Raw genomic sequence first — 122,465 nt, 5'->3', positions numbered from 1 at the left:
GTTCCATAGCTACTATCAATAATTGTGCTTTGATTAATCAAATTCTTTCTTGCAGTTTTCTTAGCAAGCAGAAACTGAATATATGATAAGGCACTCTGTCTGAGATTCTCTATTAATACTGAATCACAAGTAAATCAAAACTGCTGCAGCTATGGCCCAGCCAAAGGCACAGGTGGTCAAATATGATTAGGTACTAAAAAGGCATTAAGACAATCTTCAGGAGAATAGTGAGCTAAAACATTAAAACATCTATTACATGCAAAACCAGTGACATCAACACACAAGGCTGACTGATGGCGTACTACCCTCCAGGTATCTTCTCCACACCCCGGACAGTGTACTAAGATCTAGGACCAACAACTTATTCCATATTCAGGACAGGCATGAAATGCTTTTTTCTGTAGATGCTCTTCTACCCTAGGTTCTGGGATAGTTTCTTCTTTTACAAACTCAAGATCTGCCAAAGATTGTAATGAATTAAAATGCCAAACCCAATCACAATTAAGTTGCTGCAGCAATAGTGTCAGGATCTGTTGGTAACACTTCAGCTGCCTTTGATGAACCTCCTGGAACAGCATCAGCAAGAAATGGTTTTACCCATTGGGCTGACACCCAACGAAGTCCTTCCCCTATAAGTAAACACATGTATCCTCTCCCAGTTAATTTTATCATGGCTGGTCCCCCCCGTTCACCAGTCTTAAGATCTTTATACTTAACCAGAACACGCGAATGCTGTGATGTGGCGTTAGTGCGGAGCGCCAGGCTATGAACCAGCATGGGCAGTTCTTGACTATCCCCGCCAACCGCAGGTAATTTAGCACATACAGTGCTTAATGCAATTTCTCTTGTGGTGACATCCCTGAGGTTCCCCCTTTTTGTTTTAACAACAGATTCTTAAGATTTGCGGGAGTATGCTATTTCTGATTATATAACACAACACAATGGAAACTACGCTTTTGCCAAAAGAGCTCTACAAAACCAGCAATTCTCACACATTTTACATTCACATAAAACTCAAGGTTCACAGTCTTTGCAGATTAGACACAGCACATCCAGCATAAACTCTGGTCTCTGTGCTGCTCACATCTGTGGTACTACTCTGCTCGTGGAGTTGTCAGTATGCTCTTGTGCATGATATGGCTTGATGCTCTCTTCTGGAATCTACTTTGGTTTATCTTCAACATCGGGGGTCTCTCTTTGGGCTGTAGTTGCAAGTTACTGCTAAAATCACTAACATTTGGGGAATTAGAATCTATCAAGGAGCAGTTAAAAAAGATTAAAAATATACAGTGCCTTTTATAAACGTTCTTGAGGAGCCAACTCCCCCTTTTGTTTGTCAGCTTTAAAACAAAACAATATATGTAGTAAAACAAGAAGCTTAGAATAAGTAAGGACAAGTTAAATAACACATGTAATTAACACATATAAAAGTAGATAATTATCAATGTCTGTCTAAAATATTATACTGTCACCCAAGGTCTGCAACAGCTGAATCTTCACTTTAAATTGGTTAAGAATTGGATGAATCATCTCTGGATCATGACTCTCCAAGATTATTCTAAAATTGAATCCAGCTGTCATATTAATAGGGTCCAATTGTCAAGTCAAAAGTGACCCAAATATTGTTCTGATGCAGAAAACTCCTGGGTTTGTTGGTAAATCTCTTGTCTAGTAGAGTCAGGGCGTGGGCAGGGCCCAGGCTCCAAACTAGAGGGACGTTCTTTAACATATTTTCAAAACAAGGCTCTCAACAATAATAGCTATAAAATACTTAAAGCCAACTATTAGAACACATTTGTATAAAGTAAACAAATAAGATCTAGGACAAAAAAAAAAAAAATTAAACCATACAGAATCTCATTTTCTCTGAAGTTTCTTTCAGCATAGAGAAGCTAACTGGAAGAAATCACAAGACCAGTTCATCGTAAGCTTTCAACAAAGTTGACATCTTGATATCTTTTGTTGAAGTTGATAACTTTTTCTGGAATCTGGATTCACTCATATAGAAAGTATAAGGACAAATCAAAGAGCTTAATTAGAGAAATGCACAGCGTAGCAAGAGAACAAAAATGAGATCTCAAAATTACATGTGGCTTGGAGAAAATCACATAAAAATTGACAAAGCTTATAAAAAGCTGGCTATAATTTGATAGACCTCACATTTGAGATAAAAATGAGGTAGGACTCAGGCTTTCATCCAGCAACATGATAAAGTCTCTCTCTCATATGTGATCGGCCTTTTGGTCTTTTTGAATTGTCCTTTCTTTCTCAGGATTCTCCAGGTAACCCATGCTTTAATAAAAGAAACCACTAAAATATCTTACAATTAATAGAACTATAATGTGAAGCTATTACTGACCTTTTCGTTGTACCTATGAAAGACAAAATAGCAGAAGGTGCAATAAAGAATCATAATAGATAAAAAGTAGAAGGGTTTATAAAACTGTTTTATATCTATAAGTAGGTGTTTAACAAAATTAACTTAGAAATTAAAATTAAGCTCAGTGAAAACTAACATCACTTAAGCAGAATTAAAGAGAAGCCAAATTAAACATTACTAACACTGAATAAAAATCGATGTTAACAAAACTGGAATGGAATATAAAATGGCTTAAACTGAAGAAGACTTAAATTTGGCTTTGTTTAAATTTAGCAACAGTCAGACTTGACAGAAATCAGCCTTGGAAAAAATTACTCTTAACAGAATTACTTCAATAGAGTAATAATATATAACATTACTCAGACCTAACAATATCAAGCTTAATCTTATTAGTATATATTAAAACCTAACAGAATTAAAAATTTATATTTATGAAAGTTCCCATTATTAACACAAAAAGGCACTGAGAACAGTCTGTAATAAGAATAACAATATGACAAATTCACTGTAGGGATAAAAAAAAGGGTGTAAAAAGTGTGTTATGATTTTTTAAAAATTTGGTTTTGGTAAAAGCTCATAGTAGCCACAAATTTTATGTAAGCATAAATTTACTAAAACTTTAGAACAACAATATAGAATTGGGCAAGTTGCTCTGTAAAATTGCAGTTTTGGGTATTTTTTACAAATATTAATATAACAGATTTAAACCTGGCTTAATAAAAGTAATGGAATACAAATATTTAATGCTAAAATAGTAAGAAACCAATTATATCTATCTGTGCAGCTATAATGCTTTGATATGAAGCCCAATTTGAATTAGGATTTGGAGCACTAAATAGGTGTATTTAATAGGATACAGTCACACGTGTCTCTAGGGAAAATAATTCACAATGAACATTGTCCCATCAGATTTGGAAACAAAAAGCAAGCAAACAGGTAAAGTCATGGTTAACATGTCTCGGTTTGCCCATATAATAAAACTACCATGGGCCAAATATTTTTAAACTTCAGAAAACTGCTGTAGATAAAATTCTAGTTGATAGGATTTGGTTAAAAGCTGCAATCAACAGATCATCTTCGTAATGTAAAATCGTTGCTTGTGTCTATAACACAGGTTGAAAAAGGTCATGATAAGGAAATAAGTTTAGACTAGTAAACATAAGAAGTGCTTGTGCTCCTAAAACTTTCAGTGCTTCTGACAGATTGTATGTCTGGTAGTATAAGAAGTCATATCAGTTAAGGATGGCATGATCTTAAGTCCAAGTCATGATTTTTATTTCACCTCTAGAATCAGAGTCAATTCTTGGTAAAAGAAGAAGTTTGCATTTGGATGATAGTGATCTCTTGAGTAACAATGCTTGACATGTAAAAGGAAGGGATTCATTTAAACCTGTGGGTATAAAATGAAGGGATGTGTCATTTATCATGGTTGTGGTGGAAACTGCTAAGATCATCTTGGCACTTCTTGGCATCCCTCTGATGTTTCTTGAGCTTATTTACTCAAGCTTGTAAACAAGCTTGAGTATATAAAATTTGAATTATTACAGCAAAAGCCAACACTATGAACTGTGTCACGTCCAGTAAAACCGTCAGATCCACCTTAAGAAAAACATCCCAATGTGGTGTACAAAAATATTATGCTTGCAAACTGTTACAAAGTCAAGAATGTAGATTATTCTGAAAAGTAAGCTATTGTTTACTGTGTTTTGTGGTCTGCCAATGTAGTTACACTGTTTTGATATCAAATCTAATTTCAATTTAAACATGGCAAGGAAAAAGAAATGCATTTAAACCACTTAATAGGTATATAAAAAAAAATCACAATAAAATTACTGTATTAAAACTGCAGTAAAAAGTAAGCAAAAACTGGCAGTAGGGTTTCATATATTAATTATGGCTGAGTCTCAACTAATACAGACAAAAGTTGAATTGCCTTGAATGTGAGCAGAAAAAAGAAGTTAACTTTGTAACTTAGCCAAATATTTTCAGTAAATCACACAGTATTGCTGCTACCAAAGCGCAGGAAAACATCACATCCACACAGACATCTTTGAGTCTTTCTAGTTAACAATCCTGTTGTAAGTCACAAATCAGAGGTTATTGAGAGTAAAAGGTGAATTTTAACAGAGTTTCAGCTAATACATAGTGTCAGTTGGTATTTTGATACCTTCAGCATGCCATGCAGGCTGCAAGCTCGCTGGCCAGCATCAGGCCAGGGGGGTGTCGCTTGTACAGTCCTGGCTCCTGGCAGGCAGTGAGCTGGGACGAACTGGGGGAGCTCATGCCATGGTGTGTTACTGTTTGTTGGAATTCTTTGATCCCTGGAGAGGATAGTGGTTGGAACGGGTTGCTTTCGTGTCCCTGAGTAAATGACCGGTGCGGCAATCTTTTCCCGTAAGGTCCACTCCCCGCTCCCTCAGTGTTTGCTGTCTCAAGTGGATACGGGTAACACAGGGATGGGGAGGGTCTATGTTGACAGGTCCAGGATCAAAGGGGTGCTCTTCGTCAGCCTCTTTTACTTGCTGTAATTCATTGCAAGCTTCAGCAACTTGTTTTTTTATCAGGATTATCAGGGTCAGATTCCTCCCTGGGAGGAGGGTGTGATGAAGTGGTATAGGCACAGATATAGGGGTGGAAAATGTAGAGGTTGTTACGAGCGACTAATTTCAGCGCTGGCGGAAGTTAGAGCAGTGAAAGCAGAGGCAGCAGCCTGTTGCTCACCCTTCATAGATTGCAACATGTCTGTGGTAACCTTCCAAAGAGTAGAATATTTTTGTGCTTCTTTAGCCGCTGCTCCCTTCACTACTGATAGCTTCCTGAAGCACCTTTGTGATCGCCTCCTGCACAGTTTGTTCGAATGCCACACTCACACCTGTGATAAGACCCTTTTCCCATGCCCATCGGAGCAAATTCCTTGATATGGAATCGTTGCATGCCAATCCTCTCACAGAGATAATATGGTGGAGGAGATGTAGGACAGCCTCTTGCTCTTTGTCCAACCCCATCTTCCTCCCCGACTGCTCACCTGATCAGGGTGAGTTTCTGTATTTCAGTCTCAGCTGGCTCCAGCCTGCTATTCTGTGGCTCTTCTCCCACCTGCTTGGCGAGGGTTCCTGCAGGCCAGGGGATTTCCCTCCTGCCTTCTTGGCGAGGAGTCCTGCCGGGGCAGCAGGGGTTCTTCGGTCGGCTTTCCCGCTTCCCTCAGCTTCTTCTTTCCACTGCACGCAGTGCCTGAGAATTCCAAGTGTCCCTGGCCTCAGGCACCAGTTGCAGGAGTTCAAGAATAGGACATCACACCATGATCAATATGATCAAGTGAAGCCATTTATTACATAGTTCCATACATCTTTAGATGTTTTTAAGGCACTGATCACGCGTTACATGCTGCTTTACAATTGGTCAAACCCTAAGAGCACGCGTCTCTATGTTTGCAGTGATTGGTTTAACATTAACTGCTCACACAGTGGTTTTGCAAATTTCTATATGTTACTTTTTATCCAGTTATGGATCCGGGAGTTATTTTCTCATCATTTCTTCCTTTGTCATGGCCTTGCAAGTTCTTGGTCCAACTTATCCAAATATGCTGATTCTCTCACATAGGCTTAGATTGTTCACATCTCCGATTACAAATGATCTCTCACGTAGGCTGGAGTTGGATTGCTCACATTCACATTTCCTTGCTCTTCCAGAAAACTGTCCTTCTACACTCTGCGTGGAGGAACTGTCATGAACTTACTTAGTTTAGATCGGAAACTTGGCGATGAGTTAAACAGTTCCGTGTTATTTGGAAACTCACTTCCTGAAAAGAAAATAGTACATTTGTGTTCAACGTCAGCTGCACTTTCCTGCCCTCTCAACTCTAGGATAGCATATCATGCTGTCATTAAACTTGCTGATCTTTACACTCACTGTTTGAAAGCCATACGGTTTTGCTTTGGCTGAGTATCCTGTAATGTCGACAGCCTGCATTTCTGACATCTTTTGTCATGGTGTAAGTATTTATGGCAACCACGTTGTGCTAGAGAGAGTTTTCCCTGAAGGTCAGAACAGTTGCAGATTAAACAGCCAATCCCTTCCTCTGCTGGTTCTTTACCGTACCTCTGCAATTTTTAATAAATGTTTGCTGATTAGAATAATTACCTTTGGGATAATTTGACAGAACTAAATGCTGCCAACCCTAATTGTTCAATAAGTTGATTTAGCAAGTGAAGTACTTCCCCTTTGCCTTATAGTTAGGACCTAGGTTTGCACCACTAGGTTTGGACTACTCTGCTGGAGTAGGAAAACAAACCTGGATGGTCTTAGCATGAAGATCTCCTACCCCCTGAAATTGGACACCATCTCTCTTCAGGTTAAAATACTGAAAATACGGACAGATAGAAAATACTGAAAGATACATAATAAAAATAACAGGAGTTAGAAACAACTGGCCTGGCACCTCAGCTCTAATTATAACAGTGTTGAGCCAGTGCCTGCACTTGGCAGAGGTACTGGCTTTTGTGATCAAATCAGGCAGCTTGAACCAGAGCTTGGCCATTCTCCAGGTTTAGTGTGGCACTTCCTGGGCAGGCAATGCCTTTCTTGTGCCGGTTCTGTGGGGAGGTCTCTCACACACAACAAGTTTCAGTGGATCACTTCCTCATTCTGCTCCTCAGGTTCTACTTGGCACAGGCTAAAAGCTGCCAGGAGCTTGACAACTGTGCAGTAGCCATACAGGCCTTGAACTGGAGCCAGCATGAACGCAGCTATGGCAGAGGCTGTGGGGTCTGCTCCCACCAGCTGAGGGTCTGCTCATTCTGTGCAGCAGTGGTAATTTGAGGGACCAAGGAACCCCTGAGAAGCAGCTGAGTGAGATATTCCCCCTGTTCTCCTCCTGGCTGCTTGGAGCATCCTGAAGCCCAGCAGGTATTTTGTGTTCAGCTGTGGTAACAGGATGTAATAGATAAATATCTACATATTCAGCAGGCTGAGCAGGAGAGTTTGTGCGTGTCTGTGTTTAGGCTGGTCTGGACTTCGTCATGTTTTGCTGCTGTTCCCAGATGCTTCTTTCTGCACTTAATAAAGTAGGGTATGGCGTCACTTTTGGTTTTGTCTTTGGTAAACAAAACAGAAGACTAAAAGCCAGCTACTTAAAACATATTCCTCTGCTGTGACTGGGGAAAATCTCTCCTTCAGATACAGGCATCCACTGCTTGCATCACTCATCTTCCTGGCAAGGGTTATGGGCTTTGTCTGCCTCACTTGGTTCAAGCCTAACCTTTTTGATCTTTCTATTTTTGAAATGCCTGAAATGCTGTTGCTTCCTTTCATGGATGCTGGTTCCAGCTGCTTCCCACATCTCCAGGAAATGATGAAAGAAAAACTCATCAGTGGGTCAATGTATGGTGCTAAACAAGAGTGTTCTAGGTTTTGCCAGGGCTTGGTTTATCTATCGGACACATTGCGGGCCTGGCCTTGAGTTGAAAAGTGGAGGCAGAGGAATGTGTCTGCTCTCCAGGAGGGAGTGAACCCGACCAAGAAATGCAGAGCTGGGTGACTTGCAGTGGGAAATAAATTCTTCTGAGAAGGCCTGAGGTGTTGCAGGATAGCCCTTACACTTACAGGCTTTTCCCATACCTCAGGATAACTCAAAGCAGCACACCCCAAACTCACTGCAGCTGTAGCACCTCCCTTGTTTTTTGACTTGTCCATCTTCCTATGAGAACCATCACCTTTCTTCCCCTTTCTGCTTTCACAGGTAAAATCACAACAACTCACTTCCTGAAGGCTGAGCTGGGAGAGGTGGTGCTGTGATCACTGGGTGCTGGCTCTTCACCCCAGAGGGTTTGCCTTGCTGCCAACCACTGCATGTTGCTGTTCCTTGTCTTCTGTGAAGGCTTGGTGAGCTTTGCCCTCCAAGTAAGCCTAAATTCTGAGGATTTTCTGGAGATAAAGCTGAAGTCAAAAGCTGAATATGGACACTTTTTAAGGGTCAGAACATGTTAGGAACTGGCTTGTTGAATCTGTGTTTTGAATGGAGGATGCACATCCATTTGCAAAAGACTGGAGCTAGACAGTGAAATATCCTCTGATCCTCCAATTTTCCAGTCCTTAATACAGTATTAAAGCTCTGTTGCAGCAGTTTGAAGGATTCAAACACATATCTTTGGTGATATTTATATATCACCTAGATATAAACCAATCTATAGAGGAAATATAGTCATGTTTATACTTCTCCCTTGTGTTGCTGGTGACTCTCCCTCTGTTGACAATATCTTCATTCACTGGCATGACCATGACAAGCCTGCTTTTAGCACTGTTTCCAAACTTAGCCAGTGTTTAGAACAGGTTGTTAAAGAACAGCAACCTGGCAGTGCTAACAAGGTGAGCTTAGGGGTTGTTCTGGGCTCTCAGCCATCTGCTGGGTCTCTGTCACCTCAGGAATAGCCTCCCCTCTTACAGAGATCACAGAATGCTGCAGCCAAACTGCCTCACACTGGGCTGCAAGAAAGACACAAGCAGCAGCTCAGAACTGGGTATCAAGGCAGGTTGTTTGTACTGATCCTGCTGGCACGAAGAGTGTTTACTCCACACAAAGGCTTGCTGCAATGTGTTTCAACAAGGAAACCCATTTCCTCTTGCTTGGCAGCACTTGATAGCCAATTGAAAGGCTAGTTTGCTACCAGGGAGCTTGTAAAGTGTTTCTCCAGTGAATCACAAAAGGTGGAGACTGTCAGGGTGTTTCTGCAGGTGTCAGAGGGGTACAGCTGGAAAGGTTTCCAAATGGGGCACTGGGATGTCCCATGCTGCAGCTGTCCCTGATGCTCTTTTGGGAATCACTCCTGGGTGCAGCTGAACATGGCCCAGGCCTCTCCTTCACCACAGCCCTTCAGGAGAGCTCTCTGGACTTTCTCAGGTGAAAACCCAGGGCTGGTTATCACTTAAAAGAACCACATTGTAACATCTGAGCCAGCCCAAGCTTGAGATTTCAAACTGCCCTGTCTTCTTCAATACCCAGGTTTGTCTTTTGGCCAAGACTAAAGTCTTAGTTCTTATGTATTTTTGTTTTTCTAGCTTCTATGATTCTGTTATAGCCCAGCTTTAAGATGGATCGCCCTGAGGTGCTGGAAGGCTACAAGCCAAGAGTGGGCCACAAAAGAAGAGCCCCAGCTGCATTGTGCCTGGATGAGGGGCTGGAGGAAAGCTGCCCCTCAGGAAGCTGCCAAGATCTTTGGCCTGTCCAGGGAACTGCTGCTGGCATGGAGAAAGAGGTGTTCACACCAGCTCCCACACAGGACACACAGGTGTCTGCTTACAGAAACAGAACATTTATTGGAACCCACACTTAGCCACGGCTAGTTGGCTTTTGCCCACTGACTGGGAGAATAAGATATGGCTGTGCAGGGTGATGGCCAATGAGGGAAGCTGCAGTCCACCTGTAAGAATAGAAAAGCGAGCTGATTCCCACAGAAACACCACCCCTTTCTGCTCCAGGTGCACCGGGGCAGTGGGCTGACATGGCTTCTCCTGGCCTTCCAGGGCAGGGGGATACTGTGCCCTGTGGCACTGCCATGCAAGCGATGGAGGATGAGCGGCGTGTCCAGCCTGGCAGTGACAGACACAAGACCAGACGAGCTCTTGCTGTTTCCAGTGAGAGCACAGGCAAAGACAATCGATTCTTGCCCCTCTGCTTTCCAGAGAAGCTTTGGAGAATGCTGGAAAGTGACCAGTTTCGGTCCATTTGGTGGAGTGAGGGTGGAAAGTGCGTGGCCATCAACAAAGACCTCTTCAAAGTGGAGGTGCTGGGCAGGGGAGTTTGTCCGCGCATTTTTAACACACGGCACATCAGGAGTGTTATTCGCCAGCTGAACCTCTATGGATTCACCAAAGTACAGTGGAATCTCCAAAGATCTGCCTCCCTGCCTGAATTCCTATCAGAGGAAGCAGCAGCTTCTGCTCACAGCCAGGTACAGCAGCAGAGGGGAGAGAGAGACCTTCACAGCAAATAAGGCCTTGCATAGAAGAGGTGGAGATGGGAGTCAGTGGTCTGGTTTTTACTTCCTTTTCAGTCTGTGCTCAGGCAGGTTTGAGTGAGTCTTTCTGACTAGTAGAAATGCAGATAAGATAAATTTCAGGGAAATCTTCTGAGTTTGAACCCGTTTAAGGGACAGCCTCAGTGTAATCTGATTTCTCTGAATGTCTTTGCTCTGTGTCTTGCTGCACCATATCTGAAACCTCCCTGTGGCACCTGTCCAGTGCTAAGCAGATGCATCCAAGGATCATGGGATAACCTGCCTGCTCATATCTGCACTGAAGCTGCAGAGAAATAGTGATATTTAGCTTTTGAAAGCAGTTCTTCTGCTTTGGCCCCCCAGAGGGCAAAACCTCAGTTGTGGTGATGCCTGAACACAATGGTCATATAATGCTTTAGTCTGAGCTGTAAGTTCCATATGGCCCTCAAAGACCTTTTCCTTAGCCATGTTCCTCTTTTGTGATTCAGAATCCTAGTTCTTGTTGATTGGGGTTTTCCCGTCTTGGAATAATAGCAACTAACTCTTCTCTTTGTTTTAGATCCTCTACTACTATAACCCCAGCTTCAACAGAGCACATCCCTGGCTGCTGGGAACGTGCAAAAGGAGGGCTGCCCCCAAACAGAGAGCCCTGTGTGCAGCAGGATTGGATGAAGGGCCCCTCCAGAAGCCCAGGTGGTCAGTGTGGAGGGACATGCAGGTGTCTGCTGAAGCCCATCCTTCTCCACTGGCAGCTGCTCCCATGCTTCCAGAGCCTCCTGCAGCACAGTATGGATATAAAGTCTAATGGACACAACCTAATTGAGTTTATAATAAACTGTTTGAACAGTAAACCTTTCTGGTTGTCCTGTTCTATTTGAACAGTGGAAAACTCTCTTCTTGTATAGTTCTGTGTCTTTAATATTCCACTTGTCCTTTAGTGGCCCCAGCAAGGCAGATGTCCCAGCACAAACGTGGCCATGTCATGGTAGCACAGAGAGGTGCAGCAAAGGCTGAGCTCCTGTTGGCAGGGGACAGAAAGGAAGCCAGGAGGTTTTTCTCTCTCTGAGGATAAGATGTTGGAAGGGCAAATGATTGCAAGGAAGCAATTGGTTTGGGCAGTGAGCAGTGGCCCCACCACTGTCTGGTTCTGCCTGCTTCAACTGGCTTGGAAATACAAAGAACCACTATCCCCTCACACAGCTCAGTTCACTGCAGGAATGTAATTATATTGTTCAGAGGGGAAAGTGCTGCAGGGGAGATGGTCAGGTGGGTGCCATAGGGTTAATGCTGGTTGGAAAAAGGGCTGCTCTGACATTCTGCAAACAGATGCATCCTTCCCTTCAGCATGTAAAGGCAGCAAATGTAACAGATATTTGGAGTTGTTCTGTGGTCTGCTCTGGTCACACTTACCTGCAACGTGCAGGAATGGTGTGTGGCAAGGAGAGAAGCAGTTGTCTAGGTCTTCAGGTGGTGCAAGGCTCCTGAGAGCTTAGAGCTTTAGAAGAAAGATTGGGCAGTTCTGTGCTTGCCTGTGCTGACAAAACTCTCCTGTCAGCAGGAGTTTCTCTGTAAAGGTTGATGTCCCCCTGCCCACTCTGCTCTCAGCAGGGCTGAGTATTTATCCTTTTAGTTTTTCCTATGTGACACTTTCCATGGACACTTGATACTCTTGAGCAGGGTCTGACGGATACCCTCCTCTAATCTGCAGAGTGGAGAACCAGATTTGGGAAATTCTGGGACAAAGAACTTCATAAGATTAGACGCTAAAAAGTCAAGGCCAAGTGTGATCCAGCCCAGTGATCAATGTTGTTTGGCAAGCAGCCCCATGGGAGAGGTGAATACTGGAACATGCTTCCATGGCACTGGTAATACGGTGCTCTGTAGGTGGCTGGTGCTGGACCATGCACTGTCACCTGCCCCAGCACCTGGGGCAGTGTGGCAATGAACCCTGCTGGGTGTGGGTGCTGGACATGTGCCCCAAGAGTGAGGAATTCCATGTCCCAGCTTCACTCCTGTGAACTCAGCTAGTGTTTTCCTAGCACCAGTTTTTGTGCACTTTGGGCTCTGTGTTGATGCAATTGTGAGTTCAGTGAAGCATGAAGTCTGCTCACCCCTGCAGACAGCAGCAGAGAAAGTTCAGGGACTGAGAGCAGCCACCTGCCCTTGGTCAGCAAGATCAGCACAGCTGAGCCACCTATGCTAGAGACATTTTAAAGCCAGGTTTGATCTATATTCCTGTAACAGATTTTAAGATCTTATAGTGGCTTAAGACACTAGAACTTATGTTAGTAGTCAGAGACAACTTTGTAGATGCCGAGAAGGCTGCTGATGGTGTTCTGGCTGGGTCCAGCTTGCCAGGTTTTCTCACTCTTGAATCCTTCTCCTCCTTTAGGCTCCTTCTGGAAACTGCAGGCATGTACAAGCTCCCTTAACTCCCTCTCTCTTGGATGGCTTAAGAACTGTGTAGCTCCACAGAAGCAGTAGCAGTGTATTCCTCTGGTGCTTCTGCATGCATCCCCTTGTCACCCTTCCCCTCAGCCCTTCAGCTATACGGATGAGCGGTTAGAGTAATACAAATCCACTGCAAATACTGGGCAGCAGATAAACCAGGCTGTTGCAATTAACCAAGTGATCTCTGACTCTCTGCCTAGCAGATGCTTCAAATCTGAAGCAGAAATATTTTCTTTTGGTGTCCTGAGCAACTGCAGAGCCCAGGCTTTGCAGCCCCTCTGCTTTACAAGAGCCAAGATCTCTGCATGCCGAGTGTTGAGGAGAGGAGAGGGCTCCCAGCCCTGTCACCTGTTTCCTCCTGTTGCTACAGTCAGCTGGTGTCACTTTCCTCCCTCTTTTCAAGGCTCTGATAACGAGCACCTGGGGCTGCCAGGTGACCTTTGGCTGAGCTTCCTCTTTTAAACTCCCGTGGCTTTTGCTTCATTGCCTGCTTGTTAAGCAGCAGTAAAGATTCGTTCTGATAGCAGTAGAGGCTGCTCCCTTTCCTTTTCTCTTCTTATGCAGCATCAAAGCTCTCTGAATTTGCTTGAACAGATTTGCATTTAGGTCAGGACTTACTTGAGAAAAAGGTGGGGTTTTTTTTTTCCTCCTGTCTCTTTCTTAACTGTGTAAGGAAGGGTCATAAGCACAAAGGCAGGTGGGAGAAAGAAATGTGGGCTGTAAATAAACAGGTTTGGCACACAGGGGAGTACAAAGTCATTAGTAAGAGAAAAAATAACTGATGTGGCAGCAAGCTACATCTTCAGCTGATGTAAAGCAGCCTCTCCCCATGGAAGCAATGGGACCATGTTACTGTCACCAGCTGAGCTGCTTGGTGGGTCTGCTCCCTTCTGCAGTGTCTGACCTGTCTGCAGCTGCCCCTTTCCACAGCTGCAGCAGAGAAGGTTAGACAACAACTCTCTGTGCTATGAATCTTCATCTACATTCTTTGGCTCCTTGTAGCTGTGTGCTTGGGCTGCCTAAGACTCTGCTGTGCTCTCTGGGTGCAAAGTGCCAGTATCAGGGTGGCTGTCACAACCCAGATGGTCATTTCGGCCTGTGCCATAGCACTGCAGGGTTGGTTGCCCAGTGCCACTGCCTCCATCTCCAGGATGTATTGGGATGGGACACAAAACAGCCGTGAAGGACCCATGCTGGGATGGTGGGGATCATGGGGACAGGATGACCTTGTTGTGAGAGTGCTGCTAGCAACTGGGAGACCTGGGTGTAGGTGCTGGTTCCATTTTAGTGTGTCTGTATTGCACTCACCAACCCCATGTCTCTTGGCACTTCCTTTGTAGATGGCAAAATACTTCTTCCCACCACTGGTCTTGTTGAGAACCTCAGCTTTTTCAGAAAAAGTCTCATGGTGGTTTTCAGAAGCTTTGCACGCTGTCCCTTGGAATATTCTTAAAACTGCAAAGGTATGAGTAGAGACTGGTAGTAACCCAGCAGTTTAAGAATTAACAGGTGAGAACTGGAGTTTGCAGTGTAGAATTGGTAAACATGAAGTTTGTTTGCTAAATTTAGACCCACACACTCTAGAGAGAAATTCAGGGCTTTATGGATTTGGCTTGGAGTCAAAGGTTAACTGTAATTTCATGCAAGAATGACTCACCTGAATTCAGGTGCTCTGCAATAGCTTTTGCAGCATGCAAATCACAGCCTTGGCAGGGCTGCCAGTGCAAGGCTCTGTTAATGTGACAGCGGGGGCAGATCTTGGGGCGTCTGGTCTCTTTCTGATTCACGGTGATACAAATAAGCCCAGGGAAGGACTTGCTGAGAATGACTAGATAATGCCTAGGTGGCAAGCTAGGAAGTGGCATTTGGAAGAGGCAAGCTCATTCATTGGCATGACCATGACAAGTCTGCTTTTAGCGGAGTTACGATATTCTCCACAGAGAAGCTGCCTGGATCGGCCCGGTTCATCTCTGGCGAGGCCGTGTTGGATTTCATCCCGATTTCCTGCTCGCTTCCCCTTATCCACGGAGGTGTTTGCGGCCGCAGCCTGCCTCCCGGTGGCCAGCTGGGGCACGGCAGGAGTGCCCCGGCCGCGGGGACACCGGGTGACAGCGCACGGCCTAAGGGACGCGCTTCTGAGGGACTGCAAAACCCCGTCCTGCCCAAACCCGGGGCAGATAATGCCACAGGGATGTCCGAATGGCTGAAGTGGGCTATTCAAGACTATCAACTCCACCGCCAGACCCAAGGTGTGCTTGTTGCTCCCGAGGGCCCCTATTTCCCTCTTGACATGAATTTTCTTTAATTCTTTCTCTTTTGACATTTGCTCTGAACTCCCACAGGTGAGAGTGTCACACCAATGATCTGCTGTCACTTCTGGCTGCTGGGGCTATGCAGTGGCACCCCAGGGCTGAGGTAAGGAAAGGAACCATCCGTGGCCACCATAGATGCTGCTCATGTATTATCTAGAAGACAACTAGGGGTGTTTTTTTCGCGTGGTGGAATCCATCAATTAAAGCAAATGTTCCCATTTCCTGCTTTTAGAAGTGGGAGTGCAATCACAACATGGTTTTGGTTTTTTATTTCTCTGAAATGGATTGGACAAAATTCTTTCAGACCTCAGGCATATTTAGCATCGTGCATATCTTCTTTTTTTATTTCAGTGCAGAGAAAGAAAAGCTAATACTCAAATGCCAAAGAATTTAATGAGGAACAGGTCAGGCCATGCTAGAAACCGCTTCAGACTTCCAGATCCAAAATCCATAGCTATATGGGCAGAAAGGCCATGTCTGAGGGAGGAATGTATCTCTTCAGAGGCAGTACCTCAAAGGGCAGGGAGGAATGCAGAGCTTTTCAGGCACACAAACACTCCTGAACCAGCAGACTGTCTACTGTGGGATGGCAGTGCAGCAGGGAGAAGGATGGGTGGCTTCCCTGAGGAGACCAGTTTATGGGATAATGTTCATGGCTCTGCATTTATGAACAAAGCAGAAGTGATTCAGATAAAGTAAACCAGAACATCTCTTGACCAGATGGCTTGAGCGAGGGCTTGGGCTTTGTTCCCCCAGCCTAATTGCTGGGTCATTTGTGGGTGGAAAGGAAACTACTGCTTTTGGGTCTCATGACAGAAATGAAGCAAGTGACTCCCCTGGTCCATCTCTCTCAGCTGGTTTTAAACCCACTAGATAAAAAAAAAAGCAAACCTATTCAAGAAGTTTGCAAAGACAGTGGGTTGACATCAAGGAATCCCTGCTGCTTTGGGGCAGGAGATGTCAGGAAAAGGATTCTCCATGCTAGAGCTGCTGTTTCTGCATTGCAGGGAGCCACATTTCTGCAGATGTCAGAGGGGTCCAGCTGGAAAGCTCCCCAGACAGGGCCCTGGGATGCCCAAGGCTGCAGCCATGCCAGCTCCTCCCTGGGGACCCACTCCTGGTGCAGCCAGACACAGCCCAGGCCCCTCAGGACAGCTCTGTGGACACTGCTGGCCTCTGGACTCCCACCACTGGTGGCTCTGGGACAGAGAAGCAACAAGGTCTCTTCAGCAGTTTCTCCTCAGGCTGCTTCCCGCACCAGGGCACCACTGCCAAGCATCACAGAAATGTCACCTGCAATGTCCCCCCAGCACAGCGTGGGCACCACAGTGATATGCCAGAACATTCCATTGGAACCTGCTGTCTGTTGGTGCCAGTTGGCCTTTGCCTGCCAGCTGGTGGGACACAGCTGGCAGGCAAAGCTGTCAGGGGCCATGGAGCGAGAGTTCTCAGCCCTGCGCTTTCCACAGAAGCTTTGGAAGATGCTGGAAAGTGGCACCTTTCAGTCAATTTGGTGGAGTGAGGGTGGAAAATGTGTGGCCATCAACAAAGATCTCTTTGAAGTGGAGGTGCTGGGCAGGGAATGCCCGCAGGTCTTCCACACACAGAAAATTAAAAGTTTCATGCGGCAGCTGAATGCATATGGATTCACCAAAATGCAGTGGAATTTCCAAAGATCTGCCTCCCTGCCTGAATTCCTGGCAGAGGAAGCAGCAGCTTCTGCTCACAGCCAGGTACAGCAGCTGCTCTGCACAGCAACTAATGCTTGTGATAATCTGGGGGGGAAGAGGGACCTTCAGAGCAAATAAGGCCTCCTCATAGAGGGCCATTTAAAAGTTGAAAAGCCACTTTTTATAAGGGAGGTTATAAAATGAGGGAGAGGGACTTTTTGTGTGGGCAGAGAGTGACAGGACAAGGAACAGTTGTGTAGTGAAAGAGGCGAGGTTTAGATTGGATGTTAGGAAGAAATCCTTCCCTGTGAGTGTGGTGAGGCCCTGGCACAGGTTGCCCATAGAGGTTGTAGATGCCCCATCCCTTGAAGTATTCAAGGCCAGGCTGGAAACTGAAAACTTCCTGTGGCACCTGCCCAATGCCAAGCAGATGCACCAAAGGACCAACAAGATCACCTGCCTGCTCACATCTGCACTGAAGCTGCCAAGAACTAGTGATATTTGGTTTTCAAAAGCAGCTGTTCTGCTTTTGAAAATCCTACAGTGCTCTGCTCTCAGAAGGCGAAACCCTAGGGGTGGGGATGCCTGAACACAGCCATCACAACCTTTAGCCTGAGCTGTAGGTGCTACACAGCCCTCAGAGTACAGGATTCTCTGCTGCAGCTTGGAGTAACTTTGGGGTTACCAGTCTTGAGATGGTGGCAACTAGCTGTTCTCTTTGCCTGTTTTAGATCCTCTACTACTATAACCCCAGCTTCAACAGAGAGCATCCCTGGCTGTTGGAAACATGCAAGAGGAGAGTGTCCTCACAGGAAGAGGCCCAGATGCAGAAGAGATGAAGGAAAGGCCCTTTCGAAGCCCCGATGGTCAACCCAAACTTCATGGAGAGGCAGATATGGGCTTCACACAGGCCCCTGTTAGAGAGCAGTCAGTGTCCAGTCTGTAGTGTCTAACTAATAGCGCTGTTCCTAGATTGAGATACATAGAGTTGGAAGAAATAGATCTGAGTTGGTATTAAACCACTGGAAGAATAAACCTTTCTCAGTTGTCCTGTGCTCTTTGCACAACCCCAGGGCGAGTTCCTATTTTGAACACCCACGGACCAAGCAGAAGCAACCGATTTCCCACCAGCTAAACCACTTCTTGGAAGTGACCAGCCCGGCTTCTTGCCCTAGAGGGCACGGGCTTGCGGTGCTCCTCCGGCTGAGGTCCGGGGACCGCCTCCACCAGGCCCTGGAGCCCTTCAGCCCCAGAGCAGCACTGAGGCAAAGAGTGCGGTTGATGGGCACTGAACGGGCTGCCAGTGAGCGGCCCCGAGCCTGCCAGGATAACTGATACAACAACGCCGGGAGGGGCTTTCCCAAAGTCCCGAGCCCCCTGACTCGGGCTGACTGGCTGTGGGGCCGGCTGTGCCCCGCGCCCGCCGCCGCCCCGCGCCCGCCGCCGCCCCGCGCCCGCCGCCGCCCCGCGCCCGCCGCCGCCCCGCGCCCGCCGCCGCCCCGCGCCCGCCGCCGCCCCGCGCCCGCCGCCGCCCCGCGCCCGCCGCCGCCCCGCGCCCGCCGCCGCCCCGCGCCCGCCGCCGCGGCCCCTCAGGCCGGGCCCGCCCCTCGCAGGGCGGGGCCGTTGCTACGGGGCGCGCGCGGCGCGGGAACCGAACGCGGCCGCGGGGCGTCATGGCCGCCGTGTGCGAGGTGAGCGGCGGCCGGGCCGGGCCGGGCCGAACCGAACAGAACAGCACAGCACAGCACAGCCTATGCGAGGCCGCTGCGGCGGGGCCGGGGCCTCCCGGAGTGCTGTGGGCACTGCCGCTGAGCGCGGGTGGCGGCGTTGGCAGCCCTTGGGCCGTTGTGTCCGAGCCGGGAGGGTTGTGACTGTGCAGGGCAGAGCGAAAGGGGAAGGCAGGGCTGGTGCCAGCCCGGGCGTGTCTGGTGCTGTGAGGGGCTCTGAGGCCGGGGTGGCGGTGGGAGGCAGTGCTGGGCTTAGGGGAGGGTTCGGTGCTGCTGTGGGGTGGCATCATGCAGGTGGGGCTGGGACAGAGGGGCTCGAGGAGCGTAATGCTGCTGGTAGCCCTGGGTCTGGGCTGCTGGTGGGGCTGGGGTTGGTCTGTGTGTGTGGAGAGCCGCACCTCTGGGCTGTTGGAGGGGTTCTGGATCTGCGGAGGGTGCTGGTGTTGAGGGGGAAGGGCTGCCCTGTTCTGGAGCTGGCTGCTTGTCTGAGCTGGGGCTCTGGTCAAGGCCTGGGCGGGAAAAGGCTGTGGTAGAGATTTCCGGGGAGGCAGGGGCGATGTGTGTGAGAGCAGGGAATGAAGGCTGATCAGCCTGTCCTGAACTCTGCGCAATTTTCAAGTAAAAGTTCTCTTGTTCCTCTTTTTGTGCAAGAGATACAAGAGAACCTCTTGTAATAGGTCTCTTGAATCTTTGTGGTTTTTTTGCCTGACCTCAGGCTTTTTTTGGCCTTTGCAGCAAGTTGCTATGGGAAGGGTTGTGTGTCAGTCTGTTCTGCTGCAGTTCGTATTCCTCCTGCCTGTTTCAACAGGCGTGTTAAACCTTGTGAGTTTGTCTCTTCCGTGCAAACAGTGGCCTCTTGGCTACACCTGAGCTGAGATGAGCAGCTGTCAGAGCAAAGCTGAGCTTGGCTGCCTGCTCAGGTGATCATGGACATGGCTTATCTGTTCTACAGTCAGCTTTAGAGTCTCTGTGCCAGCAGCGTGTTGTAAAAATGCATGAGGGATTTGTGCAGTCACCCAGGATCCAAGCTAATAACAGCTTGTATAATTCACTTCTTTTAAAATTTGTGAAATTTGTGTTTTGTGTTGTGCAGTTGCCTGCACAACAGTTCTCACCTCTACCTGTTTTTTGTAGGGTGAATATGTGGCTTGGTTCACTTGTTGTAGCAATAAAATGATTTTACTATAAAAAGACAGTTCTTAAATCTGTGTTGTCTGAACGTTCTTGTCTTCTAGGAAGATCCATCCCTGGAGAGGCACTTCAAAGGCCACAGAGATGCTGTCACTAGTGTGGACTTCAGTCATGCTAAGAAACAATTGGGTAAGTTGTCTGTGTTTTGATGGCCAGAGGGTAAAGGAGCTGCTCTGCTTTAGTTAGATGTGGAGAGCAGTGGAGGTAACTGAGCTCTGCAACAGCAAAAGGTCCTGCTGATGCTTCTTGCTAACAGCAAATTGAACACTGCTCCACTCACCTTGCAAGCTTGTGTTTTTAATATGTTGTGAAGAGCTGCTGAGCTGCCTTTGGTCAATGTTTTGCCACAAGGGAGAGGTGTTGGAGGGAGGTGTAGCCAGGGTGCTTTTAAGTCACCAACTCAGTGGTCTTCTCTGCTTAAACTGTAGTGACATTTAACCTGCTGCAGCTGATACCTGCCTCGGCCAATGAGAAAGGGATGAGATAACCTTCATTTCCTGAGTGTGTGGAAGATTTGCAACCTGTGTGGCTTCTGCCTCTGCAGCTGTTGCATGGCTGGACTCTTGGAAAAAAATTGTCAGCCCAAAGTAATGCGTGGCTGGCCTTGTTGTGTTTGAATTACTGATGAAATGATATGCACGACCTTAATGAAATACACAGGTTGCAATAGACTGGTGAAGCTTCAGAGGCAATGTATTGAGACTGCTAGAAGCTGTGATGGTGAACTGAGTGTGAAACGTAATTTTAGTGTAGTTGGAGGAGAACTAATGCAAGTTTGTTTTTGTGTGGTTTTGTTTCTCCTTGTTTTATTTCAGTAAGTGGCTCCATGGATTCGTCCCTGATGATCTGGAGTATGAAGCCTCAGATGAGAGCCTATCGCTTCGTGGGTCACAAAGATGCAGTTTTGTGTGTCCATTTTTCACCTTCTGGTCACCTTGTGGCTTCAGGCTCCAGAGACAAAACAGTCCGTCTGTGGATCCCTAGTATGTGAGTACCTACTCCCTTCTCCCTCTCTTTGTGTTTAACTGTGGCTTGGAATTTCTCCTTACTTTGTAGCAGTTCTCTGGCTATGGGACAGGGATCTGTTTGAGGGAAAGGAGAGCCACTGTGTCTTTGTTTTCTTTCCAGTCTGTGAATATGGAGTTCCTGGTGGTACAGTATATGCTGGAGACAGATTTTGGACTGGGAATTCCATAAACCTGTTGGATCTCTAAATATCCTGTGCTTTGGATCTCTAAATATGGCTTTTGTTTATTTGCCAGAAAAATGCATCTTGCATTTATTTGGAAATGAGGTGTAAAGAACAATGAGCATATTTGAATTGTCTTGCTTGACTAAGTTAATGGCAGTTTGCTCACAACTGTACAGCACCAGGTGTGCTGAATTCAGTTGTGTTATTTCTTGTGTGGTGTGGCACTGGAGTGGCCAGCTGGAGCATGGGCCATTATGGGAGTGGTTGTGAGGTCGTTGCCAGCTTGGCTGTGTCTAGATGAACTGTGAAAACACCTCTGTCCTTGCCTGCCTTGCAGCAAAGGGCCTGGCAACAGTACAGAACCTCAGTGTCTTCTTTTATGTTGATGTTTTTATAAGTGTTTAAATGGTTGCACAAATTAGCTGTTGCATTTTTTTCCCCTTTATAGGAAACATGGGTTTTGTCCTGTTGGATTGGCCTCCAATATGGAACTAGAACTGGTCTTTGCTGTATTCTGTATTGCTCATGAAGCATGAGCAAGTCTGGATCAAGGTTTTATCCTGATGTGGCCACATGCAGTTCCCACAGATGTGGTGGTTACTAGCATTGCTCAGCATACAACAGCTCTGTGTTTTCAGGTACAGAGTGTCTTTTCTTCCCTGTTATGCAGTTTTAAAGAGCTCTTCCCTTTTGTGTAGCAAAGGAGAATCGACTGTGTTCAAGGCTCACACAGGGACCGTGAGAAGTGTCCATTTCTCCAGCGATGGCCAGTCCTTAGTCACAGCTTCCGACGACAAAACAGTCAAAGTGTGGACGGTTCACAGGCAGAAGTTTCTGTTCTCACTGAGCCAGCACATCAACTGGGTTCGCTGTGCCAGGTGAGTAGGGCTCTCTGACAAACAGAGATGGAGATTTATCCCTCAAAGCAGAGGCTCAGTGTCATGCTCTGGTGCAACACATTTCTATTCAGGGTAATTCAGGTGTGTCTAGTCACTAAAATATATTGCTGACCTGCAGAGACATCCTTTGAGTAATAGTCTGCACCCACTTTGTGTTTCTCCAGTAATCTCTGCCAAGCTGAGGTTGTCCTGCTTTGTGATTTGTTCTGTGTTTTGTTTTTACCTGGTAAGGAGAATTCTGTGTCTTGAAGTTGCTAACAGAAAAAAAGAAGAGGTTTCCACTGTTAATTCAGCTTAGTTTCTTTAGACTCCTCATGCCCCTTGTTAAAGGGATCACCTGTGCTACCTCCAAAATGTTGTAAGTGCTGCTGTGATAATAACATTATTTCCTGATAACTGTTTCAGATTTGGTTTCAAGGAGTTATTTATACATATGTGTACCTAGGATAAAACCATGGTTTATCCCAGGTTTATCCTATCCGTAGGTGAAAAGTTCATTACAGTTCTGGAATGTGCTCATGGCAGTGGCTGGTAGCAGTATAGATGCCCACAGAAGAGCAGAAAGGATGTTTTTCCAGTATGTCTGATGATCTGTAGTTAGGGCCTCAAGTCCTGATTCTGTAACATGTGTGCCTCTGAAGAGAGATCTGGATCTGTCATGTATATGATATTTTGGGATGGGAACTTAATATATTCTCCTGAGATACTGGAATGGTGAAGGGTCTGCTGCAGCTGTTCTCTTGTGAGTGACTGGGTTGCTCTGAACTGTGGCAAAGGCAGGAATTGTTTTGAATCAGGGCAAAGAAACAACTTGAGGTACACTTAAATTGAAACAAGTAACACACAAGATCTTAAGTCAGACTCAAGACTTTCCTGAGGGTTATTTATATGCTTGTGGAATTAGAGATAGTTCGAGTACTTAGGGTTTGCTTTCTTTTCCCTCAATTTAGTGATTGGATTTTCAGTCTCCCTGATGCCTCTGACTTAATGAAAAGTGTGTTTACCAACATACTTCACAGCAGGCCAAATTCAGTTGACCGCTGTACTCCTTTCATTTGAAGGCTTTTCTTAATTGCTGTAACTCTTGCCTTAGATTCTCTCCTGATGGACGATTGATAGTGTCATCCAGTGATGATAAAACTGTCAAGCTATGGGACAAAACCAGCAGAGAATGCATCCACTCCTTCTGTGAGCATTCAGGGTAAGTACCTGTGGTGATGTCTGAAGTGGTGTTACCTGGGGAATTTACACCTAGTTTGTGAGATTCAGAGATCCCTGTCCTGGCAGTTATAAAACTGCTTAAAAAGCCATTAGCACCTCTTACAAAAATAGCCAGTGTGAGGGCCCAGTCCAGAATTGCTCTGGACCCTTTGACAACTCAAACTGTGAGGGTAACATTTCAGTAACTGTCCAGCACATCATCAGTTTCTCTGTGCTTAATTTATTTTTGGAGATGCTTAAATCCCTTATTTCTTCTTTTATTTTGCTCTGAGCTGACTTAAATTAAAAGTGCGAAAGTCTGCTGACAGAATGGCACTTGAATGCTTTGATTCATCTTCAAGTTTTTAAATAATGAGGTTATTCAAAAACCCCACTTTGCATTCAGAAAAATAGCTGTTAAATTTTGAATATTGAGCCACAGCAAAAGATAATTTACCCAGAAACAAAACAAGTCCTCACAGAACTGAGACTGGAATCTCCCTAATTCGTTGCTGCACTGAATTTCTAGTGCAGTATTATGTTCTTTCTAGGTAATATACAATATTCAGACATTATTTTTTTTCAGTGCTCTTAAGTATCTGTCTTGTCCAAACAACCTATTGAAACATCTCAACTTTTTCAGTACTTGCTACAAGAACGCTCAAAAGATAATTAATTTTATCCAATTTGTTTGGTGAGGAGTGACAAAGTATCTTTCCCTGAAGGGTCTGAAGCTTGTATTGTACTTATGTGTTCAAACTAAAAATTGATTGAATTCAGATGCAGAAAGAAATTTGGCCTCAGCCTTGCTACTTTACAAGTGGCAACATATGATATCAGGCACAAATATACTAAGTTCCATCTTAAATTTAGTCAACAGAAGAAAAATCTCTGCTCAGTCTTGTACACATTGCTCTGGAAATAATATTAATTTAATAGAAGACATATATTATGCAAACATTAAATGAACACTTGAAAATGTTGTTGTGACAGCTGGATCCATCAGATTTCAGGGGGTTTGTGTCTACAGTTCCTACACCTGTAATGTGAACTACTTAAGATGTGCTTAGGTAAGAGCGTGCAATCTACCTGAGGTTAGAAGCAAGGTCTTAAGAGAAATTCAGCAACATAAATTTTCAGGTTATCTCATTTCCTTAACATTCCATGAGTCATGACACACTTCCCTTGCTGAAAAGGCTTTTTGATCTTTGGCAAGAGCTGAAGGTGAGCAGTGGGGTTTGTTTGCCATTGCCAGGTTTGTGAACCACGTGGATTTCCATCCCAGCGGTCACTGCATTGCGGCGGGCAGCACGGACAGCACGGTGAAGCTCTGGGATGTCAGGATGAACAGGCTGCTGCAGCACTACCAAGGCAAGTCAAGAGCTGACAGAGGTTGAAATGCCTTCCTGGAGTCTTGTTGCTAAAATCAGTAGTGTTTTTAAATACTTGGGCAGTGTCAGGTTGTCCTTTAACCTGCTTTATCAGCTTTTCAATGGTGGCAAGATCTGCAGTGCATGTTTCCAGCCACAGTATAACTTGGCTCAAAAGTCATCTCTTCCTGCTTTCCACTTAGCTATTAAATTGTCCAAATCTAACGTGGTTTAGGCTTGGCTGCCAGGTTTATTTTTTGTCTTGGAATGACATATTTCCCTGGTATCCCACCCTTACTGAATGGCATTTTAGTGTGACACCCTTGCTATTGAAGTGACCATTTTCCTGGGGTGAGTGTTATTTTTAACAGCTACTGTGTAAATCCTGTGTATTAAAGTTTGAACTAAAAATAGTAACAATAGCTGAAGAAATCTTAAATTGCAATGGTGGCTTTTTGCAGTCACTTCATGCACCTGTGGCCACAAACTGATGTGTTTGTAACATGTTCTGGAGATGTGTTTATAAGCCCTGCTCTTCTGAGGGTTTACGCACACCTCCTTTTGGCTAAATCTGATTTTTTGTGGCTCTCCTGTGAGGCTGCCACTCCTGTCCACTAGATGGCATCTGTGCCTTCAGAACGTGCTGGTGCTGCCTGATTTCCAGGGAATCCATTTTAAACATGGAGTTGCATGGAGGAGTTAATAGATGAGTAGCCCTGCCTCGGGCTCTTGCGTCTTAAGGTTGGGCTGCTTTCCAGCACCGATTAGTCTTTTAGCAGTGTTGCTCTTGTTGCCAACACTTGTTCCAACTGTGACATTTGTAAATGAAAGTTGGAAGTAGAGAGCAAGCTGCAAAACCTTTTGTATGGTGTGTTTTTCTTTGAGCCAAGCAAAGTGTGCTCTGGTCACGTTTACTGTACAGGAGAACACACAGATGCTTTATTCGGTTCTCTGCTTGGCACTGACTCTTTTGTACAGCAGATTTTGTACAGCCCCTACAAAAATGGCCAGTGTTTATTGCCTGACATTTTTCCCTGTCCAAAGCTGTGTGTGGGACACCTCTGTAGCAGGTCAATGGAAGCAGCTCTAACCTGGTTTTTATTCCTGTTTAAAAAGAATAATTGGTACTTTTATCCAGTTTAGATGGGGCTGATGGTGGTTATCTGTTCAGTAGAGACTGTGGCTGTGTCAGGTTCATCCTAATTCATCTTCTCCCTGGTGATCAGTAAGGGTTGCATTATATAAAAAAAAGTGTTGTGGGGCTTGGGACAGTTTTGTGCAGGCTGGAAGGACTCAATTTTAGATGATAACTCCCAGTAAGTCCCCTAAGAGGCTCTTGTTTTGCTAGGGCTTGGCTGGCAGAAGGGTGGGCTTGTAGCAACAAGTGACTGGGAGATGCCACCTTGTGCTGCACTGGATTCACTGGATTTATTGTTTGCAGCATGGAATCAAGGTGGCAGGATGTGTTGGCACATTTTTTGGAGAGGTGTTATGAATGGTCTTGCGGGAGATATGAACTGCTTTGACAGCAGAGATGAGTTCTGAGTTTTCTCTGAGTTCACAAGAGCCAAGAAGTCCTTGGGCACAGAAGCTGCAACTGCTTATGCAGCCACAGTGTGTGTGACTTTTTTCCATTATGGAAGGGTTTTTTGTGAAGCTGGAAATACTTTATTTACCGTCTGGAACTTGGAAGATGTGGTACATTACTAACCTTGTCTATTCCTGATGTGATTCCTTTCAGGACTTTCCTTGGTTGACAAGATACATTTACATTTATCTGAATATAGACACTAAGGGTATGAGGAATATAACAAATCACTCAGAATAAGGGGCAAAGATATTTATCTCAAGGGACAAAGATATTTATCTCAAAGATATTTATTTCAAGGGACAAAGATATTTATCTCTTTCATAAGAAAAAACTCCACACAGGCCTTTTTCTCCTTTAATGCACAGCATGATATGAAGTTGGGGATAGAGGAAGATGTAGCTGTGTGATAGAGACAAGTATTCACCAAGAATAACAGTTTAGAAGTTACCTGTGCTAAGGTTTTCTTCTGTGTTTTGTAACAGTCTGGGTCAAGAGGAGTTGTTTTCAGAACTTAGCTGAGGTATTTAGTGTTCCTGAGAATTTCAAAAGTAAAGACATTCTGTTTTACAATTGAGGAAGGTTATTTCAGCTATCTACTTCAAATCCACATATGCAAGAAATAATATTTGGTTCTAATGTATTGAAAATAGTATTTTAAGGGGTTTCTTAGCTTACAGTGTGGATTCAAAATGCACAGTAGGCTCTCAACAGAACATAAATTTAGTTGGATGTAATGTATCAGAAGTAATAGATTTGAGATACCAGAACATTTGGAGGACATATAGTATAATTAAGAAAAACTGGATGGTTAAATCCCTACTCAGGCATATTAATATTCTGTAATGTCACATATGCTCAGGAAGCTGGGCATATGTGAAGTACTGCATGTTCTCATAAATAAATATGTTCAATAGCCTGTTTTGTAAAAGTTCGGGGAGGGAAAAAAGTCATATATTAAATGTTTAATGTTACACTGAACTTCAGTGAAGTTTGACTTTTTTCCTAGAACATTTTCTTTAACATTTTCAAAATAAATCTTGGGTTTCATCTTCATGCAGGGAAAATGGCTTTATTGCAAGTGCACACTTTGTCCATTTGTATTTGTTTTAAATTTTTGGTGAGACAAATAGGATGTCTGAGGAAATAATGCTTATACTGGACCATTTTCAAGTTGCTCTTATTCCTTAGTTTCTCTTAACCCCAGTCTTGGCTAGAGTCAGATGGTTAAAACCAAAAGAAGCTGTGCAGTGTCAGCTCTGAGTGTCTTCCACTGTAATTCCAATCTTCTCAGTGTCCTAATGTACATATTTTAATCTAGAATGATTTGAGAGTGAGACCAGCAGCTCCACGGTAGTGAAGTACATCAGTGTCCAGTGCTCTCACAGACTCCTGTAGTTCACTTGTACATACTGGAAGCTTTTGTAGCATTGAATCTCCCAGAATAATTGGCAAAGCTTCCTTTTTCCTTTCAGTAAAGTAGTGCCTATTTTTACAAGAATCGAGTTACTGTTATTGTTCTCCAGTGCTTTGAAGAGCTTTTGTGGAATGTTTCCCCCATGATAATTTTCCTGTTAAATTTTGTAACAGACAATTAGAATGTGCTTGTGCTTTATTTTATTCTTTTGCCTTGGGCTTATGTAAACTGATCTTGGTGACTATTATACATTTTTTTCCTATCCTTAGTGCACAGCTCTGTGGTCAACAGTCTTTCCTTTCATCCGTCCGGAAACTATCTGGTTACTGCTTCCAGTGATTCAACTCTTAAGATCCTGGACTTGCTAGAAGGAAGGCTTCTCTATACTCTCCATGGTCACCAGGTGAGGAAAAGCCTATTTTAAAGTAATATATAGACTCATAATAAACTGAAAATCCATGCTTGAGACCTTCATTCATGACCAAAAATTGTTTGAAAACTTCCTTGTGTAAAATCATGATTATAGTGCTAATAGTCTTTAAGATCATCACTGTTTTGAAAGGAAGGAGGTAATGCAGGAATTGAGAGAATGAGAAAGCAAGACTAAAAGTGAGCTCCAATATTGAGAATTCAAGTCTAAGGCAGAAGAAACACAGAGCAGCACCCTAGACTCTAACTGACTCTGTCAGCCACTCTCTAGTGCAGCTCTGTCTCCCTCCTTATCTACAGAGCTGCAAATAACACTTGTCCCCCTGACACAGATGTTTTGGAGATAAATGCTGTTCACCTGGCAGGAGACTCAAGAACAGTAGCTGTAAAATAGAGAAAATCTATTTTGGGATTTGATTTGGGAACATCTTGTTAATGGACTGAATCATACAATTGAAGGTGATAAATGGTGCTGGTTGGTTAAGTTTAACTGATTGGCCTATTAGTATTATGCTGCTGGATGTGTTGCTTGTAAGGTTAATTTTATGAATGCTTGTAGCTCTGTTTTTAAATCTTAAATGAAAATAAATAGACTAATTTCATTGTCCATGCAGATTGGGGTGTAAAAAAGCAGGATTGCCTTAAGGGTTCCCTTTCCAAAGGGACAAAGAGAACAGAAATTCTTAACCCACTTGTGTCTCTTTTAAAGTTGGGGCTGAGTTTTAAAGCATAAAAACTGTCAGGGGAAAACCACAGCCTGAAGTTTTTTGGAGATGATGGGGATTGTTGTGGGCAATAATGGTATCTGTGTAAGCTGTAAAACTGGTAATCCTGTCTTCTTGTGGCTTTGTTTAGTGCCTGCCTTGTTTGATGGCTAAAAAGGTCAAATTTCTTCTCTAACTTCTCTTTTGCTATATATTAATAAAATTTTCTTCTTTTTGTGATATTAATGAAAAAAATAGAAAACCTTATGCTTTAATCTTTCATGAGGTAGAGATTTGATTAAAACTGACCAAAGGGTTCAACTGCTAAAAGAATGGGGAGGAGATAACAAATGCTGGTTATTGTACCATGTCAGCCTTGGCTGTGTAAAACTGTTCATAGAAAACTGGACTAAGTGGATACTCCTATTAGATAGAGGCTGCAAAGCTTCTGTTGCCTTAATCTTGTTTCCATACTTGTCTGTTGTGTTAATCTGCCAAGTGAGATCTTGAGATGCAGCTTCCTGGAAAAGGGTAAGAGTTGGAAGAATGGGAAATCTTTACATTTTCCCCCCTTCCCTCAGGATGGGATGTGCTTGGTTATGGTTCAGCAGGAGGCTGAGCCTGCTTTCCATTTTTCTCCTGTGTGAGCTGCTAGCTGTGCCTCGCTGACTGCAGTAGCACAAAAAAAAAAGAGTTTAGCATTGAATGAGAGTCCAAAACTGATTATGGTGATGGAGATCTTCAGAATGAGCAATAGAAAGTCCCTTTAGGCTAATGTTGTACTTAACTCGAGGCTTAACAGAACAGTTTGTGCATCATCTATCCAAAAGTAGAATTAAAGTTCCCTGTTCCTCCTCCCTGCTGCTCAGATCAGTAAAAGTGTCTGCCTCTTTCTCCTGGGCATCTACCTGGCATTGGAAAAGCTTTGCCTTTGGCACAGCTGAAGAGGATCTGCTGTTGTGGCATTTACAGCTCATTCAGTTTGGAAACAAGTGCAAGTATTGAAGTGGCTGGTAGAGCTTTCTGGTTGTCTTTTAAGGGCATTGCAGAGATACCTCTGGAACCAGTCCTGGCATAGTCCTGCCTGGCATTCCCAGTCTGCCATGTGCTGTATTGTTGTGGATTGGTTCTTTTACTGCCTGATTGAACAGACACCTGGCTTTTCCACTAGAAGCATATTGGCAACCTGTGCTTTGTTCCCAGTAAGCCACTGCCAGTGGTGACAGGCTTTGCTGTCACCAGGGGTGGATCCTGCACTGACTGCTTCTCCAGCTTGTTAGGCTCATTGATAAATCCAGGTTACTTAATGACAAGGGACTTTTTTGTCTCCTCTGTTATCACTATGATTTGTGCCAGTATCCCCAAGTGGCTAAAAACAGTGCTGTGGACTTTTATGGTCATTAAGTTGATTTGTCTTTTTGAGTGAGTGCTACAGGTTAGTCACCAGATAAACAGACTGTTCTGAAGATGTTCTTGAGTTGTGACTTTCTGAGGTTGAATGTTCTAGTTGACACTTTGTTCCTACTTTGCTGCCTGCTGTTACATTATTCTGGGAAGACTGCATGCAAGTGGACACTTGAAGGAAAAAAACCTTAAGGTCCTTTAGACATACTTTGACGCAACTGCTGGACTGCCAGGAATTTGTTAGCAGCTGATTAGCTGTAGTTTACATGGGGAGGTTGGCCAAGTTTACATTGCTGTCTTTAATTGAAATGTAGCTGGCCCCTTGTAGCAGAAGGATCATTAGAGACAGAAATTTGCAGCTTGGAGCTGACATCTTGCAGCTGCAAAATATCATTCTGTATTGTGCTGCATATTTTGGTGCTGGAGTGCTTCAAGCTGTGAAGTACTCTTATCTAATTCCATACAGATGAGACACTGGCTTGGTATGTAAATCCACCTCTAGTACTGAATCATTGTTGAAGAACAGAATGTTTTGGGACCCTTAAGCTGCTCCCAGAGTGTTGCTAGAGGAGAGCAGGTATGTACATGGTACTTGTCTGCCCTTAGGAATGGTTTAACTAGAGCATTTCCAGACTGACTTCCTCAGTGGAATGGAAGTTCTCAGTAAATATTTAGAAAGCATCTCATGGTTATGTTCATAAATAGAAAATGCAAAGTTACAGTTCTTCAAGCTACCTTGACTTGAACTATGAAGTAGCTACATTCCACCTACCTGGGCAGCATAAAAGCTCCCAGCTGTGCTCACTGACTAATGAATGAGCTCTCCTGAGCAGGTGCACAGGAAACAAATGAGCTCCTTTACTGTCAGCTGCCAGCTCTGCCTAGGTGACATTAAACATCTCTGTGGCCTGGTCCTCTTTGAAAAGTGTGAGGACATCTCAGGACTATGCAAAAGTCAAACAAAAAAGAAAGAAAAGTAGGTTGCAAACAACAAGCAATCGACTTTAGGCTAGCATTTCTGAGTCTTGAAAGGAAATACGAGTTCTCTGTCCTTGTGTTTTGATAGACTGAAGCTTTCAGGAGTTAAAGCTGCTGAAGATTCAGCTGTAAGATGCCAGTGTAAATTTTCCCTATGTTGTAGCCCTTACTCCCTGATAAAAGGAGGGTGCAAACATGACAGTCCTCCTCAGGAATTTTTCAAAGCCCAGTGTATTGAGAATCCTTGAGACTTCTTGTCAGAGGTATTCCACCTGAAAACATCCCTGTTGTCATTGGCACCTCTGCTCCCTGTGCTTTTCTTCTTGGTTCCCTTTGCTTCTCCCTTTTCTATGTGACTTGCCCTCTTCTCCCATGTATGAAGCATCTTGAAAGCACTGTCAACAGTGACAAGGACTGCTCTGTTTGTTCTTAGTTCTTTTATGCCTAGAACTGATGATGCCAGGCTGGGATCCCAGTGTGCTGGTTGCTGCTGGATTTGCTTCTCAGGCCTTGTCTCCTCTCATGTCTCCTGTTTCTCTTTGCACTAGTTAATCTGTTCCTGGAGAGTTTGGCTGAATGTACTGGCTCCCACTTCTACATCTCCTTTTGTGGCAGTGGAAGGGGAAGCTCTCCTTTAATTCAACTATTTACATCCTCTAGATATGCCTTATTCCAGCTCTTAGCACTTTCCTTGCTCTTTTACCTGGCTTTTTTCCACTATGCATTAGTTTCTCAAAGGACTGAAACAAAAAAAGTTTAAATCTACTGGCATCCTTGACCCCTACTTGTCTCTCCAGCTTCCTTCCACACTGCCTCTCTTTTCACAGTGCAGACAGTGCATCATTAAACTACTCTTCTCTGGTTTATTCCTGGACCCTCTCCAACCTGGCTCTTGTTTCTTCTCTTACACTGAAGCCAAAATGTTAGCTCTGTTCCTAGCTGAAGCCTGAAAGTCTGGCCTTTCTTGACTTGCCTGTTGATGTTGGCCCTGTTGTTGTTGAAGTGATGAGCCTTCTGTGCCCAGCAGCTCTGGAGGAAAAAAGGGTGTTCAAGAGGGGTTTCTCTGTGATTGTCCACTCATTATTTATGGATGGTACACATTCATCTGCTGCTTGTGTGCAGGTGTGACTCTGGGCTCCAGTCATATTTCTCAGATTGAACACTTGACCTTTCTCTTAAGTATTTCTTTCAGAGACATCTATTTTTAGCTCTACCCTTGAGAGCTTTGTGATCAGGAATGCTGTTCCTGTTGCCTTAGTCACCCCTGTGTCCGTTGTTACTGATGCTGTTAGCATCCTGTCAGTCACTTGGTGGTGTAATCTGTGTCCTGGCTTCAGATCCCGTCTCTCATGCTGATTAATGCATTCGAGTCATTCAGAATAGTCTGACCATCTACTTTGAGGTCCAAACGTGATGTTTTATGTAAGCTGATCAACCTGTGAAAGGTTAGGACATTAAAAGCCTTGGGGTCTCTAACCTCCTTTGTGGGAAGTGGGAAAGTAGGAAGAAGATGTAATCTCTATCTCTGCACACAAATTATGTAACATACTGGGTCTCACCTTTCTCACCTATGAATGCAGCTGGAAATGGGCTGTCACCAGGAGTTTCAGCTGCCATGCCATGCATATCTGACCTTGCCTAAATTGTGTTCACTGGCAATGCTGCAGCGAGCTATGAGGTTAAATGCTGTCATCATTCCTTCACTATGGCTTCTTTTCTCTTTGTGGTTGCTTTGCTCCATCCAGTATTTGGGCTATTTGTCCTTTTCAAGGCTTTCTGGGACTTGCCTCTACCTTGCCTGGTACTCTTTCACTAGAGGAGATGAGTTAAATGTTGATTAGTGACCGTGTTCTTCTCACTCAACAGTTTTAGTGGATGATTTGTTGCTTTCTTCTGTACTTTTCTTCAGAATTTCTGCAGCTCTCCCAGTATCACCAAAGCTGCTGTTATAATTTCAGACTCTGCTGGACATGCACAAAAGCTTGACAGTCCTGACCTTGACCTGCTGAGGGTTAAATAGAAATGTACCTTACCACTGACTTGGTGTATGTCATTGCCCAACCCCTTCTTCCTGCAGCTTGCTGTCTGAGGCAAGAAGCTGCAGGAGCTTGGGGATTGGTGCTAGCAGCTTGTGTGGAGCACCCTGGGCAATGGGGATGCGGACTGGAAATTCTAAACATCCAGGAAATACTAATAGAGGGCTATTTGATCCTGCTGCAGAAAGAGGAGCTGAGAGATCCTGTAGAGAAGGTTGCTGTGTCACAGTAGGGGGAGACAAAGACATGACACACACTCTGAGGTTCTTGCAGCAACAGCCAATGTTTGTTCATGGACGCCCCCTTTATTGGGGGTTCAAAATTCCCACACTTACACACTTGAATGGTTGGGGTCTCAAGACCTCCCAGCTCCCTGGCCAATGATACATCTGCATTCAGGATTGAATGGGATTGGCTGGGTCCCCTGTTTGATTTTGAATCCAATCCTATCATTGCCTCATCTGGGGACTTGTGTACTTCTTAAACAAACCAGGTGGATTGGGATTCTTTTATGGCCAAATTTATCTGTGCAGCTTCAGACCAGCTGTAGCTGTCACAGTTCCTGCGTTTTGTTTAAAAAATGCAAAGTTTTCTTTATTATCCTCCTGCCAAGGGCCCTTTGCAGACAGCATGACAAAGACAGCATGATGATACAAATGATGAGCCTAGTCCGAGTAAGGCTTTCCACCCAACTCCACAAGGCAGTGATGTATCCCAGGTATCATCCGAATTGGAGCATTCACATCCGGGAGCTGTCAGGTGTAATCACCAGTAATACAGTCTTTCAAGCTAGCATGCCACAGGCTCATTACTTAGAAGTTACAAATCACAACACTACAAACAAGAATGAATTCAGCTTTAGAAACCATCAGAAAAACTAACAGAAGGAACAATTTGTCTTAGTCGAGGTTTGTGATTCATCTCCTTAAATAAATGAAATCCTTAAATCTTTATATCTGGAAATAAAGTCTTTAAATAAATTGTCACTTCTACTTTTTGATACTTTTAATGCAAGCAGTAAGTTAAAAAGGGGAAAAAAAAGGTTTGAATTCTTCATTCTCCAATCTCATGTCTGTTACCCAGAACTTCATCAGAAATCTGTTAGATTTCTGCAGTGCTTACTTGGGATGAAAGGAAGTTAGGCTGTGTGTAATAACTGGCAAGTGTAGCTTTTTATTTTTGTTTGGTGTGTTAATGTTAAATTGCAAGGGTATTTGGCAAACTCTTATTTTTATGTTGCTATAGCAAACCTGTTGTATCTTGGAAGAGTTCTGGAAGTGAATGTAGCAGGAATACTTTTCACTTAATTTATGTCAACAAATCTGTAGAGGATGTTGCGTCTGTAGACTTGTTTGTTCCCTTTCTTTCAATTTATAAAGGCACATTCAGTCTTTGATACAATTTTCTATTTTGGGAAGAATATGTTCTGTTGAACTTTGTTTCCCTTCAGAATGCTGTGACTTTGGAGTCAGTTCATTGCTTGTTCTGATGTGATTTGTGTTGTACTAGATTTTGTCTAAATACACTGAAATATTTAGACCGATAAAAATATTTTTGGGAAACACTGCTCCTTTCCAGTATTCCTTGCTTGTGCTTATTCCTGAACACTTTGTCTTAATTTTTTTCTGCCCTCCTAACTCTGACTGGTTTATTACAGTCCAAAAGCAGCTTCTGTAAGCTCACTCTGTTATCTTGGAGCAATATTCACCGCTGCAGTTTTCTGGCTGTGGGGTTGTTTCTGCGCTTCATTACTTGCTTGTCTTTTGCTTTTGCATTTTTTTTAAGAGCCTCCATTCCTGACATGTGATTAGAGAGCTAAACACTGGGGTAGGTGTGTGGGAATAAAGACAGAGGCACAGTTTGTCTCAGCTGATTGATGGCAGTGTCTTTGGTCTGAAATATCTACCCCAGTTATTGCTGTGTCAGGTGAGTGAGCTTAGTCACACCAGCGACCGCGCATGCGGGTTGGAATTGCTGCCACTGGATCATTCCTGGCAAGTCCTCTCTAGTGAAGTGTTGCTATGGGAAGGCCTCAAAACAGTTTGAATTCACTGCGTGTTAAATGATAATATGGAAACACCTCAATGTATTTTAAGGAAGCTAAAGCTCTTCACACTGGGATTGAACACAGCAAGGCTCTGGTTTTGTTGCCATAACCTTGTGCCAGCATGTTTGGAAGCCCACAGGACTGTGGGTGACAGGTTGCAATGAGAGCTGGGTGCTTATTTCACATGCAGTCTTGGGGTATTTTTCTATCTTCAGAATTTATTTTGTTGAATTCACTTTTACAAAGAAGGCAAAGAAAGGATATGAGGCTTCCATTGGAAAGATGGGCTCAGGATTGTGTCTCCTTCCAGCTTGATAAAGGGGGAGGAGAAGCTTCTTAATTGCCTTCTGAGATACAGGATCTTATTTGAGAGAGCTTTCTGTCAGGAGGTGTATGATCACATGGTGGAGTTTTCCGGTGGTTGTGGCTTTTCTGGTTGTGTTTTTCATGTTTGTTTTTGGTGTTTCCTCCCAACCCTCCCCAGCCTGTCAGCTCCATAGGCAGGCTCTGGAAGTTCTCATGCTGACCTCTGCCCATGCTGGTGAACAGTCTGCAGAGGAGTGTGTTCAGCAGCTGACATAAAACTCCACGTTCTGGGTTCTCAGCTGTTTACTCTGAGCAGAAAGTTTGTCTGTTGTGCCTGGGCTCGAACACAAGCAGCAATTCCTCAGCTCTGTGTAACTGCAGCAGGAGCTCCTGCCTGAGCCTTCCCATGGGCATCCTCCTGTGTGCTTGCTGGAAGGTGGAAAACAAATTAAAAAACGAATGTGGTGTGAAAGGTGTGCTGTAGCTTTCAGAAGCATTCAAAGTCTCTCAGAACTGTCTGTTTTAAGCATGAGGCTTCTCCAAAATGCAAGTGCTGTGCAGAGGCGATCCTGGATGCACTAACTCTGGCATCTCTCCTGTCAGACTACTAAGAGAAAAGCAGTTTAAGCCAGCCTGCTGTACAAAAACCTCAGTTTCAACATTTTTTATAAGTGAAACAGGAGTTTTAGAAATTTGTAATTCTCAAGTGAAGAGGGAATGTTTGAGGGGAACAAGAAAAAGCCTGGTGCTGTAAAAATTGGTTTATTTCCTGTCTCTGCCATGGATATTGAAAAGTGGTGTCTTAAACTGGGGTCAGAAGTGTGGGAAGTTGTAAGTGCCAGCAAGTTTAGCATCTTAATTATGGCCCATTTACCTGACAGGTAATAGCTTTTCAAATTTTGCCTTTAGATTTCTGATGTCAAATGAAAAATACCTTATAAAGCTGTAATGAATGGGATGTTGTAACACTTCATTTTCTTTTATCTTTTTTTAAACACGTCTTTTAAATGTGTTTGCAGGGGCCAGCTACCTGTGTAGCATTTTCAAGAGATGGAGACTTTTTTGCTTCTGGAGGTTCTGATGAACAGGTACGTGATTAATTTCTGAGTTGTAATCCAGATTCACATTTCTTTAAAAGCTGCTGCATTTTGTTTTCTGTCATCAATGGGGAAAGCAAAAGTGTACTCTTTATCCAGAATGTCTGGACCATGCAGAAGCGACTTGCTGTTCTATTAACATCATCTCTGGAGGTCAAACCCAATTTTTTTGGTTTTAATGTAAGACATGTAGCCTTCCAAGATACCCATACTCAATTACCAAACTGCAAACAGGCCTGTTGCATGAGCTTGTGCTGCAAATATGTCCTGTTTTTAGCACAGTGTGAGTTGCTCTGCTGAAGACACAGGTGGAATTCCACCCGGAGTAGCGGTCTGAGTAAGGATCAGCAGTCCTCAGAGAGCTGTGTTGCATTGCTCTTAATCCCCAGGTTGGACCAGGTGGCAGTGCCCATCTTTAACAGCACCTTTGCTAGCTGTGAAGAGACAGATTTGTCTGTTCACTCAGAACATCAATTTTTTCCCCCTGTTTCTCAATAGAATGGCCTTGTTGGTTAACCATACAACAGTGAAAGAAAAATGCTTTTATTTCATGCAAAGGAGGGGTGCAAATTTGTAAATGAAGAGTAAATGCTCCTTCTGATAAACAAATGAGCTGTCTGGATTCTTGGGTGTCTTTCAGACCTCTGAAATCATTGATTGATTGCTCTTTAACTTTTTTAGACTTGTAGAGTCACTTCTGAGTGGTTTACTCCATGGATTTCCTCTTGATGTTGAAGTGATTTATGTGTTAGAGGCCTCTTTTCTGAAATCAGTATTGTGTTATGGAAAGCAGAGGCCTATAAATGGGATGTAAGTTTGGTGTCCAGCTGACAAACTAGCTTAAGATCTCTAATGCTGCTCTTAATAGTAACTCCTTTTTGTCTGAGTGAGTCTCATGATAAATGAGTGACTGATTGGTTGGGGTGTGGCTGATAAATGTCATAATGCTGAGCATAGTATTCTAAAATTTTTGTGGTTTTAATTGTGTATTCCTCATGTTGCTTTGATATTCTCTTGGTCATTCTAGTTTAATGATGTTCTTGACCCAAAGAATGTTGAAAGAGGTCACTTATCCATTGAGAACACAGTTAAACTGTCTGTATTTAGTAGCATATTTACAAACAACGTCCTTAATCAATGGCAAAGCTCTTCTAGGGAAACCTTTTGTGTATTTGCTGATTCTTCTCTGAAGGGTTGAAAAAAATGACCTATAAGCAAATTTAGATGGAAAATTTTAATGGAGTTAACTTTCTTCTGCAGGTGATGGTGTGGAAGACTAACTTTGATACTGATTATGGTGATGTAGTGAAACCCCAGAAATACAGCAGCAGTGTGGACGGGACCCATGGCACTGGGGTAGGTCAGCAACCAGTAATTGTGGAGAATTCCTTTTCAGTACACTTTGTGCAGCCTTAGAGTGTGTGACCCAGGTGGTTGAACTGTAGAATCATCTTCCCATGTTGTTTTTTTGAGCTGCAAGACACCTGTTTTTAAACTAACCTTGTATTGTTTGTTTTTGTTTATCTGTATTTGGTTCATAGGGCAATTATATATAATGATCTTAAAAGGAAGATAAACTTAGTGCACGTGTTTTTTAGTAACAGCCCCTGTTTAGGAATGTGTGGTTCATAATGACATGAATGATAGTTCACAAAAAAAGCAGATGTAAGCAACAACTGAACTTGGCTTTGCTAGCTGATATGAATCCTTCAGGCTGGTGTCAGTCCTGAAAATAGAATTCACGATATCTTTTCACTGACAGTCAGCAAAGACAAAAAATTGCTGTGCGTAGGTGTCACACATGACAAATAGGTGACATATTGTACTGGAGCTTCTTTCCTAAATACCTGGAGACATTAGTTCATATCTGTTCCCTGAATCATGTGTTGAGACCTCTGAGTTCTGACTGTACCTGAGGATAAATCCAGCAAGTGAGTAATTCAGTGATGCTCTAAGTGCAACTTAGATCAGTGCCTCAGATGTTGGCTGTTACAAAAGTGACCCTTGGTAGCTGCTGTCTGTACAAGCTGTAATTTTTGTACATGGTGATGATTCATTTAAACATCTTTATTTTGTCTTGTCAATCTTTGGATATTTTTGATACATTTGGATATGTAGGATTCTGTTGTATGTTATTACCATGGCTGTTTTTGGTTCATCTTGTTCAGCATGAGCTGTAAGCTGAAAGGCTTTCTGTGAACCAGGGTTCTATGCATAAGTGGCTTGCCCCAGCTGAAGGGCAAACTTTTAGCCAATGTCTTGTTCTATGGGATTGTCTTTGACGATGTCAATTTAGATCTTTACTGGGGTACTAAAGTTATCTCTCAAACACAATGGTGTTTTTATTTAATATGGCTTCAGTCCATTGCTGGAGATATTGGAACAGCCATGGTATTTTGGGATGGACAAGATTTGAGTTTGCAGCTCTAAGCCTGAAGTACTGTGTAAAGAAAGCAAACAAAACCTGCGTTTGGTTAGTGCAGGGTTAGGGGGAGAGCGTGGGAGGAAGCAGTCATATAGGGAAGGAGGTGAAAGTGTTTATTAATCCTTGGCTGATTTTGGCTAAATCTGACTTCTTCCTTTTCCTCCCCTCGTGTTCTAACTCTAAAGTTATGCAGGCTATGAAACTGTCAGTCCACTGACCTCTTTGTTTATTACCCTGTTGAACTGGTCTAGCTTTGAACTCTATCTGCTTTAATTTAAAATATGGCATAGTGTAATACTGGGCTGAAATACAGCATAGACACAACCTTTCTGGGAGAAAAATAACACTTTTGGTTTGTGACATGCCAATGAATGGCTTAAAAATGTAGACAAGGTATCAACTACTGGGAAATGATGGTAAATTTACCCTCTCCTGTGCTACTGTTATTGCCAGAGCATATTATCCAGTAGTAATTTAAAGAAAGGAAGAGAATGCCTGAGCTCTTCTAAAACTTAGTTTTTCATTATAAAACCTCTTAAGATGTGCGTTGAAGGGAGCTGCTGAACAAATCCCTTGGACAATGACTAACCACCCTGAACATCTGTGCCTCCAACACAAGGAAGTAGAAGAGGGTTTACCTGGCCAAACTTCCAATAGATGCTGCTGGGACCAGGTGTTTGTGTGCCATGGACAGGCAAATCTGTCACGTGCTGGTGGCTGACAGTGGTTTGCTCTAGTGATGCTCTGAGCCTGCAGGAAACAGGGCACATGGTTTTCTGAGGTGTAATGTGTTGGTTTGGAGCAGGTGCTGTGCATTTGCAGAGGGAGATGTGAATCCATGCTCAATCATGCAGCAGAAATTTTGGTTTGGGGTCCTCAATTACTTCAAGGAATTTTTCTTGAACTGCCACCCAAATGCAAGCTATGGCTTGGGCATGCAGCATGGGAGCTGCAAAATATAGTTAGTACAGTATCCTTGTTAAAATTACTGAAGTTAGGAGAGGAAGAATAATGTCCTCTGAGAGCTTGTTTTGAATGCCCTAGGTTAAGATTAAATTTAGAATTGATCTGAAATGTTCTTTGCTGGTAAAAAGAAACTGATATCTCTGAAAATGGCTTCATTTGCTATTTAAGGTATAACCTGAGGATGAAGATCTTGGCCCCATAGTAACTCATACACTCATGACAGTCTCCTCTTTTAAGTGAATGTCATGTCTTGTATCTTTTAGAAATACATGATGCTGGGCTCTTTAAGAGTACCACCACTCCTACAACTCACTGTAAGACTTAAATTTCACTGTATTTTAATTTCTTTCTTGTTTTGAGCCAAATGCTTGCTTTTTTAATAGTGAATTGCTTATTTTGGTGGTTTTGGGTAGGTGAGATAGTTATTTTCTGTCAAATTCAAACTTAAAGCTGCCACCTGCAGATCTTGATTTCATGCCAAGGTCACCTTTTCCTTCAATGAAAAGTGAACCTACTCCTTCTTTCTCTACTGCTGTGTTGGTGTGCCAGGATTCTGCCTATTGAATAATCCTGAGATTTTGCAGACCTTTCACTATAGAAGTACATTTAAAATAGGCATATGGGTTATTATTTAGTTTTGGTACCCCTAAAATACATGAACACTATTCTTGACACGTCTTGAATCAGTTTTCCTTAAGTCCATACCTTGCTGTATAGCTGTACAATTTTTTTTTTGTTAAGCATTGTGAAAGCACAGGTATTAATGAAAACAGTGGCTGTGTGAAACCACTCAGTACAGTATCTGATTTCTCATAGGGAGAGGCTGACTAACATGCAAGAAAGAATAACTGAATACAGACATCAAAACTAGTTTTGTCATCAAGTTGAATAGGAAGAAAAAACAACCCTAAACAAGCTGTGGGGTAAGAGTCATGAAATATTGTCAAGGTTGGTGACAAGGAGCACCTTGAAAACAAACTTGCTCCAAACCGATTTCCACTTCCCTGAATGGAGGGAGACTGGAGCCTTTAGAAGATTCTGGTTTCTCAGGCTGTTGGTTTAAGTTCAGTATGAGTCAGGGTATTGGACGTGTTTGTAACAATGGACATAAACTCCAAAGTTGCTGTGCTCACCTGCTTGTGTTTTCTGTAGATATGGGAGGCTTGGGAGATGCAGCTTGCTGTGCGAGTAGCACTGATCTGTGGAAGGACTAATGCAAATGAAAGAGAAGGACACCATGGACTGCAGAATTGCAGCCATGGCTGGTGTGAAAGCATAGATGTGAAAGCGTGATAAACCACTAAAGCTGTCAGAAATGAATTCTAAGTATATTAGCATAGATGTGAGGCTGTAAATGTTAGATCACAAGTAGTACCTCTGCAATAAATGCTTGCTCCTAAATTATAGGTTAACAATTGTTGCTTTAAAGTGTTGCATAATCACCTTGAAACCCAAAGTTTGGGGCAAGCACTCCTGGTGTATGCAATGGGAAGCTGTTGGGAAGAGAAAAAGTCTTACAGTCCTGTGCCTTGATCCTTTAGGTGTGCTTGCTTTGATCTAGAATCTAAAGGATAAATTAATGCTTTATGCTGCAGTATTGAGTGAGGTGAGGACCTAAGGGAAAGTCAGAATGAGAGGAATGGATTTTGCAGGTGATTTTAGAAATACAGGCTCTTACACTTGTCTGGGGTCAGTAACTGAAAGCATTTGGGTTTGTCTGGGTGAAGAGTTGTGTAGGATCAGACCAGAGGATGTGTTCACTGTTCTGAGAAGTGATGAAAACATTCAACACATGATTTATTTTTTCCCAAAGAGGGCAGATAATGTGTTTTATTTTGGGGGTTTGGTGGTGGAATTTTTTTTTTGCAAATACAAGGAAAGCTTTGCATGTGTGGTTGCAGCTGACATGAATGTGCAAGAACACTTGTTTCATTATTGGACAGATTTGCTGCTGTTGTATCTAATTCCAGGAAGGCTGTGTATGGTCAAGTGTCACAGCAAATGCTGAATGGTTGATGTCACAGGGACAGTTAGAAAGTGCTTGGGTGTTTATCTAAGCTTGTTTATCTAAACACTGAAAATTGTGAATAAAAGCACTGTAGTATAAGCTAAGTGGGTCGACAGTTTTTCTATGAAATAGTATGGAAAATAGGAAATATGCATTGATATAGAGATGTTTTGCTCAGGCTTAAACATAAACCTTCTGGAGGCATGTTGTAACTGTGCAAAATGTCACTTTGCAAAGGAGGAGGCTTATGAGGAGATTTTAGCCTCAGTCTCTGCCTAATGAAAAATACCTTAGAACTTGCTTGTGCTGAGGTACCTCAGACAGACTCAGAAAGAGCTAATCCCTTGGTAGGGCAATTTGGGAGACATGGGCAGAAGTGAGAACTGTCCTCTGACATTCTCTTGCCAAAAGTCTTTCTGCTCTTCTGAAATTCAGGAGCACAAATGTCTTCAATATCCTTAGCTCTTAGGAAGTTAAATGGCACTCAGTTGTGGAGATACCAAGTTTCTAGGCGTAGCTGACTTTCACAAAGGAAAGCTTGGTAAGAGCAGCACTTCAGCAGAAAGGGCTTTGAAACAAGTAGCCTGTGACACTTCAAATGTGTCTTTCAGCTAAGACAGACATTTAGGCTCTTTTGACACTACTGGGTTTAGAGCTTTCTCCAGGCCTTGGACTGTGCTTATTTCTTCAGTGGTAAATTATCCAAAATGGTCCTGTTGGATAGGGTTGGAGGCAAAGTCCTTAAAACGTGATCTGATCAAAGTTGTCTGAGGTCCATAACTGAGTGTCCAGAGCTGGCTCCACTCCTCTCCTTTGCTGGTTGGGTTTGTTTGGTGACCTCGGGTGCCTCCAGTGCTCAGCCCATGGTCTCGTGCTGACTGCAGCAGTTCATCCTGTCAGCTTGTCCTTTTGTAAACAAATTCCTTCTGAATTACTCATAGGCCAGATGTGCCTCTTTTTGACCTTTTGGCTTCCAAATGGGTAACTACATCTAATTTTGGCATTTGTTAATAATTATTAATCTTGTTATACCTTTTTTTTACTTGCTGTGAAATTCCTTCCTGGGAATCAGTTTCATTGCACAGAGCTGCAGTTCTTTGTGATGGGATGTGAATGTGAGTTTTTGTTTGCATCTTCTCCACCCCCTTCTGTTTATTTAATATTAAGCATTGTAAGGGAGGGATCCTTTATTCAGGTGTAGGGATCCTCCAGTCTATGGCAAAGATGTGGTCTGCAAAATGATTATTTTTCCTGATGTGTTATCACCTTACTTTTCTGAGCATTCCCACTCCAGGAAGCTTTAGTCTGGTGCACAATTGCCTTCCTCCTGGAATAGGTAGGTAGACTGTTTACTTAAAAGCGCAGTGTGATGTGTACTCAAGATGTTTCCACTGTTCTCTATCCTACTTGGCTGTTCAAGCAGAAACTTTGTAGGGATGAGCAGGAGCCTTGCTATGATTGATGACAGGAGCTCTTCCCTACATCCTTCTCAAGCAGGGTGGTTGCAGATGGTTACCCATAGCTGCCTCTTCTTTTATTAAAGAAAACTTATCTAAGCCTGTTTGGAGATGTGGCCTTGTAATTGTTTTGTGAGGGAATAGATCTTAAACAGGAACAGAGAAAAAGAGATTGAGAGCAGCCCTAAAGAGAAAGACTTGAAGATGTTGGTTGACAAGAAGCTTGACTTGATGCAGCAATGTGCACTTGCAGCCCAGAAGGCCAAACGTGTCTTGGGCTGCATCAAAATCCCTGTGGGCAGCAGGCTGAGAGAGCAAATCCTGCCCCTCTGCTGTGCTCAGGTGAGACCCCACGTGCAGCGCTGTCTTCAGCTCTGGGGCCACAGCAGGAGACAAATGTGTACCTGTTGGGCTGGGCCCAGAGGAGGCTGTGAGGGTGATCAGAGGGCCGGAGCACCTCAGCTCTGGAGACAGGCTGGGAGAGTTGGGGTTGTTTAGCCTGGAGAAGACTCCAGGGACATCTTAGAGCCCCTTCTGGTACCTAAGGAGACTACAAGAAGAGCTGGAGAGGGTCTTTAGATAAGGGCATGGAGTGACAGAACGAGTGTCTTGGTGAAGAGCATAGGAGAGAGGAGAAGGCAGCACCCTCAGCTGGGCTTTCCAAGGGGCCTGAATGACTGCAGCAACCTGCAACAGCTCTGCCTGGTAGGGGATGGAGCAGCTTTGCTGCTACAACTGTTTTCCCTTGTGCTCTGGTTTGACAAGATTTCTTCCAGAAATAAGAAGATCAGCTTTTAAATTCTGTCATCTTACAGTGAATAGATTTGTTCTTAGACCTGGAACAATAAGGCGAGTCCTGACAAGTCATTATTGGTCAGAATAAAAATTGCCTTTTAAGTTCAGCATCTCAGGCTAATTAATGTAAATTCTCCCACTTAGGTTGCTGCTGTATGTGGTTTGTTTTAATGCTTGAGTCATAATTCAAAGAAATGAGATGGAGGCAAGATTTTTAAGGTTTTTTTCAAGCTGCTGTTCTGTGCCAGCTTGGAGATGGATGAAATTAGCTTAAGCTGTAAAAGTTTCTAAGGTCTCAAACTTTTCTATTGAAATTCAAACTTCAGGCAAGAGTTAGAGCAAGTGCATGTGTTGTAGTGTGTCTGTGTCTGCATTTCTATATACATGGCATTCATTTTTATACATGTAGATAAGTAACAAAGTAGGTTTGCACATGATTTGTATATTAGACAGTGTGTATATACCAAATTCAGTGGGAAAAGACTAATTATTCTGATAAGGGGAATGAGCTGGAAGCTGTTGTTCCCACTTCAGGAGATCACTGTGTGTCTTGCCTTGGAGGCTGATGCTCTTGGTATAAAAGAACCTGTAGCTGGACAAACCAAGGCTGAGAATAAACACTTTTTTCCATTGTTTGGCTGCCTTTTCTTGGGAGTTTTTCTCCAAACATCAGGACCAGAAAGAAGTAGTTCAATTCTTAGTGACATTATGTTTTTGTTGCTATTGTGGCTTGTTTCCACACAAAAGTGTTCATTTGAAATTTTTGTTGTTGCTATTCTCCAGGAACAGTGTTAGACAGTTGAGCATCACCTATGCAGCAAAGCTTAATTATTCCATACTGAATTCTGGAAGACCTCTTCCTATTTCCTGAGGAAACTCTAGGATTGATAAGAGGGCTAAATTAGTTAAGGGAGATAAAATGCCTGAGCAAATCAGGAAACACAAATCTAAAATGTTGAAGTCCACCCTTAGCTTTTCCTTCTCAAGAAATACAGACTTGTTTTTTTTTTTTTTTTTTTTAATTGGTAGTCATTAAGTTTTATCTATCACTGGGCTTTCAATGTCTGGCATTACTATTTCTCATTTCATTCTTCACATGAATACCATTTGTGCTTTTGGAAATGCAGTATGTGCCAAACTTCCATTTGTCTTCAATGTTACCTTGAAGCTGATGGTACTACTGTCTTTCCTGATTTAAAAGTGACACTTACAGACTATAGGGGTAAGTAAACTGGACCAATAGACAGTGAACTATAGAGCAAGGTCACTGAAATGTGGCAGGGAACAGCTTTTCCCTTCTGCTGAGGACTTGCTCATGGCTGGAGACTGCCAAACAGGGTCACTTGCAGAGATAGGGTGCTGGTATTTCTGCAAGCAAATCCAAATTTCAGTCCAAGTGCAGTCTCCTCTGTATGGCCAGGCTGTTTTGTACATTTTTGAGTACCTTAGCTGGCCACTACCTCTTCCCCTGTTTCTGTCCTTCCGGGCATTTTGGTCAGCAGAGCTGGATGCTCTGATGCTGTTTCATTTAAAATACACGAGCCTGTTTCATCTAACTCCTTCTGCCAGTGCTTCACTTAGGCCTTGGCACAAGAGTGCCTTGGGATTTAAATGGGTTTGAGATGACCCTATTAACTCTTATTTCTTCCTGAGTTTATCAGGAGCTTAATATTTATTGGCCTATGGCGAAATGTGAATGTTACAGTAGGGGTGCCAAATCTTACTGTATTTTTAGTAACACCAATAGGGAGGAGGATTTACATAAAAAATTGCATCAATGTACTGTTTGTCTGAAGCAAAAATAAAAGGTGAGCAGTCTTTTCACCTCCCGTCTCTTTTCTCTCTCTCCCTCCTGCGTTATTGCAACTTGAATTCTGACGTAAGAGTTGAGCATGGATGAATGGTCATATAAATCGTTTCACAAAACTAATTTAACTTGTGTCCTAAATAGAGTTGTTACCCTATGCTAGTCTGGACAGTAGAGGCAGAGTAATGCCAATTTTGAAGAATATGATTGCTCCAGAAATTTCAGTGCTGCCTCGAAGAGGAGATGCCTTTCCAGGCCAGAGAAATGTGCCTGTGCACAGTCGATGATATTTTGTGTGCAGCAGGGAGAACTGAGGTTGCTTCTCAGCTTATCATGAGCCCTCCTATCTGGCATGGTGTGCTCCATCTGACCTTCCTGTGGAGCTTACCTTGAAGCTGATGTGCTTCCACTGGATGTCACTGTTGCTCCTCGGGAACACTTTAAAGTATTTTACCTGTGGTGAAAATGACTGCTCAAAATAGACTTTTAAAGGTATTTCTCTTTTCTTTGGATTAGTAGAATTGGAGTCCAGATCAACTGCATATACCACCTTTGAGGGTTTGCTGCTGCTCTGTTTTTAAGAGAATTTTTTCAGCTAAGATAATGAATTTGATTGCACTAGGAAATTTTAATACATTGAAGGTCTGTGTTGAGGTGAACACTTCGGATGTATGTGTTGTTTAAGGGGTGTGCTTTCCAGATACTTGAAAATCAATTCTTGGGAACATCATACTGTCTTAAAAAACCCCTACCAAAACACAAAATCCTCAAAATACACTGTGTAACTTAATTGAAAGGGATTCAAAGGTAGAGCTGAACCTACCCCCTTCACACTACTCCACTCTTCCCATCCAGTGGAAAGGGATGAAGAAAAGGGAAAAGAAATATTTTCTCTGGACTGAATTATAAGAATCCTACATTTTATTAGTAGGTGTAAAACTGAGATAGGTGGTTATTGTGTCAATATGTCTTCTAAGGATCACCATTTAAGAAGCAAAATGGCATTTTTCAGTTGTCTTGTGCAGTTTGCTTCCGATGCACATGTGTTGTTTGTTTAGTCCATACCTGCCCCCAGCCCCTGATCAGCACTGTAATTGCTGGCCAGGATGCTGTTTAGCCAGAACAATTTTCATAAGAGGCTCAGTAAGAGACCTCTGGAATGAAGGCTGATTAATTTTCCCCTTTCCCCAAGTAGTTGCCTTGTGCTGTCTTTAAGTGGTTGCTATAAATAAATCACTTCTGTTTTCCCTTTGTCACTGAGAGCTGTATTGTATTCTGAAACCGCTCATCTCTTCTTCCTTTAATGTTCAGCTGCTCCTTGCTCTACACCAGGTTTGATACGCAGATGTTGTAATATTTAATGTCAAAGACATTTGTTTGGTTGTGCCGAATAAATTGCACACTTGAACTCTGACTGAAATGAATGAAGCCTGTGCAGCAGTGCCATTGTTTCTGGTGCCTGTCCCCAGGATTCAGCTGGCACTTCACCCACAGGTGAGTCAGATGAGAGCACAGGTGTCTCTGCCTGTAGTCATGATAGTCATTGGTACTGAGACTGACACAATTTGGTATTTTTGCAATGTTTTTCTAAATCTGTTAGAATTTAAATTCCTAGTGGCTGGCTCAGATGATATAAATTGTCATTAGAAGGGTTCCTGGAGTCTCTCTAAGGCTGTAGGTTTCTAAGGGTTTTCTTGTTCATTCTTGGGAACAGCAGGTGACTTAGTCTGCTGTTACAAAGTTTATTTCAGTCTGGAGGCAATTTGGTTCTTTCTCGGCTGGGTGCACACTTCCTAGAACCCAACAGTCAAAGACCTTGGTCAGCCTCGTGAAGGAAGCCTCCTTTTCTGAAGTCAGTGTTGTGACCCACATGCCTGGCTTTGTTCCAGGTTTGGACAGAGGCACACACTCAGAACCTCATTGCTGAGGGCTGTAGCTGTAGGATTTCTTGGTGATGGGCAGTAAGGAGCCTTTCAAGCAGCTGTGGTGTTTGAAATGGACAGTATGCCATATTGTTGTGTTTCTGGTTTTGAATGTAGATACACTTCTGTTCTTGGGGCTGTTGCCTCCAGGAGGGCCTCCCCTGGCCTTACTGCAGGTGGCTTTTTGTGGGGGTGGTACGTAGCCTGTGAGGTGAGCAGCAGAATGTGGCATTTGACAGCTCTGGCTTCAACTTAACATGATGAGGGACCACCTGACCCTAAAACATCAGTGTGGGAACATCTCTGCAGCATTGGCTTTGGCAGAGTCTTAAACTTTGTGAACTGTAGCAAAGAGAATATAGACTCAGAGTTCAACCCTGAAGCTTTTTATGAAAAGCTGTCTGACATATGCTATAAAGATAGATGGAGAAAATCTGTTGGTACAGTCATTTTTCTGCTCTGTGAGTCAGCTTGTTCTAATGGGTTTTGAAGAGGATAGCTCATCATCATTTGGGGTTTTTAAGTGCAGGTTGTATGCAGTGTTAGCTCACTAAAATTTCTGCTGTGCCATGATTGACTGGCCTGAAGTTACATCATCAGCATAAGCCAGTCAGCCTTAAAATAGAAAGAAAATGTGTTTTGATGCTAGTTACCCATTGAAAAGCAGTGGTTTGTGGTTTTTGTTTGTTTTCACTTTTAAATTTAGGCAGCAAATAGCAGTTTTTTAAGACTGGATTGATCTCATCTCTGCAAGAACATATTTTAGCTGATTAAATCAATGCATGGTGAGCAATGTGTGGCTCTTGGGCTTCCTGCAGCACAGGAGCAGCTGGAGTGTGGCTCCCATGCCGAGGCAGTGCTGTGTGACCTGGAGTGTGGGCTGTGTTGGGCAGGGGCCTGTAGATAATCCAAATTATTCAAGCAGGTGGGAGGAAGGAAATTAGCAGAGGCTGGTGTGGCTGGTACCACCTGATATGCAGCTGCATCCCAGGCCTGTGGTGGAGCACAATGATCCCTGTGGGGCAGCTGTCATTTGAACCTTCTCCTTCTTTCCTGCTCCTTGTGCAGAATTGGCTGTGTGAGGCTTGGCTGAAGGAGGATGGTTTGGTGGGCAGGGTCTGCAAGAATGGGCAGCTCCTGCTAGCAGTTGGTGGCCAGCAGCAAGGCATTCTCCTGTCAAAGCTGCTACTGCTGCAGCCTCTTCTTTTTCTCTTGCTCACCCCCTCCAGTCTCCACCTTCCCTAGGTACTCACATTTCTGCTCCTTTACTGCGTATTTTGCCTGTGTGTTGAGCTGGATCTCAGCTGTGGGAGCCTTTCTCTGGCCTCAGTCGGTAGCTCCCAGCAGCACAAGGGCTTTTATATATATTTTTAAAAGATATAAATTTTTTTGCATGCATCTATATATCTATATATCTCTATATATATCTTCATGATGTACTGCACAGTTTGGTGGTTAAAGTTATGTGAGCTGGTCTTGTTGCAGTTTATTTGCACATCTGCACACATCTAGCATCAAATACAGAGAAGTGCAGGTAAATCAGGACTGTGCTGGTGAGAAATGCATTCCTGCCGTTGCATAGGAGAGAAGAGACAGGCAAATCTTCATTTATACACAGAAAAAGTACATGTGGAAGAACTTTTGAAGACTCTTTTTCAATATGTCAGAATTCCTTGCTGCTTTGTTGATTTGTAAACTTTGTGTGAATAATAAGTGCATGGGATGAGCTGCACCAGGCATTGGGCCATGGAGAAGTGTGTTTTGAGAGCTATGATCTTGGTTTTCAATTCAAGTTTTGTCCATTAGTGTAAATTGAGAAACTGAAGTCTGCAGTTGCTTAACCAGTTGGCTACCTCCTTTAGCTAAACTTCTCTAAACTGCTTCTACTGGCAATAATGTAGATAAACAATGCAAATAGTGTTTGTTCTAAAAGAAAGATACCATTTTGAAAGAAAAGGAAAGAAGAATAGGTTCTTTAGTGGAGATCTATTTGTGTTTTTCAAACTTAATTTATTCTGAATGAAATATTCAAGCTTGCATAACTAAAACAGTTGAAACTTCAAAGTAAACTTGTTCTTAATCTCGTTGAGGAGGAAAACCAGTTCAAGATATAAACAATATTAAAATTACTACATCAAAACAGTACCAATGCATATTGGGACATCTTGCTTCTACTGAAATTAACTATGGTACAAATGTCTTTGCCTTCTTTCAACTACCAAACATGGAGAGAGGCTTTACCTTTACTGTTGGAGTGAAATAATCAGACTCCTGTGGGGTGGCTTACTTAATTCCTGTCACAGGGATGTAGCGCTCCCCTAAGCAGCCCCAGTAAGTCTCCACTTACCTGTAGTCTGTGCCTGTGTGCCACAAGAGCACACCAAAGTTCTTTGCACATAGAAAACTTGAACCTTGCAGGATTGCTTCAAGATTTTTATCTAAGGTTTGCCTTTCCTGGTGGTGGTTTAAAAACAAACAAAAGCACACAAAACCCCCCTAGAAAACAACAAAACCACCCTTCACCTGGAGCAGACAAACAAGTCAGCAGAAGCTTTTCCTTTTCCAGCTGTGGCAAGAACAATTCCTTTCCTCCTTTGCCTGTTTTTAATAGCATGGACTGTCCCAGCATAAACTGTCCTTTAGTGTTTACCCTCCATGGAACAGAAATCCCTGTGCAGTTGTTTGCATCGCAATAGCAGATTATGTCTGTTTATTTTTCTAGCAGTCAGAAATGGATTGTGGCATTCATCATAAGAAAACAAAACCTCAGGATTCTGGTAGGACCCATGAGCAGCAAGATGAGGAGAGCAGTCTTGCAAATACCCTGGAGCAAATTTTGGGACAGCTGGATGTTCTGACTCAGGTATGGTTTGCTTTTTAATTTGTTTTTGACAAAGGTACCTGTGACTGGAAGAATTGGGAATGTTTTGCAATAGTTCCATGGAATAATAATAATAATATGGCTAGTTCAAAACCTCTGTTTTTCAGTAGTATTTTGATAAGTCCTTCATTGTCCACTTCTCAGCTTATCTCTATCAGTTCTCTCACACTGACTCCACCCCTCCACTTCCACGCTGCTCTTCCCCAGTTTCTTTATGCTGCAGCTCAGTAGGTGCTGCTGGAGCCAGCTCCGATAGACTGTTCTGTTAGCCAGGGTTTGTCTAAGGTGATGCCTAAAGGAGTGGTTGGCAGAACAATTCTGTTTTGGTGAATAGTCTCTGTCTCTCTTCCCTCTTCATGCTCACAGCCTATAGGTGAACTCTGTTCAGATCCTGCTCCTTTCCCCCACCCAGCATTCACCTACACAGTCCAATTTCTGCAGAATCCTCCTCCCATCAACAAGTCTGGGCCCTTCTGTGCCTCATTGCTGGAACATGCTTTTCACCCACAGCTGCAAACAACTAATCCCTTGCTAAAACATTAACAAACAGTTCTTTCTTGGAGTCACTAAGCAGTGCTTAAACAGAACCAGCCATGAATGGTGATCATCATAGAATGTGTTTACTTAATAAGAATTTAGGGATAGAAGTGTTTTGATTAACTAAATAACTGCTCCTTGCTCATTGTGGAGAAGTACTGTTTCTGGTTGTCTACACCTGAATTTCATTGTGGTTTTTTTAGGTATGTGAGAAGCAGGGAGAAAGCATGGAATGATAAACATTGGAGGTCTTCTGTAGCTGAGGCCATGGTGGTAGGACAGAAAAATCTGTTGAGAGGGTTTTTCTGTGAGTTTAAATATTGTTTCTGAGGAAGAACAAGTACACTTAAACACTTGGTGTTGAACATAGCGATTAGTAGTCTGAGTTAGCTCTCTGCTCTTGAGAGAGTTAACTTGTCAAAGTACTTGTCAAAGAGTGTAAGATGATGGGTTGGAGGGCCCATCAGGAGATTGAAGGCTGATTTAGGGATTAAAAAACATGCTACAGCTACAGGCAGCCTAAAATAGTGTAGGATGAAACCCAAACGGTATTTAAGTTCACTTGGCAGAAATGCAAAAAAGCACTTTTGCTGTGATCTTTGAAACACTGAGCAGTGGAGGAGGGGAGGGAAATTTTGTGTGACAATGGGCCCTCATACTTGTGAGTAAAAAGCAACCCAATGTATACAGAAAATATTTTAATACTGTTTTTACGTCTCCCTAGTAAGCTTGGAATGTGATTGTTATCTTTCATTACATAAATCACATCCACATTTTTGGTGATGGATGTGTACTAGATCCTTTTCAACTTCATAGGTGTTTAGAGGAGGCAAATATTGCAGTAAACAGTACGTGTGGGATTTAACCTAAATATAAGCAATGCAAATATCTCTGTCGAAGATATTGTGTAACTGCAGAAAATTCTAAATGTTGTTTTAAACCTAGCAGAAAGAGAAATTGAGATCAGTGGGGGAGGAATAAATTAGTATGTTACAGGATAAAATTGGAAATAGCCCTGAAATAGTAAAAAAATCAAAAGGCTGCCTTGAATAACTGTGTTCTTCAACCTTTTACCTTTTTGGTACCATTTTTACCATTTTTGAAGTACTTGATCTCTCATTGGTTCTACTCTGTGGGTGTAGTATTAACACCATTTTAATGCATTTGTACAGGTAGATGTCCCTGGCATGCTGTTTTCATGCCAAGGTTTTGATATTTAGCAGCAACACAAACTGACACCAAACGAACTTTAGCAAATGAGCCTGGAAGAATTCCTCATTCCTGGACTAAGGAGAAGGCACCTCAGAGCAGAGGGATGTGGGCACATAGCAAGGCAGATGTGAAGGGCATTGACTTGCATGTCTGAACTTCAGCTCTTCCAGCTTTGGCTGGTAGAAGGGACTGCAGCTCCAGCAGAGCCTCTGTTACCCCTCTTTCATGCAATGGGATGTGTTCTGGTGGGAGGTGTGGTGTGCAGAGATCCAAGTGCACTGGAAGCAGTGCCTGGTGGTGTGGGGTTGGTTGTCTTTCCAAGGCATTTCTGCCAAAGCACAAATGGGTGCTGCTCCCTGCAGGCAGGAGATTCAAACCAATGTGTGTGTGTCAGCTTTGGGCCTGCTGGCTTCTCTTTGTTAAAGGAGGACACAACTGCTTCTTCAAAACAACAGAAAGCTTTCATAAAATAGAGCTTTACAGGTGTCACTATTTTCTCTTCTTGGTGACGGGCTGAAGATGCTCCTAGTGCTCTGTTAAAATCGTAATTCCTGAGTATTGTGTGTTTAAAGAGAACTCTAAGGGCATAAACAGGGCCATCTATTTCAAGCAAAGAACATGGGACATTTCCAGAAACCCTCTATTGATATAGCCATCCATGGGCTTTTCAGGAATTTAATGTGTTAGCTCCATGGGAACTTGGATTAATTTCTGATGTGGTATCTTGAGTTCCTGTGTTCATTGTTCTTGTTGTAGATGCAACACTGTGTTACCATCATGTAAAGTACCAGTGGGGGAAGGTTAAAATTGTGATAAACTACTTTGGGAAATTATGCAGATCTAACCCAAATTTATTTTCCTAATATTTTTCCTGTAGCTGTCATTTCAAGGTTTAAACCTGGTATCATGTAGAAGTGGGAAGGAGAGAAAATACTTCCAATTTCTGCTGAAAGAGGTGATAGTAAGATATCAGCTGTGGGCTGTCATCTCTTCCCAGCACACAGCTTTGTTCTGAGCTGCACACTTGAAGCTGCATCACCAATTATTAGTTCCTTCCCTCTGCTGGCAGTAGATTTCCAGATGAAATTAGGTGTCTTGTGCTTGGATTCAGTGAGATTGTTTTTATTCAGTTCAGAGGTCTCTTCCAGCCAGTCACCAGTCGCTGAGGCTGTGGAGGTGTTGTGCCCCACACAGGATGATACAGTAGAGCAGACTTGCTCCTTCAGCTGGGCACTTCAGTTCTTATCAGAGAGAGATGGATCAAAAGAATCCAGTGGCTGTTGTATATCACAGCTAGCAGTAACATGAGAGTGAATAGAACCTTTGCTAAGCTTCATTCGTATGTTATGATTCAATTCTTTAAAGTTTTGGCAACTTTCTTTCACCTGGTCTTTGATTCAATGAAACCTCTGTTTCCTCCTCCTCCCCAAAGCTGTTGGGATATCTTTCCTTTTTCTTGTAAGAAAGTGGTCTAATGTGACCTGACAGGGTTTTTATATTTTTTTCCTAAAAGCAGTTTGTGTTTGGCCTTACATGGCTCTTTCTCAGAAGAGCAGCATATGCTTAATAATTCTGCTGCCTTAAGAGTGAAGTTGAGACCTGGACATAAGCCAGTTGTTCTCAGTAGTTTTGGATTACTTAGATACCTTGGTTCCCCTCTGTAGGAAAGCAGGCAATTCACATCTGGCAAAGGAATGAGGAAGATGAGAATAATAAATGTATGATATTGATGCTTTGCTCCTCCTTTCCTGTAGCTTATTCTCTTGTCAATGTCTCAGTGTTTAAAAATCCTCTACTGGTGTTTCAGAGATGTGAAAAGGATGCAAATGCAAACTGTTTATCAATTTATTTGTTTTTATTGAAGACTGGATCTCAGTATCAAAGTGCCTATATGAAGAGTTGGGGTGAATATTAAAGTTTAATGGGAAAACAAGGTGATTATCTCTCTTGCATAAACTGGCACAGAAAGGTGTGTTTTGGGTGAAACAAAAATGTAGCAGATATCAAAGATTTGTTTGGTTCAGGTGCATTTCCTGCATTTACAGCTGAGCTGCCCTTCTGAAAAGATCATCTGTGAGTAACTGTCTTGGCTGCAGTTGAAAACTTGTATTTGCAGTGATCATCTTCAAACAGTTTAATGTACTCTTGTCCTCACTCCAAACACCTCCAGCTGCTGTGTTCACTCTGTTCATCTGTGGGCAGCAGGCACTGAGGCAAAAACTGCTGGTTTTATGTGGGAAGGAAGATTTCTTCTCCAAACGAAGAGTTCAGAACCAGGTTAGCATAAAAATTCATAAATAGCTGCGATAATCCACCCACAGGAAATGGCTTTATATGCTTCCCCAAACTAATCTTGCATTGTAGCTGGGAGAAAACAACACAGTGAAATGGAGAAGACTTGATAAATCTGTAAAATAATCCAAAGCCTGAATTGAAGGACAATCTAGCTCATGTGAGATTAAAGGATTATTTCACTCCAGAAAAGATTGCAGGCGGAGAAAGATTTTTTTTTTCTAAACTAATTCTTTTACCATAAAAAAGACTTGAACACCAGTGAGCTGCTTTTTAATTAAAGCTGTAAATGTTTGTGTGTCCAGTGCTTAGTGATGAAAGAAAGTAAAATCAAATTTTTTTCCTTTTTTTGAGATGCAGTCTCAAGCTGGTGTTGGTGAGGGATGAATGTGGCCTCTCTTTTCAGAGGCACTGAATGTAAATCAAGCAACTGGTTTAGTAAAATATATGCTTTTATGACTTCAAGTAGCTACAAGTCGAGAAGAAATATTTGGCAGTAGTGAGGGGATCATGTCCCAAGTACTTCTACCTTTGCTATGCACAAATATCTTGGTTTCTGTGTTGCTCTCAAGACCTGAACACCGATGGACCCAATATACAGGAGAAAAACTGCAAATAATTTTTATTCCAAGAGACATAGTTGGAAATCTGAAACACTAATAAAAAAGTTCTCATCTGAAAATCTGTGGAGTGTCAGATGAGCTTGGTTTTTAAATCTGAATTTAAAGGACATAGAGGCTATTTCTTGTGAGTCAGACCCATCTCTTAGAGATTCAGTAGCTTTGATCTCTCACTCAAAACAAATTAAATGCCCTGGTTGCTGCCAGTCCTCTGTGTCATTGAGCAGAGCTACTTTTTTTTTTCTCCCCTGGAATTTACTTCCAAAATATGCTTGTTATAAAATCTCGATGCAAATACATTTTTCTCCTTTCTAAGATTGCTTAAATTAAATGCAGTCTGAGGGATATTGCCGTGTTAGCAGGACACTGTCTGAAGGCTGGCTCTTCAGAAGTGCTGATCTTCTCCCTGGATATTCACAGGACCTTCACCTTCCATTTTCCTTCAGTGGGAAGGAAGACTAAACACCTCCCACAATTTGTTTTCACAAGCAGACTTTGAAGATTATTATAAATTGTTATTCAGCTATTGGATACCAGCAGCTGAGTTCATTTAGGTGAGTGATTTGCATCCTCTCAGAGGCAGGTGACGGATATGGGAAGGCTTTGAAGTCTTTGTGGCTGGGGAAGACCTCTGGTCATTTGGGGTTCTAACCTCTGTATTGTGCAGTTGCTGTCAGGGTGCATGTTCAGACATTTTGTTGTAGCTCATCCTGGCTGGCTGTATTTTTGGTCAAACTGGGAGTCTCCTGACCCCTTTTCCTGTGCCGGCCCAGCCCCAGAGGTCTGGGAGCTCTGCACCAAGGAAGCTGCACAGAAGCCATCAGCCATTCCCTTCTAGAAACAGGGTCTGATGTAGATGCTGTCAGTTTAGCTTTGGCTGATCAGCTGTCAACTAAAGCAACAGCAACGTGTGATGAAACATTTCTAGTCAGAGTAAATGGAAAGACTCAGTTGCAAAGGGCTGGTGGGCTTGTGTGCCTTGTGTGTCTGCACACCTTTTCTGTGCCCCAGCATTCCTTTGGTCACTGTGATACTGGTACTGATCACTCTGCTTGCTCTGGCAAATGTTGGATGGTACTGGAATTTTTGAGTATGCTTGTGTGGTTTTCTTACTGTAAAAAACACAGTGAGCACTGCAAGTGATCACTTGTTGCTGTGCTGGGTACCACAAGAGATTTGTGCATTGCACCAAAGTTGCTCCTACAATTTAGTGAAAAGGTTGGTAAGCTGTAATTCAGGTAATTCTGCAGGAAATGAGGTGAGAGGTGGAAGGAGAGATGGCAGCTGAGAATGATAGAATGGTTTGGTTGGAAGGGACCTTAAAGTTCATCTAGTTCCAACCCTGCTGCCAGGTCAGGTTGCTCACAGCCCCATCCAGTTTGGCCTTAAACACTGCCAGGGATGGGACAGCCACAGCTTCTCTGGGCAACCTGGGCCAGGGCCTCACCACCTCATTTTAACCATAAGGGGAGGGTAGCTGAGCAGTGTGACAGCTGCAGCGGGTCTGAAGCTGCACAGATAAATTTGGCCATAACCAAACTCAAGTCAGCTGGCCTAGCTCGTTAAAGAGTAGAAGTTAACGAGTCCCGAAGTATGATGATGAGAGGTTGGATTCGAGCTCAGAGACCCCAGCCAGTCCCATTCAATCCTGAGTGCAGATGTATCATTGGCCAGGGAGCTGGGCAGTGCTGAGACCCCGAACAATCAGGTGTTCAGGCACGGGAATTTTGAACCCCCTGTAAAAAGAGGGCACCCATCAATAAATCTTGGCTGCTCTCTCATGACCTTTGGTGTGTTCAGTCGCGAGTCTGTCTCCAAAACTGTGACCCCAGTGTAACAGAGCAGTACTGGTTTTGAGTTTTCTAACTAACCATTTCCTTCTTGTAGTGCTTTCGGCTGCTAAATAGAAAAAATTCTTTACTTTTCAAGCATCCTCAGTAGCAGATGTCTGAATGGTGGATGAAGAGAGCTGTGGTGGACTGTGAACTCTCATGCCCTGCACTAGAGAACAGACAAGGAGGTTGTTTAGCAACACAACTTGAGCACATCTCTATGTAGGGATCCTGAGGAGGCCAGGCTAGTGCTGGAGTTGTCCTTCCTCAGGCATTGTCGTGTATTCCTAATCCATGTGACCCCACAGTGAACCTTGAAAGGAGGGTGCAAAACCTGCATTGGGGGCTCTGTGGGACTTCTTGACTCAGAGCTGTACAGCAGTACTGACCAAGATGTTCCTGTCCAGGCACATTGGAACTCAGTGTGGTGTAGAAACAATAATAAAAGTTTGTGGAATTTGAAGCATGTTACAAAGTAAACCCAGGAAAATTCATGGCCTTGAATAAGGGAATGAGATGGTGCTGAGTCCTCACTGACTAACTCAGCCTGGTGAGAAATATTCTATGCAAATAGTCTTTGTGAGAATTCACATTAGAGTTTGCCTTCAAAGCCATTGAGATGGTGAGGAGCTACAGACCTGATTTAAAATGTTTGGGGTAGTACCTATTGTTTTAGTCTGAGCACACGAGGAGCTGTCATTTCTGTTAGAAATCACCCCACATTTTATTTTAAGCCAAAACCCACTCTGAGGTTAAAGTTTTGATCACTGGAGTAAGGCTGGTCCTTGCAGGCATTTGTTTGCTACATAAAGTGTTAATTGCTGTGAAAGTTTCATGCCTTGCTCTACTGCGAGATGAGACTTACCTCCCCACTTAGTCTGAACAGCCAGCTCTTCCTTCAGAGCATGCACAACGTGTGTAGCTGGCTTGGGTGCCATCTCAAAGCTGTTAATTATAATTTGCATGCAAGGAGAGCAGGCCAGCTCTTTAAGTATGCTTGATAAGAGCAGGGATCCGCTCTGGGGGTCCAAGTGCAGCTGCTGAGGTGGAGGGGCACTGGCAGCATGTTGGGGCAAAACCCAGTATGGGAGGAGGAGAAGCTGTTCTTGCCAGACAGGTTCATGCTTGAATTCTTGCTGCATGAATTCTCCCATGAGCCTTTCAGTCTTGCAGCTGCAGTCTGGAGTTGTAAACTGTGGTTAGTGGCGGGAATGAAGGTTTTTTCCCTCCTCTAAAAGGTAGGTACGGCTACTCCAGTGCAAACCCTTCCCATGGTAGTTTGTTTCACTCATTGCATTAGTTCAGAGAAAGGGCTCCCAAGCTTAATTTACCTGGCTGCCCCTTGGATGCTAAGGCAGCATTTTTGTGATGTGGCTCACTTGTACTTCTTGGCTATGTTTGGGAATAATATAGGCTTTGAAATTTTAGGGCAAATCACAAGAAGTTACAGCAGGGCATCCTTGAGAACACACCTGCACTGGCCATGCTTGTTACAGAGGGCAGAGCCCTTTAACCTGCAACTCCACGTCAAAGGTGACAAGTCTCATTCTGTAAATCCATGGGCCATCTGTAGTCTTCAATGGACCTCTTAAAAACATCAGTCCCTAAGTTCTTCCTTGTACCCACACAGTGGAGTGGAGAAACTGTGAGTACAGAAACTTACAAACTTCTGCATTTGTTGTGTGCTCATTGTGGGTGATTTTTTATATAATAAGAAGAAAGTGGGTTTTTTTGAGAAGAAAATGCTATCTTCGTAAATTAACATGTCAGATACGGAAGAAAAATCTGAAGAGACAGTAGTAATGTTTTTTCTTTGAGCTGTTTGATATGTTAGTGCTCTGCAAAATCTTTTAGCGTATGCTTAGAAAAAACAGTGGAGCAAACTTTTGAGATCGTTTTAAGTAAAGCTAGAAATCTACATCTGCTTTCTTTGAGATCAATGGAGAGAGGGATTTTCTGCTGTGAACAAACAGGAATAGAAGTGCAAGTGTCCTATTTTTCCTGCACAGAGCCAAGAACACATCTGTGGTGCAGTCACTGTACAGGATCATACCCCTCGTAGGTTACTTGATCTGAGGAACTGCTGTGCCCATACGTTTTTCAGGGGTTCCCTGATTTCTGGTGATCAGTCAGGCAGTTCTCTGTCCCCTGTGCTATTACATGGCTAACTCAGAGCCCCTGTGACTGCATACTGGGAAGCCTCTGTGCTGCACCTTTGGCCTTGCAGAGAGTGTCCCTTAGCAGGGTGAGCTGAGCATCTTACCCCACTCTTCTGTGCCCTTGGCCCCAGCTCCAGGCTGAGTCCTGCTTTAGCTCATAGCAGCCATCTGGCTGGATCTCTCCTGGCAGGGACTTCACTGCTGCTCCAGAGGCTTGCTGGTGACCTCTGCTTCCTTGCTCTGGACTCTGCTGTTCAGGATTCCTTCCATGCTGGTGGAACTGGTTTCTTTTGGCATTCAATTAGCACCTGGTTCCCCTTATCTGTCTTCCTCAAAAGCCCCTCCAGGGCTGCTGCAGAAGCTTCAACCCTAAGGCCAGTGGCTTTTAAATTGTCTCTGCTGCTTATTCAAACATGTTTAAGAGTGACCAAGGAAAAAAATCCCGATGAAAGCATCTTGGAACAGCAGCCCAAATCACTGTTATTTGGTTAGTAAAAATAACAGGGAGGGATATCATAAGACACTTGTCATCAGGTAAGCAAGCTGGACTACTGGGTGCCTCAGTTTAGGTGTCCTAGGGGAGGATGGAAGTGAATATTCCCCAGAATTTTTAAGTAAATAGGCAACTTTTTATTTCTCCATAGTTTCTCATTAATGTTTCCAAAGAGGAAGAGCCGGTTTTTTCAATGCCGAGTCTGTGAAGATAAATGAAGACAGATGTTGCAGGAAGTGTTTGTAGAAGTGATTTAAGTTTTCTGTGAAAAATTCCTGTATTCTGCTCTGGTGCTCATAGTAATGCTCAGTATACTGCTGTAATGTCAGAAATACTCCTTAAAAAATAAATAGCTTGGTCTTTTTTTCTTGTTTCTTGTTATCCTCCTGCCAATTTGAGCCAGGATTTCAATAAATTATCCAGCATTTACTCCCTGGTGCATAATGGAGATATATACTGTGTTTCTGACACTCCAGGAAGACAAGATCCTGCCACAGAGTGCAAACCTGGCGCTAGTGAATCCTCACTGGATCTGGCTAGCAGTGTTCTCCTCCTTAGCTTAACTGCTGGTTTGTTATCTTTGAGATGCCATAGCAAAAGCATGCAGGAGTTGAATGGGTGCAGTTTCATTTGCCTCCTGAGAATGACTTGCTTTATATAAAGCAGCATGGAAATATTGTAAAACTTTCAGCTGCTAATGAAAGAGCTTTTCTGTGCAAGTTGCAGTATAGCACTTATAGCAGCTGGGCAGTATTTGTGCTTTCCTTTACCTTTCTAGGGTGTCAGATGCCCTATCTATTTATATTCATCATATATTCAAGTCTAAATGGACTGTAGTCATTGATTCCTACTTTGGACTTCCTGAATTTCATTTCTGACTGCTACTTTTCCACTTTTAGTTTCCAAAAGATACTTACTGCAAGTTTCTGCTTATACTTACGTGCAATTTCCATTCCAATAAACATTTTCCTTACAGCTTTCTCACAAATTCAACGCTCTGTGAAGTCTGCTTTACTTATGTCTCATGGTGCTGTGTGTAACAGCTCTTACTCCTGTTGGCAGGATCATGGTGGCAGTAAATCATGGAACAGAGGCACCACGAGTGATCTGGACATTGCTTCTGGCAGGGATGTTAATTCAGCTGATTATCTTTCTAAAGGAAATTTGATGCAATTTTTCATTCTCCCTCTTTTTATTGGAGTGTTGAGTTACTAGTTCATTTTTTCAGATGGAAGAGCCAGGATCCCTACTGGTCTTCATTCTCTGTCTGGTTGCTTGAAGGATAAAATCTTTGCTGCAAACCCTGGTGGATGTTCAGCCTGCTGTGTTCTGCCCTTGGTAGCTTTTTTTCCTGGTCTCTAAGACAGTCACTAGGCAATGGCATGGCTGGATGTGGAAAAGATTAACTCCTCTCTCCTTGGAATAAATGGGAGGGCTCCTGCTGGCCCTGGGGCACCTGGGATGTTACCTGCCAGCTACACAACGTTTCTTCTGGTTCTCTGTGCACTTCAGTTCCTGTGCCTCAAAGGGATGGAAATAGAGGAGGAAAAAAGCTTAAATGCAGCTGGTGCTCTAGCCCATGGAATGTTGGGCAGGGTTATTCTTTCAGGTGAAGCTTTCTACAGCTGCAGCAGAGCTCTTCTGCCTTGTCACAGATCAGAAATAAGAAATGTATTAGAAATAAGCTTTGAGCAATGTTTAGGGAGGAAAAAAAGGTGCACAAAAGGTGGACAACCTCAAACCTTTCCTGACTCCCTTGATGCAGTCTTGCAAGATGGGTTTGCCTTATGCCTGCTCTTGTTTTTACTGTGTCTGTTTTCTCTTCTCCACCACGACTTATCTCATTCCCCAAATCATTTTACAGCAGACTTTTCTTAGTCTCCAGTGGCCTTAGCCAAGCTATTTCCTCTCTTTGTGCTTTCATTTCCCCAGCTGTAAAATGGGGATAATGAGACCTGCTTGCTTTTGTCAGGCACTTAGAGATGTGCTTACGAAATGCACTATTAAAAGGCTTTCTATGTATAACTGCTATACAAACAGCGGTTGTCCAAGTTTATTTGAATTACTTTATTAAAGTCCAAGGTTCTGAGCATCCTTTGTTTTTAGCAGAGGATGTTATTTATGCAGTAAAAATGCCCAAAATGTGAAGCTATTGATCGTTGCTGATAAGTTTATGGATATTAAAGCATTAAATCATCACCACCCTTTATCAGCCATTCTGGTGTCTCTGGAAGCTGAAAGTGGTTGTGCATAGCTGGGGCCCTTGATTATCGTGGAGTGATCAATAAAAGGTTTTCAGCAGAAGCTTTTATTGCCACGTGGTTAAAATGTTCTTCCTGTGCATCCTGTACATGATGACTTCAGCTTGAGGAGAAAGAGAACAATCCTTTGCAGGGTAACTGGATTACACAAATAAATGGAGGTATTATGTTGAGGTAGATATTGCCACTTGGAGTTTTTCCCCTCCATCTCCTGCTGCATTGTCTTAGGCTGGGAAGGTTTTCTCGCCAGTCATGGTCCTTATCTAGCAAGTTTTGAGTGTTTTAATTACAGCAGACCCATGGTGTTCAGGGAAGGGAGGAAATGGTTGGAAGCAAAGAGACAAAATCAGAGCCATAACTGAGCCAAATTGTTTAAAATTGTGTGTCTTGTTGGCAGAAGTGTATCTGGTGGCTCTCCAGTGTCTGGTGCCTCATGAACCCCTCCAGGAAAGGAAATGCAGAGCCCAGTCTGAAGGCACCAATGCTGAAATGGGTGCTTGGTGTTGTCTGCAGGAGGGCTTTGTGCCCACTGATTTCTATTGCTGATCTCTGAAATCATGTGAGGCTCTGCCCTGCTGGAATGCTGACACTGGAGTTCCAGCCTAGAAATACCTCAAAATATTCATGTGAATTTAGCATTTTATTGGGCACATTTTATTGAGAAGACAGTTTGCAGTGTGTCTTTGTCAGTAGCTCAACAGCAGCTTTCACTTTGTTTTGCAGACAGTTTCCATCCTGGAGCAGAGGCTGACACTCACTGAAGACAAGCTGAAGGAATGTCTTGAGAATCAGCAGAAAATCATTCAGAACAAAACAAACTGATTTCCTGAGATCAGACAGGAGCTGAAGGCATTGGGAGGTTTGAGGTTGTGTTCCTAACAGACTGTGTGTGACTTGTTTTAACAATTTTGAGCACAATCTATTTTTCAATTGGAATGTATAGTTATTGTATCTGTAAATAGCTTTGTTACTTAACTAAAATAAAAGCAATATTTTATTCATAAGTGTGGGTAACAATTGTAATCTCTTGTGCTCTCAAGAAGCACAGCAGCCTGCATGTGGACTGAGTACTAACCAGGAAGGTCACATCTCTCCTGTCTCTGTCCTACTAAGTTCAAGTGTGTAAGCAACTTGGAGTTGCCAGATGCTTGCCCAGGCTGTATTAGGCTTGTTGCTGAGGTGTGTGCTGGCTGGAGGTGAGAAGCAAAGTGCTCTCAGGATATTTGGGGCAGTGGCATTTCACCTCTGGTCGAGGACCATATTGAGCAGGTGAGGTCCTGTGCAGGAAGGGTTTGTCTCAGCCGAATCTCACACAGCAAATTTACCACAGCAGCTGAGGGCCTGGATGATATTTGTGCAGAGGTGATTAAATCTGACACATTTTGCCTGCTCCCATGTGCAATGTAAGAAAAATTATTGAGGCTGGAACATAGGCCGCAGCATGTCAGATGCAAGGTGATTTCCAAGGAGATTTTGCTTCTTAAATTAAAGGCAGGGCAAAGGGACAGGAAGGGAACTAAACAGTGGATTATTTTCTCCATCATGAAACTCCCCTCTTCTCATACTGTACTGCCTTTAATTTTTGGTCATTTCGCAGATGTTTTCACAGTTGAGTAGCTCATCACTGGCACCCTCCTCTCCTCATTGCTCCTCCTGACTTTTCTGGGGCTTGAGCAGGTGTTCAGTATGTAGCTGCACAAGAATTTGGACTTCTGGGAGATCCTGTCTGCAACACCTCTTCTGCTAACACATACTGGCAGTCTCCTTTCTTGCAACAAACTCTGATCCACTGCCCTGGGGAGACTTTATGATGCTTGTATCCCCAGTCGCCTGTTCTGATTATTCTGGATATTAAATTCTGCACCTTTAAGACTGGTTCAGAGAGCAAAGGGGGGAAAGAAGTTTATTTTCAGAAACTGCACTCACTCCTCCGCATTCTGCTCCTGGACTCTGTTGTCTGCAGTGGATAGCAGGAGAGAACTCTCCTTTGCTTTTAGTTAGCTTTTTGGCTAGCTGAGGCAAAGGAGTTCCCAGGACTGTGGTTTTTCTTTCTCTTGGAGCTGTTCGAACCTGCTCTGGACTGAGGGCCCAGAAAACACCTGGAGCTCACACCCACTAGGCCTGGGACACTGCATTCCAGTGCAGGAGGGACTGATAAGAGACTGGGCGAGCTGAGCAGCCCCTCACAGCAAGGACTTTCTGAATTTTGCCATTTCTACAGACAGTGAGAGGTTTTATTGTTTAATATTATTCCTTTCTTTATGCTTGGAAATACTTTGCTTGTTAAATAAACAGTTTTTCCCACTTTCTCTAAGGAAATCTTTCCCTGAACCAGTTGGGCAAGGGGCTGCTTCAATCTGCTTTCTAGAGCAGAAGCTTTCTAGGTTTTCTCACAAATTTGCCCTAAACCAGGATGCCCTGTTCCTGAAGAAATGAGCTGCAGGAACTTGAGCACCTCCTCACCACTGTCTGTCTGACCTCTGTAGGCAGAGAAGCTGCCTCAGTCCCTGCCCTTGGTGGTACCTGGTGCCACCAGCACCTGCCAGCCTTGCACAGCTTCCAGGGCCTCCATCTCCACATGTGTTGTGGCACTCTGGATGCTTGTCTGAGGGTAGGCTGGCATCCTTACTTCACATGGGATTTAGCTGGTTTTAAGGCCAGGCCGTGTGGTTTTGGCTTTGGGATGGTTTTTGGTGTTGCACCTGTTCGTGTTGCAGGCTGTCTTGGCTGGGACAGCACCTTGGTGGTGTTAGTGCTCCTCATTCCTCATGAGAGCTGGTTGTGTTTTCCTGCCAGGACTAGGAAGCTTCTGGTCTCCTTCTTTCCTGGTCCTTTGTACATCTCTAAGAACCCCTTCCTGGCATGATCACAACATTTCACTCCTTTATTTGTGGGAGGCTGAGAGCTTTCTCATTTCCATGCTTGGTTGATGATGAGTTTCTCTTTGCTCTGCCACAGACTTTGTTTTCTGTTTCCAGGCTCCGAGTCTGATAAATCATTACCTTCCCTTAATGGAATCAATTCAGTGGTGATATTCTGTGCTCTTGCTCTAAGCTTTCAGTGGCTTTTTGCTGAGAGGCTGACATCATTTTCATTGAAATGAGCTTCTGTGGTGATGCGGATGGGTGGGGAGGAGGGGACTCAAAGATGCTGTGGCCAATTTGCTGCTAGAAAAAGAGCTATTCCTGCCCTGGTCTGCTGCCACCAAAACTGACAAAAATCAGTTGCAAGAGCCTAAACTTTCCATTTGATCCTTGGTGTTGTGGACTGGCCTTTGGGATGGGGTGTGGAAAATTTAAACATTCCAACATCAGTTTTTCAGCTCAGTTGGTCAGAGTGTGGTGCTAATGCCAAATTTGTGGATTTGATCCCTGTATGGGCCATTCACTTAAGAGCTGGATTCAATAATCCTTGTGGGTTCGTTCCAACTCAAGAGTATTCTGTGATTTACTTCAAAAATAGCCTTTGCATCCTTTTAATGTTTAGTTTCTAATGTCTTAGAGACACAGAAGCAACTCGTATATAGTATTTTAGAGAGGATGGCAGTAAAATTGACAAATTTCATATGTGTCCAGAGGTGCCCACATTTGGGCACTTTTGATACAGATGCTTTTCCTTTTCAGATGCTCTGACTGAATGCATTTGAAAGATGTAATTGTGCTTCTAAAACAGGTTAAGTGCTCAAGTGCTGAGGACAAGTGGGATGTAGGGTGTTGTGTTTTAACTCCAGTTGGCAGCTAATCCCCACACAGCCCCTCATTCACCCCAAGTGGGATGGGGAAGAGAATCAGAAGACCAAAGGCAAGAAAACTTGTGGTTTGAGATAAAGACAGTTGATCAGGTAAAGCAAAATATGGAATTCATTCGCCACTTCTCACGGGCAGGTAGGTGTTCAGCCATCCCCAGGATGACAGGGCTCCATCACATATAATGGTGACTTGGGAGGACAAATGCCAAGGAGGAATTCACCCTGCATGCCCTCCCTTTCCCCCTCTTCCCCAACTTTATATGTTGAGCTTGATGCCACATGGTCTGGAACATCCCTTGGACAGTTGAGCTCAGCTGTCCTGGTTGTTCCCTCCCAACTCCTTGTCCCTCACCTTCCTCCCTTGGGATGGGAAACAGAAAAGGCCTTTGCTCTGTATGAATACTGCTCAGCAGTAATTAAAACGTCCCTTAATTTTCAACTCGATTACCAGCACAAATCTGACACAGCCCCATAGGAGCTACTGGGTAAAAAATAACTCTATCCCAATCAAAAGCAGCAGAGTGGGAAAATTACTTTCCTTAATTTCTTGCTCCATGTTATTGTTGTAGAGGTAGCCCAGGGTGGATGGGAATGGGGAGTCAGGAGGAGAGGAAATTTTACAACCTCTGTATGATTTAGGTAGCAAGAAAGGTAATCTGAAAATATCTGACAGTATTATCTACCTTTGTCCTAAATCTCAGCAACTTCATTTTCCTCCTTACAACCTTCTTACTTGGAATAAGACTTAAAATGGACCAGTACTTCTGAAGGCTGGCTATTGCTTGAGAGGCAGGCAAGGCTTGGAAACTACAAGACTGACACTTTAATCCTTATGCTTAAAGACTGAGCAACAACCTCAAAAAACCCCAAAACTTGAGGAGCCCAAATCTTGTTCCTGGTCTTGTCTTGAGGCTCCAATGCTTTATCCACTAAGCACCAGAGTTTTTGTGTGCTGAGGAGAGAGTAGCCTCAGGAATGAGTTAAACCCACTTTTATTTTTACACTCATGATCTTTTTTTAATGTGGGCACATCTGCAGTGTCCCATTTGTGAAGCTGTTAACTCAGGGAGCAGTGGAGCAGCCAAGTGAGGAGCAGCCTGTGGTTTGTCCTTGGACTGACATGGCCTCTGCACTGCTTGAGGACAAATCCTGCCTTGAAAACCTCCTGTGGTGAGCTCTGTGCAGGGGAGGCTGTGAAGAGTTAAGGATTTTGTTTTGGTTCTCCAAGGCATGGTGGAAGCCAAGTTCTTAAAAAAGTAGTTTAATTTGTTGCCATTACATTTGCCAGACGTATGACCTCACTAAACTTTCAGCAAGGGTTCTTTGTTCCCAGATTGGCCCCTGGGGAGCCTGGTGCTGCTGCAAATGGCTTTTTGGCTGCTGTGAGTATGGAGCATGTTAAACGTAACTGTGATCTGTGAAAAAGTAAGAATCTTCAAGCACTGCCCACTTTCCTTCCTGTCTGGGAGCTGGAATTGGACAGATGCAACAGCAGAGCTCATTACTGAATAGGCAGAAACAGCAGAGCACTGTGGTACTGACTCTCCTGGCCAGGAAATGCAGTGGCCCGGAGCATCCTCTGCCCACAGGCTCGTCACTGGGCATGAGTCTGCCAGCTAGCCAGGAAATAAAATCCAACTATGATCTAAGTAGCTGGGCTAAAACTAGCCAGCCTCGTGGTACAAATCACTTATTATATAACCTCTTTAAAGAGCTGCCTTTGAACGAAGTGTTTTTGAAACACAAGTGAGTAGGAGGGGAGGGAAGCTAATCGTTTTACAAAGGTTTGTCACTCTGACGTGAGAGCAGGGCTGTGTTCCTTCTCTTGCTTTTAGAAACGGTTGGTCTGCAAGTGCTTCTCAAGTGGCAGGACCTCATCATCTGTAGTTTTGGAAAGGAAATAAGCTGGGAAAGATGATTCTCATATTGATACTCCTCTGTGTATTTGACCTGGGTTTAGTGTGCTGTACAAAGTTTTACGTGTTTCTCCGGGAAAGCTGGGATTTGTAGCTCTGTAACAGAGCTGTCACTGCAAGCAGACATCATTCTTCAGTCCCCCTGTTCTTGTCAGGGGAAATGTCTATAAATTACTTTCTCTGTCGAGGTGCAGATTCCATGAAAGAAGAGCTTGTCAGAGATTTGAATGTGGGGTGTCAGTGAAGAGATTGATGGGCTTCCAGGGCACAGGTCTCTGGCATCCCTTACTTTCTCCCTGTCTCCCTGTAGCACAGCAGCCAGTGCTGCTGGTAAAGGTGTGCTGAGAGCCTTTGTGCTGCACTGCACAAGTGGTGGCTGTCACCTCTGGTGGAGTTTGAAGTTACCTAGTATCAATTCTGAGCAAAGCTGAGGGTACATGTAAAGCCAGCAAGCTGGGAGAGAGAGCTGTGGGGTGGTTTCTGGTGGGGGATGAGCATCGTGAACACCTGGACACATTCTGGCAGAGGGTCATTTTCTGCATAGCTGCAGCTGAGACAGGCCAGGTGACCACTGCTCAAGGCCAGGAATTTGCCATCTGCAAGGGAGTCTTTCCCTAATGACCACCTTTAGATTTCTTTATAGTCACTCCAGCCCTTCCTCCCTGATAATGCAATACAGCTGGAAACACACCATTCTGTTGTCACAAAAATGCTAGGCTTGAATCAGTGCCAAAAACCTGTTACCCTGTTCTCCCTCGCTCTCTCTGCTCCCTGCAGGCACCTTCCATGCAGCTAATAACTCACTGCTGCCTTCCAGAGACCAGGCAAGCTGAGGATACAGTGGTGCTCTGTGTGGCACAAGGATTTTTCTGCAAATTTCCAGCGGGGAATGCTGCTGAGGCTGATCCTGCTTACTGCAAGAGCTTGTGGCTTTGTGGAGCATGTGCCACTGGTGGTAGCTGTTCTTGCAGCTGGTGACTGAAAGGGTTAAGCTAAGCAGCTGCCTGGATGGAGCTCCTGCATGGCCTCTCTTCCCTCTGGGGTGGCTGCTCTTGGCAATGATTCCCTCACGTTTTCACAGCCAGAGCTGAGCTTCCAACTGGAGGAAGGACTTCTGCCTGTTTCAGCTGAAATGAGCTCCTTGGAGTGTGCTGGGCACCACGAGATCCTCCTGGCAGCATGGTATGGGCAGGGGACAAGGGGGCATTGCTGTTCCTTGTGTGAATCCACTCTGCCACTGCAGATGCTGTAACAGCCACAAAGGCTCTGCCTGTCTCCTGTTACACCTGGTCCCTGTGGTGAAGCAGGTGTCTTGTGCTAACCAGGGCTGAGATGATTTTCATCCTGCGAAAGCCTGGGAATTTCCTTTTCCTTTTGTTCCTCTAGGCTGTAGTTACTTCAGAAGACACTGTTCTTTTCATCCTGGGAGCAGTAGGTGTTGATTTCTGTGTCAGTCTTCTGATGCAGGCCTCTGGCTGGAAAAGTTTCTCATTCCATGTTGGGTTCCCTAGGCTGGGAGCTTTTTCCAGGAGTTAGGGATGAAGATTTTGGCTTTTGTTACTTGTCCTCTGTGGACATCAGTCAGTAGAACCTAGACAGAGGTAGCTGTGGTGTTGCAGAAACTGCTGAGTGCTCCTGGAGTGAGAAAGGCAGGCTTCAAGACTCCTTTTTGTGGAGCAAGACCCCCAAGGTGACCTGTTTGAATCTGGCCCTATCTACGTGCTGTTAAGTTAATTGACAAATAACTCTAATGCCACTTGCTCTCCTGCTTAAAGATCAATGCTTGCCTGCTGGGCTATTTTTTCCTTTGTAGCTCCTGTTTGTTTCCTAAGGGAGAGATTATTTGACCAGTGTATTTGTGTGATGTCTTTCTTTCTTTTACTCTATTATTTATGAAATCAATAGATCTTAAAAAGGAACGCTCACCACAAAGTGTCTGGAGCAAGGTGTGCTGAGGAAAAAGTGAAAACCTGCCCGCTGGCACAGCCTTTCCCATCAGACTTTGCTGGAGAGAAGAGGAGCTCACCTGAACACGAAGGGGTGAATTGTCCATGAAAATGCCATAACAGCAGCCCGGGTGATGGGGGCAGAAGCAGAAATTCTTGCCTGAGTACCTGCAGGTCACACAGTGAAGCAGGGCCAGAAATCAGAGTGGGCCATGAGATTGGTGTTCTAAATTTGGCCGCCCAGGTGGGAGATGGGAGGTGTGGTCCATGCTCTGTGCTGCAGAGGATGCTGAAAACTCTTAGGATATCTTCGAGAGGGGCTGTTGGTGGTGTTGGGCAGGCTCAGAGTGCTCGGGAAACATTGCAGCTGTGGTGAGGGCAAGAAACAAAGCTGAGCAAGTTTCTGTGTCTGGTCCCTTTTCCCACCTTTGATAGCAGTGGGCCTGTTGGTTTCCCTGTTTCCTGTGCTCCCTCCCCATGGGCTGGCAGAGCATTTTGGAGGTTACATTCTTTGCTGCAATTCCCCCACTCTGCCTCTCCTCACTGTGTGCTGCCTTCATTGCCAGCTCTCACAGAAGTGAAGATGAAAGAGAGAAGGGATGATTACATTTAATGGCAATGAAAATCGGTGTGCTGATTGAGGGACTGTTTTCCTTCCTGCTCTCCCACCTATTAAAGTTGGGAGGCAGCTTTGAAATCTCACGTGGTCATTTGGCCAGCCCTGTACCGGGCTCCACTGTGGCACCAGAAGGGAGGGGAAAGCAAGGTTGCCTCTGTGTTGTCTGGATTTTCCAGCTTGGCCCCAGTACACCAGGAAGTCTTTTTCTCCCCTCACTTAAATTAAACCCCCCTTTGCCTTCTTCTGCAAAGTGCCTCTGCCCTAACCCCAGTGGGTTAGTTCGCCTTCCTTTTGGATGCAAATACCTGCTACTTTACAAGCTGGGGAAAGAGCAGCAGAAAGCTAATGAAGGTCAGCTGAAGTCCTCTTTCCTTAATCCACCCCAGCAGTTCACAGCCTGGATCAAAGAGCTGTGGGATCAGCTGCCACTCATCCTGAACAAGCTGCTCTGGCCCTGTCCTGGGAGTCCAGGCTCTGGGAGAAGTTGCTGGAGGTGGAGAGGTGCTGAAATGCCAAATGATACTGGAAAAGGTTTTCCCTGTCTTCGAGACTGCTATGAAATGGACACTGTGGTATCTAAGGTGTTCAGAAAGCGCAGGGCTGAGTGAGTGACAAAGGGACTCTGACTCCCATGGTTGGAGCCAGTGTGTCTGGCTGTCTGTCTGTCTGCCTGCAGTGAGTGGCAAGGCAGTGCAGCCACCAAGCCCAGGAGCAAGTACATGCTGTGGCCTTGGCAGAAACATCTTTCAAAGCATGACTGTGATTTATATCCCAGAATTTATTTCATGTCCCGGGACCCCTTCTTACCCTTCATCAGCTTCCCACCACCCTGGACCAAATGCTGTTCACTGTGAGCATCTTCCCCCAGCCTCTGCAGCCAGAGTGCAGGATTTGGCAATGAACCAGCTTTATTCCTGATGTATGGCACATTTACCTTTCCTGTGGCTACCTGTAACCTGCCTCCATCCTCCTCCATCCTCCTGAAACCTTCCTGCCTGCACAGACAGGTGAGACTTTCCTTTCCTGCCCACCAAGGAGATGCTGAATCCAGCTCCACCACCTCCCCAGGTATTTCTGCTTTCCCCAAGGCATGAATCACCCCAGGGCTTTTGATGAGCTGTGGCTTTTGGAATGTCAGAGCTACCCTATGTTAGCCACTCCTCTCCTTAGGACCCCTTCGCCTTTTTCTTGCTGAGCAATCTTTGTTTTTATCCAGTGAGAAATTTTATGCGATTTAACTATTTAATTAAGGTTTTTTCCTTTCTTGTTGTTGTTTACTCTTAAGCTACATGGAAATTGTTCTTAAGAACATTTGCATCAGTTCTTCTGAAGTCAAACTTAGGAGTACTGCTATAATCCATCCACATCTCTCTGCATGCTTTAACTACTAACTTCACTGAAATCCCTGAGGTTAGTTAAAATGAGCCCTTGTGGCTAAACAAAAGGGGGTTGGGAAGGGATTTAACCCTTTGCCTTCCCAGCTGCACAGACTGAGTAGTGCAGTCCCAGCTGGCTGCCTGGGAGCTTTGCCTCACTGGAGGGGAGATCACCTAAGTGAAGGTTGCTCAGAGCTGGGATTGAGGCCAGATGGCTCAGGAGGCCCCTTCCAAGGTTATCAGCTCTGATGAGGTGTCCAAATGCAAACCACTGTGAGTGCAGAGGCACAGCAGTGAAACTGTTCTTGACTCAACATCTCTGCCATCATTTACAGGACTGTTGTGCTGAAGAGGCTCTAATGCTCCTTTCCTCTCAGTCAAAACACTTTTTTCCTTTTTCCTAAGCCTTTTCTTTGCTTGAATTCTCATCCTGGCTGGATATAAAGCTGCCTGGTGGCCTTGCAGGATATGTTGCATGTTGTCCCTGCAGTTGGTGGTCAAATGGGTCCTGTCATATCTGAAAAAGATGGGCTAGTGGTGCAAAGTGTGGAAGATGATTTTTCCAGGAGGCTTTTTGAGGTTGTGTTTAATTTTGTGGTCTTTGTTCTCGTGCAGGGATGAAGTCCATCAGGTGATATAGACTCTGGCCAGACTGGTGACATGCCCTTGGAAACCTCTCATCACCCTCCAGCATGACAACCAGGTAAAGCCAGGAAAACATGTCAGGAACCCTAAGGAAAGTAATAGATGTGAACATTTAAGGGGAAAAACATGGCTGCAGCCCTCTGAAAAGCTCAGCAGGGGCTATGGCCCACTCTGATTTTTGCTTGCCTCTACCTTCGTGTAGCCTTTCAAGAAGCCTGGCCTGACTGAGAACTCTGTTCTCAGCACCATGTTTCTCATCACACCCTGGAAGTCATGGGCTTCTGCAGACCCCACAGCTGACATCCCAGATGCTGGGTTTTGCAAAACCCCTTTCAAAAGGATTTCAGGCCCAGTCCTGTGAGACAACACAGGGCTGGAGGGAAAAACTTGAACCACTCGTGTCTGCTGGTATGTGTGTGAGTGAAACTACATCCAAGAGTCTGGGACAGTGCTGGAAACTGCCCTTTTCTCCAGTTGATAATCCCTCCTGGAGACCCACCACATCCCTGCTGGAAGGTTTCTCTGCTCTCCTGTCTGATGGAAGCTGTCACACAGAGGGGCATGTCTCGTAATCCCACCATTGCACAGTCATCCTCGGGGTCTTTGCTGGACACCTGTGAGATGGGAGAGGCCATGCTCCAACCACCCTCATGGGCAGAGATCCTGGCTCACTGGAAGATGGAGTGACCTGGTTTAGAAGTGGCCCTGGCCTGCAGGTGGTTGTGCTGTGACCTCCAGTGGGACATGGCCAGGCAGGTTTGGTTGAGGCTGGCTGCTGGCAGCGGGAGTGTGGCGTGGCTGGAGCATCCAGCTCTTCTGCCACTGCCTCAGCTGGCTTTTGCAGCCTGTGTGGAGCTCAGCTTTGCAGCTGCAGTGGCTGAGTCAAGATCAGAACCTGTGTTTCTGTTTCTTTTGGCCATCCCAGGGGACACTTGTGGCTTTGCCTGCTGGAAGGCACCCCAGAGTTTGGGGTGCTGGGTAGGGATGCGGTGTTGCAGTGAAAGTTTGGTTTGGCTCTGGCCCTGTCCTGAGCTGGAGCTGGTGACCTGACCCTGGAGACCTAGGCCTTTTTCTCCATAGACAGGGATAATATTTCTGTGAAAGAGGTGGTGTGGAAGTCAAAGCTGAGTGGTACCAGAGTTACTGATGAAAGACCTGCTGGTGTGGAAAGCTACAAGAAACCCCACTGTAGTGATGTTCTCCCCTCTGTTGTTACAGTCCAGGAGATGGAAATGTCAGTCAAAACAGAGGCTGCTGAGGGTGAACCAGTCTCTTTGGAGATTGCAGAACAGCATCCTAAAGACATGTCCTCACAGTTGCCTGCATCCCTCACCAGTGTCTGTGCTTGGCTGAGGAAATAGCTCATGGTTGTGTTGAAATGTGTTTGGTTGGGTCACAGCCCAGGTGCAGAGCTCTGGGTGCTGTTTCATTTCCTGTGCATCTTAAGCCTCATCTCTCGAGTACTTTCTCAAGAGGCTTTCTTGTCTCCCAGAACAAAACCTCCTCCCTTGTTGACTCTCCACAGGATGGTTTCTACACTTGGATTTTGTGTCTTACTTCTTCCTCCTTCTTCCTTCCTGAGGGTTTCATGCCTGTTAGGTTCACTGGAGGCCTCTGAGAAGGGAGGGATCCTTCTCTCCTTTTTTCTTCCCTGCAGACTGCATCTCTTGATAAAAGGCCTATTGTGTTCTCCCTATTGTGTTGTGCTGAGTGACCAGGAGTGTGTCCCTGCTTCAAGTCCTTTTTCTTGGCTCATCCTGAATATGCTCAGAATTTGCTACTAGGATTTGCAGTTCCTGACAACCACATCTCTCCAAGCATCAGGTGTGGAACAGACTATCACCACCCCTTTGAGACTGGTTTCCCTGGTGGTGGGCTTCAAGTGCAAATCCCAAATTTAAGTTTTCCTTCCCAGCCTCTCACCACTCTCCCATTGCTCTGATCAGCCAAGACTGATGGGAATCTGCCATTCCAAGCAGGATGCTGGGATGGGGGCAGGCAGCAAGGTCCTCTGCCATCAGTGCTGGGTGGCTTGATGACTTGGCTTGTACAGTGCAAGAGAAAGCATTTCCTGTTGTCCAGCAAGTGCCATACGTGGTGTGTTGCTGATAATGTGCAGTGTGAAGACACCTCTCAAAGCTGGCCCACGGAACCTGTGCTGATGAGGTAAGGCTGTGCTGGATAGGATCTGTCCTGCTGGTGGTGTTACACCTGCATTGCACAAAGTGGGTTGCTCAGGCACTGTTACATCTTCCTCTAATGTGTTTGGGGTGACACCCGCACTTTCACCATTGCCCAGGGTGGCTCAGGGCATGAGGAGAGGCTGCTGCAATAGGCAGGGGAAGGAGCCAGGAGGTGAAGCTCCTGCTGCTTAGGCTGGCTGCTGTGGAGTAGAAGGATTTCAGACAAAATCTACACAATTTGGACGTGCTCAACATTTCCCCTGAGCTTCTGAGCTTGACCTGCCCCTAGGCAGCTCAGCTCCCCCCACCCCGTGTTGTGTGGGGCTGTGCAGCTGGAGGAAGCTGGGGAGGTCCTGTCCTCCTCCAGCCACAGGGGAGGATTAGCTCCCTAAACCATGCCAAGACAATAAGCTGCAGATCAAAGGCAGATGAGGTTGGCCAAGCTGTGTGCACTTCATGTGCCCTTCATCACCCGGCTCTCCTTGGATCGTGCCTGGGGGTCTGTGGGTCATCCAGCGCTGTGGGAACAGTGCTTTGGTGGTCTCTGTGTGCAGATTGTGGGGACAGATTAGGCTGCATGGGAGGCATAATCAGGGGATTATCATAGCTTCTCTTATCTTAAATGCCATCTCTTATCTAAATGCCCTCAGTTGTGCCTTCTGCAACAAAAGCTTACAGGTTTGAGTAGAAGTGAGTTTACCAGGTGGTTGCTGTGGTGTGTCTGGCTGAGCAGCAGATGCCTGGCTGTGAAGGGAAGCTTTCAATAACTTGTCTTTGGTGCATGATGCTTGTGGAAAGCCTCTGGACTGGCTGACTTCAACTATTTTCTTCCTCTGTACCCCATGCCTGGGTTCTCTGTACAGCCCTAGAGAGTGAGGTTTCATGTTGTGGAGCTGAAAATAGCACTCAGAATATGGTGACTGAAGGTTAGGGAGTGTGGCCCTCCAGCTTCACCCCAGTTTTCTGGAACAGAACATCTGTGCTGTTAGGAAACACTTAACCTAGTGTGAGCTCTTATTGAAGGAGCTGGGTTTTACTGCAGCAAAAATGTCCTCAGTCCAGGGCAGATGCCTGCTCTTCTCAAAGCCCATCCACTGTTTCTGCACAAGCTCATTTGTGTGGGCCATTTCAGAGATCTAAGTTATTAAATCTTATGATCCAGGTCAATAAAACTCCTGTTTGGCTTCCAAGCTGAAGGAGCGGATGTCACTGGAGGCAGTGCTGAGTGTGCCATGGTTATGTACCTTCCATCAGGAACTGAGGTGGGTCTAGAAGAAATGCTGACTGCCTTTCTTGAGGTGCTTGAGAGCTGAGGTAGAGCTGACAGCTCTTGGAAATGTGTCATGACTTTTGCAGGTGTTAAGGAAGTGTTTGAAGTACGTGCTACACAAAAAACTTTCTCTCTGCCTAGGACCCAGGTGGGTTGTGAGCTGTGCTAGGTTACACAGTCACTGGGCAAGGATGGACAAGTACCTTGATGGAAATAGTTACACTATTACATTCTCTGGTTAGTTGTCTTTCCTAATTTCCCACTCCAATTTTGACATGTGTGGATGGAAAAATAACTGAATCTTTTCCCATAAAAAGTGCCTTTCCAGCAGATTCCAGATCTGATAGAAATGTTTTGGGGTGGGAGGTATTAATTGCCCTTAGCACAAACTCATTTTGCAATGCAGGTATAAAGTGTAATGGCCACATCCATTATCAGGAATTTGTAGCCCCATTGCTCTTATAGAGGTAATTCTGATTTTTTTTTTCTGTTACATAGATGCCATAGATGTTTTCATTTCTCAGCCATGTTGTGGAGGACAAATCAAGCAGCAATTTTCTGGTTTTCATTCATGATTAGAGACCTCTGGGGTCTTTGAGGGGAAAAAAATGACCATTTTTTAATGGTAAAGAGAATATTTATTGTTCTGTTTGAAATGGCTTGTTTCTTATTGCTTAGTTGTTCTTAGCCTTCCAAAGGACAAGTGGTTATGATTTCCCTGCTCTTGCTGAAATATAATGGACGGCTCATTCAGTAGCATTGGGGAAAATTTCTTTACCAAGGGTGGAAATTTTGGGAGTCAATTTAGCTCTTCAGTGGGAGTCATTCTACAACATCAGCAGGATGGCACTTGCTGCCAGCCAGCCTCTACTGGCTTGCTGTGAGTGAAGCTGGGTGAAAGGTTCGGGTGAACAGCAATTTCACAAAAAAAGTCACTTCCTTTACCCTGAGCCCATCACAGATTTAGCCTGACTTTGGTCAGGGCAGTGCTGGGATTTTTGCTGCTCCCCTGTGCTCAAAGCTCTCCCTTGGAATCACATCCAGGTGAAACTTCCTCTTGCTTCCTGCAAGATCTGAATCCATTTTGCCCAGTTCCTAAATCCTACTCGTTTCACTCAGCATTTTTTCAGTCAAGTAAGAAGCTGCTCAGTTTGTCCTGTGTTGAAGCTCATGAAGATGGGGGAAGATAAACTCTTGAATGATCGAGGCATTAGGGCATCAGAGCTAATTTCTAAGATGTCAGGAAGGAAAAGGCTCTCTAAATCACACACTCAGGCAAGCTGTTGCTGTGATGTTACCTGCTTGGCTAGTGACACCTGCATGCTTCCCCTCTGGCCTTGAATGACAAAATGACTCTGATATTTGTGGTGTCCCCTTCCAGGTGATGTGTCCCTTCACCACAAGCCTTGGAAGGCTGCTGTGACCCTCGGGTTGAAGAGGAAATCAAGGAGAATTCAGGAACTTTTGTGCCCCTGGAAAATCCCTGTAAATTTTTGCCCTGGACTGAACAGCAAAGGAAAAGTGACCAAATAAATTGGAGATCTCCAGAGCAGAAATGTCTCAGGCATAGCAGCTCTTCAGAGCAACAAAACAATTGAACTGGACTCCCTTTCCTCACACACAGCCCTTCCACTTAGACTGTCCAGGGAATAGACCTGAAGTCTAATTCCAGGGAACTGGGCTGGAGGATCTGGCACTGGGGACAAGCGCAGCGAGGATGTTGTCTCCCCTTCTGGGTGTTGAGATGTGATGATGCCGCCTTGTGTAGGTGTGAAATGTCAGCAGTGAATGTTTACCCAGGGTGCCTGACGTGACGTGCAAGGACCTGCCTGTCAGTTTGGACCATCTGTTTCTTGCTGTGGAGGTGTCTTTTGCCTTTCCCGTTGTCTTCCTGAGCCTGGTTCTTCTCTTTCCAATCATGGTCCCTTACTGCAGGTGCTGCTCTCTCCCTCTTCCTGGTCTTCCACCCTAAGCCTGCTCTGTAGCCTTCTTCCCACCAGCATCCTGGTATCAGGTTTGGGTTTGGATTTTTGTGGTGGATTTGATTCCATGAAGCAGCACCTCTTTTGTGAACTTGTTTTTCCTCATTTAAGTGGTTCTTGCTGTCTCTCCCTCCCCTTGGCGTGGAAGAGACACACTCAGGCTCTGCCTGTCTGACTTGCACTTGCTCAAGCCCTGGGGATTGCAAAGCTTGTCCTGACGTGATCCTGCAGCAGTGGAGAATTCCTGTAACACAGGGGAGAGAGCATTCATTGCTGGAGTAACCAGGGAAATGGGAAATGCCTCCCTGAGAGTGTTACAGCCCTTATGGTGGCTCTCCCAAAAGACTCTGCTCAAGGAAGAAGCTCCCCTGGTTGTTTTCCCTCCCTATTCAGGGCTTGGAAGCACTGTAGGAGAGTGTACTTGTGCATCTGTGGGTAATTTTTACCCTGACCCCACAGCACTGGGTCCCTGGTGCAGGGGGAAGAGGCTGGGAGCACACTGCAGCCTCATGTCAAGTGGGATGTAACTGTGGTCAGTTCTGCCTTGCTTTTGGTGCTGGGGAAGGGATCATCCCTTTTTCTCCCACCTCTGAGACAGGAGCTTTGTCCTGCTGTGGGGGTGCCTTTCTCGAAGGGAAAAGGGGATGACCCAGGAGGAACAATGCCAGAAAGATCTGATCCTGTCATTTCACTCCCTGTGTAGTGCTGGGCACTGTCAGCCCCAGCCACCACCACAGCTTTTTGGTGGTCACTGGGTGTCCTGTGCCTTGGCATCTCTCCTCTGGCCATGGCTGGTTCTTGCAATGTGGTTTCTCCTCCCTGGCAGATGATGAATGAAGGAGAGCATTTCCCAGGACCTCTCTCCTGGGTAAGCCTCTACGGTGCCGTATTTATTTTGTAGGATTGATGCATTGTGCACTTTTCTCTCTGGCTGGTTCAAGCAAACACACACAAATAACACTGCTTTTATCTGCCCAGGTCCAGACCCTGCTCAAAGCCTCCTCTTGGCATGACTCACTCCTGGGCAAGCCCTGGAGAAAGTAGATGTGGTAATTCAGTTGCAGATCCCAACCTTTTCTCACGGCCCTGTGGTCAGCTGGCTTTGTCAGGTGTGCTCCAGGTGGCTGACAGGAGAGCAAGGTGCTCTGAGCAGGAGTCTTGCATCAGCCAAGTGTCTTTTCCTGCCTCTCCTGCCTGCTCCAGCCCTCCCAGAGGGATCCTTCTGGTTGACAGGATACTTGGTCCCACAGGCAATTCGGGACACTTTCTGTAAGCTGTGACACTTTGGCTCTGGTAGAGGTGTTGGTGTAAACTGGGTTCTTGATCCATTGAGCAATTCATATGAAGTACTTAATTAAAAATTGCACTGTCACTTTTGTTGATGTCCTGGCCTCTGCTGGTTTCTGCAAGGGTAAATTCTGTTTGCTGAAAATTTTGTCATTTTTACAGAATGCCTTTTTTTATCATCCTGTTTTCCTTTCTCCTGTTTTGCCTTTCTGTGTCCTCCATTTTAATCCTTAAGTAAAACCGCATCATAAACTAAAATCCATATTTTAGAAAAAACAACACACAAAATCAAAGGGGGAAGCTGGAACCCAATTTGATGAATAATAAATAATCGTGGACTCAGAAAAGCTTCAGCTATTTTTCTCAAAGCAACCAGTCCACTAGTGGCTTGATTTGCTGCTATAAATATTGGCCAGATCCTTTCAACCCTTGGGAAGGTAAATGAGAGGCTGTTGCCAGGTTTGGTTGGTATTGCATGTCTGGGATGATGAAAGGGGCAGAGGAAGGGGCAGAGGTGTAGCTGTGAGCAGGGAGCTCAGCCATGCGGGCTAGCAGCTCGGGCTGCAGCACAGAGCCGTGTGCTTGCTGTGGAATCTCCCTTTGCCATGGCTCCAGCACCAGCCTGGGACATAACTCGCACTGGCTCCAGCATGGCAGGATGCTGAAGGCCTTCCTGCCCCCACAGAGAGCTGGGTGCACCCCTGACATTTCCATGCTGCTCAAGGCTGAGGGGTTTGAAGTGCTGACACACCCCACACAGCCTGGAGTGATGGAACACTTGGACATCAGTGGGCAGGTTGGTGCTGTGATGCCCTTCCTTCTTTCCTTTGCCCTTAGAGGAGCATTTTTGCTTCATCAAGTCCCACATGTGACAGCTGAAGCTTTGTCCTCTCTCTGTCCGCAGTGGATCAAGTTTTTATTCTACTTTCCTTCACAATCTGCATCTTCATAGAGCCATAGAATGGTTTGGGTTGGAATGGACCTTAAAGATCATTGAGTTCCAACTCCCTGCCCACTCACTAGATGAGCTTGGTCAAAGCCCCTGTGCAATCTGGCCGTGAACATGGAGCCCTTTCTGCTTAAGATGCCGGTAACTCCTAAACTCACAGGGCTTGTCTGCCTCTCATCTTCCCATGCTTACAAAGCCCTTGCTGTTGTTCAGCTCCAGGGCATCTGTCCTCCCTCCTGCCCCCTGGGGCAGGTTGCTGCAGGATTGAATGTGGTCCCTTTTGGCACAGCCTGAGCCTTGGACTTGGACTTGTCCCTAGCCCTGCCTAGCACAGGGTTTGAGCACAGACCTGAAGGAGGAGATAAGTACAGCCTTTGTGTGTCTGACTGCAAGCATCTCCTCTTTCCAGTAGCAATTGTGAGGGATGCCATGAGCTTAGAAGAAGAATCAGGGGCATGTGTAGACCCATCCTTGCCTGGCAGGCAGCCCTTGGCAAGCCATGGTTTAAACTCTGCTTCCCCTGGCAAAGATGGTTTCCATCATGCCTAAGAGAGGATGGCTTCTCCAGGAATGTATAGCCTCTGTTATTATCACAACTTAAGCTTGTCTTCCAGGCTCTGTGGAAATACCCCCATCACCAAGGCTGCCCTAACTTTCCTGAGGGGCTGCACGTTGCAGGTTCCAGTCTGAGGAAGGTGCATCAGGCTGGGGCATGCCCTGCTTTTCACTGCAAGGACTTTCTCTCTTCTTGTGGTGGCCCATGTCACACCTCCACAGGGCTGACTTGACTGGACAAATGATTGAAGACACCAGGTCCTTGAGCACAGTTATCTGAAGAACAATAAACATTTGGACATGTTTTTCCCTTGACTTAATAACTTTCCAGTGGAGCTAATGACAAAGCAAGAGCTGCATTGTTACCACCATAAGTGTCAAGTGGTCTCCAGTGGTCTCTGGTGTACTTACCACTGGTAATGCCACTGGTGCTACTCTGAGACTCCTGATCTGAGGGGGTTTCACTGCTGTTGGTTGGGGGGTTTTTTAGCAAGCTGGCCAAGGGGGATTCTCCAGCAGCATTGCCTCAAGGATCCTGCCTGTGGTCCCTGCCCGTGCCTGGCTGTGCTGCAGTTGGATCCAGCAGCATCGTGTCCATTTCCATGGCAACAGCACATGCATGACCATAATAAAGTCAGATTACAGCTCCTTCCCTGTGTGTGCGGGCAGGAAAGGAGTTTTCTGAGGTAAGAGCTGAGATTACTTGCAAAGGAGCATTTTGGCTGGGTAAAGGCAGACTTTCCAGTGGCTAGGGAGAATGTTTGTACAATGCTGGAAATGCTAATGAAGACTGAGTGAATTTTCTGGGATTTTTTTGCTCTGCTAAGCAGATTTCAAGCACACATGTAGTCAGAGCTAAATTTAAGGGATGATTGTCCGGAAAGGGCTACAGAACAGGTCTCTGAAGCCTGCTTGTCCCACGGGGTAATAACATGGGCTGTGTATTTTCTCAGAAGTGGCTTTAGTGCTGTGGGATCCAGTCTCAGCTTGGAGCCTGCTGCTGGGGTGGCTGTTTGTCATGGGCTGAACGCCAACAGCCAGGCTGTGGGGAGAGCTCACACACAGCCCTTCAATTTAATGTCTGAAGAGCAGGAGCTGGCCAGGACTCTTGGCTTGGCCAGTGATGAAGACAATCTCCTCTGGAGATGTGGTGTAGTCCAAAGGGGTCTATCTGGTAGCTCCAGAAGTCTCTTCCACATGAGGCCATGCTGGGACAGTTGGTAGGTTGCTGGTGTTGGCTGATGTTGTTGGGACTGTTGGTTGGTTGCTCTCCAGCGTTGTCAGCACCGTGGCTGAGTTTGCAGGGATCTGAAATGAGTTGTTTGACCCCAGCACTGCAGTTCCAGCACTTTGGTTAAAAAGGCAGGAACCCTTTTAATGTGGTCAGACCTGGCTCTCCTTGCCCAGTTCAACTACAACTAGTAAAGTGAGATTCCTGAGTGGACTTAGGAGAGTCATTTCTACTTCAGGATCAAACCATACACAAGACCAACAGGATTTGGGTACCACATGGGTTTTGGAGGATCAGGCATCTGAGCTGTGCTGAAGTGGGAGCAGGGATGCTGGTGTGGGAAGGACACCATGGAACCTTGCTGCATCCTGAGAATGCCAGATGTATCTTGGTGAGGTTTCTGTGGTGGCTCCTTGCTCTGTCTCGTGGGGTGACATCAAAGGAGGCTGTCAGGGGAAACAAATAGAGACCAAGGTAATACCTCATCATGGGAGAGCCTTGAAAGCCCTGGCTGAGGGAAACCTGCCTAATTGGCTCCAATTGGGCTGGCAAAGCTGGCTCTTCCCAGCACAGTGTGTGGGGGTGTGCTGGCCCTTCCCTGGGCCGTGTGACAACTGTGTGTGCATGGGACTGTAGGACACTGCCCATATGGCTGCTTACAACAGAAAATAGGGCACTGCTGGGGTGGTTATTGCAGCCAGAGGAAGCTCCCAGAAGGTTCTAGGGAAGGGTTTGGTTGTGGGTTAGAAAAGGTCAGGCCTCAGGTACTGTCAAATGTCACAGAGATTCAGGACCACAAACATCCTGTGGTTTTGTGTTTCCCCTTCCCGTCCCTGCCACCACCTCTGCTGTGTCCCCCAAGATGTGGCAGTGAGCTGAGTGTGTGTTTTGGAGGTGGCACCCGGGTAGCACCCACTGACTCACCCAGTGGGTGTGAAAACCAGGGGCTGGCTTTAGCACCAGCCCTGCCAGAGGGATCTCAGCAGTTTCAAAGCATCCTCGCTGCTCAACCCAGCTTGGCTTGCTTTCAGCAGCCTTTTGCTTGAGCACCAAATTCCTCCTTGGGAAGTGCAATATTCATGAAGGAGACACGTTAATTAGCAAGCAGTCTGCTCCCTGCTTTGGCATGTGAGTAGGTGGTGTTACCTCTGGAATTAGGTTGAAATCCGTTTGGTATTTAGGTGCATTTGATTTGCAAGAGCTTGTAGGCCCCTTAAAGAGCACCTCTAAAGCACGTTGAGCTACACACAACCTTCATGTGATATGTTTTCTTTCTGGCACTCTGGGACATGCAAGGACACCTCATTCCCAAGCTGGTGTCCCCTGGCCATCTGAACAAACTGTGGGCACCTGACTGCCAGCATTCAGGACAGATCCAGTCATTCCTGAGTACATCCTCTCTTGCTGGCAGAGCAGCTATCAAGAGATCTGTGATTATCTTGGACTTGGTCATGGAAGTTGCTCAGGGGAAGCTTATTCTCAAATTGCACTGTGTTTGGAAGTCAAAGGAGCAAACCCCAGCTATGCAGCTTCACAGCAGCTGTGTGTGACTTTGCTACTGTCCCCAGCCTGGAGAAATGTTACTGTCTCTGGTCGAGAGTTTTGAGGCATTGCAGCCTCTTTTTGAACCCCAATGGCATGAAAGGGAACACAAAATGGTAAAAACACCATCAAACCTAATTAATTTCAACTCAGTTCCTGGCTATTGCCACCACCATCACTGTTGCAGTGCTAGTGTATTGACTTCAAGTATCAGTAAGTTTTGGCAACTTCTCTTGGGCACGAGAAGCTAGAATCTCTGGAATTGAACTTTTTTTTTTTTTTTCCTGAATATTTTTAAGATATCTCCCTGTTCTGCTGAATTCTAGGCGTAAGAAGGTAGCAAGTGAAGATGCTAAAAAAGACTAAAAGTCTTGCTTGTGTTGTACTTGAGAAATGAAAGCTTTTCCCTTTTGTAAATGATCTTCAGTGGTTTCAATATTCTCTTCTTCTTTTGCTTTTTGTCATAGCAAAAAAATGAGAGGAAAAAATGGAAAAAGTAATGAAAAGACCAAATGTTTTTAATTTTCTGGTTAATCTCTTAAGAACTTTAAAAAGTAAAGAAATGGCTCATGCTAGTTTTTGGACAAAAGCAGAGAAATTCCAGTTTCTGCCTGTCATTTTTTCCCCCACTTGAAATAATTCATCCAGCCTTAAATTAAAACATTAGATTTGGAAACTGGGGCAGAAGGTGAGTGTTTGTGGGTGTGTTGGCAGGGGCACCCTGAGCAGAGAAAAGCTTTTGGAAGGGCAGGATGCAGCCCCAGCACTTCAGGGCGAGCTATACTGGGAGTGTCTTTGGGTAAAACCATGGCGGGTGCTGCTGGGGTGGACGAGGAGGTGAAGATGCCAGCCCAGAAAATCTTTAAATACTTCCAACACAGGAGCTCAGCCCCCACTCCTGTTAATTTGGGAGCTACTCCAAGCTGCTGTCTCTGGCTCTGGGGGATGCCCCTCTTCCAGGGTCAGCAGCCTAGGCTCCCAGCACTTCCCAGGACAGCTCCTTGCCTTCTCTGCCTGGGTGTTGCCCTGTACATCAAAGAGACTGGAGGAGAAACCCTTGCTGCAGTGAGGGGTGAGTGTCTCCTTCCCTACTGGAATCCCTCTGGAAGATGTTCATCACTAATGCCTTGTTTCTCTCATTTAAATGAAGGTTTCCATAGCCACATGCATTCTTGCTCTGCATCACATGAGTCTTTGCTCCAGGATCTTGTCCTTGGGGTAGACAGAGGCTTTGCTGAGCCCAAGGACTCCTGGCTATCTGCAGCATGGGGTACTCCCAAGCCAGGTTCGAGACAGACTGAGCTGAGGGAATTGTTTCCTTCCTGCTTTCCCTGAGCCTTTTCTCACCTTGCTCACTGAACAGGAGTCCTGGGGGGCTGCTGCTCCGTGGCAGTTCCCTCGTTTGGGTGAGCAGCCAGGCTTCCTTACAGATGCCTCTGGAAACAAATCCCGCAGCAGAGGCCCACAGTTGTGCCTGCTTTGCCCAGCAGATGATGTCAGGGGAGAGGAGGCCTGTTGGGAGGGAATGACTTCATGGAGCCGCTCTGGGAATCGGTCACCGCTCCTCGCAGCGAGGGCTGCTGGAAGGGAGCCCAGGAGAAGCACTGCCAGTGATGTCTTCACCCTCACACCCCAATGCAGGCAGTGTTTGCAAATGCTGAGGTGATGCTGTTCTGTGAGGGGCCAGCCAGGGATGATAATGCAGCTTTTGCTGGCTTTGCTGAAAGCCCCAAGAGCCTCAAGGTGTGTTTTGGCTTGTGAGTCCCAGTGGTGGGTTTGGATGGCCCTGGAGGAGAGGACAGGAGGGCATTGGCTATTTGGCTGTAACCCAGGATGGCTGTTTCTGTCCTGTGAGGATTTCCCCATTTACAGTCATAGTGAGGTTCTCCAGCTGCACCTCAAACACAAGGGGGGGATCTCCTAATGCAGTACCACTGTTATGGGCTGAATTGATTGCTGGTGAAAAAACCCAGGCCTCAGTATGCTGTGAGGTATCCCTGCATCCCACCATCATCTGTGAAGAGCATTGCAGAAACACTCCAGCCCTGGTGCAAGGGCTGCATGTGGCCAGAGCCCATCCACTGTGTATTGTCCAGGAAGGACTCTTTTTGCTTTTGCAAGAGTGAGAAGCAGGTTCATTGAAAAGACCTCCATTGGAGTACCAAAAATGCTTTAAAATGGTCTGTTTTGCTGTGGGAAGGTGTAGAAATGCAGAATGGATGGTTCTTGTAAGCTGCCCCACCTGAAACACCAAAGGATGGAAGCAATTAATGAATTAATTTCACTATCCCTGTTGGAAAGGTGCTGGCCACAGCCCTGGGAAGTGGTTGATGGGGATGTGAAGGCAGCTGCCTCCCTTGCTTTGATCCAAACCTGTGTGAGCACCTGTCCAGAAATATAGGGTCATGCTGGCATCTTGCTGTGCCAGAGCCTGAGATGAGACATGGCTTCTCTTTGAAGTCAGGATCAACAATCTCTGAAAATAATATTAATTAAACAAAAGCAAAACAAAAACCAGGACCTAGTCCTCTCCACTCCCCCACTGGGAAGATATGGCAAAGCCTTTCCTGTGTTTGAGTTGGTGCTCAAAGAAGAGCAGGGAAGATTTCTAGCAGCCTATCTCCTTGGTAGTGGGCCCATTTCAATCCTGTGGTAAATGATATTAAATAATTATGGGATTTAGCTCACTCACCTTGTGCTTTTTCACACCCTGGGTGACTATTGATGGCAAGTACCAGATGGAGCAGTGAGGGGAGGTGGACTCCATGCCCAGCCTCAGCACTCTGTGCCAGCCCCTCTCCCAGTGCTGGTGAGTTCAGAGGTGCCCAGGCTCTTGTTGGCTGCATGTGGAGCATCTCAAGCAGGCAGTGATGCAGAGGAAGCCTCCAGAGCTCTCTGGAAGCTCTGGGAAGCTCCGGTGCACAGGGCCAGGAGCTGTTCCATCTTGCTGTGTAATGAAACATTGCCACACCTGTGCAAATTTCTCCATAGCCTGGGGCTTGGGTGGAAACATGTGGGATCATTAAATCAAGCTACTTAGGAGCTACTTGAAGATGGAAGGTATGAAATCCATGTGTGAAATGGTGGTCATGTCTCAGCATCCCCTGAGCACCTGACCAGTGACCCTGGCTCTTGGCTGGTGCCCCTGAGGGACCAGGGACAGGCAGAGCTGGCTCATGCAGAAAATCCAGCTGGGCTTCTGCTCCATGTTGCAGAGTGTTTGGGGCTTCCCTGGCAAGGCCAGGATGTCACCTGGCATGAGGAGCCAGCCAGCAAGCTCAGGTGGTGCCTGTGAGGACAGGACCTGAGGGAGGTCAGGGAAGGGGTGTGTGGATCTGATATGCAGAGCTGGTCCTGCTTTGGGCCATGGTGCATGCCACTTTTAGAAAGGTTCTGCTGAGCTCCTCTGCTTTTGTGCTTTCTCCTTCCCCTGGACTGAGATCTCAAGGAGTTGGGAAGGAAGCTGGGAGGGAGAAAAAGGTGTTTAGTTTGAAAGGCCTTGTGTGTTTGGGAGCTTCCTTAGTGCTTTGCTGCACACACCCCAGAACACAGCTCCAAGCAGCTCTCTGCTCATGTGTGCCCCTGGGGAATTCTGTCTTGCTCCCCCACCTTCCCTTCCCGGGGCATTAATTCCTGGGAGCTGGGGCTGTGCACTGGGGTCTAGTAATGCAACATCTTTTCCTTTGGTAATCAAGACTGCAGGGTAGCAAGCGGATTGCAGGGGAGATCCCACACCACATCTTCATTCCACAGCTTCTCAGTGATGTATCTTGCCTCTGGGCAAGGGGGTGGATCAGAACATGGAAGGCACATTTTTCCCTTGGGGACTTGTGCAGAGCTGGAGCAGCTCCAAGCACGGCTCCCAGGCTTGCTGTCTGCTCCATGCCAAGCTGCAGTGGCACAGGGGCTGACGGGGATCCAGGTTTTGGCTGGAGGAGCAGCACTCCTGGTATGAGCAAAGAAGATGCAGGCAAGATGTTTTCCTCCTGTTCCACTGCATGTTGCCTTCCACATGTGCAGTGTAGGGGATGTTTTCCCCTGCCTTAGCATGGCACCAGGTTGGTCTGTAAATCCCTGTCCCCTGCATGGGGACAAATGCAAACACTTGGTGAGCCATGGCCTCCCCAGGTGACATTCAGCATGTGCTTCCCTGAGCTCTGACTGCCTCCCTGCAGCCTCAGCTCACAAGCACACTCAGGCTTTAGCATCTGCTCTCTTTAGCTTTGCAGCCCTGAAATGCACATTGGCTTCATCACATGTTATGTGCTGCTGACTGTGGGATGTGTCCAAATGTTGAGTAACTTCCCAAGCAGAGCCTAACTGCAACTGATGGGATTTGGGCTGTTTCTTTCCACTTGGGTCATGAAGAGAATTTGGATCGTAATTAGAAGAGGTGCTGCCCTCCCCAAACTGCTGGTGGGAGAGGCAGCTACCAGGAAAGGACTGGGTTGGATGTTTGCTTGAAGAAAGCTAAAATGAAATTCTACTGGAGATGTCACACTGGATCTGAAGATACCTTAAGTATTTTAGAGAGGACCAAGATTGATGTTGGATGGTAGTAAATTGCTATAAGAGGGGCATTTGGACATTTGTGACCCAAAACCCCAACTCTAGAGCTTAATTTTGGATTCCTCTTTCCTACAAATGGGGCTCAGCACATGGGATCTGCCTCTCCCAACAGGATGAATAACACACTGGCTGTATCCCCCTTCCCAAAGCAGCCTTAGGCAGCTCCCATTAGATCACTTTAAATCCAGCCCTGCTTGACCTTTGTGTCCAGTTTGAACAGCATGACCGAATCCTTGCCCATGGGGAAGCCTTGTTTGATTGTGGAGCTAATAAGATGATTCGAACACAAGAGCTGATAGTTTCAAGTAACTGAAACTTAACCTCGCTGCATAAAGCATCATTGTCCTGCCACAGAAATCCTCTGTCCGGGAGAGCACAGCTGCAGGGGAAATAAATGCTCTTCTTTTTTTCTTTTTCTTTCTCTTTTTGCTGTTTGTTTGTTTAAAACCCAGGGTTTGCTCTCGTTGGCTGCGGTGGGGCGGTGGTGGGATGTGGGTGCTGAGCTCTGCCCCTGGGCCCCAGGGAGCTGGGGCTCCCTGAGTGACTGCGGGGCAAATTCCCTTTAATCCAGGGAATTAAACCCCAAGCAAAGCCATTGATGGTCGTGGCTTTAGTGGAGATCCAGGCCAAAACCCGTTTTCATTGAAGTTAAATGGGAGCTTTACTGCTGGTTTCAGAGGGATCAGGGCTAGGACCTGCTGCCAGGTGTTGAGCACATCTGCCCTACTGACCTCAGTAGGACGAGCTGCCCTGCCCAGGGGCGGGTTCTGGCTCCCTGGTGCTGCCATGATCTCTTAGGGTGGCAGTGGATGCTCGAGCTGTGCTTTGTCTCCCCTGTGCAGGTCCTGACTCCAAACAAGCCCACCTCGCTCCATTTGAGCTGTCACCAGGCAACAGCTGCTGATTTGTCATTTGCCTTCTCAAACCCATCTCCTGATATGGAAACAGTTCATCACTGCCTGTAACCAGCAGGAACACCAGCAGGAGCACCAGATCCTGCCAGCATCTGTTTTGGACATCAAGGCAAGTGGGCCTGGGAAAGCTTTATCTGGGGTAGAACATTACTGCTGGTGTTGTACTAGAACTTCTGCTTGCCTGCTGCTGCCATGCCATGAGGCCAGGAAAAGCACTCCCAGACAGACTGACCTTCCAAGGTGTGTTATAAATGGAGTAAAAACCCAGGTATTTTTGAACACATGTATATGAGTGGTTGTTTTGGACAGAAAATGCTGGTTCTGGGTGCTGGGAGCTGCAGGAGCAACCACCTCCATCAGTGCTGCATCTCCAGCTCAGAGCTGTGCTGCCCAACACACACAGCCACGTTGCTCTTTCAGCAATTCAGACTGTGTGAAGGTAAGAGGCAGAGGGGTTACTTTGCTTGCTTAGTGTTATTTCTTAAAAACTTCATATATTTGTTAAATTGGTCGCCCACACAAGTCCATGGGGTGAACAAGCAAGGTCTTAGTCCAGCTGGTTTTGGGCGCACTTAAAAATCCCCACGGGGATTTTTTATCTGGCAGGGCTGGGATCCTCTCTTCACGGTCATAGCTAACATAAAAACATTTCTACTGATTAGTTGCACTTATTTATTTGTCCAAACACACAGCAGCCCAAGCCTGTATTTGTGTGTGTACTCAAACATCTTCTAAAAGCCACTCCTACCACCCCTGCAAAATAGTTGGAGGGTGACACAAGAGTGATAAACATCTGGCCATGGGAATGCTCTGGAGTGAATGAACAGGGAGTTGTGAATGGGGGCCCGGTGCTGAAGTGGTGGTGACTTCACTCCACATGAGACCAAAATAACCCAGGCTTCCATGCCCCTGTGTCCCAAGGGAGAGGCGGTGACCCTGAGCACCTGGCTCAGGAAAGTCCCTCGCTCAAGCCAGAGACCTCAGACGCTTCATCCAAGCTTTTCTGCTGGCATGGATCAAGGCTGGATTTGTGATTTCAGTGCTTACACTGAAACCCGTGCTTAGGGCTGACTCACAGGGGAAGCAGAGGTTTGTGATCTGTGGCAGGAATCAGCTGTCCTGCTCGTCACAGCTTCCAGCTCGATGACGGGCTTTTGTTGGAAGAAGTAAGAAATTCTACTGCTTGGGACTGACATCATGTCACTTAATTGTTAAGACACTGGGAAAACCTCAGAGATTGAGTCCATACCGACTGCTGGTTCACATACTAGTGAAATCCTGCTGCTGTAAGTATATTCCTAGACAAATGTGATTTTTGTGCTCTGGGGAGTTAGCAAAGTTTTATTATTTTTTATTATTTTTCAAGCATTGTCTCTACAAGCTACTCACACTTCTTCAAGAAAATATCTTTGCCATTACTACTAAGTAGGTGCTTTTTAAAAACTTTGGAAAAACGAACGCTGAAATGACATCCAGAAACAATTATATCATCCATTTCTGAAACCTTCTTAACTGTAAGTTATTTTCTCTGGTTTATGGGTGTCTTCCCCAGTCTATTCTGGAATGTTTTGGGTTTTGCTTAAAAACATTGCAGAAGTGGGAAATGGTTTTGACAGAAGATCCAGCTTTTTTTTTTTTTTTTCGTATGTCCTCAGCACAGAGGCAGCAATTATCAGAAAAAACCCCAAATATTTTCTGCCTGACGTGTTTCTCATCTGCCACTGTTGTGGGCACTGGGAAATACAGGAGCACTCTGCCCAGCTGCTGGCAGTGCCCTGAACCTGCCACTGGCTCCTCTTTCCCAGGGCAGCACAAACTGACCCTCCAGGCTCAACAGAAGGTTCGTGCTCCAGCTTTTGAGGCCCACACATGCCACAACCTGCACTGCAGAAAGCCCAGGCTGGCTCTGATCCCCTGGAGGTGCTGATGGTGGGGGGCTCCATGGACCACCTGGTCCTGCACCTTGCATCTCTCCTGGCCCTCATCCACAGGACATTTGCAGCTCTCTTAGGAATTGCTGGTGTCCCAGCATCCACCACTTTTTGACCTGAATCTCTAGCCCCTCTGTGCTTCCCTTCTCTCTGCTGCCCATAATTAGGGGAGGATCTCGGACAACAGGAACAAGTAGAGGTGGGAATGATGATGTGGCTCTGGTTGTCTAAGGAGGACCTCAGTGATGACAACTCAGACATCAAGGACTAGGGTGGCTGTGCTGTGGGATGGCTGTGATCTCCACAAAGACCTCCCCTTCTGGACCTGGGGTGCTTCAGCATGTACCAGACTCAGATCCCAAGAAACTCCAAGCCAGGTGTGGCTTGGCCCTCTCATCTCAAGCTGGAAGTGCCTGATGAAGCTCCTGATACTTCCACAGTGGCCCAGAGCAGGGACCTGGCTCTGCTTGCAACTCCTTGGGCAGAGATATTTCCAGCTGCCCCCATAACATCACTTTTCTCCTCCAGCACAGATGCACAAGCAGGGAAGCTATGTCAAACCACAGGGGCTTATCTGCTTTGGCCCTTGAGAAATCTCTTTTTCTTCCTTTGTTTGGTGACCTGTGCCTTATCCCACCTGGTGAAGAGCTGGTTTTTGATTCATGGCTGGAAAGAGAGGCTGAACCAGAGAGTTTTGGCAAGGGTTTGAGGATGGGACTGGCTGCAGGAGCTATGAAGGCTCAAGCAGCCCCTCAGGAGTGTCCCCAGCTGTTCCCAAGCCTCCTGTACCTCTCCTAGAGGCGACCCCTTGCTGGCATTCAGATTTCTCTGCATGGTGCCTTGGTCCTAGGGGGGCTTTTTTTCTCGTAGGGAGGGTTGCAAGGAAATAACCTGATGTGAGAATCTGCTCTTTGCACTGAAGGGGTTAAAATCTGCTCCCTCCTTCTAGACTGACCATGGAAAATACTGCTCATGCCAGGGACTATGCAGGACAGAAACTAGGGCTCCTAGGATACAATTATACAAATAATACAACTTGTTCCACGAGCGGCAGAAACCAGCGAAGCCTGGTTTCCGATGGGTTTGTGTTGTGGAGTAAAGGACGTGTGTGAGCTTTCACTGGCCAGTAAAAGCTAAACACACCCCATCACCTTCTCATCACCACCAAACTTCACAAAACTTACATCCCCATAATAACTGGGAGCCCCTGTGTCATGTGGCTGAAGGTGTCCAAAAAGAAGAAGAGTTGGAGAGGAGAGTGCAGGAGTGGTGTGGCTGTGAGAGCCTTGTTTCTGTAGAAAATCAGGTTGTAAAAATGAGGATGCAAAGAGACAAACTGTGGGCTAGTTTAATGATGTTTCCTCATTTTCTACCTCAAACTTTGCATCTGCTTTGTGATGATTTTGCCAGGGCCAAAGGCACTCCAAGGCAGAGGTTTTGCATGACAATGTAACATGGGGTGACATGGGGTACTTTGGGCCCACAGAAAGGTGTCATTCTGTTTGGCAGTCTGTCTTTTGGCTTTCAAACTGGAGAAACTTTTGTCCCACTTCCTGTTTCAGCCCAGACTTGGAATTTTTGCTTTGATTGCCCCTGGATCTCAGACCTTGGGCTATCTGGTGGTCAATGTGTGCTGAAAGCAGAGCCCTGCCCCTGCCCTCTGCACTGATGCTGGGAAGATGCAGTTGTCACATATCCAGCTTCTGGTGACCGCATAAAGAAAGCAGCTTAGTTTGCTACTTTTTTTTCTGTTGGGATCGTGTCTCATTTTATTTCTAGGAGACAATACATGTATGGTGGAGATGTTCAGCAGATGCACGCTGGAGCCTCACAGACCTTCATCTATTGGTCACAAGCCCCTTCTTAGGGGCAGCACCAGTTCATGTCACCTTTGAGAGACAGAGGAGCAGTGGAGAGGAAGAGGTTTCTAACTGAACCCAACAAAGACATGCTTGATGATTTTTGTCAGGATGTGGTGAAGGCTCCTTGGTGATACACTAGTGGGGAAGAGGGGGAGCTGCTGTGTCATTTTCATGAGGGTGGCAGTGGGGCCACTGGTGTCCCTTGACTCTGAGCCCCCCACCATTGGAGAGAGGCCCCTACAGAACTGGGTGTCCTGTGAGTGAGTGGGGGCTGGCAGAGCCCTGTTCTTGTTCCCCCTGAGCTGGCTGGGAAGCAGCATGGTCTGTACCTCCCGCAGTCTCCTGAGCCAGCCATGGGATTGTGACTCCGGGGTGCTCCTTGACAATTTGTCTCTGCCTTTGAGGGATGAGCACGAAAGCTGTGCCCGGCCTGGTGGGGTGGCAGGAAGCTGCTGTGGCTCGCAGTGAATGCAGCCTGGAGCCGTGGCCGCTGGAAGGAGGTGGCACAGCTGAGGTGACACTGCTGAGGTGGCTCGTTACTGTCAGCACACAGGGCACCGCTGGGGTGCTCATTAACAGGGGGAGGAGAGGGTCTCGAGGTAAACAGAGCAAGGCTGGCAGATGACTGCGCCATCTCTGCGCAACCTTGTCTAAGCCTATTTATATAAATCATGTGAAACCCAAATTAGAATTTTATCCATCTGCTGTGCTGTAAGTCGCTCTTCCACCAGCACAGCAAGCCAAGAAAATGCTCTTAACTCCCTAAGATCTGCCTCAAGTGTGAGCGAGCTTTGTGTACAGGGCCCGTGGCTGGTGCTGTGCTGTGCTGCAAGGCTGCAGGACAGGCTGTCACCAGGCCCTCCTGCACACAGCAGTGTCTTCACATCAAGGGCGAGCCTGGCAGAGGTGTGGATGTTCTGTGAGAAGTCTCCAAGGCTCCTCACTGTGTGTGGGAGGACAAGGGCTCACCTCTGCCTCGTGTGTGACACAACCATGGCTGACAGTGTGGAGCAAGGCCAGCTCTGCCTGACTCCTGTCCCAATGCTGAGCCCCAAACTCTGGGCTGAACTTGCCGTAGTTTGGCACAATGAGGAAGGAAATGCTCTCTGCTCTTTCCCATGTGTCCTACTTGTAACAAAGCTGTACTTTCAGCCTTTCCCTCAGGGGAACTCAAGGGACTGTTACCCCTTTGCTCTGCACGGGGCAGCTCCTTGGAGGAGTCACACCAAGGAAACCCCAGTGTGGCCACAGCTCTGTGCCTGCCTTCATGTGTGGTCACTGAACCTGCCACTCCTGTGGGAGCATCCCAGGGCCACTCCTGTGGGAGCACACACTCGTGGGAGCATCCCAGGGCCACTCCTGTGGGAGCACACACTCGTGGGAGCATCCCAGGGCCACTCCTGTGGGAGCACACACTTGTGGGAGCATCCCAGGGCCGATGATGTGGCTGGCTGGACGCTGCCCTGGCAGCCAGCACAGGGCTGGCCCCACCACAGCACAGCAATTTCTAGGAAACACATCTGCCTCCTCACACAAGAGGTCCCTGATGGGGATGATGACTCACCAAGGGATCTTTCGGCCTCTTTACCCACCACTGTTTCGATCTGCCTTTCTTGGCATTTAGGGTTTTCCTGTCAAAATAAAACCTTTTTTAAAATTAATATTATTATTATTTCCCCCTCACCGAATTGAAGATTTCAGTGAACAGTTTGGGGGTAAACAAGCAGAGATGACACTGTGGAGGAACAGTTGGTCAAGTTTGTGAGAGATGGAGCCAGATCTAAATATGGCACAGCCTCGCTGGTACGGAGCAGAAGGAGGGTGGCATATGTGTCTGAGCAGTTGGATTGCTGCACGCTCTGTTAGATTTCCTTAACATCAAGTGTGGATCTTCCTCTTTTCTTTCCTTTTTAGCATAAAAAAGGAGTAGAAGCTCACCAAAAATGTCTTTGGGTGGAAATAGGGAAGAGCCATGAGGAGGGGATGGACCCTCTCCATCCCCACTGGCTCAGTTTGCAGGTGCAGGCAGATATGTCTGGAGGAGATGCCCCTCCTCAAGGACCAAACCAGGAGGCCACTCCCAAAATTTGGCCTGGCAAAGGCCTTTTCTCAGGTGACCTCCATGCTGCTTGGCATTGATGGAATGACCACTTTGGGCCATGTATCCCACAGAATCCAAGATCTGCAGTGGGAGGGGTCACTGGTGTTCATCTGGAGATGCTGCACACTCTCAGCCTCTCAGCTGGGCCTCTGCCCACCAGGAGGAGGATGGACCAGCTGCTCTGGGCTGTGCCCTCAGCCTGAGGGTCTCATCCACAGTCCCAGGACTGTGCTGGCAACAGGAAACCCAATTCCCTCTAGCAGTTAGTTCCTCCTGGGAAATGCATCCTCACACCCCACTGGTTGCATCAGCTTTTTGAGCCCCTTTGTCTGCTGGCAAAAAGCCTCCAGAGAAATCAATGTCCTTAGAGTTGTTCACTGCTGGAAAGAGCTGCACAAGGATTCCCTCTCCCTCTGTGGCTGACTGTGGAGACAACCAGAGGTCAGGTAATTCTGGGGAGACAATGTGCTGCTGGATGCACACTGCCACTCCTCACGTGGCTCCTGCCTGTGCTGGTGGGTAGCTCTTAAACCCTGGGCTGGGGGACTGAAGCTTTCTTGTCTCTGGGATGCTCTTGCTGCCTTTTCCCACACCCAGGGAAAGGCAGGGAGCTGGAGAGGAGAAGCCAAAGGTGAGACTGTGGCAATCAGCTTCAGTCAGGACTGTGCAGAACATGACCTCCACTAAAAGGTCAGTACGTGCCAGCAAACAACATTGTTTTCTTTTGGTTTAATTGCCTCAGTCTCCTTAACTGCATTTTAGATCAGAGACCCCAAAATCCTCAGCACAGGAGGAAGAGCTACAGAGAGAGAACGAAGCAAGGCAGGTCCCAGAGCAGCGGCTGTGCTGCCTGGAGTGTCCCAGCGGTGTCAGCTGCATCCGAGCAGCACCTCAGCTGCTTCTGCCCTCTGAAGACTTGTGTGAAAATGCCCAAGAAACAAAGGGCCCGGGCTGCTCCTGGAGGAGAGGAAGGCTATTGGTGTTGAATGAAGGGGCTGAGGACAGTGCCCTGTCTGCATTCACATCCTGGGAAAGCAGTTGGAGATTGATCCTTGTTTGGTCACTCACTGATGAGCTAACTTTTAACACCAACCATGTGAGGATAAAAAGGATTAACCTAAGTTTTGGAGCTTTAATCACATAAAAAAACATGGTCAAAGCGTTTGTGTAAGGAGATGTTTCAAATGCCCTTTTGCAAATGCAGAGGTTCGTCTTATTTGGAGAGGTAGAAACAGGAATACAGAAACAATCTTCTGCAATGCAACACTGCTGCTCGTTTCACAATCTTTTAAAATTCATTTTTATGAACAGACTCTTAATTCAGTTTAAGTCAGCCTCTTTTCTCCCCCTGCTCCCTCTGTGCAATACAATCCCATTTGTGTCTAGGTTACTGGCAACCAGTTTATCAAGCTCTAGCCAAGCATGTATTAAAATAAAACTGCAATCTGCTGAAAAACAGGTTTTAAGATGGAAACAAATAATTAGAAACACACAAATTAGTGTCTGTCTGACAACAGGTTGAGCTCTGCACGGATTTAAACAAAGCTGTAATGGCAGGATGTGAGCGATTCAAACTGGAGGCAGTGGCTGAGTGTCGATTTTAATGGGTCAGCTGGAAAAGCGGTGGGGAAGGAGCAAACCTGGCTGGTTTTGGCTGGGGCTGAGCACCCAGAGAGATGAGAGAAAGGAGAAGCAAGCAGGGACTTTGTGTAACTCAGGGCCTTGTAAGGACTGAGGCCTTGGATGAGGCAGGAGCTTTGGCTGATGCCAGAGTGCAGCGGGTCCTGCCCCTCTGCGGCTGCCTGCGCTGTGTTTGCTGGGCAGTGCTGACACACCAGGGGCAAAGGTGTGGAGGCATTTTCTGTGGTTTTGTACCTTTGCTGTGGGTGTTTTTGTGCCTGCACATTCCGGCAATGCCCTGGGGCAAGGCAGACAGCCCTGCCCATGTCCCTTGGCCGGGCAATGGGCAGCAGGGCCTCCGGGGAGCTTTCCAGCAGCTGCTGAGAGCAATTCAGTCAAATACTCTTTTTCGCTCATTCACACGAGCGTCTCAGCGCTGGAATCGCGGTGTGCCCGGTCCTCAGCAAGCGTGTGAGAGAGCAAATCACTCCGGCAGCATGGCTCGTTCTTGTGCACCCATTGTTATGGAAATCGCCTTAGAGACTGTTGCTCCAGCAAACATTTTTAGAAGCACGAGTGAGTTGCGCAACAGGAAAACTCCTGGGAGGTGAGGAAAACCCCCCTGCAGGCTCCCAGCACAGCCCCTTCCTCCAGCGGAGCCCTGCTGGCTCTCCTGCTAGGGATGGGATTTCGGGTGTTTCTTTGCCTGATAAGGAGAAAGTGCTTCTGGAGGAGAAGCCCCTTCTGCGTCAGTCTCCAAGGAAACCCTTGCTGTTGCGTGGCTCAGCCTTTGTTGCACGCCTGGGCCGTGGCTCACACATCCCAGACTTGTGCCTGAATCATAAACCACATTTTAATCTGCCAGTGGCGTTTTATGGGTGCAAAATTTTAGGCAAATTGTGGTGTTTTCCTACCCCTGCATGCCACTTTATCTCAAAGAGCCTCATGGTTGGATTTGGTATGCAGGAGAAGTGAAACCAGCCCTATCTGTTTCGAATGCACATTCCTCACGTTGAGTCTGGAAGGAGAAGCCTTCTCGTGCTCCCACACCTCCCAGCTTCTCAAAAGCAGCCCTGGGAGCTGTGGTGGTTTCAGGGAAGCTTGGGCAGCAGATGCTCCCAGGCCTGCTGCCACCAGCCGGGGTGCAGTGCCTGAGCCAGGGCAGGTCACCCCAAGCTGGCTACCTCTGCCTGGTGACAAGCAGGAGGGGCAGAGGAGAGCAAGTCACTGCCCCAAAAGTTTCCAAGCCCCCACAGGTTGGGGCTGCCCACCCACACGGGCAGTTTCACTGCTCACCCCCCATTTGTGCTCAAATGGCCAGCCCTGAGTTTTAATAAAAAAATTCATCTCTTGTCTCGATTAACTACAAACGATTGCTTCTCTCGAGTTTGCTCATGCTCCCCATCACTGCCTGCTGTGGAGCAGGACCAGCTCTCCAGCCTTTGCCCAGGAGCTTCGAGCAGCCTCAGCTGATGGAAGGGGAAAAGCGCAGATCCAGTGACCTTTGTTTGCGTCACTGCTGCCCACAGTCCCTGCCTGACATTTGAGGAGTGCTCCAAGTGCTGGAGGGGGCATGGGATGGGGTTTGGGCAAAGCACACGAACCTCATCCTTGCTGGTAGAATACCAGGCTGGGCTGTGACCCTTCCTTTCCCTCTCTGGAAGTTACAGCTGACTTTCACAGTGGTGTCTCACCAGGAACCAAGGACAGGACACTTCCTTGAGCTCCTTGCTGGCCAAGCAGAGGGACTGACCACGGTTTGTCCATTCCCAGGACTGTTTTAGTGCCCACAGAGTGGAGCTGGAGCAGGGTGGGATGTTTGGCTCTGTGGGATGTTGTGTTGCTTGCTGCCAGTGCCATGGGATAGGACAAGAGGGAGCTCATGGATCTGGGAGGGGACCTTGTCATCCCAGTGGAGATGCTGGGAATCATGAGGTGGTGGCTGAAGGAGTATCTCTGTGACTGTAGAGTCGGCGACAAAGTATCTCTATAAGCAAAGTAGCAGGGGTAGCACGTGGTTTATTGTGAATGCCTTGCTTGTAGCTGCCAGGCACAGCTAAAGCAGGCCAGGAGAGCAGGAACAGCGAACAGAGAGCGAGGTCCCGAATACCGTACATTAAATATCTTTCCAAGTTGAATAGCCTGTGTAGGACCAACCAACCTAATACAAGATAACAACATTTACTACAGCCAGTAGAAATGTCCCATTACCTAAGGCAAGCAAAAGGGGATTGTTTAATCAAGGGAGCTGGCCCTCAGCTTAGCACATCGTTGTTCACAAGCTGATGGCTCTGTACTCTACACCCTAAATCTCAAAGCATGCATCTCTCGCTTGTTGAACTCAGACTCCCAGAATCTAAACCACCATATTTGCAAGGTCTTTCTACTTCATCCTTCCCAACAGTGGCAAGAGGCCACTGAACAGCCTGGCTGTTAAACACTGACCTGTCAGGCCCCAGCTTCAGCCTGGCTGCTCCTTGGCATCCCCCCAGCACTGCCTGGGGTGGGGAAAGAGCTCCATCCCATCTGTGCCTTCCTCCTTGGCTTTTCCAAGCTGGCTGGTCTTAATTTCTCCAGGCACTTCCTGCAGGACCTCAGTGCTGGTTGCTGCAGATGTGGTTGAAGACACTGAGCACTCTGACCCTTATCCTGGTAAATTGTCCAGCTTTGCAGCCAGTGCAGCTGAAAGGGTATTCTTCTCCCTGAACCTGGCAAACTCTTTATCCTAAGGATCCTTGGTAGTTTTTAACCCAAACATGAACCCTCAACAGCAAGAAGCATGAGATTAGCATAAGCAAGCCCCCAACTTTTTGGATAAAGAAAATTTGGGGGGAGGATGAGAAAGGATAATTTTTTGGATTTTACATTCTGAGCCACTTGTGCTTATTTTACCTCCCTTGGTACTTTATCTGCTGCACTTGTGCAGGCTGGAAGCTCCCTTTTATTTTGTTTTGTTTGCTTTTAATGTGAAAACGGAGCTTTTTAGGGCAAGTAGCTGAAGCTTGGCCACAGGAACTGAGCCCTGGGCTGTGCCTGACTATGAAAGTCAAATGCCTTTGCTGGACATCTGGTTGCTTTAGTGCCAGATAGCAGGGAAGAGCACTTTAATATTTATCCTGAGCTAAAAAAACAAGTAGAATGGAGAAAAATATACAAAGTAGGCCATGAAAACAGGGTTTGTGAACATCTGAGATCCTCTCCTAATTAATAGCAGTTCCCATCCCAGAAATCATACCATTCAGCAAAAGTTAATCATCTTTGCTCATACATACAATACACTTCAAGAGAGAATGAGTCACCCTCATTGAAATGTCTGATGTTATGAAATCCAGTGTGACTGATGTAACAGACCCAGCTCAGCTCTCCAAATTGGCCGGCAGCGAAGCTGTCTCTGTGTGAGCTGACTTCATTGAGTTTTGCTTGTGTGCACCCAGGATGGATTTTCCCTTTAGTTTCTGGAACAGGCTCACAGCACAGGGCCCAGCACGGCTGTGGGAGGGCAGGTGAGGGTGGCAGGAGGGGCTGGTGTCACCAAGGCCCCGTGATCCTCACTGCTTGTCCCCACCTCTGGGAGCCCACAGAGCTACTCCGCACAGCAGACCCGATCCTGCAAAGATTTGGGTGCCCACGTAATTCACAGCTCTTTGGGGTGTCTGGGACCAGCACTTCAATCACACCACTCTGCATTTTTAACCATTTGCTGACCTGGGGATTTATTCTTCCCTACTTGGTTGAGAGAGAAATGTAGGTTGAATTCAGCACTGAGATTCTGCCTTGGTATATCAGCTGTTCCCTTTTAAATTAAATACTATTACCTGCAAACATTTCCTTTTAGCACTGGGAGCCGTTTGCTTGGTGTACTTTGTTTAAATGTCACCATATGAATTACTGAAAATAATTTAAATATTTAAAGATATATACTGCAAGTCTAATTTTATTTTGAAATCCCAAGCCAGGCTCGCAGCTGATGCAGCAGATAACAGCTCAGCCTGGCACCCCTGGTTCCTGGCCCAGTTCTCTAAATTAATGATTTGCATTTCCAACACCTTTCACCCAACAAGTCTGGGCTCTGAGATTTTTTATCCAGCCAGACTTTTTTCTCTCTTTGAGGCATTGCAGCCCCTCTAGGATGGGTGTGAATCCCTTGGAAGTTCTCTCCCATCCACCCATCCACCTTGGCTGCCCTTCTGGGGCATCGACTCCATGGGGCAAACCCTTGGAGCAATAAGATCAGAAATGCCAGGGCTGCAGCAGAAGAGACAGTAGCGCTCTTGTATTTCGTGTTTTCCAACTGGAGAAGATCCCCTCCCGAAACAACCTTTTCATCTCTTGTTATCTTTATGAACAGCTTAAAAAAAAGTACCATTTCTGGCACTCTGGCCCCGCTGCTGAAGAGCTGTTCCTCTTCCACCTCTTTCACCTGATTAAAAGCTACAGGTAATGCTGGGGAGCAAATGAAAGGCTTTCCATGAGGAAATAAGCTAAAAGAGTGAACAAAAGGCGGATTCTTAGAAGCAAAACAACTGAAGCTGTCACTAGGAAAACATGGTGATGAAGCACTCTGGTCCTCGGAAGTTGCCTTACATGTATTGGAAATTACCTTCTGACTCAACCAGCTCAGTGTGTCTGGTGCCACTGTGCTAAAAGACTTTAGTTGATCTGAATACCCGAGGTTTTCAAGGAAATAACATTTCCCATGAGAAATGTCACCACCAGAGCCAAGCCCTTCCTGGGTTAGGTGGGTGATTTCTGCTGCTGCTGGGAGCAGCCTCCCTGAGGAGCTTAGCTCCCACTGCCACATCCCCGTGGGCAGCAGCTCTGTGGGCACACCCACAGCTCTGCTCCCACACCTCTGCTGCCACGGCAGGGGGTGTCCAATGCAAGGTCCAAATAAAGCCTTTTAATTACTCTGCAGCCATCTCCCGGGAGTGCTCCTCTTTCCTGCTGCCTTCTCCCTCCAGAGCAGAGTCTGGCTTCTTACGCAGAGCCGGTGACTCATTCCCTGGGATGTCTTTGCCTAAATTTGCCTGGTCACCTCTTTCCCTGAGCGCTGCTTCCTCACTTGTCAGATGGTGAGTGAAGGAACACAGGCACAGTGTGTGCTGAGATGGCATCAGCTGCTGGCAGGATCCCCCTTTCCTTTGTGCCCTGGGTGTCCCCAGGCCAGTGCCCCCCTCTGCTGTGGGCAGTGGTCAGAAGGGAAGCGATGTGTGTGTCTCCAATTCCATCCTTTTCTCAGGGTCCACCACTGGAGCTATTAAATGCTGTGAGCTCACCCTGCTCCCCTGGCTCTGCACATTCCAGGGGGCCGTTCACAAGGACCTCAATGTGCAAAGAGGAGTTTTATGAAGTCCAGCAATGGGAATAGGAACTCCTGTCCCCAAGGAGGAATGACCCCACTCACCGGTACAAACTGGGGACCAGCCGGCTGGAAAACAACTTTGCAGGTAAAGACCTTGGAGGTCCTGGTGGAGAACAAGCTGACCATGAGCCAGGGGTGCTTTCTCACAGCCAGCAACATCATGGGCTGCATTAAGAAGAGCTTTGCCAGCAGGCAAAGAGAGAAGGAAGAAGGAGGTATTGATTCATCCTTTTTGACCAAGCACTGCTGCCATTCGTGGAAACTGCATTGGCACCTTGTAAGTGTTTCAGATACTTCTTGCCAACTCTGAGGTCCAGCAAAGTGCTGCATGAGGAAACTTCAACCCCAATTCAAGGCTTGGAAAGCAGGACAAAGACACAGGAAGGGATCTGCCCAGCATCACACAATTAAGCCAGTGGTGGATTGAGAAGGGACAGGACTCTTCCCTGACACCTGGTTCAGTTCCCTCTATACTGAGTCATGTTCTTATAGGTCATATATGTGTATTCAAAAGTTGTAAGTGTACCCAAGAGTGTCAGGCTGGCTGAAGAGATGCTTTGTGTTCAAAATAAAGTCCAGTTTCCTGGAAACAAAACTTTTTTTGGGGAAAAAAGAGCAGGGCTCAGCTGAACATTGCTAACACTGTGAGGAAAATAGAAGTTGTTTTTTGATGCTCCGAAAGAGGAACCAGCCCCTTGCTCCTAAAATGCTTCATGGAAATGGCTTCTTGGGAGTTGTTCAGTTTTATTTTAATTGCAGTGAGGGGTTGCAAAACCAGAGAATTTGATACAAGAAAAACCCTCTGGAACTAGAGCATCTTCACAGATGTCCAGCACTCTGTTCATGGGAGAGCAGTGCTGCCAGAGCACAGGTGGTGAGAGCTCAAAGCAGGGCACAAGCCTGGGCTGCCTGTCCATCCATAGCCACAAGATACACCCAACCCAGAACAACTGCATGAATGAAAAGCAGCACTGTAGGGAGCATGCACTGGCTGGGAGACCTGCACAGTTCATTGGAATAAAAGGATATGAACAATAAGTGACTTTAAAGCCACCCATGGGGAGAAGCAGCGGCACAGTGCAACTTGCTGCCCCCGTGTCTGTGCTGGCTGAGGGTTTCACTGGTGCATTTTGGGGTTTCACTGATAGCCAGGGCTGTGGGGCACTGCCACAGTGCTGAGGCTGCCTCTGGCGTGCCCTGGTGTAAATCCCAGGCAGCGCTGCCAAAGCCACTGGGACTGCCCTGGCTCCACCACAGCAGAGCTGAGCTGGGCTGTCCCAGCCTTGCAGCAGCAGGGAGAAGCCCTGGCAGGGTTTGCATTTCAGAGGAGCACCTGGTGTGCTCCCAGGTGCCTCCCAGAGCTGGGCTGAGGAGCAGAGACCACCCAGCTCCAGTGGGGAGAAGCCTGTCTTGGTAGTTGGTGGTCCTGCTTGAAATCAGACCCAGCACAGTGAAGAGGGAGAATGCAAAGGCTGGTGAGCCAAAGTGTGGTGAAGTCTTATGTCTCTCAGCTTCTCCCACACCTTCTCCCACCAGACAGACAGGCCATGCAGAACCTTCCCTGGGAGGTTCTGCTCTGCCTACACCCCAGTCCAGGTCTTCACCTGCCACAAGTCAGCATCCCAGCAGCAGCTTGGGGGAGATGAGTGAGGCTCACAAAACTCACCCCCTGGGCCTCTGCTGGGAGGCTGGGCTGGGGACAGAGAGCTGGGTGCAGCCTCTCAGTGACAGCCCTTCCTGGTGGCTGGTGAAGCTGCTTTCACAATGGTTTCCCATGAAAAGCCTGCACCAGGAAGTTCTCCACTTAGGCTCCTTGGAAAAAATCTTCCTCTGCAGGAAATTGCTTCTTGAAAACAGCCCATCCACCTGGAGAAGCTGCTGAGGAACTGGTGTGTGCATGGGATGGGCAAGGTGCTGGATCCATGGAGCCAGGGAGGTAAGGGAGCCGAGCAGAGCCGAGGGCCAGGGCTCAGATAGCACCAACAGGTCCTGCACTCCCTGTCTTGGGCCATCCCTCTCTTGCTTGAGCCTTTTCTAAGGAGGAAGGATTTTTCTGGTATACAAAAGGAGGAATAAATGGGATATGGAGGTCTGTATTCAACTCCAGGCTGTACAGGCTGTGTCCAACACATGCCTGAGCCAGTCCTGAGAGTAGATGTTATTGGTTTAAGTCCCATAAATATCCTGTCCTACTCCATCACTGCAGTGACAGACTCTGGAGGTCTCATGCCAAAGGGAGCATTGGTGCTTGCCCCTCCTCTGGTCCTCTGCAGGGGAGGATTTTCTAAAGGTGGTGACACAAGCTTCCAGACCGCCTCATTTAAAACTCACTGTTAAAAGGATAAATAATCTTAAATATTCTCCAGTTCTTCCTCTGGAAAGAGCCTAGGGCCCAGGAAGTGAGGCAGAAAAGGAACGGAAATGATGGGATGCTTAGGGATGTTATCTCAGATTAATTAGGTTGGAGCTGCCCTCCCTTGCTGGTGGAGCCTCTGGGCTCTTGACTCCTGCTTAAACATGAGCCCTCTTTCCCTCCTGGGTTTCATAGACAACTCACCCATTTGCATTAATCTGCAGGAGTTTTCTCACACCCTGAACATGGAGCCAGACTTTTCCTGGGTGGCCAGTGTGGGCAACAGGAGCAGACTGAAGCACAGGACATGTCAGTTCACTTTTTCACTGTGAGGATGGTCAAATACTGCACCGGCTGGCCCGGAGAAGATGTGGAGGCTCCATCCTTGGAGCTACTGAGATACCCAACAATAGATGCAATTCTTGCCCTAAGAGATGCTGCTGTGAGACGGGAGCTGGGCTGGGCACTCCTCAGAGGGACCTCCAGCCTCAGCCCTTCTGGGCTGCTGTGATCACTGTGAGGTGGTAACAGCCCCGGGCTGCCCAGACACTGCAGTGCCTTCTGGGTTTTGCACAGGAGAGGATGGTTTGCTGCTTGTGCAGGATCATGCCAGAGAACAATTTTGTTGTCTTTGGAGCAGAGTTCATTGACACATTGACATGAAAGTGTCCAGCTGTGCAGCAAAAGGGCATCTCGGAGAGTCAAGTGTTGTGTCCACTTAATAGAAGAGAAATGGCACTATCCCGGGACCTGGAAATGCCAGTTCCACATGCTTGTGGCTGTTTGTGCTTCATGAGATGTTCCACAAAGGTTTCTCCTTGTGGGGCTTCTTCCCCAGCCTCCATCCATCTGCCTTGCCGTGTGGAAGATGCATCCAGGGCGGGATGGAGCCCAAGCCGGTGACCTTGCCCTGAGGCAGGGCTGTGTTAGCAAGGGTGAATCTGTTCCCATGGCTGAGCTGGGTGCCTGCAGTGCCAGAGCTGATGCTCCTTGGGGATTGTTTGCTGCAGACAGGAGGCTTGGACCCTCCTGCTGAGTGTTTGTGGGTGAAAGGCTTTGCCAGGCCAAAGTCATCTGACACTTTTCTCGGGGGTGGCTGAAGTTAATGAGTCCAGATTAGGCAGTGCGGAGGCTGGGGAGCTGGATTTCTGCTGAATATATATGAAGACAAATGTAAATTCTAAACTTTCGAGGGAGTATTTTTACCCTGGCTCAGTGTTAACATTGATAAAAATAGTCACAAATTAGTGCAGGAGTAGAAAGTAAAATTGGGGATTTTTTTTTCTGTTGAAACCATGCGTCTGTTTCTCTACCAGAAGTTAACCTCTTACATGCATTAATGAAACATGGGGTAAACCATCAACAAGTGCCCTCTTCTGACAAAGTAACTCCTACTACATTAAATAATTAGGAAGGAAAGCTGAAGTTAAATTGAAGGTCTTTATAAAAAAATCATTAAAGATAGAGAAAAGTGATTCAGTTCTAGAAATTCAGCACTGCAAGAGGATGTTAACATCACACCAGCCCACCTGCCTGGTTCCTTAGCACCCAAATACTTGCAAAGGTGATGGGAGGTATCAGCCTCATTCTACAGATGAGAAGTACACAAAGCTGTGAATTCACTCAACGTCACAGAGCAAACTGGAAGCTGGCCTGGGAGCCCAGGTTACCTGAGCAAATTCCCAGCTGAAGTCTTGCTCACAAAACACTGCTTTGAGCTGCAGTCCAGCATTAAGCTGCCAGGAAGGTGCTTCCTGTCTTGGTACTGATGGATATTTGACCACAGGCACCTGAGACAGGTGAAGACTCCTTCTAGATGGAATTTGTTGGCTTTATGGATTGGTATCTGGGCCACAAATCATTCCTAATACCTCTTATTAGATGTAGCAAACAGTTGATGAGCAGTGAGAAGGTAAGTCTTTATGAAGGTTTAGCTGCTACAGCCCAGATTTGGTAGGGGAGAGGCTGGAAGGAAAATCCTTTGGGGGGGAAGTGTTGTGGAGAAAGTGCATGTTAAAAAGAAAAAAGCTTTTCAGAGGTTCATTTTTAAGAAGAAAATATATATTAACTTCTGACCAGCCTCTAATTTACTTTACTATGTAAATCCTTAGGAGTCCCTGCCTCACCTGAGCTGTAGGTAGTACCATGTGTCCCCTTGGGGTGTGACACCTTCTGCCCTTTACTCACAGCTTGCCTCCCCCTTGGCTCAAAGCTGGGCTGTCACATCCTAGGGAGTGATGCCTCTGCAGGGGCTGCCAGGGCCTGAAGTGGGTTTTGGGCAGACACCTCCTAATGATGCTCTTACCTTGTGTTCTGCCATGACTCATGGTCTTTGTTTCTAAAACATCAAAACAACCTGTGGGCTCTGCAGTCAGAGAATCTGGGAAAAGAGAGGAGGTGGTGATGGAAATGAGGAACCTGAGCTGGCATCTGCATCACATCATGGGAGATGGGGACAGATGAAGACAAGAGCACTCTGAAGCCAAGCCAGCAAGACGGGGGTATGGGCAAGGGGAAGTTGCCTGGTCACTGCACTGGGCATCAAGTAGGACTATTGGAGAAGAAAGCCTTTCCACAGCAGAAAAACAGACAGAAAGGTGCACACAACCTGTATTGGGAACTCGGGGTCAGGTCTGGTATCATGGTATGGGGATGATGGCAATGCCTGGGCTCCCCAGGGCAGCGGTCATGGCACCAAACCTGGTGGAGTTCAAGAAGGGTTTGGACAATGCTGTCAGACACACGGTGGGACTCTTGGATGCTCCAGTGCAGAACTAGAAGCTGGGCTCAGTGATCCTTTTAGGTCTCTTCCAACTCAGGATATTCTATGACTTTATGAATCCATGTTAGAGTGATTATCACTTCATGCAGTCCTTGTCACAAGCACTTGGGGCTTTTGGGACTTGAGCTGGAAGCTGCCCATTTCTGGACACGTGTTGATCTTCTGCCTGTCAGCAGCGCCTTGTACTTGGGCAGACAAACACCACCACCATCCCTGAGCCCCTGGGCTAGGGGCTGGAGGAGGCGGGCTGAAGGAGGTGCTGGCACACCATGTCCTGGCCCCAGCCTGCAAAGCCATGTCTCAGGAAACCTTGCGCGGTGGAGGTGCCTTCTCCGTGGGGGTGGCACTTGTGGGAACGCCCTCAGCTCTCTGCAGAGCAGGGGTTTACTCCCTGACGGGGTGTCAGAGCCCGGCAGGATGGAGCCTCAGGCTGGGGCGCACTGCGGAGCCTCCGACTCCAGAGGGCAGCACGGCCACGGGCTGGCACCGACCGGCGGCGGGCACGGGCACCCGGCGGCGCGACCCTGCCCTGCGAGCCCGAGCAGGCGGCAGCGGGGGGAGCCCTTCCAGTGCCCCTCGGGTCCCGGCTGGGCAGGCAGAGGATGTCACCCTTCTGTCAAGTGACATTATTTTGCTTTGGTCTCAGAGTGAAATCCGGTCTTGTCTCCGCAGGTGACGCGTCTGGAGCCTGTCCCGAAACTTGTGCGGTTGCTGATGCGACCGCAGAATGGAGGTGAAACATTTCTCTTCTGGTTTCACAGGACCACACGCCGGCGGCTACACCTACCTCCCTCTCACCACCAAAAAGGATCCCCGTAAGATTTCTGGGCTGTTTTCAGCACAACGGGGACTTTAGACCCAGATTTTAGTTCTTTGCACAAGCCGCTGCAGTTCCCCTTGTGAATTGAAGGTGCTTCAATAAACATTCTGAATGGTCAGCTATTTTCGCTGTGCCTGTGGCTTGCATAAGAACCTCAACATCCTCTGCTGCAAAGAGCAGTGTTAGAAACTTCCTACTGCCACACTGAATCACAATAGCTTCCCACAGCAACCAGTGGTAAAAATAAACTGGGCAAGGGGAAGTGGACAGCTTCTGCTGTTCTGCTTTCTTGGGCACACTTGAGTCACAAAAAAAAAGCGATGTAGAACAAGACATTTATTTTGCTGATGCCAATGAAATCCATGAATGGTTCAGAGCATGGTCCCGCTGAAATCACAGAGTGTTTTGTAACGAGAAGCTCGCTGTGCTCAGTGTTAAGCATGTGTTTAAATGCTGTCTTAAGTCGGTATTTTCATTAGGACCCAGCCTTAGGAATTAGACTAAAAGGAGGCAGGGACCCCTGCACATCTGAGTGCTGCTTTTGTACTAAAGGCACAGGAATACAGCCCTCTTGAGATATTTCATGTGTTAAGGGTGTATAAAAGACCACTGAGGAGACAGTGGCTCTGAAACAGTTTCAGTAGTAGATCTCAGCTTTGAGAAAAGCAGATGTTGACCAAAGAAAAGTGTCTTCAAATACAAATCAGTTTGAAGTTTTGCCTAGAGACAATGCCATTTGAGCAGTTCTCAACAATATTACAACTAAGACTCTGTGTGCACACGTGCTTGTTTGCGTGTGGGGGAGTGTTTTAAGAGCAATATCTTTCCTGTTATACAAGGTACAGCCCAGTTCTTGAAATTCAGCCAGCTGGGAAAAAAACTGAGGAGACCCAGTCAGGTCGCTGAGCCTGGGAATCTTCTGGTGAAACAGACCCTGCCTCTTCCCTTCAAACAGCGTGTGCTGAAAAAGTTTATATTAAGAGGCTAAAGAGATGAGAAGTTATGGAGGAAAAAAAGGAATGGCTCATCTGTCCCAAACTGGGGAGAAGGACTGGTTCCCACTCATGCTCACGGGAATTTGGAGAGCAAGGACTGGTAGGATAACCTAGGTGAGAGGAGACCACAGGAGAGCTCCAGTCAAACCTCTGACTGAAAGCTGGGTCAGCCCTGGGGTCAGGCCAGGTTACCTGGGGGATGTGTTGAGTTGGATCTTGAAAACCAGCGAGGATGGAGATTGCACAACCTCTCTGAGCCATTCACCAATGTTTGACTGCCTGCATGGTGAAAATAGACTGCAGAAGACGTGGCTCATACAGAACCACGTTTTTAATGTCATCCTGCTCATTAAAAAGAGAAAGATCAAATCTATTTTGTAACAGGAACAGTTTGTGTGAGGCACGGAAAACTTCTGGTACCAGAGGACTGATTCACACAAGAAGGAATGTAAAAGATGGAAGGAAACCAAAGGGTGCCTCCAGTTACATTCCTCTCTTGAAATGTTAGTGCTGTAGCACAAAAGGTTTGTGTTTATAGTAGTGGATACCAACAGGGAAGATACTCTAAAAATAAACAAGGATGCACGGATAAAAACATCTATGTTGTAGCTCATTCTGAGAACGAAAGTGAATGCGGAGGCTTAATGAGCCTCAGTCGATTTTATTTTGGAACTGTGAGTTCCTGTCAAAGACCAAACAGGGCTGGGCACGACCCACTCGAAACCCACGCGTGCCTCCACACCGCAGCCCGTGGGGCTGGGTCACCTCACTGCCTGACCTTTTTATTAAGCTGCAGCCCGCGGTCAGGCGGAGGGCTCGGGGGCGGGCTGGGCCGGTCCGTGCCGTGCCCGGTCCTGTGCCGTGCCGTGCCATGCCCGGTCCTGTACCGGGCCGGGCCGGGCCGGGCCGTGCCGTGACCGGTCCTGTGCCGGGCCGTGCCGTGCCCGGTCCTGTGCCGTGCCGTGCCGTGCCCGGTCCTATGCCGGGCCGGGCCGGGCCGGGCCGGGCCGTGCCGTGCAGTGCCGTACCGTGTCCGGTCCTGTGCCGGGCCGTGCCCGGCGCCCCGCGGCTCCCCCGGCTCTTCCCGCGCTCTGCCCCCGCCGCGGCCCCGCCCCTGCCCCCATTGGGCCGCCCCGCTCCCCCGGCGCTCCTCATTGGCTGTGGTGCGCGGGGGGCGGGGCCCGGAGGGGGGGCGGGGCCAGCGTGTGCGCGGCGCCGCCGCGGCCGCTCCGCGCAGCGCCGGGCGGGGCCGAGCCCCCGGCCCCGCCGCCGCCCCGCCCCCCGAGGCATGACACGCCGAGCGCCGGCGAAGCCCCGCTCTAATTGAGGCCGCCGGCATGGGGCGCAGCGCGTAGGGCAGAGCGGGGGCCGCCGCTCTCCGGGCCGCAGACACCGCGCACCCACGGCCGTGCCGAGCGGAGCCGCGTCCGGCGCAGCGCAAGACCGACCCAGCGGAGTGGGGCCGCGTCCGGACGCCGCGTGGGTGGCCGGCGGGCCGGGCGCTGGCGGCCGCCGCTGCCGAGCCCCATGAAAACGCAGGTCTGGGGGAGCTCCCCGCGGGCGCCCATGGCTGCGGCGATGCCGTGCAAGAGCGCGGAGTGGCTGCAGGAGGAGCTGGAGTCGGGCGGCGGCCGCTCGCTGCTGCTGCTCGACTGCCGCCCCCACGAGCTGTTCGAGAGCTCGCACATCGAAACGGCCATCAACCTGGCCATCCCCGGGCTCATGCTGCGCCGCCTCAAGAAGGGCAACTTGCCCATCCGCTCCATCATCCCCAACCACGAGGACAAGGAGCGCTTCGTTAAGCGCTGCAAGGCCGACACGGTGCTGCTGTACGACGAGGCCACCGCCGACTGGCAGGACAGCGGTGCCGCCACCTCCGTGCTGGGGCTCCTTCTCCAGAAGCTGCGCGATGACGGCTGCAAAGCCTATTACCTGAAAGGTGAGGGGCCCCTCACCCTCCCTCCAGCCCCATCCAGCTCCCGCAGCCCTTGTCCGTGTCCCCCTGCGCAGCCCCTGGCCGGCCGCTGCATCCCCAGGGTGCCCATCCCCTGGTCGGACGGAGATGGCTGACTTGTTTTGCTTCCTTCTCTCATCCCTTCTGCCTGATTTATTTTTATTTTTCTCTGTTTTTTCCCCCCTCCTCTGCATCCCGCTTTAATCCCCCGCACAAAATGGTCGCAGGCTGGAAACGGCCGGGAGCGCCCCGCTTCTTCCTGCGTCGCCTCCCCGGTAGCGGCGGGAGGAGCCCCCCAGCCCCGCCGCCGGCGCGGCCCCTCCAGCGCTGCCCCGTCCCAAGCCCATCCCGGCGGGGCAGCGCCGGGCGCCCCTCGCCTCCGCGCCCCGGAGAGAGCCTTGCGGGGTTTCCCCGCGCCGGCACCAGGCTCTTCTCCAGCCCCCCTGAAGGAGAGACCGGATTTTGGGGGGCAAGAGAGCCCCTCCCTATTTATATTTTACGTCCCCACGTAACCAAAAAGCCGGCGCTTGGGTTTTCCTCCCCCTTTGCCAGGCAAAGCCGCTGGTCTGGGAGAGGACAGCCCGGCTGCTTCCCCGGGGCAGGGCGATGGGGAGCGGGGAGCTGCGCTGCAGGGGACCCGGCACCGGACCCGGACCCTCCGTGAGGGCTGGGGGTGCTTTGGGAGCTTTGGGTTTTTGGGGTATTTTTTGGCCATTTTGAAAAATCGCAGCGGGCTGAGCAGAGCCCACAGCTGGGCTGCTGGGACCCTTCCCATCCTCCCGGTGCTCCCAGTCCGGTCGCTGGGTGGCGGGTTTGAGGCAGGAATAACAGGAGAGCGGGGGAGCGCGTGTGGGGGAGAGTGGTCAAGAAAGTTGCCACTTGCGGCTCTTTAAAAAACCCGGCTGTTCCTTGACAGACCCTTTTCGGGGAGCCGGGGAAGCTCCTGGTGGCGGGGTGGGCCGGGCAGGCAGGTATTTGGGGACCAGCCCTCGGGGCTGCGCAGCCCGCACACGTCTCCTTCCAGAACATGGTGGGGGGCCAGCACAGGGGTTGATCCCATTCCCCCCTCGACCCTCCGATCCCTGCCCGGGGACGAGTCTCCCATCCCAACATCCCGTCCTGGTCTGGGTTTCCCCTGGGGCTCCGTTGCTCCCTCGCTTTGCGTTCCTGCGTCTCTCCCCGTCCTCATCCGTAGCAGGAAGGAGCGGTTTTGAAGTTACTCCTAAGCTCTCCCCGATGGGCAGGGGAGGAGCTGAGCCCCTTTCTCTGCCTTTTTCCAGGAGCCTCGGTGGGAAATGTTTCCAATTAAAATTCCAAAATGGCTCCTCGGCGCTGTCTGGCGGCGCGGGGGGAGGAGGAGGGCGAGGACGAGCCTTTTTCATGAATGGATGTGGCAGGAGCTGTCTGTCCTGCTCAGTGACCCCGCCACAACAGCCGAACCCACTAACGAAGTTTTCAGGAGCCCTTTCTAATTAAACCATTTGTCAGTGTCAGATCCCGATGGCTGGGCTCCGCTTTAATACTGCCCGGAAAGGAGGTAGATCCGTGGGGTTTTTGCTTCCTTGCCTCTGCCTTCCTTCCTGAGCTGCTGAGCTGGAGGAAAAGACTTAGGGGCAGACGTGAAGGGTCCCATCACTCTGCACTCCTGCTGTGGTTTGGGTGAAGAACAAACCCGTGACACTGCTCTGTTGGAAAACCTATTTGTAGTGATAAAATAGTTGTGAGGATCGCTCTGTGGCAAAACTTAGGGTCTTTTTTTCCTGCTTAGAGATGAATAATTTTGTTGGGCTTTAGTGCCTGGGGTGAGTATGTGGTAGTTGTCCCTGATCTATCTTTTCAGACGTGGATCGTTTTCTCTCTAAGTGGCATAATAGCTCTTGCCTAAACTGCCCCAGACCCTTACTTTTGAAAAGCTAACAAGGCGAGATTGTGTCTTGACATTGATTTTATTTGTGGATGTTTCTTTTGTGGTTGAGATTTAGTCCTGTTTTTCACAAGCAATATTGAACTTTGTAAGAACCACTCTTTGATCTCCTGGGACCTGTTTGCTCAGTATCAGTTTGCCCAGGGAAGATGAGGAAGGAGGGAAATGCTTTTCTTGGTGTGAAGGTGAAGGGATACCAACTTTCTGCTGGTAAAGACTTTCTGAGTAACATATGTTCACAGGTAGGATTTCTCATTCTGAAGAATAAATCATCTTTTTTTCTCTCTGCCTCTCCCCTTCCCTCTCTCCTTTCCCCCTCCCCAGGTGGCTTTAACAAGTTTCAGACTGAATATTCTGAGCACTGCGAGACAAACCTTGACAGCTCCTCACCCAGCAACTCTCCCCCAGCATCAGTCCTTGGCCTGGGAGGGCTGCGGATAAGTTCCGACTGCTCGGATGGCGAATCCGACAGGGAGCCCAGCAGTGCCACGGAGTCGGATGGGAGCCCCATCCCAAACAATCAGCCTGCCTTTCCAGTCCAGATCCTACCTTACCTGTACCTGGGCTGTGCCAAAGATTCGACCAACTTGGACGTCCTGGGCAAATACGGCATTAAATACATCCTGAATGTGACTCCTAACCTGCCAAACATGTTTGAGCATGACGGAGAGTTCAAGTACAAGCAGATCCCCATCTCAGATCACTGGAGCCAGAACCTCTCACAGTTCTTTCCTGAGGCCATTGCTTTCATTGGTAGGTAGCTGGCAGAACATCTCTTTTCATACTCACCGCTTGGGAATGTGGTGTGCTGCTTGGGAATGTGGTGTGCCACTTCCCAGGGCCGCTGCTGTCTCTAGCTTCACCTTTCCAGGGCACAGCCTCAGCTTAGCAGCCGAGTATCACACTCTGAGGTGGCACATCTGGTGCATGTCACCTTGGCCGAGTTTAGGGAGGCCTCCCCTTCCAAAATTCAGCCTTCTTGCAGCACCTCAGCTCAGCTACCTGCAAGTGGTTGGACTGGCCCCTCTGCCTCTTGCCCTTTTGTGGGGATTTGCACGGGTGTAAAATGAGTGAGCCCAGGCAGTGGGGAGCTCCTTTGCCTGCTCGGCTTGGGGATGGGAGCTGCATAAGTGTGACTGGTGCCAGCAATCCCTTAGCCCCAAATGTGGTTAAAATCAGGGAGCATCTGTGTGTGTGTTTTCTTTTCCCAAGGAGATTTGCTAGTTTAGTTGGGATCCTACTGTAAGTCACCCTAGCTTAACTAACTCCTTGTATGGATACTTCTAAGGTAAGTGTCAACACAATGAGTTAGTGATTATAATTATACTGAAGTGTTCAGATGGAAAAACTGCTAGCCCTCGTGACAGTTTTGGCTGGTGGTGTTGGGGTTCAGGAAGGAAGATCTCTTCTCTCAGGCCAGCCTTGACTTTGAGAATTGCTTCTTACTCTGTGGGAAGTGTATGTTGGGCTGAACAGGGATGTGCACTTCCAGTCTGACCTGTGTTGTTTGCTCACGATAGTCATTAGCCTAATCAGCTCTGTTTTATGGGGGTGAATGGCACAGGCAGTAATATCACCGTTAACTATTAAAAGCCCCATGGCTTCATTTCTGATTACAAATACTTGTGCAGGTAAAGGAGAGGGTGACCTTACCTGCAGACTGAAACCTATGCAGCCTCTTTCAACGCTGCCCATTTCAAACCCCGTAGTTTGTGCTTGCTGTGCTGTAAGGCCTGAAATGAGGCAGAGCAGTGGTGGATCCTTGGCTGCTCTTCAGCTGACAGAAACCCTGGTTCCCACACGCTCTCCTTTGCCTCCAGCTTCTGCCCTCCAGTAACATGACTGTGGTCAGAAGCTGCTGCTTCAGTGGAGCAACAGGGACCTGTCTGATGTCCCACCTGCACTTCCTGCATGGGCAGGGTGTTAAATGTCAGGGGTGAGGTACAGTGTCCCTGCTGACACGTGGCATTTGCGATCTGTCTGCTCCAGTCAGCCTATGTCTCTGTGAACACCTAGCTTGTGCTTTCCAGTTAATGACAGGAAATGGAGGATTACCTCACTCTAAAACCAAACACCAAGAAATGCCTTACAGGTCAGATGAAAGGCAAAAATGTCTGGAAAAATGTTGAACAGGAGAGCCTGGGGGGAGGGCTGGGTACACTGGGCGGTGATTGCCCACTCTACTGGAAATTCTTGCCTGGTTTTGGAGATTGGGCAGAAAACCTGTTGTGGCTTGGGTCTGGATTTTTGTTTTGCCTGCATCTCTTTTGCACTTCCCTGCACTTACGGTGCCAGAGTGTCTCTTACCTCTGGATTTACCTGGGGATCCTCTTTCTCCTGCCACCTTTTTGCTCCCTGCTAAGCTCTCAGTCAAATGACTGACTTCAAATAAGGCTGCCCAGAAATAAAAGCAGCGCTGGGTACTTGCGTGCATTCAGTGCTCTCAGTGGCGTGTCCCTCTTTCAGCACTGAGATGTCAATTCATAAAGGGATCACACTGTTCCGGCTGTGCGAGAGACAATGAGTGTGTGTGTGCTTTTCAGTCGGTGGCAAGGGAGGGGAAATTTCTCTGCTGTTCTCTCGCCATTTTTTGGTTCAGCCTGCATTCCTGCTTCCCTCTACCATTCATCCTGAGAGTCTCCTCCAACACAAGCGTTTGTTTATAGTGAAGTGCATTTCTGTCGATCCTAAAGAACGATTTCACAATAAGGGAAGTTCCTGCACTTCAGACTCTGCTTAACTTGGCATTGGCTGCATTCATGTAACTTTCTAGTGGGCGGACAGGAACAGCAGAAGAGAACAGCTCCTGTAGTGCCGGGCTGCAGCCTTGCCCTGAGTGCACAGCCTCCCCTGGTTTAGTTGGAGTTGAAGTGGGTGTGCTGTGCCCAACCACCAGCATCTCCCTGGAGCTGTCTCCAGCTCCATCTGCCTCCTGAGGGTTACTCCAGCTCTCTTGAGTAGAGGCTATCAGTGCTCCCTAGGCAAGGGGTGTGTTGCTAGACTTGATGGATGCTTCCCAAGTACATGAGGTGCTTGGCCTTGCTGGGGATGTGCAGCTTTGCCACGCAGCAGGAATATCCCAGGAGTCCTGTGGGGAGAGATGTGGGTGTTCAAAAGACATGGGATGGTGTCACTAGGGGCAGGGGATGCAGTTCTGGCAGTTGTTGTGGTGCTGGCAGCTTGCAGCTGCCACCTGGCCCTGCTCCAAAGCCACACATTTTTGGTGCAGAGTAATAGACTCCCCCTTCCCCTTGTCTTGTTTCAGATGAGGCCCGTTCCAAGAAGTGTGGGATCCTCGTTCACTGCCTCGCTGGCATCAGCCGATCCGTAACAGTCACTGTTGCTTACTTGATGCAAAAACTCAACTTGTCCCTGAATGATGCCTATGACTTTGTGAAAAGGAAAAAATCCAACATTTCCCCAAACTTTAACTTCATGGGCCAACTCCTGGACTTTGAGAGGACTCTGGGACTCAACAGCCCCTGTGACAACCGCTCACCCAGTGAACAGCTCTACTTTACCACCCCCACCAACCACAACCTGTTCCAGCTGAACACGCTGGAGTCCACATGAAGAGGACACTGCCTGGTTGGGAACTCGAGCATCGAATCGCTTCTCTTGAGTATTTCAACTCTTACGAAAATATCTGTCTTGCCAGGCAGCTCTGAGATGAGTCGCTTCTCTGGGCAGAGGTGCCTGATCGCTGCTTTACGAAGGTTAATGCCGCTCACTAAGTATCCTGATCCAAGTGGTTTGAAGAGGTAGTGTTTTTACGGGGCGATGTTACAGCGTTCCGGACGCGGCTGTCACCGGCAATAACCGCTTTCCTGGGTGCATTGAGACTGTCAGAACACGCACACGTGTGAAGAGCTACCGGGGGTTAGCTTGCTGTGGAAAATGAGGAGATTTATGCACTTGGAAACCTTGAACAAAAGGTGTTGGGCCAAGACTGTTTTAAAACCCAAGTTTACTTTTTTTGATTTAAAAAGAAAATAAGAAAAGGTAGATCTTACTCGAGCTTTGGGTTCAAACTCTTTTTAGATATGTAAGTTCTTGACTGTTTGTACAGACCAGGTTGCAAAACCAGTATTTTATTCTGTTTCTTGTTTGATCATTTATTATTTTTTTTAATCAAATGTTTATATTGACCAAATGCATTTTGCACACTTTGTGAAGCCTTGGTATGTCCTGGCATATTACTGGGTACTCCAGAGAGAGATACATGCTGCTGCTGTTGTCGTTAGCATCTGGTAGGAAGCTTTGTTATGTGTGAAGGCCAGTTGGGCTTAAACGCAACCCCTTCACCACTCCTGCACTCACAATCACAAACTCTGCACTGATTCAGCCAAGGTGACTAAGCCGCAAGCTTTTTTTTAATGCCACCCCTGCCAAAAACACTGCTATTGCCAGAGTTAAAACTCTCGTAGCCTCCAGAGTTGGTAGAAGCATGTCTGAGCCCGGCTTCATTCTCTGCTGCCTATTGACTGACTTAACGTCATCCAGCTGGCCTGAAACCATTCCAGCTTCCCGAGTGCAGAAGGTAGTTGCGATGCTGGCGTTTCTTGTGCACACTGGATTCCTTCCAAGGTGTGCGGGGTGGAGGGGGAATGCAGCGAGCGCCTGGAGCAGAGCGAGGATTGTGTGGTGGGACAGCACTCAGTCGCCACTCACGGAGCGTGTGAGGGGAGTGAAGAGGTGTGGAAATGATGAGGAGAGCATTGTAACAGAGAATTTATATATATATATATATATATGAATATATATATTAACTGGCAAATTCTGAGATGATTGGAGCTTTCAACAGAGGTTCTGATTTTTTTTCTTCCTCTTTCGAATAACTTTATGCCGTGCCTTCTATTCTGAGAAGACTTGTATGTATTTCTGGCTAGTGTTTGGCAAACTCCTTTTACCAAGCTGGGAGGGGAGGAAGTGGTAATAATTTCTGGGAGGAGGGCAGAACGGATTTGGAGATTTCTTTATTGGCTGCAATGTAGTCCCTCCTTTCTCCCCCCTCCCTGTCCACTTTAACTCTCAAGTAAGTGAAAAAAAAAAAAAAAAGCCACGGATTTTTTTCTAAATATCCAGTTTTTTGTACTTTTTTCAAGAAAAAGAAAAAAAAACAATTAAAAAAATCTCCATCTGGAGGAATGTTTGACGCTGTCACATCCTGAAACTGTTCTTTTTCGTTGAAGATGTTATCAGAATGTTGGAATGAGCTTCTGTTTCTTTTCTGGTTGTTTTTTGTTTGTTTGTTGGGTTTTGTTTGCCACAATGTTGGGATCGTGGGTCATTGGAAGGGAGAATGGGCGTACGGTTGTGAGTGAGAAAATTGAGAATATCCTAATTGCATCTTACCTCATGGAGGAATTTATTTTTTCAGGGATTTTTTGACAGTGCATCTGTATTGCATTACAGCTAAGCTGGTTTGTAAAGGCTTCCTGTGCTGTTAGTGGTCTTTATTCTTTAAAGGAAAAAATAAGATGCATTTTCTGATTAGTACAAATGAGAGCTTGTTAGTGAGGAATGGTTCTGCTTTCTGAGTTATGAAGGAAAATTAGTGACCCTATATATACTGATCCAATATTGGGACTTTGTTTATATTGCAAATAAATATTATTTTTTCTTTAAAAATTATGTTTGTGTCAGATGCTTGTCTAGCCTCTGCCCATATAAGGGCACACTGCTCATATCCATTTTTTATGGTCAATTAGGATCCTTCTGTGACCATGGAGAGCATTTGCTGGGCTGTGTTCAAGTGTGGTGTTTGGTTTCATGCACAGCTTAATTTTTAAGACCTGTGGTAAAATGGAGAGGGGGGAGGTGGGTGGGCAAGGAGAGGGATAAGGGGGTATTGGATAAACTGGAGAACAAAGAACAGCTTGAGAATGGGACTGGCTTTGACCCCAGCCATTCCTCTGTGCCGAAATAAGTAGATAAACTAAAGACACTTGTTCGCTGTTTAAGCATGGCCTACAAGGGCATGGCAAGGCCTTGCCCACAACTGTTGTGTTAGCAGACTTTATTTTGGTAGGAAAGCAAGAAGTCAGGGGCTTGTGGGCAACCACCTGATGTGTTATCCTGGGGCTCTTGGAGAGCCGGAGCCCCCTCCTGCATCCCTGGGGAAGGAGGGGCTGTGTGTGTTACACTTGGGCTGTGCTGTATCCTCCTGTGCTCCCTGGATGGTCTGTGGGAAATCTGGAGGGGTTAATAAGGATGCTTGAGGGTGAAATGAGTGCAGCCCAGCCAAGGGAGCTGTGGCTCACTGTGACTCTGCCTGTAGCTGGGCAGGAGTAGGTTCCCCCAGCATTCCTTGTTTTTAACCTGCATGGCAAGAAATTAAATGACTATTCAATTCTTCAGTTCCTCAGAGTAAGTGTATGTGTCATCTTCTAATCCTAGGGTCTGAGCACCAAAGACAGGTAGTTTTATTCCAGAAGCAGCTCAGGCTGGTGGGTGCAAAGGGGAAGGAGAGGCTGAAGCAGGAGCCAAGGGAGTGTGCACATGAGTTTGTTTACTCTTGTACTCCATGATGGGAATCTATATATTGATCTAGAGGCCCATTTGTGGCTAAACAAACAAAAATCTACCTGGCATGCAGGGGAAGGAAGACCTTTAGGTCTTCCCCTGTAATTACATGGTAGAGTAGCTCTTGAGGAAGATAGGAAACTGTGCTGGAGACTGGCTGTGCACTGAAGGAGTGCAGAACAGCTTGTCAGGTGTATGGCTGTATTTGCTGCCATCTAATTTCCTCTCGGGTTTTTCTGGTAAGGTATTGAGCAGGATATTTGCAGTTAGCATTGTAAGCACAGTGTGGTAGCTGAGTTGTGGCTGTCTGCAGCAGCACAGCTGCTGTTTGCCGTGGCCTTGGAGGAAGAGCTGGTGTGAAGGGAGCCACCAGACAGCTCCTGGGGACTGATCCCTGATCCTGGCTCATGCTGTGAGTGTCCTGGCACTGTGGCACTCAAAAGGCCTGTTCTCAAAGGAAGGAGATGACCTGTCTGAAAATAAATCATCCTGCCACCTGCAAACAGGACACACAGGAGATTTTTCCAAGCTTCCTGACCTCAACAGCAAGGAGCAGCCAGCGTGGCTGGTCTTCAGCCATCAGTTTTACAAATCTTGGAGGGATTTCCTTGGAGATCTGGTGTCCTGTAATTCAGTGAGGAGAAGAGAACTGATATCAGGCAAGGGGCAGTGCTGGAGAAATAGTTACAGAGGGAAAAGAGAGCGTGGGGTCTGTCTACACTCCCTTGCAGAGGCAGGCACGAGCACTAGCTGAGCGTAGGAGCACAGGCTGAGTGAGAAAGCTGGTTATGTTCAGAGCAGTGGAATTTGGCAAGGAGATAGAGCTTCCCACACGAGGCAGGGAGAAGCTCCTTGGTTAACCCATTAATTCCAGGTGAGCTGTTTGTAAGATGCTCTGTGGTGTTCTACTCTACAAAACCAGGTAATCTCCTGGCTGGGCAGAGAGATCTCCTGTCCCTGGGTTTTTACATGTGATGCCACAAGCCCTCAGGCAATATGAGTGGGAATTTATTTTTTTTTTCCCAGTAGATGACTTTATCTTAATTCATTTGAACAGTTAGAGGAACCACAGGTCCCAGGTCCTTTCAAATAGTTTCTCCCCCTCCGTTTAAAGTCATTGCAAAAGCACAAAGCTAAGCTGCTTCAATTTGCCACTGGAAGCCCAGAATCAGGAGCCCTGTGAGCAGGACACAAGCTCAAGGAAGGGTCTTTGTGGTTACTTGTAGATTTTTTTCCCCTTGCTTGTGCCTACCCTTCCCTTGGTGTGGCATCAAACATATCCTGAGCATGATGCAAGTCAACCTTTGCAGCTCTGCACTTGCCTGCTGTTGCGACACCCAGAGAGGCACGTGGAAAAGCAGACGCTTCCTGCTACCATCTGAGTTTGGGTGCTCACATTTCCAAGGTAACCAGGTTATTTGTGGGCTGTTACATTCTTGTTTTATCCTTTACGTGAGGAAATCAGGCAATTTGCAGTGTTGTAAAGGCACGCAAATAGTTCAGCTAATAAACACATCCTTGTATTTACTGGCACAGGCTGTGATAGCTGTGCTCTGGGCTGCTCAGAATGTGTGTGAAAACTGCTTTCTTCTGGATTTTGTGCCACTTGCTCCCATGCTTCCTCAAATCTGTCTCTTCATTGTGGAGTGCTGGGCTGGCTAAATGTGGTGAGGGGGTGCGTGAGGGATTGTTCACCAGCGACAGCAGCTCTGGGGACTCCCATCCAGCCTCCCCGTCCTGTTCCTGCAAGTTCCTTTATTCAAATTGCACAGGGCCCCTCTCTACTGGCTTTGTCCTCCGGCCTCTTCTGTATCACCAACAGGCCCAGGCTGCTGCACGTCTCAGCACCAAAGGTGGCTGTGCTCTGGGGGCCATGCTTGTGTGGCCTCTAGGTGGGAACTGCCACAAACTGGCAGGGAAATGTGTGGGGGGAAGAAGCTGTGGGGTGGGAAAATGTGAGGGGGGAGGGAGTCATGAGGCAGGAAAATGTGAGGGGGGAAGGAGCCGTGAGGGGGGAAGAAGCCATGAGGTGGGAAAATGTGAGGGGGGAGGAAGCTGTGAGGCAGGAAAATGTGAGGGGGGAATAATCCATGAGGCAGGAAAATGTGAGAGGGGAAGTGATTGGTGTCCTGCCTCAGGACAGCTGTCCCCAGCGTGGGCAGTGGCAGACCCTTGGGGTTCTGCCTCCCCACCAGCTGCTGTGACATGTCAGGTGCCACCCGGGGGAACCCCGACTGGGGGCCTGGGAAGCCATGAAGGGCTCGTGGCCATCACAGTGGCTGGGTCCTGTGGAGGATGAAGAACCCAGGGAGAAAGGCTCTGAACCAGCCAAACCCCTCAGCCTGAGATGGAGGTGGCTGTCAGAGGCTGGGGGCTGCTCATGAAGGAACTGCAAATTTCTGGAGTCTCTGGGCTCCTTCCTGACACCTCCCTGGTGCTCTGGGTTTGATGTGGGAGCTGGGTCAGGGCAGAAGCTGTGGTTCAGCTTTGGTGGCTCTGTCAAGGGTTGGAGGTTAATTGTGGGTTGGGAATGAATCCTGCAGCAGGAATGGCTGGCCGGCTGGCCCTGGACTGCTGGGACCCAGCCTCCATGGGCTGTGTGGATCCCTTGGTGCTGGAGCAGTGCAGATCCCCTTCTGCCTGGAGCAAGGAGACCACCTTGCTTTGCTGGCCGTTCTTTCTCCCCCACCAATTGTGCTCATCGCTGAAATTACTCTTATTCTGCATTATGCTATTTTGCTTTTGTCTTGAAAGACAGGTGCCTGCAAGGGAAGGCAGGAGCCTCCCTTGGAATGGAGAATGTAAACCCCCTCCCTCTGAATTATTATAATTTTGAAATTAAGGGGCTCTCAGGCAAAGATATGAGGATAGGAATAACAGTTTTTACTAGTATGTGTAACAAGGCAAACAACAATAAATTAGCAACAAAATAGAACTAGGAACCCAGTGACCCCTTCTCGGCCGGGACGGGAAGGGATGGAGGAGAGGCTTTGCTTCCCAAACCCCGGGGCAGTCTGATCCCGGTGCCCCTGCGGGACTGAGGAGCACCGAGCTGGAAGGGCAGGGATGGGCAGGAATCCCGGGCTGGGATGGGCAGGAATCCCGGGCCGGGATGGGCAGGAATCCCGGGCTGGGATGAGCAGGAATCCCGGGCTGGGGATGAGCAGGAATCCCGGGCTGGGGATGAGCAGGAATCCCGGGCTGGGGATGAGCAGGAATCCCGGGCTGGGATGAGCAGGAATCCCGGGCTGGGATGAGCAGGAATCCCGGGCTGGGATGAGCAGGAATCCCGGGCAGGGCTGAGCTGTGTCAGACGCTCCGGTGGCAGCCGGAGCTGCGGGCGGTCCCGCAGGGGCTGCGGGGCTCCAGCGCAGCACAGACCCAGAGCAGCGCCGGGGCAGCGCCGGCCCCGCTCCAGCAGCGCAGGAAAAGCGAGCTCAGGATTCCC

The 122,465-nt window shown here is 46.8% G+C and overlaps 2 protein-coding genes and 2 long non-coding RNA genes across 6 annotated transcripts; all 4 read left to right on the top strand.

Annotated features, from left to right (window-relative positions):
* The first annotated feature begins 9,478 nt into the window (after window positions 1-9,478).
* Window positions 9,479-63,060, top strand: POC1A (POC1 centriolar protein A). 3 transcript variants are annotated; one of them, XM_063411763.1, is made up of 11 exons: window positions 9,479-10,326; window positions 19,767-19,851; window positions 20,538-20,709; window positions 21,613-21,792; window positions 22,907-23,014; window positions 24,269-24,384; window positions 27,658-27,791; window positions 36,312-36,380; window positions 37,650-37,745; window positions 50,495-50,632; window positions 62,780-63,060. In XM_063411763.1, the coding sequence occupies exons 1-11, from the start codon at window positions 9,877-9,879 to the stop codon at window positions 62,876-62,878; spliced, it is 1,647 nt and encodes a 548-aa protein (XP_063267833.1). In that variant the 5' UTR covers window positions 9,479-9,876; the 3' UTR covers window positions 62,879-63,060. The 3 variants fall into 3 exon arrangements, with proteins under 3 accessions (XP_063267833.1, XP_063267832.1, XP_063267831.1); XM_063411762.1 differs by lacking the exon at window positions 9,479-10,326 and adding an exon at window positions 18,388-18,495; XM_063411761.1 differs by lacking the exon at window positions 9,479-10,326 and adding an exon at window positions 18,388-18,495 and having other exon boundaries at window positions 50,492-50,632.
* On the top strand, window positions 14,454-18,212 carry LOC134558158 (uncharacterized). Its single transcript, XR_010082291.1, has 3 exons — window positions 14,454-15,071; window positions 15,165-15,237; window positions 17,536-18,212. It is a non-coding gene; the product is annotated as an uncharacterized LOC134558158 (long non-coding RNA).
* Window positions 63,061-68,423: 5,363 nt separating the features above from the next.
* On the top strand, window positions 68,424-79,356 carry LOC134558196 (uncharacterized). Its single transcript, XR_010082307.1, has 3 exons — window positions 68,424-72,364; window positions 75,652-75,751; window positions 77,141-79,356. It is a non-coding gene; the product is annotated as an uncharacterized LOC134558196 (long non-coding RNA).
* Window positions 79,357-109,916: 30,560 nt separating this feature from the next.
* DUSP7 (dual specificity phosphatase 7) lies at window positions 109,917-118,126 on the top strand. Its single transcript, XM_063411465.1, has 3 exons — window positions 109,917-110,553; window positions 112,817-113,245; window positions 115,758-118,126. The coding sequence occupies exons 1-3, from the start codon at window positions 110,142-110,144 to the stop codon at window positions 116,063-116,065; spliced, it is 1,149 nt and encodes a 382-aa protein (XP_063267535.1). The 5' UTR covers window positions 109,917-110,141; the 3' UTR covers window positions 116,066-118,126.
* The last annotated feature ends 4,339 nt before the right edge of the window (window positions 118,127-122,465 follow it).

This window comes from Prinia subflava, chromosome 14 (genome assembly GCF_021018805.1).
Source record: "Prinia subflava isolate CZ2003 ecotype Zambia chromosome 14, Cam_Psub_1.2, whole genome shotgun sequence".
In the NCBI taxonomy this organism is placed as follows: domain Eukaryota; kingdom Metazoa; phylum Chordata; class Aves; order Passeriformes; family Cisticolidae; genus Prinia; species Prinia subflava.
This window is presented reverse-complemented; position numbering and strand designations above follow the sequence as displayed.

What these genes read in the sequence shown, in the direction of transcription:
- POC1A (XM_063411763.1), top strand. Translation starts at nt 9,877, where the DNA reads ATGGCTTCTCCTGGCCTTCCAGGGCAGGGGGATACTGTGCCCTGTGGC. An exon ending in CGTCTGTGGATCCCTAGTAT is followed by an intron (nt 20,710 to 21,612) that starts GTGAGTACCTAC and finishes CCTTTTGTGTAG; the next exon opens with CAAAGGAGAATCGACTGTGT. An exon ending in ACGGGACCCATGGCACTGGG is followed by an intron (nt 37,746 to 50,494) that starts GTAGGTCAGCAA and finishes TTTTTCTAGCAG; the next exon opens with TCAGAAATGGATTGTGGCAT.
- DUSP7 (XM_063411465.1), top strand. Translation starts at nt 110,142, where the DNA reads ATGAAAACGCAGGTCTGGGGGAGCTCCCCGCGGGCGCCCATGGCTGCG. An exon ending in CAAAGCCTATTACCTGAAAG is followed by an intron (nt 110,554 to 112,816) that starts GTGAGGGGCCCC and finishes CCCCCTCCCCAG; the next exon opens with GTGGCTTTAACAAGTTTCAG. An exon ending in TGAGGCCATTGCTTTCATTG is followed by an intron (nt 113,246 to 115,757) that starts GTAGGTAGCTGG and finishes GTCTTGTTTCAG; the next exon opens with ATGAGGCCCGTTCCAAGAAG.